At 39.8% G+C, this 135000-nt stretch overlaps 2 protein-coding genes across 4 annotated transcripts; one reads left to right on the top strand and one right to left on the bottom strand.

Annotated features, from left to right (window-relative positions):
• The first annotated feature begins 47397 nt into the window (after positions 1 to 47397).
• On the top strand, positions 47398 to 107828 carry LOC121381494 (calcitonin gene-related peptide type 1 receptor-like). Its single transcript, XM_041510814.1, has 12 exons — positions 47398 to 47551; positions 48712 to 48828; positions 51827 to 51924; positions 61809 to 61900; positions 66504 to 66636; positions 76222 to 76352; positions 84124 to 84187; positions 96954 to 97039; positions 98989 to 99163; positions 102656 to 102697; positions 103865 to 104026; positions 107757 to 107828. The coding sequence occupies exons 1-12, from the start codon at positions 47398 to 47400 to the stop codon at positions 107826 to 107828; spliced, it is 1326 nt and encodes a 441-aa protein (XP_041366748.1).
• A 4871-nt stretch (positions 107829 to 112699) lies between these two features.
• LOC121380509 (calmodulin-2/4-like) lies at positions 112700 to 129237 on the bottom strand. Of its 3 annotated transcripts, none has more exons than XM_041509348.1 (3): positions 129036 to 129237; positions 115566 to 115675; positions 112700 to 114054 (listed from the first exon to the last, which is right to left on the bottom strand). In XM_041509348.1, exons 1-3 carry the CDS (start codon positions 129198 to 129200, stop codon positions 113844 to 113846), a joined length of 486 nt encoding a protein of 161 aa, XP_041365282.1. In that variant the 5' UTR covers positions 129201 to 129237; the 3' UTR covers positions 112700 to 113843. The 3 variants fall into 3 exon arrangements, with proteins under 3 accessions (XP_041365282.1, XP_041365281.1, XP_041365283.1); XM_041509347.1 differs by lacking the exon at positions 129036 to 129237 and adding an exon at positions 125040 to 125325; XM_041509349.1 differs by lacking the exon at positions 129036 to 129237 and adding an exon at positions 122016 to 122240.
• Between the last annotated feature and the right edge of the window lie 5763 nt (positions 129238 to 135000).

Genomic DNA, 135000 nt, shown 5'->3' on the forward strand with positions numbered 1-135000 from the left:
GAGCATGGCCCCATATAAACTTCGCTCAACACAGTCTATAACCCCAACCCTGCTGAAATCCCTACACACGCGCCTTGGAAACCCGCTACATTTCATTTTAGCAAGGGATCGTTTATATGTACCATCCCACAGACAGGATATCACATACCATGTCTTTTTGTATACCCGCCGATGGGCATCGATCCTAGACTGACCGCGCATTTCCAAAAAACACACCGGCCTCGGTGGCGTCGTGGCAGGCCATCGGTCTACAGGCTGGTAGGTACTGGGTTCGGATCCCAGTCGAGGCATGGGATTTTTAATCCAGATACCGACTCCAAACCCTGAGTGAGTGCTCCACAAGGCTCAGTGGGTAGGTGTAAACCACTTGCACAGACCAGTGATCCATAACTGGTTCAACAAAGGCCATGGTTTGTGCTATCCTGCCTGTGGGAAGCGCAAATAAAAGATCCCTTGCTGCTAATCGGAAGAGTAGCCCATGTAGTGGCGACAGCGGGTTTCCTCTCAAAATCTGTGTGGTTCTTAACCATATTTCTGACGCCATATAACCGTAAATAAAATGTGTTGAGTGCGTCGTTAAATAAAACACTTCTTTCTTTTTTTTCTCCAAAAAACACCTTTTTAGGTCTAAGTAATGAATAAAAATAACATATAGATCTAGTCTTGAAAAATGTTACGTAAATCGAACACAGTACCCTCTTCCTCTACCCCTAGAGCGTTACGTAATTAGTAACACCCCCTTACCTGTAACGCGTATGCCAACAGCTGGCCACTGTCAAAATTTCACGGCAAATCCCCCACTCACCGACCCCTGGAAAGGCGTTGTACCATACCTCTATGGATATAAATATGTTTTGGAGATATGAGACGACCCCTCAATCAAGACAGTTAAATTTGTTAAAAAATTGCGAAATCTCACGTGATCTCTTGTTGGGGAATTCTATACTTGTGATAAGCCAATGAAAGCCGAGATAGGTACGAGCCCGTCAAAAGTGTTCCACTTTCACAATAATGGCTTTGTTTTTGACCTGGATAAGCCCGTGTAGTGAAACCAATGCGGAGTGCGGCGTCATATATGCACCAAACGTAATTGGATTTTCTGTTCTATATGCTTAAATAATTAAAATATTCCAGGGAATGTAGTTTTAACATCAACAGGAGCGGGACGTAGCCCAGTGGTAAAGCGTTAGCTTGGTGCGCGGTCGGTCTGGGATCGATCCCCGTCGGTTAGCCCATTAGGCTATTTCTCGTTTCAGCCAGTGCACCACGACTGATATATCAAAGGCCGTGGTATGCGCTATCCTGTCTGGGACGGTGCATATTAAAGATTCCTTGCTGCTAATCGAAAAGAGTAGCCCATGAAGTGGTGACAGAGGGTTTCCTTTCTCAATATCTGTATGGTCCTGAACCATATGTCCAACGCCATATAACCGTAAATAAAATGTGTTGAGTGCGTCGTTAAATAAAACATTTCCTTCCTTCTTAACATCAATATCACTGGGGCCGGACTAAGCAGCTGCGCGGCCGTAGCAGTACAGTGACATATTATACAACCCCCCACAACCATAGACACCCCACCCTCATACTATCGTAGGCTTACATAGCAACAAAAATGAAATAACCTCTTAAATTTAGTTAGTAGGGCTTATTAATCGCCATGTGAGCTTGTACAAAAAGTCGTTCCGCGGAGCCCATGAAAGAACCTGTCGGATAAATTGTTACGTCTGCTAACATTGTTAATCCGGCCCTGCCGCTTCTAAATTTAAAGTTTCTTTTATTTAACGACACCACTAGAGCACACTGATTTAATAATCATCGGCTATTGGATGTCAAACATTTGGTAATTTTAACATAGTCTTAGAGAGAAAAGCCGCTAAATGTTTTTTTATTAGTAGTAGCAAGGGTTATTTATATGCACCAACCCACAGACAGGATAGCACAAACCACGGCCTTTGATATATCAGTCATGGTGCACTGGCTGGACCGATAAATAACCCAAATGGGAACGATGCTAGACTGACAGCACATCAGGCGAGCGCTTTACCCCTTGCCGCTTCTAAGCCATGTTTATATGCATTCGCTTAGCCCCGGTGGATTTACTGGCCTCAGATCACAGTTATCTTCCCATTTGATTGTACAAAATCCGGAAATTTTCCCGCGCAAGTAGTCTGCTGTTTAACTGTGATTATTTCATGGCAGACAGCTTTGAAGTGGCAACTATTTGACTGAAGTGACAGGGGAGAGCATGTAGTTTGTAAATATGTGTAACTTGTTGACATTGAAGACTTGTTTGTGGTAATTCCGGCCCATGCAAAAGTAGTGCTTTTTGTGTAAAATGGGTGTACTCCGGCCAGGTTTAGAGGGTGTGTTTGTTTAAACCAATATACTGGGAGAAAGAGCTGGACAACAGGGGTTGTCCTTTTCAGGGTATGTGTCCTCCAGGCAGGCAAAGGTACATACAAAAATCCACGGGCCTGCTGATATTAATAAAAATGTTATAGCCACTAAGGCTATATAGAAACATATAGCGAAATTAATTGTGGTCTGTGGCCTACTGCCCACAAGGGTATATATGGCACCGAAGGTACAGGGGCAAATATCGTACCACCTATATGCATTGGGGTATTTGAGCGCTCGCCTGAGGTGCTTGCGTCGAATGATCGAATCGCCTTGGTGGATCCATTCAGCTGATTGGATTCTTTTCTCGTTTCAACCAGTGCACCACAACTGGTCAAAGGCCGTGGCATGTGCTTTCCTGTCTGTGGAAAAGTACATATAAAAGATCCCTTGTTGCATTAAGAATAATGTAGCGTGTTTCCATGAAGTGGCGACAGCGGGTTTCCTCTCTCAATATCTGTGTGGTCCTTAACCATAATATGTCTGGCGCCATATAACCGTAAATAAAATGTGTTGAGTGCGTCGTTAAATAAAACATTTCCTTTCTTCCTACGCGTTAAAACTATTAAATATCTCACATCCAATAGAAGCTCTCGTGATAAAAAAACCCCATTTCGCATGCTCTAGTGATGTTGTTAAACAAAACAAACTTTGAAGCTTTGTATCACTGTTCTTTCCTCTGCTTTTTTTGGGGGTGGGGGTGGGGGGAGGGGGAGCTCAGTGGTACAGTCTGATACGAATCGATTCCCGTCAGTGGACCCATTGGGTTATTTCTCGTTCCAACCAATATAGCACGACTGGTATATCAAAAACCGTGGTATGCGCTTTCCTATCTGTGGGATGGTGCATATAGAAATCCCTTGCTATTAATGAACAAATGTGGAAGGTTTAAGACTACCAAATGTTTGACATCTAATAGCCGATGATTAATTAATCAATGTGCTCTAATGGTGTCGTTAAACAAAACAAACTTTTACTTTAACTTTCATGACTAAACGTATACAATTATATCATATGAGTGCTGAAAATGGACCAGTATAGACGTAATGTTCGAAGACGAAAAGCACAACGTTTCATGCAGACATGTGTACTAACATTAGTCATAGGATCCTATTTCCTACGAGAACGAAGACTATGGATAAAGGACCGGAGCAGAGCTTGATTGGAAGATAATTGCGTTAAAGACATTTGATTATGATCAATGGATGAAAAACTTTAAGATGCCCAAAACTGTGTTTGCTTCAATTTGACACCGATTACAACCTCATCTACAGAGTTGATCGGAATTGAATGAAGCTTTGACGACAGAACACAGAGTTGTACTGGCTGTCTATTTCTTGGCTACAACAATAAAATACAGAAATTTGCTAACTTGTTTGGAACAGACAGATCTACAGTATGTGCCTGCGTACATGACGTGTGTGAAGGTAACTGTGCAACACTGTTCCATGAAATAGTAAAATCTCCAATTGGTCAGGTACTTTGAGAGATGTTAATGATGGGTATGAAAGAAATGGAACTTTCCAAACTGTACAGGAGCAATTGATGCCACCCATCTGCCTAAAATTGCTTCAAGTGATTTCCAGCCACAACAATAACCACCTTATACTAAAAATAAGTAAAAATGCTACTAGATACCACGCAACCTTTGTTGTGCCAGTCGCGGAGCACTGGGGATGGAATAGAAGTAGCACAGTGAATCTGTACCCTGAAGGAGCTGAGATCTACAATGACTCAAATCGAATCAAATGTTTTACCAGCGATCCGCGTCAATAGCGACACATTCAAGATACTCATTAGCGAAAATAAATAATGAAGGAATGAGTTTTGATTAACTGACATGCTGAGTTAGCTGAAAATCAATGCACGAAATCCTTGCTCACCAACAACGACAACATGCCATGGTGATTAAAGTGACGGACCCTAGTTTTTAAACACTACGACATATTTTTTTTTACTTTTAAAGCCGTTTTTGATAATTTAAATTAGAAATACTTACATTTTATTATCTAGAATATATCACCTGCAGTGGTTTTGGTTCATCTTGGTTTTGGTACAACCCTTAAATGCATTCTTCATAATTCTAAAAACGCACGTTCGTCTGAGACGTAATGGTTATCGAAACAAGCTCTAGTTATTTTAGACGGTGCTTCCCCATTTAAATATCACAGACTTCAGCTTCTCTCTGTTATTACCGTATGTTGCAGGGCCGCGTTCCACGAAGCGATTTTAGCCCTAAGATCACCGGAAATGCACAGCTGACATATGCACTTAAGGTGATCTTAGCACTAAGATCGCTTTGTGGAACGGGGCCCATTTTTGTAGATAGCTGAGGTGTGTACCCATGACGATGTGCTCGAATTTCAGTTTAATAACTTAGGAAAAAACGTATGTTGAAATGAAATAAAATAATTGATTTACTCGTATAATCGAAAAACAGAAAATGAAAATTTAAATTCGGACAAAAGGTGTAAAATTTATCAGTGGAGATTGTTTATATTATTGTACACAGAATCTTTGATGTACACGTTCATGCCACACGCCACCATTTGTCATGTCGTTACTTGCTGTAGCAGCTTAATATAGTCCGGTTTGGGAAATAGTTCCTCATTAAAAAAAATACTTCAAAACCGGAGAGCACTCCCTAAAATTAGTAGTCACATGACACTCTTGCTTGTGTTGTATTTTTCACAGAATATATTCTGACATATAAACTGTATTGAACTGCATGGAGTAGTTAATGGCGGTGTGTAACCTTAAGACACCATACCGCCATCTGTCGGGTCGCTACTTCTTGTAGCAGTTTAATATAGTTCGGTTTAGGAAACAAAATATACAAAATTGAGAAATTGCTTTTGATCTCTTTCTTTGATGATTACATGTAGGTTGACCGTTATGGTATTTAAATAACCCGTTTGGTTGAAGTCACTTGTTATATATATTTACTAACAACAACTGTTCAAATGGTACAGTGCCATATTATACAACCCCCACAACCATAGACACCCCCACTTTCATTCTATCGTAAGCGACAAAAATAAAATAACGTCTAACTGTAGTTAGTAGGGCCTATTAACTGCCATGTGAGCTTGTACAAGAAGTCGTTCCGCGGGGCCCATGAAAGAACCTGTCGGATAAATTGGTTTTTCATGCATGAATGTGTTTTAGATAGTGCTATAGCGCTCCCCACCATTGTCAGATATTGTAAGTATGTATTTATTATAGTTTGCGGTTTTTATTATAAAACTTATACGTTGTGTAACTTAAAGCAATAAAGAACTTGAGCATGGAGTAATTAATGATGGTGTGTAACCTCCGAGAACGCGAGCGATCGCTGTTGCTCGCTAGTCTGACTAGTCACAACAAGTTAAGGGCCAGTATCAAATTTTACCTTACTTTTTCAAATAATTAACGAAAAATCAGGAGCGGTGATAGGTAATTAAAAGTAGGTTACAGACTTGAATAGAGCATTTCAGATTGCATGTATATAAGCCTTTTATTCACAGCTTGTTTGGTTGCCGGTAGAAAGCGTGTAGTAAATGTATAAACACATCCAAGATTGTTTGACTTTTTAAAACTTTATTTTTCTAAGCAGGGCACCTGCGTGAAAACTGTACGGTCCACGTGAAACTCCTTTTTATGTTAACACTTTTCATGTTTGATTAGGGTTGGGAGGGTATAAATTTCTTTGCAATCTGGCTTTAGATAACCATGCCACCGAAACGTAAACTGAGCATTCTGGACTGTGGTCGAGCCCTGCCATGTCTGAATGATGGCATGTCCATGAGACAAGTAGCGAGATGCCTGCAAGTGAGCCATTCCGTCACCCATTAACTGCAAGAAAGCTTCCATACTTCTGACTTTCACAGTGAATGGGCTACCCGCATCAGACGCAGTGCCCATGTGTCTCTTAACTTGTTGTGACTAGTATATGATAAAAAGACGATGGTACCAGTCAAATTGTTCGCGAGCGCTCGGCCTCCTAAACACGCGCCTGTTTAAGCAGTCGGGCCTAATACTGGTATGTACTGCGTATCGTAATACCGACTCCATTGGCTTAGCCATGCCCCATCACATGCCCCCCACCCACCCCCCCCCAAAAAAAAAAAATTAAATTTAAAAAAAACCCATTAGAGCACATTGATTTATTTATCATCGGCAATTGGATGCCAAACATTTGGTAATTTTGACATATAGTCTTAGAGAGGAAACCCGCTACATTTTTCTATTAGTAGCAAGGGATCTTTTATATGCACCATCCCACAGACAGGATAGCATATACCACGGCCTTTTATATTCCAGTCGTGGTGCACTGGCTAGGACGAAAATAGCCCAATGGGCCCACCGACGGGAATCGACCCTAGACCGACTGCTCATCAGGCAAACGCTTTACTAATCGCCTACATCCCGCCCCTTTTTGTCTCACGGTTTCTTAATCATCTTGATAAGATTGTAGTTTACAGAACTAATCTTCCAATGTTTTCTAGACAATTCCTTCTGTATACGTTTTGCTCTGCATCCTTTTTTCAATGAAATAAGCTTCAGTGGTAGCTTTGTCATCATGACAGAACACCATGTCAAAAACTCTTGGAATAATCTGTACTAACAGAGGCTTACCAGTGACAATAAGTCTCGAATAATCTGACAGGCCACCTTGCATGTAACAGGACCCAGTGGCGTTTGGCTGACACGTCTCGTTGTGTTTCGTCACAGAGAGTCACAGTGGTGGTACTTTCTGTGCACTGGACATGCATCACCACTAAGTGGATGCGACTCCGACATTTACATCTTTTGTCATGCAAATTTAATTCTGTCACTCATGTATATCATCCTCCCACTCACAGCTCCAGAGATGAAGATGCTCGTCGCAGCCTCCTGCTCTGTCGATTTTCACCCCCCCACCCCCCACCAACACTGGGCGCAGGACTTACGTGAACTCGCCGAGTTCCGAGTATCCTACACCGGAGATAAGGCGTACGTCACCTTTGTGTTCAGAGGGCGGGACGTAGTCCAGTGGTACAGCGCTCGCTCGATGCGCGGTCGTTGTGGGATCGATCCCCGTCGGTGGGCCCAGTTGTGCTATTTCTCGTTCCAGCCAGTGCACAACGACTGGTATATCAAAGGCCGTGATATGTGCTATCCTGTCTGTGGGATGGTGCATATAAAAGATCCCTTGCTGCTAATCGAAAGGAGTAGCCCATGAAGTGGCGACAGCAGGTTTCCTCTCTCAATATCTGTGTGGTCCTTAAAGGAATGCTTAAGCAAGGCTTTTGGACTGGTATGCATATTCAACGATATATAATGCACATTATTGCTTAATATCAACACGTATATTATTATATTTAATTAATAAAATGGTTAAATGTAACGGCTATTAAATATAACAGGGGAAGCCATTTTGTTCCATTCCAGTCAATACGCCCTCTGGCGAGCTAGTGGTTACGTAATACTTAACGCGTAACGTCCGGAATGAGTCTTAGAACTAGAGAAACAAATCTACCTGTTTACTTGCGGGATGATAAAATAGTCATGCATTGCAATGTTCTGTAATAATATACATCCCAGTAACCCAGCAATAAGTATATATTATGTTTCAATACAAAGTAAACCACTATTGTAAAAGTAGCTACACAACAAGTCGAAATAAATACATCATGTTTGTCCATGCATTAACCTACACACTGAAATGATTCACGGAGTGTTTTCTAAAATAATTGGTCTATGCTGTTAGTTGCATTTACCTGTGATTCCTGATTGGCAGGTGTGTATTTGAGTGGTAACCAGATGAGCCAATTAATTGACGCTGTCTAAACACGAAAATACATATCGGTATTGTGTAATATTACCTGTCGCCCCTAAATTAGAAATGGACATGGTTATTATTATAAACAGTTCTGTAAAACTATTGATTAAGTAGACTTTCCCATCTAAAACCACAGAACTGACCAATTACGTAGTCCCAAAGAAAAGAACATTATTATTTGGATATTGTGGGTTGTTGTTTTTGCTTCGACGTAGCATACCAATAGGTCTGATAGTGTACTTTTTTCCGTTGGATTATTTAACAGACAAAAATACTATAACCCCATTTCGTTCCGTTAATGCAACTTGAAATATATTTAGTTAAATAGTTTATTATATTATCACGTCATTTATGTTGTTTTACACGTCAGGTTGACCAAAGAGAAACGCTTTTGTTTACACTGTGCATACAGGATTTGGTCAGACCTGAGCTGACGTCATTTCGCCCCAAGCTAGCTGTACCGGACGCCTCGAAAAGAAAAGAAAATGGCTGCCCCCAGTTAGCAGGAATAATCACGTTTTTTTTTGTTTTTTTTAAATTAACACTACAATTACGCGTTTTTCATTTGTTAAAGTGTCAGTATGTGTTGGTGGTCCGTGTATGCATCTTTCCAACACATAAGGCTCATGTTTTAGTTTACTCTCCCTTTAACCATATTATGTCCAACGCCATATAATCGTAAATAAAATGTGTCGAGTGCGTCCTTAAATAAAACATTTCCTTCCTTCATCTTGGTGTTCGGTACCCTATCCAAACCAGCGGCCAAGAGGAGAAGGAGACAGAGAAGGAAGAGAGCGACAGGAACGGTACCGGCGGGTGTGTGTGTGTGTGTGTGTGTGTAGCGGCCCGGTAGCGGCCCCTTGGTCGCTAAGGACTCCGTTCCCACCCCGCAGACCGGCGTCACCGCATCACATCGTAGTGGACCCGCCGGCCAGCCCTGAATCTCATGAACCCACGGTTCGACACCCCCAGCAGCTGGCCCTTATGAGCATAAGCGTACGGGACATGGGGCAGGGGGTGGGCAACTGCCCCCACCCCCTCCAGTCCTAGAGAAAATCCTCAAATTCGGGAAAAAACAATAGAAAAGTTCGGGCAAAGTGGGTTAGCCCGAGCACTTTTCACTATGTATTTTTATTATTCTACCCAAAATATTGGCGATTCGCTTGCAACACAATATAGCTGTTTGGCAGTAATGCTAATATGAATAAACGTTGTACTCCAGATTCGGGCACTTTTGTTTAATTCGAGCAAAAATCAGCCTGCCACCACCCCCCCCCCCCCCCCCCCCCAAAACAAAAAAAAAAAAAAAAAAAAAAAAAAAAAAACGCCTATGCTTATACGGGTCAATATTATGGCGATGGAAGGGACCGGAGCGGTGGTTTCAGAACCCAGCGCAGCTAGGGATATCGACCAGTCGCAAACCTTGACACGACGACAGTAGCGGTACAGCGCTGGGATAACCACAGAGGGACCGGGACCAAGCCCCTGGTCGTGTACAGCCCAACGTTGAAGCAGCTGCCATCCACGCCTACCAAGGGAGGGTGTGGGTGTGGGTGTGTAGTGTTTCCGCACCGGTACGACCGCCATCGTGAAACAACTTTCATTATCACTCGCTAAAGGTCGTGACAACTGAAAGAATATTTCACTCGGGACATCAACATAATACGAAATGTGAAGTTCCTTTAAAGGGACATTCCTGAGTTTGTTGCATTGTAACATGTTTCCGACTAATAAAATATTTCTACGATTAAACTTACATATTAAATATATTTTCTGGTTTAGAATATCAGTGTCGGTGTATTCAATGTGTTTCTGGTCGTCTTAATATTTGTAAGATGTCCAAAATAAAATGAAATTTAACCTAGTACAAATATTAGAACAACCAGAAACACATTTAATATAAAGCCACTAATATTGTATGCAGAAGAATATATTTAATATGTGATTACAATCGTTAAAAAAGTCTTTGTTAGTCGATAACGTCTTAAAAAGTGCAGCAAACTCAGGAATGTCCCTTTAATAATTCTTTTAAACTCATTTCCGAGCTTATATCCAATAAGGTTCAAGCACGCCGTTCTGGGCACACACCTCATCTACCTGGACTGTCTGTCTGTCCAGGACAGTGGGTTAGTGGTTAGTTGATAGTGGTTAGTGAGAGAGAAGTCGGTATAGTGGTCTTACACGTACCCATAGAGTCGTATATCTTAAACACTCTTTGGAGCAAATGGGCGGGACGTAGCCCAGTGGTAAAGCTCTCGCTTGATGCGCGGTCAGTCTGAGTCGATCCACGACTGGTATATCAAAAGCTGTGTTATGTGCTATCCTGCCTGTGGGATGTTACATATAAAAGATTACTTGCTACTAATGGAAAAAAATCTAGCGGGTTTCCTCACTATAATTATGTAAAAATTACCAAATGTTTGACATCCAATAGCCTATGATTAATAAATCAATGTGCTCTAGTGGTATCTTTAAACAAAACAACTTTGACTTTTAGCCACTATATTGCTTTGTCATTTTGATTTTTCTGCAGGACATTGGCTAATGTGTGCACGAGGAACAACTGACGCCCTTTACAAAAACCAGAAACACTATTTCCATCTCTCTGGGGACACTAAAACCCCCATTAACACAAGTTGAAATCAATCTTGTCAAACCAGTCTCTCGAGAGGACAGGACAAACTTAACTAAAAATTTCAGGTTTTTTGTTTTGTTTGTTGAGAACTACAAATTACCATGTCGTCTGCTAATGATTTAACATTTTTCTCTGACGCAAAACACAGCTACAGCTGCTGCTGTGACAGCTTAATGAACATGTGTATATCCGCTAGGGAAACAAGAGTCTGACGGCATAGACTACAGAAAGTTTTAATGTGTTTAGGAGGCACAGCGCTTGCAGTCTTGTTCTCTAAACTAACTTTTGCGAACAGCATTAATATTTAATGCATGCGATTGGAGAGAAACCAGTGAAACTACCGGCGTGCACTCACTCTTTTGAATACGCCAACGTGTCCGGAAGCATAGAAACATGGGCTGGGCGTGTTCAGTAGAGCGACCACTTGCGGACGCTTGTGATAATATTCACGTATATTATGTATATGGAATAGATAGCGTATTCTCTCTTTTTCTCTCGGTGTGATAAAAGACGATGGTACCAGTCAAAGCTTATCGAACACGCCATGTCTCAATCAGCTCGAGTCCTAAATAAACATTTTAAAAAGCAACAGCCCCAAAAACAACTAAAAAAGAAGAAGAAGAAGAAGAAGAAGAAGAAGAAGAAGAAGAAGAAGAAGAAGAAAAAGAGCGAGAAGAAGTAGAAGAAAAATACTTCCTATCAACAAATCCAAAACTTATGTTCATTCCGTTGTAAAACATCAAGTGCTCAAGAAAAGGGGTGGACTTCAGGATGTCTTTTTCCCCCATCGTTAAAGTTATAGTTTTTGTTTAATGACACCACTAAAGCACACTGATTTATTAATCATTGGCTATAGGATTTCAAATATTTGGTAATTTTCACATTTAGTCTTAGAGAGGAAACCCGCTACATTTTCCTATTAGGTCAGGTCAGGTCAGGTCATAGATTTGTACGTGCACATTCAGAGCAAGCTATTGTAGCGCACGCCTGTCATGGGCGTAGGTCCCATTATGGAATGGAATGGAAAATTGTTTAACGTGCACATTCAGAGCAAGCTGTTGTAGCACATGCCTGTCCTGGGCACAAGTACCGGCCTCAGCCAGTTCTTCCGTCCAGTAAAGGGAAGGGTTGGGGTGGGTGAAGGAGGGACCGCCTGCACTGGCAAGGGAGCACCAGCAGTCCGACCGTAGCCGGTAACAGGCGGAAGGTGGTATGGTGCTATGCAATTTGGAATGTCCCGTAGGATTAAGCCAAAGGGAAATGGGTGCGCATTTTGATGAAGAAAATTTGGCACAATTTTGATGGTCGTTCTAAAGAATAAAAGGTAGGGAGCTACGTAGGTCCCATTAGTAGCAAAAGATCTGTTATATGGACCATCCCACAGTGTGATTAGCACGTACCACGGCCTTTGATAGACCAGTCATGGTGCACTACACTGGCTGGAACGCGAAATAGCCCAGTGGGCCCACCGACGGGGATCGATCCTAGAATAACCGCACATCAAGGCCTCACAGGTCTGTAAATTCCTGTACCTTAATTTCAAGTAGTATTGATCAACTTTCTAGCTATTGGTGCAGGTCCGTAGGAAGCGGGGGTGGCGGGGGTGGCAGGATGGCGGGCGGTGATCCGGGTGACACACGCCCCCTCTCCCACTAGAGGATGAAAATGTACCTTTGCGTCCTAACCAGCCTCGGTGGCATCGTGGTTAAGCCATCGGACATAGGGTTGGTAGGTACAGGCTGCGAACCCTGTACCGGCTCCCACCCAGAGCGCGTTTTAACGACTCAGTGGGTAGGTGTAAGGCCACTACACACTCTTCTCTCTAACTAACCACTAACAATTTACAACTAATCCACTGTTTAATAACTAATCCACACAGACAACCCAGATAGCTGAGGTGTGTGCCCAGGACAGCGTGCTTGAACCTTAATTGGATATAAGCACGAAAATAAGTTGAAACGAAATGAATGTGACCCTAACCTACAGGTATATTAAATAAATATCGAAATCTGGCTTGTGTCCCCTACTAGAACTAATTGTACTCCCACTTTTCAGATATCGTTCCTTCGAGCCGGTGTTGTACTTGAAACATGTGCGGGATCCTACCAAATTAGAATAACACGTTTTGTGCGGAATTAGGGTTGTGAAAGACGAGTCCAGTTATATCTGAAATTTAACAGTTTAACCCCCAATTTTTTTCTGATTTGCTTCAAAGGTGATGAGTTGTAGTATTTATATCGATGGTGTGCATGTTGACTGATTCTCTATGTATAGCAGTTTTTGTTGGTAAGACACCCTAAAATAACTAATGCCTGGCACACACCTACCGATTAACGTCGATTCCAGTTTTGCCCCGATTAGAGAGTCACGTCGCGTCGGCTGGTGTGTGCAGGTGCACATTTTCAGATTACTGCCGACAAGACAGTCGAGTCGGCGTTAATCGTAGGAGTACGCCAAGTATAAGGGATGGAGAGTTTGTTTGTTATGTTTAACGAAACAACTGGAGCACATTGATTAATTAATCAACGGCTATTGGATGTCAAACACATGGTTATTCTGACTCGTAGTCATCAGAGGAAACCGGCTACATTTTTCCTAATGCAGCAAGGGATCTTTTATATGCACTTTCTCACAGACAGGGAAGCAGATACCACGGTCTTTGTCCAGCTGTGTGGAACGAGAGAAAAAATAATTCAGTTGAATGAGTCCACTGATGTGGTTCGATCCTACGACGCAAGCACCTCAAGCTAGCACTCAACCGACTGAGCTAAATCCAGCTCCAAGGGATGGAGAGTCAGTAAAATAAGCAAACGTGCACAGCACATTCTGCAAAGATCTATAATAGGCTATAAGCATGTTTGAACTAAAAATGACCATTTAATCCCTAATTATGTATGTGGCACATCACCTGCCTCTCTTTCCCCGCTAGCCATGACCTTGGGTATCAGAACGAACTTAAAATTGAAACAAACAGACACCTACTTATATTAAAACTACTTTACCTTTTGCATGCACACCACCCGTATTGTGGCTTTTTAATGTCAAGCTGAACACAGTTCGCAATGAGTAGAACATTCTAACTCTACATATCGATCTCTGATGAAGTTAATGGAAAACAAAAGTATCATATGAGCATTGGTCTATTTCAAGGGTAATTATCACCTTATTGATATATTTCAATTTTCTGCATGGCAGGAGTATAATGTCAGTGCGACATATGTATGGCGTCTTTATCTTAAAAACAATACCGTTCAGGGATCGAAAGTCGTGGGATAAAAACAAAGCTAAATTAGAAATTGTTAGTCATAATCTTTTCCTTTTCATAGTCCAACAGCGAACCACTAAACCCCAAATTAGGGTATTAAGTTTATTTTATTGGTGATTATACTTGCTTAGGACATCTATTTCACAGATTTGAAGGATGTCATCGTGTTTTAAGATTTTAAAATGTGTATATTTAGTAATGTTATTGTCCGTAACAAAATTAAGGATTCGTGACAAATGGTCTGGGTATTAAGTTTTTAAATGTTTCTAGATCACTCAGACTTGCCAACCTAAATGAGATGAGATCACCCTTCCGAGAAAGTGGACGTGGCTCACAAAGTGCCCCTTTTCAAAATGGCCGCTATTGTAAATCATCACTAATCAGTAAAAGCAACATACAATATTTTGTTGCTGCAAACCTGGCAGAAAGTTAGCAACAGTCATTGAGAACCATAAACAGTAACAAAGTTTGACATTTGAATATGTGGGCGTGGCCAACATAGAGTTCTCTGCATGTCGGTTCTCTGCATATTCTTTTAAGTGTCATATACTAAATATTATATATACACAGTCTTGTGATTCGGTTAGCTTGGTTTTCTTTTAAAAATTAATATTTATAAGTAGGTCTTTGGACTATATGACCATCACGGATTTGTTCTAAGAACGGCGGCCATTTTAGAAGATGACAATACTCGTAGTAGAGCACATTTATTTATTAATCATCGGCTACTGGATGTCAAACGTTTGGTAGTTTTGACATATAGCAAATCTTAGAGATTAAACCCTCTACATATTTCCCCATTAGTAGCAAGGGATATTTTATGTGCACCATCCCACAGATAGGATAGCACATACCACGGTCTTTGATATTCTAGTCGTGGTGCACGGACTAGAGCGAGAAATAGCCCAATGGGCCCACCGACGGGGATCGATCCTAGACCAACCACGTAACAGACGAGCGAGCCCTTTAGCACTGCTCTACGTCCAGCCCTCACTTTTCGAACAAGCCAAATAGTTCACGAAGGTAAGCGTTGCTGCAATCTAATTAAAATTAGCTCCACTATTACATGTGGATCTAACAGCAGCCAGTTGGAGCTCATGTCCAGTTGACCTTTAATTCGGCCATTCAAAACCTTACTTGCAAAATCATGCCAGTGATTTGAAAGAATTTTAAAACATTCGGGTTTATGCCGAGGGTATACGAAATGATTCGGGTGAATTACGAAGTATGCCGGAAACTAATTTCAATATAAAATTTTATATAAAATTGGTTTCAAGACGAACACCCCCCCCCCCCCCCCCCCACCCCCCCGTAATGGTATAGCCATAAAATCTGTTTATACTAGTATACAATCCAGAGTTTATTGCTGTTTTTTCAATGTTGAAATAGACCAACAATTTTTCCTATTGCATAAATAGTCTCGATCTATATTTTTAGAATTTGTATGCTCCTGAATAACGTTATAAAAGGCGAAGTGTAATTGGTCGATATTTAAATTGTTATTTATAGATGAAATGTCACCTGGACATGGCAGTCCATGCAATGCTGTTAGATCTACTGGCGAGACCAGTAGAGCTAATTTTAATCAGATTGGCGTTGCTGAAGAAAAAAAGGGGTTGCAGTAAAGGAAAATAATAGGTCATGTCGGATGGTTTCCATTAATTTCAAGCCTTGTATCTGGGAAATGAATCTATTCCGAGTTTGCCTTCGATCTTTACATAACCACGTGTACCGATTTCGACAGCAAGTAATTTGTCTGCGTAAGAGAGCACGACACAGTAAATATCTCCTTGAATTCTGTCAAGTAGTCCCATTTAGGTTCTAACACACCAAATCAATTCCTATTGCCGATGATGTTAACGTTTACTAATAAAACTGATACAACCAACGTATCAACACACCCAGGAAGTACAGCAATAAAAAATGTGGCACCTCGCATCTAAATCTACCTGCAAGAAAATGGGGGGGGGGGGGGGGGGGGTTTCGCATACCATTTAAGAAATTTCATTAATGTTTTTATTAGCAACCCTAATTTCTTTGGGTATATCCTGCATTAGTTTCAACCTCTAGCATATACTGCATAACAACTGTATAACAAATAAAAGTGTCTTTATTTATTGTCAATGGATAATAGTATTTGCAAAAATAATCAATGTCACATATAACTGCCAATCACAGCCACAGCTGCTTTTACTCCGGTACAACTCGAACTTTGACACGGAACTCTCTTCTTTGGTACCATGCAACCTGTATCTGATTTGCTTGCCTCAACAATCGTTTTGGCTTTACAGATTAATTAGCAGCATTTTGTATCTGTGATTCTCACACAGGTCAAAAGTGAGATTTATAAAAAATATTTTTGTTTCTGTTTATTGGCTAAAAATAAAAAGTACATAGACAAATCTACGTCACATATTGGATTATTCGACTTACTACACCATGAAGTTAGCCAATAACCATAAGCGTACGAGACAGTTGCCCCACCTCCATCCACCCCACCCCGCGCTAGTGCTGGATGATATCCTTAAATTCGGGCAAAAACGTTAAGAGATATTCGGGCAAAATTAGCTGGCCTGAAACCATTTCACCATGTATTTTATTTGCATTCGTTTGCAACCCTATATAGCTGTTTGACACTAATGCTAATGTGAATCCAGAGTCAGGCATTTTCGTTTAAGTCGGGCACCAATAAAACTGTCCCTCCCACACCCGTTACAACAATGGGAACCCTAAAATTATGTACATAACTTCTGTTATAAGGTGATCTCAGCGCCTGGTCGTATTAAAGGCGCAGACACCCCACCCCACCCCAGTTCCGAAACTGGCCCCTGGCGATGTCAGAGATCACATCCAGGATGGGCGTGCTTAAACCTCTTTTGGATATGGGCACATTGAATGAGTTTCCCATACCCAAAGACACAGACCTTAGTTTCAATTCTTATATCCAATTAAGGTTCAAGCACGCTATCATGGGCACATACATGTACCTCAGCTATCTGGGCTGTCTGTCCAGGACAGTGGGTTAGTTGTTAGTTGGTTAGCGGTTAGTGAGAGAGAAGAGGGTGTAGTAGCCTTACGCCTATCCATTGAGCCCTTAAGAACTCGCTCTGGGTGAGAGTCGGTACCGGGCTGCGAACACTGTACCTACCATTCTGTAGTCCGATGGCTTAACCACTGCGCCACCGAGGCCGGTTATCGGTCAGTGTCCTAAAGGTCGTGGTATGTATCCTGCATATAAAGCGATTCATTGCTGATAAAAACAAAGAAAAAAGAAGTTTGTTTTGTTTAACAACACCACTAGAGCACATTGATTTATTAATCATAACATATTCGATGTCAAACATTTGGTAATTCTGACATATAATCTTAGAGAAGAAACCCACTACAGTTTCCCATTAATAGCAAGGGATCTTTTATATGCACCATCCCACAGACGCAATAGCACATACCACGACTCTTGGTGCACTGGCTGGAACGAGAATTGACCCAATGGGCCCATCGACAGGGATCGATCCCAGACCGACCGCGCATCAGGCGAGCGCTTTAACACTGGACTACGTCCCGCCTCTCTTTGCTGATATATCGATAGAAGCAGCTTGTATAGTGGCATAATATTTCAATTTTTTTTCTCTGTCGACCAAATGTCAATATGACCATATGTTAGATACAAAGTAGTCGCAACCTCTGTAATTAGGAAAATGTCTACCGCGAAAAACTGGCCGTTGAAAAAAAACAAGAAGAGAGAATAAAGTCAATAAAAAAAAAAAAAAAAAAAAAAAAAGAAAAAAAAAAAAAAAAAAAAAGAGAAAAGAAAATTCCGCGTATGTTAAAAAAAAACCCTCCACGGCAATCTCCACAGACATTGCCGGCCTTGGTAGTTTCATTGTTAAGCCACCGGACATTAGGTTGGCAGATACTGGGTTCGCAGCCCGGTACCGGCTACCACCCGGAACGAGTTTTAAGTCCACTACACCCTCTTCTCTCTCACTAACCACTAACAATTAATAACTAACCCCTTCTGTCCTGGACAGACAGCCCAGATAGCTGAGGTGTGTGCCCAGGACAGCGTGCATGAACCTTAATTGGATATAAGCACGAAAATAAGTTTACATGAAATGAAACGCAACTAAGCCGTATAAGCCGTAGTTTAAAATGTTATTAATTGTCATTAAACAAACATTCCTTGCCTTGCCTTTTAAAATAAAAACCGGCCTCGGTGGCGTCGTGGTTAGGCCATCGGTCAACAGGCTGGTAGGTACTGGGTTCGGATCCCAGTCGAGGCATGGCATTTATAATCCAGACACCGACTCCAAACCTGAGTGAGTGCTCCGCAAGGCTCAATGGGTAGGTGTAAACCACTTGCACCGACCAGTGATCCATAACTGGTTCAACAAAGGCCATGGTTTGTGCTATCCTGCCTGTGGGAAGCGCAAATAAAAGATCCCTTTTGCTGCTAATCGGAAAGAGTAGCCCATGAAGTAGCGACAGCGGGTTTCCTCTCAAAAATCTGTGTGGTCCTCAACCATATGTCTGACGCCATATAACCGTAAATAAAATGTGTTGAGTGCGTCGTTAAATAAAACATTTCTTTCTTTCTTTCTTTAAAACAAAGGACGTTAGATTGCAGAGTGAAAGACAGTGACGATGTAGTTTTCACTATTAATGCCGTTTTTGCTAATTTTAAACTAGAAGTACTTACATTTTATCATTTAGAATATTCATTTTCGTACACCGGAAGTTGTTCTGGTCATCCAGGATTTTTTAATACACCAAAATGCATTTTTCATAATTCTAAATTCTTCTGAGAAGTAATGGTTATCGAGACAAGCTCTTGTCTATTTCTGGACGGTATTTTCCCGTTAAAACATCCCAGACCGTATAACTTCTCGCTGTTATAACCGTATCCAAATGTGTTGTAGGTTAGTAGATTAACTAAATCTAGTGTTCATTTTCACGGGTCGAAATTAGGTTCTGCGCCTTTAAAGTCAGTGGGTCAAGAAAAAATCGTCGGTGTAACTTTGTGTAGGAATGAATGAATGTTTAACGACACCCCAGCACGAAAAATACATCGGCTATTGGGTGTCAAACTATGATAATGGGAAAAACAAAGTGATGATCAACATCAATATAAAAATTCAACAGTTAAATAAAAACACAGTGTAAAGAACTGTGTAAAAATACAAATATCACAGATAGATATAATTAAAAGTTAGAAGAAAATTCAGTATCACGTAAAAATTGTAAAATAATTTCTGGATGGAATCGAAATGATTCCATCACATTTGTTTGACCAAATAAATCTTTTCGAATTACTGACAACTGCTTACACTCCACCAAAATGTGGCGCACAGTCAGAAGACACTGACAGTGCTCACACTGAGGTGGAGGATCTTTCTTTAAGATCAATGAATGAGACAAGTAAGTATGACCGATGCGGGCACGACACAAGACAATCTCATCCTTCCTGCACTGTCTATAGGAGAACTGCCACTCTCCCAAGACTGGCTTGATAGTATGAAGCTTGTTCGCAATCGCACCGTCCCAATCATGTTGCCAAGTCGAAAAGATAAATTCGTTGATATTATGTTTCAAATTAGTATAAGGCACACCAACCCTAGCATGACGCAAATCCAAAGCAGACTTGGCAGCTGAATATGCCTTTTCATTACCCCTGATGCCAACATGGCTGGGCACCCAACAAAATACAACATCTTTATTGGCAATAGATAAAAAGACACACTTTCGTATCACCATCCCAATTAAGGGATGGTCCAGCTTCATATTGCGTAAAGCTTGGAGACACAAAAGTGAGTCAGTAAAAATAATAAATTTGGATGCAATCGAATCTTTGATTTCTTCTAAGGCTTTAATGACTGCCCAAACTTCAGCACTAAAGATCGATGCTGAGTCAGGCAATCTCATGGAAAGTATTGTGTCTGATGGAAAAACTGTAGCACAAGCCACAGAATTCCCATCCCGTGATCTATCTGTATACACAGGAATGTAATCACGGTACTTGTCTTGAATTTCAATGAAAAACTGTTTATACACAACAGCATCTGTACGATCTTTCTTCAAATGCGCAAGATCAAACACAATGTTAGGTGGTGTAATACACCAAGGTGGTAAACTAAAATATGAAGGAGTTTCCAAAATGTCATTTAAATCAATGTTGAACTTTGTGTAGGAGACACTAATCGACAAATTAACGCCGGCGACAGGAGCCTGCACAAACTGGACACAAATTGGTGCCTGAATGTAACTCTGTTAAAGCCAATAAGGAGACGTCGTCGCCCACGTAACCATACAGCTAGAGATGACAGGGTCTTCTATAATATTCAAGGCCACGAATAAAAATGTTTCTTCAACTTTTTACCACCACCACCCCAAAAAAAAACCCCAACAACAACAACAACAAGAAGAAACCCCATCACATTTAGCACGCAGTTTCGAGAGAGGATTTTTAATATGTTATAATGGATACATGTATGAATGTAAAAAAAAAAAAAAAAAAAAAAAAAAATCATTTCTGTTCTAATTTGTTTTGGATTTACTAAACCAGTGACTGCCGTTTAACAGGTGTAAATAAAACGCTCCCCTTAACACATTTGCAAGGTGAACATTTTATACTGTTAACTTATATAATTTTTGAGAAATTGAAATTGAAACCAAAAGCTTTCGTTCAGGAAAAGAAAACGTATTTTTCTTAATATAACATGTATCAACTGTTCTCACTGGAATTTTGAATACGTATTTAGTTACGTCCAGCGACTGCGCGGACCGACTAGTAGACACCGAAAATGGGCCGTGTTCTGACTGGCTGAATTTCGGTTCCTTCGGGTCTAACTAGGAAAACCTATAACTACAGAGAATACCTGCACCTAACATCATGTCCGGACTAGAAATTTAAACCCAAAAATAAGTTTGACTGCTCGGCCGAAAAGGTTTTAGGGTGATTTGAGCAATTGAACGGGCGCCAAAGTAAATTGCGTTGGACTATTTATAAAAAAATAAACATAATAATTTTGAAGCTCGATCGAAAACGTTTAAAGTCCAACTAAGCCCAAAAAGGAGGATACCTGTCCTAGGTAAGGTTGGTCTACTTCGGGGAGCTTGGAGTGTCTCGGAGTGACGGCAGCTGTTTCCTAAGTTGTTGGAGCTGTTTGACCACCAGGGAATAGTCGGGGCCGCAGACCGCTTTGAGCATCCTGTGGATCGATCTGTTGTCGAGTTCCCAAAACAGGATGCACTGCCTGTAGGTCTGGTCCCTTCTGTGCGTGATGACTATTCCCTTGGTTCCACCGAAGATCTTGGAGTGGAGCTCAAAACTGCTGCTGCCGTCCTCCATTGGTTTCCAGCTGGTGTTGAGAAATCCTCCCCGAAGTAGGCGTGGTTCGAGCGTGTCCCCCTGCATGTACTGATGGAGGTGACGGCGAAGTCCACTGATGGCAATGGTCCATTCGTCGTCAGCAGGGGGAGCGGATTCCGGCGGCGGCTTTGTCTTGGCTGGCTGGGTGGTCGGTGATGTCGCCTTCCTTTTCGCCGCCGGAACAACAAGTCCATGGGGCGACTCGACGGGAGCGGTCGTTACTGACCGCTGCACCGGAGTCGTCGTCTTTGGGGTGGAGGTCGAAGTCGGTGGTGGCACACTCGTCCTTTGGAACATCTGGATGTCCTGGGTGGTGTAAGGCCGTTCCGGGGATGCAGGGGCCACGAGTGGTTGCTTCCTCTCCGGAGGACTCGGTGGGGGCGGTGTCACAGAAGGGAGCGCCATTGGCGGTTGAGCCGCCAGCTTTGTCCCCCCCTGGGCCGTCCCCAACACCGGTTTCTTCCTCTTTCAGTCCCCCCTTTCCTCTTCTGTGGAGGCGGGTCACCTTACACCAAAGTCACGGTCGCCCGTGACCCGGTATACGTGACCCGAAACTCCAGCATAGGGCCGAAGCTGGCAATCAGTCCCCCCAGGTGGGGGGGGGGGGGGGGCAGCTCGAGAGCGCAAGTAGACACGTCCACCTTCATTGAAAGACAGCTCAGTTTCCTCTACTACTTACTGGAATATTCCGATCATTCGGAAAACTTCGGCCTATTTCTATTCGTAATCAGCCGAGGTGTTCCGAATTATCACGAATTTGCAGAACGGGCGGGTGAGGTGTGTTGCTTTTGTAGAAATCTCGCAAATTAATTGTAACCAATGTAAAAATAAAACGATATTGCTATGTTTATTTACTTGTTTACTTACTAGTAACTCCCTGTTATATTTAATTTTTTGTAAAAAAAAAAAAATTTAAGTTTTATTTCAAATTGTTCGCGTGTTGTCAGAGGGCGGAAATTAGCGTTTTCCGAATTTGTTACGTAGACTTACGCCTGACGTCAATGAAAATTTCAAAAGAACAGTGAATAATAATTAACTGTTTGACAGTGGTGGTTATATAGTGATAGTCGTCAAGTTAATCAGTGAGAATGGTTAGTAATTAATTATTAATGAGCAGTTAAAACGTCAAAGTGACAGTGATTAAATTAATATTTGTTTGATAATTATTAGTGGTAAACTTGTTAATAGGACTAAAATGAATAGTAAGGATGGTTAGTATATTTATAAACAGGCCCGTAGGAAAGAAAATCCAATCGGGGGGGGGGGGGCAGTGACATGAGGTGGAATGCCAAGGGAACTTTGGGGGAGGTTTGGAGCGGGATCGTAAAAATATGAAAATTAATATACATGTATAATAAAATTATGACTCTCGCAAAATTTAGTGGGGGGCGGGCCCCCCCCCCCCCCCCCCCGGGATCCGCCACTGCAGGAGGATCGGGATTGAGAGTTCCGCTCAAATGGAAAAAAATATCGGATTTTACAATGAAAAAAGTCCTTGTCCCCAAATGACCGGGATAACGTAACTGGTTTTGCTACCCGTTGGACTCTTCAATCACCAAATCAGTTATAGCGGTATTGTTAAACATTAAGATCACATGCTGTTATTTGGAAAGAGTGGCGACAGCGGATTTCATCTGTGACCAAGTGTCGATATTACTGTACGTTTGCCATCCTATAACCGCTGATTAGTAGTCAATGTGTTCCAGGAGAGAGAGAGAGAGAGAGAGAGAGAGAGAGAGAGAGAGAGAGAGAGAGAGAGAGAGAGAGAGAGAGAGAGAGAGAGAGAGAGAGAGAGGAGAGAGAGAGAGAGAGAGAGAGAGAGAGAGAGAGAGAGAGAGAGAGAGAGAGAGAGAGAGAGAGGAGGAGGGAGGGAGGGGAGGGAGAGGGAGGGAGGGAGGGGAGAGAGAGAGAGAGAGAGAGAGAGAGAGAGAGAGAGAGAGAGAGAGAGAGAGAGAGAGAGAGAGAGAGAGAGAGAGAGAGAGAGAGAGAGAGATACCCCTGTATCAGTAAGGTCTGTCACAGGCCAGGTCTCAGGATAGCCAGTGGTCTCTGGTCAGTAGGCTTAAATTTGTCATGTATCATTTATTGTAAATACATTGGTACGACTGAAAACAAATGGTTTCTTGTCGTGGCTCTGTGGCCAGGCCATTTTACATGCATACCACAACAATAGTGGTGAGGTACCATTATATCAGTCAGACAAAATTAAATTCAATAAATAAATTACAACTGTGCGTGACTCCCAGCAAATTAACACCAAGATGCACATCAAATATATTGGAGATTTTCCCGCACCTGACAGTTTTTATTTGTGAATAAATAACTATGTGGCATTGATTGCAGGCATTAATAACTTACTTCCTGATTACTTGCTGCCTAGCTTAATGTTTGTATGCTCGGCTATGTCAAAAAAAGAAAAAAAGATACCGAATCAGAGGTCGAAATTGGTTGAAATTCCTGCCGGACATTCAGCCCGGATAAGCTACAAATTCTGCCGGACCGAATCAAAACATGCGGCCTAAACATGATCATAAAGTATAAACACAACATAATTAGCGGTCCGACGGAACGGCAGGAAAAAATGTATCCCGGCAAATAACCGATCGGGACGGCAGTATTTCGACCCCTGCGAATGCAGACCCCAGCAATGTTTTTTCAAATACATAAATATATCGTTAAAGCCGCTAACTCCCAGTTTTTAGAAAGTGTAAAATATGTTCAGTCATAAAAGCTTGTTTTTCCATCGTTAATTTACACATTAGTTACAACGTTTTGATTAAATTATTAATTTTGGTAACTTGTTTCTGGTTTCTGTGGGTCAAAATTCATTTTATATGCAAACGGTATCTTGGAAACTAGGTCAACGGGTTTAATTTGTAATAAGCGATTGCAGTCTTTTATTCTTTACCGTCGGTGGGCCCACTGGGCTATTTCTCGTTCCAACCAGTGCACCACGACTGGTATATTAAAGATCGTGGTATGTGCTATCCTGTCTGTGGGATGGAGCGTATAAAAGCTCCCTTACTACTAATGGAAAAATGTAGCGTTTTTCCTATGTAAGACTATATGTCAAAATATCAAAATATTTGACATTCAATAGCCGACGATTAATAAATCGATGTGCTCTAGTTGCGTCGTTAAAGAAAACAAACTGTAACTTTTATGCTTTTATTCTTTAAATTAGGACAGTCAGCTCCATACCTTTATTACCTTTTTAGTTTAAAATATGTTTGTTTAGCTCAACAAGACCCTATATTCTTACACATCCTGTGTGAATTTTATCATATCACACTGCAATAGCACACATATGTGGTGTCGATTTAAATACATACTATTGGCTGCTCCTAGGTGATGCATTTTGAAACGACTCGTTGTAAGATATATGGTATCTAATAGTCACCCATGTAAATATTTTTTTTTTATTTAATGTGCCCTAATTATTTTTCTACCCCACCCCCGATGCCGCCACCGTCCGCTGCTCCCCTCTCCCTCCGCCCGCAGAAACGTATTTTAGGCTAGCTACAAGGCATGACAGAAGAATGTACTATACATGTTTTTAAAGGTGTATTATCTATCGTTTCAACATATTGTTACATCATTTGCTAATACAAAATACAAACACAACTATGTTTAAAAAAAAATAAACTTGTGTGTTGTCGCCATTGATATATTGGTGGCGGGACGTAACCCAGTGGTACAGCGCTCGCTTGATGCGCAGTCGGTCTAGGATCGATTCCCGTCGGTGGGCCCATTGGGCTATTTCTCGTTCCATCCAATGCACCACGACTGGTATATCAGAGGCCGTGGTATGTGCTATCCTGTCTGTGGGATGGTGCATATAAAAGATCCCTTGCTGCTAATCGAAAAGAGTAGCCCATGAAGTGGCGACAACGGGTTTTCTCTCTCAATATCTGTGTGGTCTTTAACCATATGTCCGACGCCATATAACCGTACTTACAATGTGCTGAGTGCGTCGTTAAATAAAACACGTCCTTCCTTCCTTCCATTGATATATTATTAAGAAATACAATAATGTGCGAGCTACTACAAATCACTAACACGATAAAAAAAAACCCCACATTAAATGCACGGTCATTGATATTCTAAAGAAGATATTAAAATCTTTAGTCGGAACATTTAATAAAAAGCCTAAAGGACAGCAAATTCGGGTCTGTCTCTTTAATTCATGTTATTATTATTAAATTCCCTTTTAGCCATGCTGTTGACTTTATTTTTGGCGTACTCATATTTTTATGTTCGCTGAAGGTTTTAATTCAATTCTTTCACATTTGACGTCTAATGCGGTGAAGCTTTTTAACAATTTTTTTTAAAGTAATGATAAATCCAGGGGAAAACCCCCATATCTCTAATAGAAATTTTTGTTTGGTACGATTATGATGAAGTCTAGAAATTCATGTCATATTCGTCACATAACCAATCACTTAGAGTAACGCCAAAATTCAATTAGGAGAATTCCAGCTACGATCAGCCGGGAATCGTGGAAAGGAAGAAAGAAATGTTTTATTTAACGACGCACTCAACACATTTTATTTACGGTTATATGGCGTCGAACATATGGTTAGGGACCACACAGATAATGAGAGAGGAAACCCGTTGTCGCCACTTCATGGGCTACTCTTTTTGATTAGCAGCAAGGTATCTTTTATATGCACCATCCCACAGACAGGGTAGTACATATCACGGCCTTTGATATACCAGTCGTGGTGCACTGGCTGGAACGAGAAATAGCCCAATGGGCCGTCCGATGGGAATCGATCCCAGACCGACCGTACATCGAGCAAGCACTTTACCACTGGGCTACGTCCCGCCCCAGAATCGTGGAAAGGACAGGAACAAAATGCGTTGTGTTGTGTTGTATTGTATTGTATTGTATTGTATTGTATTGTATTGTGTTGTTGTGTTGTGTTGTATTGTATTGTATTGTATTGTTGTTGTGTTGTGTTGTATTGTATTGTGTTGTTGTGTTGTATGTATTCTGGTATGTTGTGTTGTATGTATTGTGTTGTGTTGTGTTGTGTTGTGGTATGTTGCGTTGAGTTTTGTTGTGATGTGATATGTTCTGTTATGTGGTGTAATTGGGTGATGAAATGCATGTGATAGATAATTTTATTCGCATTAGGCCTAATGGCCCTTAAGCACACAATATATACACATATACAGAGATATAATGTTTGTATACAAGTTTTATAACGTAAACTTGTATTTACACATAATTCTGTTACATTAGTGACATGGCGCGCATGCTTATTAGCATGATGTTTATAAATAAATGCAAAATTATACATACACATAATATATATATATATATATATATATATATATATATATATATATATATATATATATATATATATATAACACAAACGGTCTAGTTATGCATTCACATTCACATGCAGGGAAAACGTAATTGTACAAAATTATGTATCTTTTTTCAAAGGCTTTAAAACAATACAAAGCTATGTGATGACGGCACAATTTAAAAAGGCACCGTCTAGATGTTCCAGACTTTAACATTCATTCATTTCAACTTATTTTCGTGCTTATATCCAATTAAGGTTCAAGCACGCTGTCCTGGGCACACACCTCAGCTATCTGGGCTGTCTGTCCAGGACAGTGGGTTAGTTGTTAGTTGGTTAGTGGTTAGTGAGAGAGAAGAGGGTGCAGTGGCTTTCCACCTACCCATTGAGTCGTTAAAACTCGCTCTGGGTGGGAGCCGGTACCGGGCTTCGAACCCAATACCTAACAGACTTATGTCCGATGTCTTAACCACGACGCCACCGAGGCCGGTCAGACTTTAACATAATTTTTATAGCAGTCAAACACAGAAGACAACCAAACCTGCAGCGTTAACAATGCATTATTACAATGAAAATAACACAATATAGATAATTGAATTGTTGTCTGATTAAAACCTCATTCTGAACAAAATAATGACACAATATTGTCAATTGCACTGTTGTTTGAATAAAGCATCATTCTAATCAAATAATAACGCAATATAGATAACTGAATTGTTGTTCTAATATGTCTTTGTAAACGTCGAGGCTTTTGGTAAACCAGTCTCTCGTGGATTCTTAAATCGACGGCTGCTTTCAGTGAGATGCTGTTGGTAGAACACCCATGTGTTTTAGGCTCGGACTCACGAGAAGCAAAAGTAAATTAAAACTGTACAAAGCAAGAATGTAAATATCCATCATATATGCGGTCATGTGTGATAGAAAAAGTACACCCGAGGTGGTTCAAATTTCGACCTGGAACGAGACTTGAAAAGTGCCAGAGTCGAAACTTCCACCACCGAGGGTGTCCTGTTTTCTATCTTTACACACCGTTGGTGAGAACATCATTTGTTATTTTTGATAACACCTACTAATAACACACATATGTGCGATAACAATTTAAAAACACGACTGGTTGCTCCTTGTTGATGACACGGTCGCGACAGCCATATCACCCAGTGAAAAAAAAAACACAAACAAAATCGATTGCTCTGTGACGTATGAGTTGACTTGAAACTCGAAGCTGGCTCGCACATTCATTTATCTTTCTCTTCTATCATTTCTCATTATCTTAATATAAAATGTTTTCCAATTTCTCCCACAAATTTAATCTGTTTCGACCATGTCTGTCAGTTCCCTCCGACTCTGACTTCTGAGCTGGCCACACCATCACTTAACTGTCTCAACTTCCTCCACGAGTGCAGTTGCTGTGTACTTTCCTGCACTCACATGACATCCTCTTCCTCTGCCGCCAATACATCTGGTCTGACCCACGGTACTAACTAAAAACCGCCGATAGTTGTATGTGGTTTCAAGTGCCTCTTAACAATGACACAAATAACTGGCCAAACTTAGCCCACAGGTAAAAGCGGGTGGCAAACTGCAGGCGTGCGGCACATATAGCCACAAGACATAAGCATCTGTCACGGTTGGAGAGACATGGACAGAAATGTGGGATTGGACAGCAAGAGACGTTCAAAGTTAGGAAGAGCTGCCAGATAGGGAACAAATGAAATGGAATTCAAAGGAGACATAGGAAAGGGGACAGTGGGATAACCCTCCCAAAAACAACACCAACCCCCCCGAAAAACCCCCCAAAACCCCCCCAAAAACAAACAAAACAAACCCAACCCCAAAACAAAACAACACAACTACGACGACAATAACAACAACAAATTAAACGTGAAACTGACTACTCTGTGACGCATACGTTAACTACACGCGCTAGGCAGTAAATCAGTTTTAGTTATAAAGGACGTTTAAATTTATTTTTAACCTGGGGAATTTTTGGGACATGAAAGAAACAGAATACTGCATTCCTGTCCGTTAAATACTACTTATCTTACATTTAATATTTTATAATAAATTAACTACACTATCATATTTACCGTGTTAAATAAAATGTAACAATTCAAATTAAATTTAAAAACATTCAAATCTGAAACTTGTCTGATTACATAATATTACCAACTCCAATGAAAAATTAGTTTTGTGTTTCACGACACCACTAGAGCATATTGATTTATTAATCATCGGCTGTTGTATGTTAAAGATTTGGTAATTTTTACATATAGTCTTAGAGAGGAAACCCGCTACATTTTCTGTCAATAACAAGGGATCTTTTATATGCACCATGCCACAGACATGATAGCACATACAACGGCCTTTGATCGTGATGCACTGGCTCGAACGAGAGATAGTCCAATGCGCCCACCGATGGGAATCGATCCGAGACCGACCACGTACCAAGCGAGCGCTTTACCACTGGGATACGTTCCGCCCCTACCAACTCCGATGCTGCAACATGCTTGAAATTTAAAATTTAAAAAACCACTCTTCTTGTTGGATTACGGGATAAAATAATATTTTTAATAACAAAAGATATAGATTTTATCATGTTTAAGCCGAATGATGAGTTTATTAACATAAACAATAGAGTCAGTTCCCCTTGTTGTCAAGCATAACCTGTGTGTGTGTGGGGTGGGTATTAAACATAGGCGTACTGGCTCACATTTGTGTGTGTGGGGACCGGCCTCAGTGGCGTCGTGGTTAGGCCATCGGTCTACAGGCTGGTAGGTACTGGGTCGTGCATGGGATTTTTAATCCAGATACCGACTCCAAACCCTGAGTGAGTGCTCCGCAAGGCTCAATGGGTAGGTGTAAACTGGTTCAACAAAGGCCATGGTTTGTGCTATCCTGCCTGTGGGAAGCGCAAATAAAAGATCCCTTGCTGTTAATCGGAAAGAGTAGCCCATGAAGTGGCGACAGCGGGTTTCCTCTCTAAATCTGTGTGGTCCTTAACCATATGTCTGACGCCATATAACCGTAAATAAAATGTGTTCAGTGCGTCGTAAAATAAAGCATTTCTTTCTTTCTTTCTTTCTTTGTGTGTGTTGGGTATTAAATTTCGCCCTCAAAAGAAAGTTTTAATTTTTTTGTTGAGAAAATTGACTCACCAGTCACACACTAAAACAATATAAAATGTTAAAAAGCGTGTACATGAAGACGTTACACGAATGAAGATTATGAATCTGTCATTAGCATATTGAAAACCGTATCTCTGCACGAGACTAATTCCAAAAGAAGTTATCATAGAGTCTTGGTGATATGCAGCCATCACTCACTATCAGGTGCTTTATCTACGGACGGGGCGTTACGTAGCCCAGTGGTAAAGCGTTCGCTTGTTGCGAGATCAGTCTAGGATCTATCCCCGTCGGTGAACCCACTGGGCTATTTCTTTTTCCAACCAGTGCTCCACAACTGGTGTAACAAAGGCCGTAGTATGTACTATAAAAGATCCCTTGCTGCTAATTGAAAAGATTAGCCTATGAAGTGGCGACAGCGGGTTTCCTCTCTCAATATCTCAGTGGTTCTTAAGCATATGTCTGACGCCATATAACCGTAAATAAAATGTGTTGAATGCGTCGTTAAATAAAACATTTCCTTCCTTCCTTTTATCTACAGACATGAATTAGTCTTGATCACGATATATGGTTTCAACTCAGTTTGTAGGATGACTACTACTTTATAGCACGCGCGCCAGCACAGGAGTCAAAATTCTTTCTACAACTTCCGTAAACAAAGGGATGTCTAAAAGAGCAACATTTCAAGCAAGGAACTGTGTTTAAAAAAAAAAAAAAAAAAAAAAAAACACACAATAATAATAATAATAATAATAATGATGATGATGATGATGATGATTTAACAACTAGAGAACCGATACTCATGTTTACATTCATGCAGTGATTTATGATTATTATCACACTTATGCTTGTTGAATCGCCTGTTAACGACAATTGTAGAACCCAGTTCATTCAGTGCACAGACTCACTGGGTCTCTTATATTCGAAGGGGCGGGATGTAGCCCAGTAGTAAAGCGCTCGCTTGATGCGCCGTCGGTCTCGGATCGATCCCCGTCGGTGGCACATACTACGGCCTTTGTTATAAAGTTTGTGGGGTAGTGGTTGGGATGGAAAAAGAAAGAAATGTTTTATTTAACGACGCACTCAACATATTTTATTTACGGTTATATGGCGTCAGACATATGGTTAAGGACCATACAGATTTTAAGAGGAAACCCGCTGTCGCCACTACATGGGCTACTCTTCCGATTAGCAGCAAGGGATCTTTTATTTGCGCTTCCCACAGGCAGGATAGCACAAACCATGGCCTTTGTTGAACCAGTTATGGATCACTGGTCGGTGCAAGTGGTTTACACCTACCCATTGAGCCTTGCGGAGCACTCACTCAGGGTTTGGAGTCGGTATCCGGATTAAAAATCCCATGCCTCGACTGGGATCCGAACCCAGTACCTACCAGCCTGTAGACCGATGGCCTGCCACGACGCCACCGAGGCCGGTGGTGGTTGGGACGGGGAAAAACAACCAGAGAATGGGTCCATCTACGACCCAAACACGTGAGGCGATCGTTCTACCAACTGATCAAAATCACACATGATGGGATGGTTTTAAACATTATTTTCCTTTTCGAGGGTACCGGACGTAGCCCAGTAGTAACGCGCTCGCTTGATGCGCGGTCGGTCTGGGATCAATCCCCGTCGGTGGATCCACTGGGTTATTTCACGCTCCAGCCAGAGCACCACCACGACTGCTATATATCATAGGCCGTGGTATGTGCTATCCTGTCTGTGGAATGGTGCATATAAATGATCCCTTGCTGCTAACGAAAACATGTGGCGGGTTTCCTCTCTCAGACTATATGTCAAACTTACCAAATGGTTGACATCCAATAGACGATGATTAATACGTCAGTGTGCTGTAGTGGTATCGTTAAACAAAACAAACTTCTTATATTCGAACAATGCTCCACGACTGGTATAACAGAGGCTGAGTAAAATCTAAGGGGAATCTTAATTTTTTTTTTTTTTAAATTTTAGAACAATATCGTTGTTGTTGCAAAAAGACCCACAGTTTCTTCTGAAAGTGATTGATCATACTCTATGAGCTAAAGAGCTGATAAAAAAATGTTGGGTGCAGGGGGTGTACGCACCCTCAAAACACCCTTTTCACAGACATTTTATATCCCTTTAGCTAAAATATAGGGTTATCAGCATTAGCGTCGTGCGCTTCGCCCCCTTTTTAAATTCCAGGATCCGCCCTGACATTGATGAACTATAATTGCGGAAGAAAAACAAAATTAAAGCATGCATATGCCCACTGATGTCTCCAATACCAGTACTATTATTATAGTTTGAAGCCACAAATTGACGAAGATTCGATATTTTGGAAAATGATGCTGGTTTTAGCCGCTAGGCACGATTTGCATCTGTGTTCAAATTTCCGCGAGATCACATACCCTTTAGTGGTCGTCCTTTCTGCCCCTGACGAAATCATGTGCGTGGTCAACGCTGTAATAGCGGTAGTCGAAGATACATTAGTCTGGATTATGGTGGTAACTCTCCTGTTAAAAAGATAATTATGTGCAAATACACGTATTATTCGTTGACTGCTGATGTTACGGCGTATCCCGCTACTCTGAGTTTGACCTCTCAGCTATGTAATATAATCACGTGTGATATGATATCCATCTAGACAACATGACCGGACCTAGATTGACAGAAGTAGGGGTGGTAGTACAACAAAAAAATATTTAAAAAAATATATATAAAAAATATATAAAAAAATAAATCAGGGCAGACACGTGTGCATGGAAGGTTTTTTTGGAGGTCGATCTCCCACAGCTCATAGCGAATTTTCTTCTTATATAATATAATATAATATAATATAATATAACATGGCTAGATCCCCTTAGAATATTCACTCGTCACAGTGTAACCCGCTCTAAATAAAATTTCTTCACATAAAGAAAGAAATGTTTTATTTAACGACGCACTCAACACATTTTATTGTTATATGGCGTCAGACATGGTTAAGGACCACACAGATTTTGAGAGGAAACCCGCTGTCGCCACTACATGGGCTACTCTTTCCGATTAGCAGCAAGGGATCTTTTATATGCGCTTCCCACAGGCAGGATAGCACAAACTATGGCCTTTGTTGCACCAGTTATGGATCACTGGTCGGTGCAAGTGGTTTACACCTACCCATTGAGCCTTGCGGAGCACTCACTGAGGGTTTAAAGTCGGTATCTGGATTAAAAATCCCATGCCTCGACTGGGATCTGAACCCATTACCTACCAGCCTGTAGACCGATGGCCTAACCACGACGCCACCGAGGCCGGTTTCTTCACAAAAGACAAGTGCCATTCACGTTTGGTACATTTACAACAGCCGCTGATGAAAAGTTGTGCTGGGATGTTATCAAACAAACATTCCTTTTTTTTTTTAATTCTTTTTTTTATCTCAAATGAAAACAGCAGCAGCACCACCACCATAAACACCACCACCACCACCACCACCACCACCACCATGATGATCATCATGATGATGATCATCATCTTTGATTGCTGTGTGACGCATAAGCCATCTGCGAGCGCAAGAGTCGTAAATACGTTTTATTTGGAGCCCATTGGGCTATTCTCGTTCTAACCAGTGCACCACGACTGGTATATCAAAAGCCGTGGTATGTGCTATCCTGTCTGTGGGATGGTGCATATAAAAGATCCCTTACTACTGGCGCCCCTAAATTTTGGGATAGTTATAATTTTATTATATATTAATTTTCATGTTTTTTACGACCCCCCTCTAAACCTCCCCAAAGTTCCCTTGGCATTCCACCTCATGTTACTGCCCCCGCCCCCCCCCCACCCCCTAAATGGATTTTCTGGATCCGCTACTGTCCTGTTTATGTCTTAAATGCGTGTGTAAATTCGGCCCAACATGATTCGGTAACAGGACTAATCGTTGTAACTAGTTTCGCAGATCGGCACAGTTAGTGACTTAAAGATGGCGTAATTTTCATAGTGTTTTTGATTAAAAAACAGAAAAGAAAAAGGAGTTATATATTAGCCACGAAATGTAGTACATGTAGCTGGCCTGAAAAAAGTACTCAAATTTAGTGCGGAACTAGGGTAGTAATAGACGCTACCCGTTATCTCTGAAATGAGCAGCTTGACCCCCAATTTTTTTCTAATTCACTTTAAGGGTGAGGGGTGGTAATATTTATATCCGCGGTGTTTATGTCGACTGATAGCCTGCAGGTAGGAGTTTTAGCCACATATGTTAATATTGTCGTCTTTGGGATATGATTTGGTAGTATACAACCTAGAGGGGCGGGACGTAGCTCAGTGGTAAAGTGGTCAGACTAGGACCTATCCCTGTCAGAGGACCCATTGGGCTATTTCTCGTTTCAGCCAGTGCACCACGACTGATACATCAAAGGCCGCGGTATGTGATATCCTGCCTGTGGGATGGTGCATATAAAAGATCCATTGCTACTAATGGGAAAATGTAGCGGGTTTCCTCTCTTAGACTATATGTCAACATTACCAAATGTTTGACATTCAATAGCTGATGATTAATAAATGAATGTGCTTTAGTCTAAGTGGTGTCGTTAAACAAAACAAACTTTAACTATTTAACGGTATGATTGCGAAACCTCACGGTTATCTATGCAACACAAAATAGTTTAACAAGGCAGTACCTACCCTAAAATAATTGTAGACGGTAGTAAAAAAAAGAGGAAAAGAAGTAAAATAGGGTCATCTCCAACTAGACTGAAAAGGACACTTCTAAATTAAAATGGCGGTTTTTTGCCCTATATTTTATGCACTTCCCGTTAGCTTTGGTTCTGTTTTAGACACCTAATTCAGATTAAAATGACAAAACTACTAGGGTTTTTTTGTCTGTTGTTTGTGTTTTTTTTAAGCCAGAGGGAAAATAACTTCAGTTTCCATTTCAATACGGCTAAAAAAGTGACTTATTTTTACCCCCAGTTAAAAGCTACCTTCACGCTATCGACTGTTCGTAATCGAATTTTACTGAAAGGTCGTTTAAGGCTAATTTTGCCGCAAGCGTAACAAACGCGAGCGTAAACAGAAACACATTCGTCGCATATTGTGTTTTAATGTCGGTAATAAATGGAATTAGAGAAAACATATGAAATAATATATCATTTCTCAAATTTGCTTTAATGAGAAATTGTTGTTTGACATTAGAAAAGAGAAGAAAAGATAATAAATATAAGGGCGTGTTCACACCTATCTGACTACCGTAAAACATTTTAAAATTCACTACTTTAGCTTACGCCAGTGGAATATCATGTCCATGTGACCTTTCATTCAACCAATTGAATCGCAGAATACAACAAACTGCTAGCAGCTTGATGCATTCGATTGTTTTTAGATTTATAAATTCTGCAATAAATAATGAATGAATGAATAATTAAACTTTTAACGATACCCCATCAAGGAAAACACATCAGCTATTGGGTGTCAAACAAATATGTATATGTAAATATATACATAACAATCGGCAGGAACACAGATATTGTAAGCACAGTGTAAACAGCTTTAAAAAGTCACATTGATACTTGTATATCAACACAAGATACCAAAAGTAGAATTGTTAACACCCCCAATCCCCCCCAAAAAACCCCAACAACCCCGCCCCCCAAAAAACCCCCAACAACAACAAAAAACCAACACCCAACCAAAAACCAACTAAAAACAAAACAATATTAAACAAAGAAACCGAAAACAAATCAAAAACAAAACAGACCAAGTCAAACAACCCACCCAAAACCAAAAATCCCCCAAAACAAACAAACAACTCCCCCCAAAACCCAATAAAACAAAACCCACCCACCCACCCGAAATAAAAAAAAAACCCTCCCCAAAACAAAGTAAAGCAAAGAAAACCAAACCTAGAAACAAATCAAAACAAAACAAAACAACGCTGTATTCAGACCATGAAAACATCATATGGAGTTGTGGCATAGAAATCAATATTGTACCGAACTGTCAACATAAAACAACATAAAAAAATATTACTTTGAAAACATGATCACAAATGCGTATAAAACTCATTTAAACATGTTTACCGTAGATAAAAAAAAAAAAAAAAATGCTGTGTTCTCCACTCTCAAGAAAAAAGCACAGTAGAATGTTTGACACTTGCTCCAAGGCGAGAACAGCGCACCCAAGTGACTGCCATAAACACATTATAGAAACCTAATAAAATCTAGGGGCTGGGGGCTCAGGGGCCAGGGCCCCCTAAATTTTGCGATAGTTACAATTTTATTATACATTATTTTTTATATTTTTTTTACGATTCCCCTCCAAACCTCCCCCAAAGTTACCTTGGCATTCCACCTCATGTCACTTCCCCCCTCCCTAAATGTATTTTCTGGATCCGCCATTGATTTAAGACTACGTTAGGTGCCAAAAATATATATTTAAAACAAAAATTCTACCTACACAATTATATCTTCAACTAATAACAAAGATTATATATTTTGCTAATCATAAATGTCAATATTAATTGATTCAAATGTATTACAATGGCACGTTCTTGTAGTTTATAATATGTATTTCTAATTTACCATTTCTCCATGAATCTTATGTTCTATTTTTCGTTTTCGTTTCGTTTTGTTTGTTTAGTTTTGGAGTCAACCCATTACTGTAGTCTATTTATGTCTTGTTGTGTTTGTTACACATGTACTTAATGCAATAAACTATTTTGATCGCTGCAAAATTCTTTCCTAGGATGCAGGTCCTTTCCAGGGCTCTAACGGGGCTCTAACAGGTCCTTTCCAGGGCTCTAACGGGGCTCTAACATGTCCTTTCCAGGGTTCTAACAGGTCCGTTCCAGGATTCTCACATGTCCTTTCCAGGGTTCTAACAGGTCCTTTCCAGGGTTCTAACAGATCCTTTCCAGGGCTCTAAAAGGTCCTTTCCAGGGTTCAAACAGGTCCTTTCCAGGGCTCTAACAGGTCCTTTCCATGGTTCAAACAGGTCCTTTCCAGAGTTCTAACAGGTCCTTTCCTGGGTCCTAACAGGTCCTTTCCAGGGTTCTAACAGGTCCTTTCCAGGGTTCTAACAGGTCCTTTCCAAGGTTTCAACATGTCCTTTCCAGGGTTCTAACAGGTCCTTTCCAGGGTTCAAACAGGTCCTTTCCAGGGCTCTAACATGGCTCTAACAAATCCTGTCCAGGGCTCTAACAGGTCCTCTCCAGGGTTGTAACAGGTCCTTTCCAGGCGTCTAACAGGTATTTTCCAGGGTTGTAACAGGTCATTTCCAGGACTCTAACATGTCCTTTCCCAGGGCTCTAACAGGTCCTTTCCAGTGTCCTAAGAGGTCCTTTCCAGGACTCTAACATGGCTCTAACAGTTCCTGTCCAGCGTTCTAACAGGTTCTGTCCAGGGTTCCAACAGGGTTCTAACGGGGCTCTAACAGGTCCTTTCCAGAGTTCTAACAGTGTCCACGCTTCTAACAGAGTTTGTAACAGATCCTTCCCAGGCTTTTAACAGGGTTCTAACAGGGATCTAACAGGTCCTTTTCAGGGTTCTAACATTGTCCTTTCCAGGCTTCTAACAGGGTTATAACAGATCCTGTCCACGTTTCTAACAGGGTTCTAACAGGTCCTGTCCACGCTTGTAACAGGGTTCTAACAGGTCCTTTCCTGGGCTCTAACAGGTCCTTTCCAGGGTTCTAACAGGTCCTTTCCAGGGCTCTAACAGGTCCTTTCCAGGGTTCTAACAGGTCCTTTCCAGGGCTCTAACAGGTCATTTCCAGGGTTCTAACAGGTCCTTTCCTGGGCTCTAACAGGTCCTTTCCAGGGTTCTAACAGGTCCTTTCCAGGGTTCCAGGGCTCTAACAGGTCCTTTCCAGGGTTCTAACAGGTCCTTTCCAGGGATTCTAACAGGTCCTTTCCAGGGTTCTAACAGGTCATTTCCAGGGCTCTAACAAGTCCTTTCCAGGGTTCTAACAGGTACTTTCCAGGCGTCTAACAGGTCCTTTCCAAGGGTCTAACAAGTCCTTTCTAGGGTTCTAACAGGTCCTTTCCAGGGTTCTAACAGGTCCTTTCCAGGGCTCTAACAGGTCCTTTCCAGGGTTCTAACAGGTCCTTTCCAGGGCTCTAACAGGTCCTTTCCAGGGTTCTAACAGGTCCTTTCCTGGGCTCTAACAGGTCCTTTCCAGGGTTCTAACAGGTCCTTTCCAGGGTTCCAGGGCTCTAACAGGTCCTTTCCAGGGTTCTAACAGGTCCTTTCCAGGGATTCTAACAGGTCCTTTCCAGGGTTCTAACAGGTCCTTTCCAGGGCTCTAACAAGTCCTTTCCAGGGTTCTAACAGGTACTTTCCAGGCGTCTAACAGGTCCTTTCCAAGGGTCTAACAAGTCCTTTCTAGGGTTCTAACAGGTCTTTTCTAGGGTTGTAACAGGTCCTTTCCAGGGCTCTAACATGGTTCTAACAGTTTCTGTCCAGCGTTCTAACAGGTTCTGCCCAGGGTTCCAACAGGGTTCTAACAGGGCTCTAACAGGTCCTTTCCAGGTTTTTAACATTGACCACGCTTCTAACAGAGTTTGTAACAGATTCTTCCCAGGCTTCTAACGGAGTTCTAACAGGGCTCAAACAGGTCCTTTCCAGGGCTCTAACAAGTCCTTTCCAGTGTTCTAACAGGTACTTTCCAGGCGTCTAACAGGTCCTTTCCAGGGCTCTAACAGGTCTTTTCCAGAGTTGTAACAGGTCATTTCCAGGACTCTAACAGGTCCTTTCCCAGGGCTCTAACAGGTCCTTTCCAGTGTCCTAAGAGGTCCTTTTCAGGGCTCTAACATGTCTCTAACAGGGTCCTTTCCATGGTTCTAACAGGTCCTTTCCAGAGTTCCAGGGCTCTAACAGGTCCTTTCCAAGGTTCTAACAGGTCCTTTCCAGGGCTCTAACAAGTCCTTTCCAGGGTTCTAACAAGTACTTTCCAGGGTTCTAACAAGTCCTTTCCTTTTGTGTGTATGGGTTTTTTTTCCTCAGTGCATTGGTACCGCTCTCCGCGAGAATGGTGAAGCGCCTTGCCTTGAACTTATGTGATGTTACGCCGGCACATAATAGCTACAACGGTGATTTTTAAACACCGAGCCGAAATGCGATCAGATATTGCGAGAATATTAAACACCGTCTGTTCCAAGAAAATCCTTTACGATCCTATGCTGACGATCGCATAGTTAAGTTGTACTTATGTGTCAGTGGACGAAGTTTTAAAATAGATCTACAACGTATCTTTGATATTCTCTGCGTTTCTATCATCTGTCTAAATAATTTATTAAGTCCTCAAAGAGCGCCTGTACTTTTTTACTTTTCCAAAAATATATCTTTGAAGGCCATAAACTGAGTTATGATTATCAAAACTCAGTTTATGAGTTTTGATAGTCATTACAGTTTTATTATTAACGTCAGCATACTGATCAATCTTTAGATGTAAGTCAATATGACACCCCCAAAGGCGTTATTAGTAATACATTAACCTTATTAAGTAGCAAATGACATACAAAACAAAAAGAAAAAAAGAGAGTTGCGAATGACATACTATTTCTAGATAATATGATGTGCCACTGGAGACCTCAACGAGAAATTTCAGATTAGCACAAGATATACTAAGATAATTTTGGCTTTTGATAATTCTGAATTATCGTTGATATAATCACTGATGACTTTTTAATGAATTTCTGTCGGACGTAAAATAGAAGCAAATGCACAATGCCGAGAGAGAGAGAGAGAGAGAGAGAGAGAGAGAGAGAGAGAGAGAGAGAGAGAGAGAGAGAGAGAGAGAGAGAGAGAGAGAGAGAGAGAGAGAGACACAGAGAGAGAGAGAGAGAGAGAGAGAGAGAGAGAGAGGGGAGGAGAGAGACACAGGAGAGAGAGAGAGAGAGAGAGAGAGAGAGAGAGAGAGAGAGAGAGAGAGAGAGAGAGAGAGAGAGAGAGAGAGAGAGAGAGAGAATTTGTTTGTGTGTGAGATCTGGTGACTGGAGAGACATTTAGAGAGATTTGTCCTGGGCGCCGAGACGAAACGACAGAGAGACCTTAATTGAGAGAGAGAGAGAGAGAGAGAGTAAGAGACCCAGGACATATAGAAGAGAGAGAGAGAGAGAGAGAGAGAGAGAGAGAGAGAATTTGTTTGTGTGTGCCAGATCTGGTGACTGGCATGGGTGATATTAAGATTCACTATTTGATTACATTTACTATAAGTTCAAGTTTATTTGTCCTGGGCGCCGTTTTACGAAACGATGTTAACGCTAAGATCACCTTAATTGCATAACTACCTTATGCACTTAATGTGATCTTAGCGCTAAGATCGCTTTGTAAAACGGGACCCAGGACATATACTTGAATTTCCCTCGATTGTTGGATTCCTCTACATTCGCCAATAAATGACAGGCCCGTAGGAACCTGGTATTTGCTGTGATTTCACAAGGTGCTAGATGCAGATGAGGTGCTAGATGCAGATGAGCGACCATCAGTCTTTATTAAGGTGTGTTTACAAAACACGATTTGTGTAAACGCAATTGAAAAGGAAAAAAAAAAGAGAAAAAAAGGTTGTTTTGTTTAACGACACCACTAGAGCACACTGATTTATTAATCATCGACTATTGAATGTCAAACATTTGGTAATTTCGACATATAGTCTTAGAGAGGAAACCCGCTACATTTTTTCCCCATTAGTAGCAAAGCTTCTTTTATATGCACATCCCACAGACGGGATAGCACACACCACGGTCTTTGTATACCAGTCCTGGTGCACTGGCTGGAGCGTGAAATAACCCAATGGGCCCACCGACGGGAATTGATCCTAAACCGACCTCGCATCAAGCGAGCGCGTTACCACTGGGCTACGTCCGGTACCATCGAAAAGGAAAATAATGTTTAAAAACACCCCATCAGGTGTGATTTTTTTATCAGTTGGTAGAACGATCGCCTCACGTGTTTGGGTCGTAGGATCCTCGGTGGACCCTTTCTCTGTAGTATGTGCTGTCCTGCCTGTTGAAAAATGTATATAAAATATCCTTTGCGGCTAATGGAAAAATGTAGCAGGGTCCCTATGAAGACTATGTGTCAGAATTACCAAATATATGACATCCAACAGCCGATGATTAATTAATCAATGTGCTCTAGTGGTTCGTTAAAAAAAAAACCCTGTTAACAGAGATGGAGCCAGTAATGTGGTGCGAACACATCACCTACGGACGCTAAATTCGATCATCATCACCACCACTGTACTAGCTCTTAACTAGCCAACCGGCGTTCATCAGATCGTTACTAAGAATCCCACTGTGTTAGCGGACCTTTATTCACCACTGGCCGTCAGGGCATCAGCTGCTGTACCGAGCGAACAAAGCAAATTAGCGCCAAGCACAAAGATCAGGAATTAGTCTCTGCGGTATTTAGGTCTATTTATACAGTAAAATCAGATAAATATACGGTTAAAGTTATTATCGTATCATACTGTCGGGCGTTCATTAAATTACGAAATTTCAAATCACGCATTCCTTGCGTCTCTGTCATTACTGGGCCAACTCGTTTGAAACTACCTTTAAAAAATAAAAGTTGTGTCAGTTCAATATAGTGTAGTCAATAAATATGGCAAAACGCAAATGAAATTTGAAAAATAATGATATTTAAATGTATATTTTCTATTCAACTTTGAGAGTGACATTTTCTTTAAATCTAAACTTTTCACCAATCCACTTCACAATCCAGGTTTTGTCTCTCAAACCACAAAAGAAAGAAATGTTTTATTTAACGACGTACTCAGCACATTTTATTTACTGTTATGTGGCGTCAGACATATGGTTAAGGACCACACAGATATTGAGAGAGAAAACCCGTTGTTGCCACTTCACAGGCTACTCTTTTCGATTAGCAGCAAGAGATCCTTTATATGCACCATTCCACAGACATGGCAGTACATACCACGGCCTTTGATATACCAGTCATGGTGCACTGGCTGGAATGAGAAATAGCCCAATGGGCCCACCGACGGGGATCGATCCCACACCGACCGCGCATCGAGCAAGCGCTGTACCACTGGGCGTTTAACTTGTACCATTGACTTGGTGAGTTTTACGTGCACCTTCAGAGAAAGATGTTTTAGCATACGCCTGTCATGGGCTTGCGCCAACTCTTCCGTCCATAACAGAAAAATCTAGTGCTGTGGAACAGGCCAGCTTTATTAGCTGGATGAGAAAGACACTCGGACCAATAAGCAACTCTCAAACATAACTGTATAAATTTCTATCAGCTTGATAATCAAAGAAGAAAGAAAGAAATGTTTTATTTATCGACGAACTCAACACATTTTATTTACGGTTATATGGCGTCAGACATATGGTTAAGGACCACACAGATTTTGAGAGGAAACCCGCTGTCGCCACTACATGGGCTACTCTTTCCGATTAGCAGCAAGGGATCTCTTATTTGCGCTTCCCACAGGCAGGATAGCACAAACCATGGCCTTTGTTGAACCAGTTATGGATCACTGGTCGGTACAAGTGGTTTACACCTACCCATTGAGCCTTGCGGAGCACTCACTCAGGGTTTGGAGTAGGTATCTGGATTAAAAATCCCATGCCTCGACTGGGATTCGAACCCAGTACCTACCAGCCTGTAGACCGATGGCCTAACCACGACGCCACCGAGGCCGGTTTGATAATGAAAGCAAACCGAGGATGGACCTAGGGACTATTCTAGAGAGGTGACAAAGTACAATATCTAGAGCGTATGGACCAACTCTCTAAAAAATGCATTTTAATGTAAACGTAAACAAATTGCTATGAAAGGAACACAATAATTTTCTTTGGGGGGGGGGGGGGGGGGGGGGGGGGGGGGGGGGGGAGGTCGTCTGGTACCCCTCGAATCCGCACTTGTCAAACAACGTGTCATCTTCATCTGTTGTCTGCCTAACTACACGCAATTGGCTGATGGTTTCGTGGTCAGGTTCAAAGCATCATTAATGACGTGCATACAGGCTGTTTTTTTTGTTTTTTTTTTTTAACTCAAACAGATTAAAGAGTCTCCGTCAACTGATCATGACATCTCTGGTTATCTCCCTTGTTATCAGTTGTCTTTCCTTTTTTTAATAATTGATTATTATCTTCTTCTTTTTTAAAATTTGACTTCGTTTGATACCAACAGGCTTTTATCGATGTTTATTTTTACTTTTTTTTATTACTATATATTTTTTTTTATTCTGTAACATAACCATCAAATGTTACCTTTTCGCACTATAACTCGACAAACGGTACAAACAGGCGCAGGTTTCACGACCTCTCAACCAATGCATCACGACTGGTATATCAAAGGCCGTGGCATTTGTCCCGTCTGTATGAAAGTACATGCCAGTATACAAGATGATCCTTAGCTACTTTTGGAAAAATATTTTCTCTACGAATACAAGCCAGACTTTTTCAAATATTAGATGTTCGTAACCGATGATGAATAAATCAATGTGCTCTAACAGTGTCGTTAGATAAAGCAAACTATATATTCTTACAAAATTAGTTTCTCCGGAGAGTGGCAGTCCTCTTGCGGACTTATGTTGGATGTGTCGTCTAATGAGAATACAGTTCCCATACAATATGACGACCGGCCTCGGTGGCGTCGTGGTTAGGCCATCGGTCTACAGGCTGGTAGGTACTGGGTTCGGATCCCAGTCGAGGCATGGGATTTTTAATCCAGATACCGACTCCAAACCCTGAGTGAGTGCTCCGCAAGGCTCAGTGGGTAGGTGTAAACCACTTGCACCGACCAGTGATCCATAACTGGTTCAACAAAGGCCATGGTTTGTGCTATCCTGCCTGTGGGAAGCGCAAATAAAAGATCCCTTGCTGCTAATCGAAAAGAGTAGCCCATGAAGTGGCGACAGTGGGTTTTCTCCCTCAATATCTGTGTGATCCATAACCATATGTCCGACGCCATATAACCGTAAATAAAATGTGTTGAGTGCGTCGTTAAATAAAACATTTCCTTCCTTCCTTGCTTTTGTATGCTTCCTTTAGATTACATAACTGATGAATCAAATGCTACATTCAATAAAAAAAAAAATATGGTCACCATTTCTATCTAGGGCGTAGCTCAGTGGTAAAGCGCTTGCTTGAAGCGCGGTCGGTTAAGGATCGATCCACGTCGGTGGCCCCATTGGGCTCTTTCTCGTTCCAGCCAGTGCTCAACAACTGGTGAAACAAAGGCCGTGGTATGTACTATCCTGTCTGTGGGAGTGTGCATATAAAAGATCCCTTGCTGCTAATCGAAAAACGAGTACACCTTGAAATGGCGACAGTGTGTTTTCTCTATATATATCTCTGTGGTCCTTAACCATATGTCTGACGCCATATAACCGTAAATAAAATGTGTTGAGTGCGTCGTTAAATAAAACATTTCCTTCCTTCCTTTCTAATGTTCAAAACTCTAGTGGTATATGAGCATGTTAAAATATATTGGAATTGGACCTTCCTTTCTTCCATTTTTATCTTTGTACTTCTGGCGCGCTCTTCAACATTTGAACAAATGGCCTCAGATTACAGTTATCTTCCCATTTGGTTGTCTGGAAATTTGCCCGCGCAAGTAGTCTGCTGTTTGACTGTGATTATTTCATGGCAGACAGCTATGAAGTGGCAACTATTTAACTGAAGTGACAGGGGAGAGCATGTAGTTTGTAAACATGTGTAACTTGTTGACCTTGAAGACTTGTTTATGGTAATTCCGGCCCATGCAAAAGTAGTGCTTTTTGTGTAAAATGGGAGTACTTCGGCCTGGTTTAGAGGGTGTGTTTGTTTAAACCAATATGCTGGGAGAAAGAGCTGGACAACAGGGGTTGTCCTTTTCAGGGTATGTGTCCCCCAGGCAGGCAAAGGTACATACAAAAATCCACGGGCCTGCTGATATTAATAAAAATGTTATAGCCACTAAGGCTATATAGAAACATATAGCGAAATTAATTAGTGTTTCACGCAGGTCGTGCTATATTTTCTTTTTACCGATTCGTCCTGTTGAGCTATCTGTTTTGTATCCCCCATTGACTTTCACAGTAAGTCACTGCCGTCAAGATCTATAGTTCATTTGTACTTTTTGTTACAAGACTAAAAGGTCTGTGGATGATGAAACATTCAAGTTACTGAAACAAACATGATTTTACACAACCACAAAGAACTGCTTCAAACACATGCCAGTGGCAGGCACAGACATAATAAGTATTACTATACTGGCAAGCTGCTAAGAATGACCAAGGGGCATGCCTACTAGGAAGAGTTAGAATTGTAAATATGGTCTAAATGAGCTTTTCTTTCGTTTTCAAAAATAGATTTGGATAAACGTGGGAGAAGGGGAACCGTGTAATCAAACCCTCGGCTATTGCCGTCTGACGTCGATGTTCTTGTTAGTTATTTTTGCTTAAAGCCGCACACACCCTAGTTCCATCCAGCGAAAATAAATTATAATTTGGTTAATCTACAAACCTGTAACACACTTAGATCACGTTTTTATCAAATGGAGTGAAAAAGCAGGTTTTATATCGATAAATACCATGGGAATCCCAATGTCCCAATTGCTTGAAATAATTTTGAAAGTTTGTATTCTGATGTCACCGGTAGATGTCGCTCGAAGCACAACAATGCCTACGTCACGACAAATTTCACAGACTTGGGGTGCGTTCTTTTCACCTCTCCTGGACATGTTCCAACTGTTCTGTCCTGGTTGTATCCCCTCTCCAGATATCGTAGGACTTAGCAAAATTATTGGTTTTAAGGGTTTGTAACGTTTTGTATTGAGATACTTACTTGTCTGAACTTTATTGTTACTGAAAATGTTCACGAACTGTGATGAAAAATCTCACAAATGAACAACAACAAATCGGATGTTGATTGCGCGAACCGTGCACAAGAAAACAAACCGAACCAAAATGATAACGGTCACGTGGTATACCAACGTCTGTGACAAATATCCCGTCTAAAAATAGATTAGACCTTGTCTGCTCAACGGTTTTTTCTCAAACGTGCGCCCGTTTTTTAGAAATACGAAAAATGCATTTTGTGGTATTACAAACACCAGGATTACCAGGATTACCAAAAAACACTTCAGGTGAATGGAAATGTATATTCTAAATAATAAACGGTAAGTAAAGTGCAATTTTATTTGTGAAAAAATGGGTTTAATAGCGAAAAACAACGCCGTAATGGTTAACAACTAGCCGTAACTAGGGTGTGTCCCTTTAAGTGACACCACTAGAGTACATTGATTTATTAATAATCAGCCATAGGGTGTACAAAAAACCCTGATATTTCTGACAAGATGTCGTCAGAGGAAGGAAGAAGGAAAGAAGGAAATGTTTTATTTAACGACGCATTCAACACATTTTATTTACGGTTATATGGCGTCAGACATATGGTTAAGGACCACACGGATATTGGGAGAGGAAACCCGCTGTCGCCACTTCATGGGCTATCAGAGGAAGGGAGGAAATGGTTTATTTAACGGCGCTCTCAACACATTTTATTTACGGTTATATGGCGTCGGACATATGGTTAAGGACCACACGGATATTGGGAGAGGAAACCCGCTGTCGCCACTTCATGGGCTATCAGAGGAAGGGAAGAAATGGTTTATTTAACGGCGCTCTCAACACATTTTATTTACGGTTATATGGCGTCGGACATATGGTTAAGGACCACACAGATACTGAGGGCGGAAACCCGCTGTCGCCACTTCATGGGCTACTCTTTTCGATTAGCAGCAAGGGATCTTTTATATGCACCATCCCATAAACAGGATAGCAGATACCACGGCCTTTGATGTATCAGTCGTGGTGCACTGGCTGGAGCGAGAAATAGTTTCGTCAGAGGAAGTCCGCTACATTGGCAGCATGGGATCTTTCATATGTAGTTTCTCACAGACAGGACAGACCGTTGATAAAACATTCGTATGAGTACTGGTTGATACGGGATAAAAGCAATCAGAGAATGAGTCCCCCGAGGGGATTCGATCGCACCCCTAAAGTACTCCAGGCGAGTGCTCTACCGACTTAGCCCAATCGGCGGATCCCAACCACTCCATATTATTGTTGTCACCTCATCAGTATTATAATAAGGTCACATTAAAAGAAAATTAGTTGATGAGCGATCTGAATTCGAGGTGTGATATTTGAAGACAAATGCTATGTTCACCATTGTTCCACAATGTCCTTAGTTGTTTGGGTTTTTTTTCAAATGATGTTGGTCATAGCAGTTGGTCAGAACTTATAAATATATGGCAAAAACAAATCCCCCTTAATAAACAGAGTATTCCGGACATGACAAAACGGAGAACTTTGTATCAAACGACCATTTATATACTGAACTCCAATGAAAACACGCTACCCAATTTTCACTTGTTATTACTCTATTTCATGTTGAGCGTGGTGTAAAACACACAACAACCCTAAACCTTGTGTACACTTTTTGAGTCCTGCCCAGTTCATAAATAACGCTGTGCATAATAATCGAAATCTGTTGTAATTTCAGGGAATGCATATTCGTAATGAACGGGTCTTTGTCCAATGGATCGAGTGAAATCGAAGACACGCAATGGCCCTCACCGGAGGCGGAACTGTTTGAGTTACCGTTCTTGTTTGACATTGCAGAAGCACGTGCTTGTCACGAGACCGTGCTTAGTAAACCATATCCGTCTGATGGTGAGTATTGTGATTTTAAACATACTGAAACCAAAATATATAAAGTATCTACCATTACCCAAACCCCAAAACAATCCCCCTCCTGTCCCGGAATTGGTCACCGGCTAAGTCCGGGGTGGGCGTGCCTGAACCTCTGTGGATATGGGCACGTAAATAGAGTTCCCATTCCCATTTCCCATTCCCAAAAACAATCCTCCCATGAACACCACCACCAACAAAACAAACAAAAAAAACAAAACAAAATACATGTAGTAATAATAATAATAAAACACAAACCCCAAAACCTAAATAAAAACAAAACAAAAACAAAGCTAAAATAAATATAAAAAGTAAAAAATAAAAACAACATAAACGAGAGACCCCCCCCCCCCCCCCCTCCAACAAACAACAAAACCCCCAAAACAAACAAAACCGAAACAAAACAAACCCAAACAATAAAATAACATCAGCGAACAAACAATTGCCAATAAGTAAGTACATGTATTGTACTTTGTGACGTTTGAACACATCTCTGATTATTTTACTGGACGCCTGTACTGCAATGCGACATTTGATGGCACAATTGTGGTACTTTACAGGATGCCTGTCCTGCAATGCGACGTTTGATGACATATTTATGGTACTTTACAGGACGCTTGTTCTGCAATGCGACGTTTGTTGACATATTTCTGGCTATTTTACAGGTCGCCTGTACTGAAATGCGACGTTTGATGACATAATTGTGGCTATTTTACAGAATGCCCGAACTGCAATGCGACGTTTGATGACATAATTGTGGTTATATTACAGGACGCCTGTACTGCAATGTGACGTTTGATGACATAATTGTGGTTATATTACAGGATGCTTGTTCTGCAATGCGACGTTTGATGACATATTTCTGGTTATATTACAGGATGCTTGTTCTGCAATGCGACGTTTGATGACATATTTCTGGTTATATTACAGGACGCCTGTACTGCAATGCGACGTTTGATGACATAATTGTGGTTATATTACAGGACGCCTGTACTGCAATGTGACGTTTGATGACATAATTGTGGTTATATTACAGGACGCCTGTACTGCAATGTGACGTTTGATGACATATTTCTGGTTATATTACAGGACGCCTGTACTGCAATGCGACGTTTGATGACATATTTCTGGTTATATTACAGGACACCTGTACTGCAATGCGACGTTTGATGACATGCTGTGTTTCAACTACACACTGGCGGGGCAAACGGTCTTCAAACCGTGTCCTACTCACATGCACCCTGGATTTAACCCAGAAGGTAAACATTTCTTTACAGGCCAGGAACGGATTTAGCAGGAGAGCCAACCTGGTATCGAACCTAACATCATAAGCGTACGAGACGGGGAGGGGGGGGGGGGGGGGGGTTAGGAGATGGAGCAAATTCTCAAATTCGGGCAAAACCGATAGAGATATTCGGCCAAAATGTGCTAACCTGAAGCTGAAACGTTTTTACCATTTATTTCCATCATTCTACCTTTAAAATTAGTTGTAATTTTTTTTATACAAATATGTAATGATTCGTTTGCAACCCTATATAGCCGTTTGGCAATAATGCTAATATGAATAAAACGTTCTTATCCAGATTCGGGCATTTTCGTTTAATTTGGGCAAAAGCCAGCCTGCCTCCGCCATACAAAAACGAGAGCCCGTACACCTATGCCGTAACATTGCACGCTACCAACATTGTCCGATGACGATAGCATAGACTGAATACCTCCCCCCAAAAAAACAACAACAAAAAAACAACGAAACAACAACAACAACAACACAAAAACAAAATAAAACAAAACAACAACAAACAAACAAAAAACCAACAAACTCCCCCCCCCACCCCCCAACAAAACAACACTGCAGTGTCATAGTATCGGAAGCAGGACTCGGGATAGACGTGTTCGAAACCCCAGTGGTATATGGACACTGTGACGGTACATGCTCTTAATTTCTTTTCGCCTGTGGCGATATTAATTGTTTTAGAGGGCCGTGTGCAGTTCCAATATGCACTTAGTCCAGGTGGGCACCTTGTTACGTAATACCTTCGCGCGACCGTGCATCCCGATATGCACTTAGTCCAGGTGTGGAGGCCATGGGCCAGTAGTTACGTAATACCTCCGCGAGTGCGGTTTTTACAACCGTGATTTTGGCGACTAGGCGTCATTGAGTCTGGCCATCTAAGAGAAAATTAGCCGGCGTGGTAGTTGGGGAAATAACTCATGATACGTGAGATACCGCGTTGTGCCCCCAGGCGATATTCGGTTTTATGATAAATAGCTAGGGTTTTAGAGATATCGAGGAGAAACATAGGAAGGCTCCCAGGGATCGCTATCCGTTTGGACTTGGTAATTATATATTTTCTGCTCTGTGTATAACTTTGATGTGATTGATGTGACTTTAAATATTTTAATACTGTATTATACCACTATTATTTAGACGGTGCTGCCGGTCATCTGACGCAGTAATACTGTAGGCTCACTGTTCTATATATACAAAAAGCTTAACCAGTCATCCTAGAGGACCTAGGTAAACTGTAGGTTATTGTCTTTATTGTGATAGGTACCAGTATTAAGTCTGTATTACAAGGTTACTGAATGAGTAGTTAAGGGTTAATTAAAATTAACCAGTTAGGAATAGAGTTGTAATTCCTTTATTAATTAAGTTCTCCTGGAAGCGTTTCTCAATTATCACACGTTACTGAACGAGTGGTAAGGGTTAATTAAAAATTAACCAGTTAGGAATAGAGTTGTAATTCCTTTATTAATTAAGTTCTCCTGGAAGCGTTTCTCAATTATCACACGTGTGGGTGTTGTGTCACGGTGAAGTTTAGCATATTGTGTAAATTAGACACCTAGAGATTAACTAATTAAGTGATCAGTTCTGGGTTGTTATTATTTGTTGTTGTTAATTAACTACTGCGGCAGTACATTTGTCAGCGTAGGTTAATACAGATTCCAAAGTGTATTGTGTTTTTGTTGTGTTTTCTAGTGAACTAAACGTGCTATAATAATATATACTTTATATAAGATCGTATCTCTGATATTCCTAGAGATGAGCCACTCGGGTATTGGACTGCCTGTTACAGAGAGATCTAATAGATATACAGTTAGGAGAGATATTTGGACAATCGTGTTTCATTCAGTTACGGGTATTATAGGATCCCCGTGACAGACACGTTAAATCAGTTAATAATAATAACAATAATAATCTCTCTGTCTGTCCGTCTGTCCGTCCGTCTGTCCCACATATAGTTTTCCGGATTTTTTTTTTACAATGAATAAATAAAATTACTTGCTATTTTTATTGCTATTTAAATGATGACAGCTGTGCAAGTGACATTCTTCCTCCTATATCACAGCAAAATTGTAAATAGCATTTATATTTGGGTCAACCTATAATATAATATTATACATTTTATGCATGATGGTTACCAAAATGACTGAACTTGCTAAAATAGCAGCCACATGACCTTCTCAATACTGCCTTATTTTTCCCACAGACAATAACCCGAATTAATAATTGTATTGAGGTGCATGCAAAAATGAATGGTTGGTGTGCCGCGTCAAGTGGTCGAAGCAATAGTCTGAGAGACGTCGGCAAAAATTCAGTAATCACTCATCTTGATTTGCTCTCGTGAGGATTTTCATTATCTGCGAGGATTAAATGGCTGTTTTACCATAATCAGTCGGTCCGTTCTATAACCAGTCAATTGATTCAGCCAATTTTAATGCCCTATCTCTCTTTCGCTATTATTTGTATAGACTTAATGGACAAAGGCGCCCAAGCGCTATCATATTCTTCTGGTGTATCAAGTCTAAACATAACTAGGTCTTGAGAAAATTTGTTTTGTTTAACGACACCACTAGAACACATTAATTTATTAATAATCGGCTATTGGATGTCAAACAATGGTCATTTTGACACAGTCTTAGAGAGGAACCCCGCTACATTTTTCCATTAGTAGCAAGGGATCTTTTATATGTACCATCTCACAAACAGGATAGCGCATACCACGGCCTTTAATATACCAGTCGTGGTGCACTGGCTGGAACGAGAAATAGCTCAATAGGCTCACCGATGGGGATCGATCCTAGACTGACCGCGTAACTCTCTAAATGTAGCGTGTTGCCTCTCTAAGTCTGTGTCAAAATTACCACATGTTTAACATCCAATAGCCGATGATAAATGAATCATTGTGCTCTAGTGGCGTCGTTAAACAAAACAAACTTTAACTTTAATCATTGTATTTTTTATTATTCATGTAGCTTTCGCAGAGAAGGTGTGTCAGAGTGACGGGACATGGTACCATCATCCCTTCACCAACAAGTCGTGGACAGACTACAGACCGTGTTCACGGCTTCAGGTATGACCTTACTTGCGTTCAGCGACAGCGAGAAACACTTAACGTTCGCGAACTATTCTCGATCAGTACGGAAACTCAGAGATGTTTCATTAGCATTGCGAATACAAAAGGTCTAAGGCCTGTAATGTGTACATAAATTGCTTTCGAGTCTCCCCTGGGTTATCATGCCACGATCTGAACAGATCAGGGGCCTTATTCACAAAGGTCTTTTAGGCTCTGCTAGACAACAAAGCATCCTCTTTGCAAGTCTTTTAGCATTGCACTGCGAGATCGCAAAGTTGCGAGTTTAGTGAATTAAGGGCCCTATGGGCAACCTAGGGAGACATCTCAACACCAACTAGGTCCCAATAACGAGCTACTCTCGGCATACTAAGTTCCAAAACATACATAGCTCCCCCTTTCCAATTTGGCGGACCGATTCAAAAATGCGCCAAATTTACTTCTTTTAAATTGCTCACCTTTCTCCCTTTGGCATTAATCCTACGAGACATTCCAAATTCCATAGCACCACCACCACCACCATCCCATTCCCACCCCCCGCCTGTTACCGACTCCGGTCGGGCTGCTGGTGATCTCTTGCACTTGCCAGTAACTCTCTATATGGACCATTCCAAAAAAGAAGTTTGTGTTGTTTAATGACACCACTAGAGCACATTGAATATGAACCAAGTGGACCCTTTTTCTATTTTGTTTTTGCACCATCAGAAACCCCATGCGTATAAACCTGTATGTTTTAGTTCTGAAAGCGGACCCCCCCCCCCCTCCAGCCTACGCCCCTGTGTTTCTAATACCCAAAAAATACATTTAACATATTTTTAAAAACGCACGTGCGTCTGAGAAGTAGCGGTTATTGATTTTGAGTTCTAATCTATTTTAAAGGATATTTCCCGGTTTCAACATCACAGACTCTTATTTCATTCTATTGTAACTTTACCCAAATGTGTTACAGGGTTGTAGATTAATTAAACTTGGTGTCCATTTTTTTCGGGTTAAAACTAGGGTCTGCACCTTTAAACTTGAACTGGAACTTAAACATGTAGGTTTTGGGACCTCCAAACGGCCATTCTTAAGTGCCATCCCCTGTACCAACGAGAACAGGCGCCACTCCACATCCAAACGATTTTGAGACGCCCACATCCTTCAGGTGCAGGCATGTCCACCCTGACCCCTGCCTCTGATACGACCAGTGACTTAATCCAGGATGGATGGGTGCTACTTAAAGTTCTGCCAAATGTATTTAAGTTTAATTAAATTAAATAAAGAATTGAAAAAATTAGCATGGAAGAGTACATCAGTCAAATCAATGTTAAATTGTTCTCTATTGATGTTCGGATCTGGATTCATGATTCTTAAGCGTTAACGTCTGCACATAGTCTACTTAAGAACGCCTCCAATTAGCGCTGATTAGAAGTTTAGTTAGATGTAGACACTTGGTTTAACTTGAAAGGCATACACCAGAGTAGCAGACACTTTTTCCTGCCTGGTCTGGTAGAACGCAAATCTATACTTGTAGGTAAAAATAAACAATCTACTTCAGAATCAATAGTCTAGAGGCTAGGGAATTGACCCTTTTTTGGGGGTAGGTGGAGGGATGGGGTGGTTCAAATATTGATTATTTTCAAGGTAAGGGATTAATTTTATTACGTTAGATCCTACTGATATATACTGATGGAAATAAATAAAGGATCACACAGATAGCAACAAGAAATAACGACTGCATCAAAAATCAATTCATATTGTCAGAAATTGACTGGGAACATATAGGCAGCACATTCAACACTACAGACATTCAGTCCCACATTACAACTTGGTATGAAATACAGACATTACTACGCTAGTTGTGAATTAAATTTGGTCTACAATTTGATGTGTTCCCTTATTTCTTTCCATCAGTATATATTGTATTGTTAACAGGGTATTTGTTATATTATTTTATTTTATATTATTAAAAAAAAAATTGCTTATGGGTCAAGTGTCTTCAGTAATGGGCTTCTTTCTCTACATGTAGTGCTTATTCGGAGAATCAGGGCAACTTAAATATTTTAGGGCAAATTCATTCCGACCTTACGGTAATTTAAAGTGTCATTCAAGTAGCGCGTGATTAGGTCAGAGTTAATTCAACATCAATCCTAATTGCGAGTGAGTCATCTGCACTTAATTATCCACTTCCAGTGACTGTGGAAGATTTCAAATCATTGGTATTCCTAGGCGACATCTACTGACTAGAAATTTGTCTATGAGAGTTGTTTTCATATCGTGTATTTTATTAGATTGGCATAATCTAATAGTGTACAGTTAAACGTGGGTTTTTTGTTTGTTTAACGACATCACTAGAGCTCATAAATTTATTATTAAATATTGGCTATTGGATGTCAAAAATTTGGTAATTCTGACATATAGTCTTAGAGAGGAAACCCCTCTACATTTTTTCCATTAGTAGCAAGAGATCTTTTATATTCACCATCCCACAGGCAGGATAGCACATACCACGACCTTTGATATACCAGTCGTGGTACACTGGCTAGAACGAGAAATAGCCCAATGGGCCCACCGACGGGGTTCGATCTTAGACCGACCGCGCATTAAGCGAGCGCTCTACCACTGGGTTACGTCCCACGTCCCGCCCCTTTGTGTGAAGAGAACAACTGGGCTGATTAAATGGACTCTTTACTTACGTTTAACACACAATGGACACCTATTACAGGCAGATGTGTTTCTGCAGAACCGCACCTGGTTCAAAATAACCGGGAAGGGGGTATGAAAACCACCAGGGCACAACACAATAGGATCTTTGTTTTGTTTAACGACACCACTAGAGCACATTGATTTCTTAATCATCAGCTATTGGATGAAATAAGGTCTTCTCCACATACATACACGTTAGAAGATGCCAGCAACTGGGGTTGGATTAGATGATGTTATTATTTAGCTTTTCCGGGTAGAAGGGAGGGGGGGGGGGGGGGGCTACTCATTTTCTGGCCACCTCTGGCTAGAGCCTAGTGCCCCCGCTTCCGACGTCTATTAGCGCGAAAAATTATATTTCTAAACCAGAAGAATACTTTTTCGTATGTTCTTTTGAAGGATAGCTGACCCCTATTTAGTTACCCTTTAACTAAGTTTAAGGCACCACACTACCATTTGCCGTGTCGTTACTTCTTGTAGCACCGGCCTCGGTGGCGTCGTGGTTAGGCCATCGGTCTACAGGTTGGTAGGTACTGGGTTCGGATTCCAGTCGAGGCATGGAATTTTTAATCCAGATACCGACTCCAAACCCTGAGTGAGTGCTCCGCAAGGCTCAATGGGTAGGTGTAAACCACTTGCACCGATCAGTGATCCATAACTGGTTCAATAAAGGCCATGGTTTGTGCTATCCTGCCTGTGGGAAGCGCAAATAAAAGATCCCTTGCTGCTAATCGGAAAGAGTAGCCCATGTAGTGGCGACAGCGGGTTTTCTCTCACAATCTGTGTGGTCATTGACCATATGTCTGACGCCATATAACCGTAAATAACTTCTTGTAGCAGGTTAATATAGTTTGGTTTAGGAAATAGTTCCTCTTTAAAAAATTATACAAAATTACAATATGCCTTTTGAAATCTGTCGTTGATGATTTCAAGTAGATTGACTTCTATAGTAATTAAATAACCCATCGATTTGATGTTATTTGTTTATACATGTGAATTTAATACTAACTGGTAACACCTTGGCAATCTGTGCAAGTGGCATACTGCCGCTTTTGTAACAGCAACATGTGGCGGTGTTCTGGCATGAGGGTGGCTAACTGAAAATTGTCGTGGTCAACATACAGAGGCGGATCTAGGGGGAGGGGGCAGGGGCCCGCCCCCCTAAATTTTGCGATAGTTATATTTTTGTTTGTTTTACGACCCCCCTCCAAACCTCCCCCAAAATTCCCTTGGCATTCCACCTCATGTCACTGCCCCCCCCCCCTGGATTTTCTGGATCCGCCACTGACATAGGTTAATTTTTTGCAGGGTAGTTGTGAAGAGACAATACTCCCTAAAACTAGTATTTTTCATTGAATATATATATTTTGAGATACAATTTAATTGTATTAAACTGCATGGGGTAATTAATGGTTGTGTACAACCTTTAACTGCAGCCAAGCTCTGTTACTAAACACAGAGATATAAGTCTGTTCAGAACTTCAGATAGAGAAGAAGTTTGTTTTGTTTAACGACACCACTAGAGCACATAGATTAATTAATCATCGACTATTAGATGTCAAACATTTGTTAATTCTGACTCGTAGTCATCAGAGGAAACCCGCTACATTTTTTTCTAATGCAGCAAGGGATCTTTTATATGCATTTTCCCCACAGACAAAGCACATACCACGGCCTTTGACCAGTTGTGGTTCAGACAGAGATGCGCTTGCCATTTTACCAACATTTATTTCATATGTAGCATACCGTCAAATCTTTAGCGGGTGCTCGCGACAAAACTATTGCACCTGAACGCGGCCCAATCTCAGATATCTTTCACACACATAGCTTTTACCTAATTATGTCTGATTCAAGCTAATAAAGACAAGCTATTAGAGGTTTAACTTTTTTGTGGACATAAAGTCTAAGTCAACAGAGACTATCTTGATGCAAAGTCTGTCATCTGAACGGGCCTGTTCATTAATCAACTAGATTGACACAAGGCCAGCCATCTGAAAAAAATTGTATCCTGGAGTAAATCACACTGAATTGGTATATCTGATCGATATATTTGTACAAAATTATTGCAAACGAACTGTTAAAAGAGTTAAAGCTAAATCAGTCAATGTTAGTTATGATTAGGCAGCCTAGGGCAATAGATCAACGGGATTTTGCTCCAGATTCATGGTTTTATTACTATTATAAATCAATAAAGATATAAAACTTTGCTTTTCATTATGTGGAAGGGGGAATTATGCCTCGTCTTAACAATTCGTATGGGCATTCGGGTCCTGAGGTGAGTTTGTTAATGATTAACTTATTTGCTGACAGTATCGGATAGAACAAACGGTTTAAGAAAGCTACGCACTGGTCGTATAATACGCTGTTCAGAGGATAAGAAGATCCCAAATTATTATTAGCAATTTGCGGAAGTTGGTTAGAAAATCTATAGCAAAATTCAAGTTTTAATGAGCCTAACAAATTAATGCTGTTAAAGGGACAGATCCTAGTTTCAACCCGTGAAAATTAACACTAAGTTTAGTTAAAGGGACAGACCCTAGTTTCAACACGTGAAAATTAACACTAAGTTTAGTTAAAGGGACAGACCCTAGTTTCAACCCGTGAAAATTAACACTAAGTTTAGTTAAAGGGACAGACCCTAGTTTCAACCCGTGAAAATTAGCACTCAGTTTAGTTAAAGGGACAGACCCTAGTTTCAACCTGTGAAAATTAACACTAAGTTTAGTTAATCTACAAACCTGTCTGACATGTGGATAAAGTTACAATTGAGTGAAACATGAATCTGTGACTTTGAAATGTTGAAATACCCTCTAAAAATAGACTAAAACTCGACTCCATAACTGTTACTTCTCAGACGCACGCGCGTTTTTAAAAATATGAGAAATGCATTTTGTGATATTAAAAACACCAGAATGACCAAAATACTTCGAATGTACGGAAACTGATAATCTAAACCATAAAAGCTAAGTAATGTATGATTTTAGTTATCAAAAACGGCTATAATAGTAAAAACAAATATGCCTTAGTGTTTAAAAACTAGGGTATGTTCCTTTAAAAGACATGCATTTGTTCGATTTTCGAATCGGCTTATGTAAGAGATTTAGCTATTCGGTATAGAGCGCTCGCCTGAGGTATTTAGGTCGAAGGATCAAATCTTCTTTGTTGACCCTTTTTCTTATTGGATTTTCTCCCGTCCCAATCAGTGCCCCGCGACTGGTATATTAAAGGTCATGCGGCGTTCGACAAAATTATGTTTGAGAAAGTTACTAGCCTTCACAAAAAGCATTAGCTAGTGCCTTATGTGTTACAGTACATAACATAACACAGGTGATAAGTTCCACTAACCCAGATAAAATATTCACTAGCCGGGATCGAGAGCTAGTCAAACCCTGTTATGGTATGTGCTGTCCTGTCTGTGGAAAAGTACGTATGAAAGATTCCTTGTTGCTAATGGAAAAAATATGATAAATTAATCAATGAGATACAACGGTGTCGTCAAACAAAAGAGCAGGCGGGACGTAGCCCAGTGGTAAAGCGATCGTTTTATGCGCGGTCGGTCTGGGATCGATCCCCGTCGGTGGGCCCATAGGGCTATTTCTCGTTCCAGCCAGTGCATCATGACTGGTGTATCAAAGGTCGTGGTGTGTGCTATCTTATCTGTGGGATGGTGTATATAAAATATCCCTTGCTACTAATGAAAAAATGTAGCGGGTTTCCTCTCTAAGACTATGCGTCAAAATTAACAAATGTTTGACATCCAATAGCCGATGATGAATAAATCAAGACAGACAAACAGACAAATATTTGATTAAAGTCTCACCGTATGTACACAATTAATAATCTAGTGGTGTCATTAAACAAAACAAACACACAAACAAATTTGAACAAAAAACACCTTTAATCTTTTCTTTTTTTTTGTTTTTTTGTTGTTGTTGTTGTTGTTTTGTTTTTTTACTAATATTTTAACCTAAGTTCTGGACAGACAGTTCAAATAGCTGAAATCTGTGCATGAAACAGCGTGCTTGAAGTTACTGTAGGTTGGATATAAACACGAACATACATGCAATTTAAAACGAAAAGCAGGAAGTCACAATTTCTTCACTGCGACTAAAATGATTCACTTATAAATGCATTTACGGTTTCCTTTCACTACGGATTCTGTATCAACACAAATTTCTCTGTTAAAAGCTTCAATCACGACTCACTAATGCAAGACACAAACACAACGACTCATTTAACTCATGTGTTTTCGCTATTAATTTGACAAACAGTCGCGAAATGCCTCCACGCAACTCAAAACTAAGGACCTTGAGTGTCCTCTATCTCTGTTATGTTTACGAGTGAAACTACAGTTAGAGTGCGCTTAGTTTTACAAACTGTCAATTACGAATTTTCTGACGACTAAAGGGTCGTTAAATACTAAATGGGCGGGATGTAGCCCAGTGGTAACGCGTTTGCCTGATGTGCGGACGATCTAGGATCGATCCACGTCGGTGGACTCTTTTTCTTTCAAGCCAGTTCACCACAACTGGTATAAAAAAAAAATGTGGTGTGTTCTTTCTTGTCTGAGGGATGGTGCATTATAAAAGATCGCTTGCTACTAACGGGAAAATGGAGCAGGTTTCATCTCTAAGACTACATGTCAAAATGATGAAATACTTGACATCTAATAACCGATGGTAAATAAAGCAATGTGTTTTAGCGGTTTCGTTAAACAAAACAAACTTTAAATACTGTCTAAAATACACTTAGTGTCTTAAATCTGATACCACATCCTTTTTTCATCCGGAGGGGACTATAGGTTTTATCTGCGCTTGTCTGTCCGTCCGTCCATCCATCCGTCTGTCCGTCTGTCCGCCCGTCTGTCTATCTCTCTGTCTGTCTGTCCCACATATATTTTCCGCACTTTTTATGCAAGATATTGAGCTAAAATGTTGTGTATAGTTTTAGCACATAGAATTATAAATCAAATTCGATTTTCATTTGCCTATTGGTGATACAGAGGATGATAAACGAGCTTTAGCGAGTGACAAGTGAAAATTATTTCACGATGGACATAAATTTGATAAAAACTGGTACCGAGTTTGTTATTCTATTTATTACCCCAGCTATTTGGGTTTTTTAAAAAGCTTTTATTTTCGATATAACTTACATCGGCTACACGTCCATGTATATAGAAAGACGTAAACTACTTTACTGTTCTGGGTATTGCTTTAACTTTGTATTTTATTCACGGTTCACAGATAAGTTTCAAAACCCAAAATTCTGTAAAAACAAAAAATCTATAATGAATTGCATTAAACTACCATTTTATTACAAGTTTAACACTGAAACCAGAAAGACGCAAACGCTTTAAACTACGTGACGTCATTGTGTGTGATTTGCCAAATCGTGATGACGTTATATTTAGAACCGACAAGGTGATTGCTTTGTCGTCGTCAGATCGTCCAATAGTAGTGCACGTTAAACCAATGCATGATCATTTCTCAGTGAGAAATTATGATTTTTATTTTCCCCGTAATGAGTGCCTGCTGGGGTAATAAATAGAGTTATGACCCTCGAACGTAGGAGATACGAACATTTGTTGGACTCCAGAGAGGACACATATTGCTTCAACAGTGCTCCCAGAATACTTATTACTTTGGAGTCCACTCACAACATTAAACATTAGTTTCCGACTAGTACAAACACGTTCTGTCGGTTAAACTATCTGATCTATTCACACAACCAGGGGCGGGACGTAGCCCAGTGGTAAAGCACTCGCTTAATGCGCGGTCGGTTTGGGATCGATTCCCGTCGGTGGGCCCATTGGACTATTTCTCCTACCAACCAGCCAGTGCACCACGACTGGCATATCAAAGGCCGTGGTATGTGCTATCCTGTCTGCATATAAAAGATCCATTGCTACTAATGTTAAAAAAATGTAGCGGGTTTCCTCTCTGACTGTCAAAATAACCATATGTTTGACATCCAATAGCCGATGATTAATAAATCAATGTGCTCTAGTGGTGTCGTTGAACAAAACTTTATTTTTTTATTCACACAACTATCTTCTCCTCTCCACCCCACCACCATCACCCATTCTTGCTAGGTAGGGTTTCTGAGCCCCGTTCCACGAAGCAGAAAGAAAAAAACAAAGAAGGAAGAAAGAAGGAAGGAAGAAGGAAGGAAGAAGGAAACGTTATATGATGTCAGACATATGCTTAAGGACCACACAGATATTGAGAGAGGAAACCCGTTGTCGCCACTTCATGGGCTACTCTTTTCGATTAGCAGCAAGGCATTTTATATGTCCAATGGTCCCACCGACGGGGATCGATCCTAGACCGACAGCGCATGAGGCGTACACTTTACCACTGGGCTACGTCCCGCCCCCTTATCCAAAAGTAAGACAGGTTTGTAGATTAACTAAATTTAGTGTCTATTTTTACGGGTTAAAACTAGCGTCTGCGACTTTAAATTCTGGAAGGGTGAGACAATGTTTTTAAGTAGGTAAGTTAATAACACAAAATATCTTAAAATAAATAAATAAATAAATAAATAAAATTATAAATAAATAAATAAATAAATAAATATAAAAAGCAATACAATCTGGAAGCATTTATTTCATTTCAACTTATTTTCGAGCTTATATTCAATTAAAGTTCAATCACGCTGTCCTGGACACACACCTCAGCTATCTGGGTTGTATGTCCAGTACAGTGGATGAGTTAGTTGGTTGAGAGAGAGAGAGAGAGAGAGAGAGAGAGAGAGAGAGAGAGAGAGAGAGAGAGAGAGAGAGAGAGAGAGAGAGAGAGAGAGAGAGAGAGAGAGAGAGAGAGAGACAGACAGACAGACAGACAGACAGACAGAGACAGACAGACAGAGAGAGACAGAGAGAGGAGGGTGTAGTGGCCTTACACCTACCCATTGAGCTCTTAAAAACTCGCTCTGGGTTGGAAGCCTGTACCGGACTGCGAACCATGTACCTTCCAGCCTGTAGTCCGATGGCTTAACCACTGCGCCACCGAGGCCGGTTCTGGAAGCATTGACCCCCCCCCCCCCCCCCCCCCCCCCCCCCCCCCCCCCCCCCACACACACACCTCGGTCGTTGTTAGACCATGTTGTTTCTGCTGTCTCTACACCTCGCACCTGATCCTGTCACAAGAGATATTTAATCAGTATTATTGGAGTCAAAGCCTGTGTGTTTATGATTATTACAGGAGGAACACAGTGTGATAATGATATATATAAGCGGATATGCCCTTTCCATTGGTTTCCTAGCCGTCAGCCTCGTCATATTCCGACTCTTCGGGTAAGTTTTTCTACACGATAATACTTACCATGTGTATATTATTTGTTAGCTATTTTTGATTCAAATACATGGTGTGTTAGGATATTGACCACTGACCATTGACCATTACGATAACTGTCACAACGTAAGTGTAGGCGTTTACAGAATATAGCTACTAAAGCTACTAAAGGTGAAAAAGAAAACATTAAAAATACAATAATACTTACTATGAGTATATTATTTGTAGGCTATTTTCATTTAAATACATGGCGAGTGTGTTTTAGGATGTTGACCATTGACCATTAATAGTCCGTGAGCCAGAGGGGTCGGTCGGTAGCATCTGATGGGACGAATACTCATAGTGATTTTTGTCATAGTGACTTTATGATAGCATTGCAGGACTCACAACTTTCTTTGTGTATCTACTCGTTTTGTGACCTTACCCCCATTTTCACGACAATTATATGTCTACAGAATTGCTAAAGGGTGACTACATGTATATTAAAAAGCATTGTAAAATATTTGTAAGGGCATTTAAGAATACAAAATTTGGAGGATTGGGAGATAATAGATTGGAGAATTCCGATATATTGCCAATATTGAAATCCTTCGAGGATTAGGATCTCATATAACACTTTTTTTTGTAACATTACAAAATACAATTCACACAGTTTTATTTTTCATTAGAAATTTAACATAAAGTTTAGGCTCTACACCTCAAATATTCTCTTTAAACATTCTAATTACAACAGAAGCTCATTTAGACATCCAGTTATTATTTTCATCATATAAATAAAGATTTGGTGCAGGATTTTGCTGTGTAATTATACATTTTATAACCCTACCCCTATTTCCTCAACAGTTATATTTTTACAGAATTGTTAAAGGGTGACCATATTAAAAGCATTGTAAAATATTTCTCAGGGCATTTAGGAAAACAAAACCTGGGAGATAATGGATTGGAAAATTCAGATATTTACCAATATTGAAATCCTTTGAGGATTAGGGTCTCATATAACACTTTTTCTGTAAAGTTACAAAATACAACAATTCACACAGTTTTATCTTTTAGTAGATATTTAACATAAAGTTTAGGCTCAGCACCTCAAATATTCTCTTTAAATTTTCTAATTATAGTAGAAGCTCATTTGGACACCCCATTTATTATTTACCATTTATTATTTACATCCTATAAATAAAGTTTTGTTGCTGGATTTGCTTTGTAATTACACATTTTATAACCCTACCACTATTTCCTCAACAGCAGTATTTCATTGGAATTGTTAACAGTGACTAAATAAAACACATTATAAAATATTTATTAGGATGGGCAAGGCAAAAATAAGAGAAGAGCAAGTTAGTGGAATATGCATTTCAGAAATACAAGCAATCCTGTCATCCCTAGAGGGTTAAGGTCTGAAGTAACACTTATATGTTTACATTACGTAGTGCAATTTTCACCATTTCTCAACAGTAATTTCACTTGAAGTTTAGGTTGACATCCTCAAATGTTCTGTTTCAGGGATTTTATTGCACACAAATCTTTATTAATCTGCTAAATACTACTTAGATCCTGCATGTAAAGTGAATTTGACGTTATATGTTGGTGAGATGTCATTAAAATGATCTCCCATTAGACTAAAACCGATTAAACGTCTACGTTATTGATTTAAACCCCACATTGATCATGTATTTATTGTTATCTTTGTAATATAACCATGACTACAAAGGTATTATTGTTTAAAATTGTATCTTTGTACCGTCCATAGAAGATACTAACATATCATAATATGCCCACACACAAATAGGCATACTGTTGAATCCACAACTTAAAAGATCAAAACAACACATTTTTATTAATTGCATTAATACACTGGTAAGTGATTCAGCTGTACAGGTTTCCTAAAATTTAATATTAATGCATTCCTAACTTGATAATTATGTTGAACTAATCCAGACATTGAAAATAACATGACATACTCCTTGCTGAAGACAAATGATAGAGCTTTATGTCTCCTAAAACTAGAGGCTACTACGAGTTAGCACTTCAATATTTCAATATTTTTCAACCACCAGTTAGCCTTATACAAACGAATCTATCCTGGCACAACATTGATAGACTGGAGGTGGCTCTCACTGGTGGAGCAAATGTTTGAAATTTTATGTTTCTGGTGCATGTGTTGCACCACAGTCACTGGTAATGGATCGTAGCAAAAAATAAAACAAAACCCCAAACATTTAGCTAAAGTTGCTTGAAAACAAACAACCTCATTTGGAGGCTAGCAAGGCAAACAAACACAGATAAATGAAAAATCCAAAGTTGGGACTGAATTCGGTATGAGTACCAGAGATTTCAATATGAACCATATCAAAGATACCTGCCTACTATCAGTACATCTTGTTCCGAGCCGACGATTGTATTTCAAATTTTGAACCAGAACCAGAGCATATCAGAATAAAACTACCTTTACAGACCATTGCCGTACGGATGAATCAAACATTTTGCAAAGGCACAAAGACGGCTATGTCATTGTTATCTTAAGAATGGAATCATTCTTAATGCTATAGGCATCATATGATGGTGATTCCAAGGCTTGTACATAGGTATAGGGGTATATGATTGCTGTAGACGTAGTTAGTTGAGTCCTTGAAGTAAAAATGTACAACCATGTACAAGTATATCATGAAGCTCTAATAGTTTTATGAGACTAGCTTGGTCAGTTTACTGTTTGGGCAAAAAGCCAACCACATGAAAAACCCCAAGCATGGTTAAAGACTTATACCAAATGAAATTTGACAGCCTAGCAGTTTGCCAAGTTTTAGCAGAGTTAAACAATCTCTAGAAATATTTATTCAAATGTCACACAGTTACATAGATGCATTGCTTAGCCTTCTACGAGCATCTCATATGGGAATTGCACTTTAGGGCTATTAAGTTAGTGATTTCACGGTGCTCTGCTTTGACAAGCTGTATTATGGCACATACACACCGACTTATTAAGCACAAAACCTTCCAATTGAGCACCATGATATATTTGAAGCCTTTGAGATTGGCAGCATTCTTTTTATCAGATCCTAATCCTCAAAGGATTTCAATGTTGGTAACATAACTGAATTCATCAATCCATTACCTCCCAGTCCTCCAAGTTTTACATTCCTAAATGCCCTGCCAAATATTTTACAATGCTTTTAAACTAGTCACATTTAAGCAATTCTATAAAAATATAACTGTCGTGGAAATGTGGGTAGGGACACAAAACGGGTGAATACACACAGAAAGCTGTGAGTCCTGCAATGCTATCATAAATGTTCCATTCCTAGGGATGTAGTACTTGACAAAAATCTCTATGAGCATTCGTTCCCCCAGGTGGTACCAATTAGCCACATTTTGGGTCCTGACTCATGGACTAATACTTACTATGTGTATATTATTTGTTGGCTATTTTCATTTAAATACACGGTGAGTGTGTTAGGATGTTGACCATAACCATTACGGTAACCGTAACAACGTAAGTGTAGGCGTTTACAGAATATAGTTATTCTTCAAAAGGTGAAAAAGAAAACATTAAAAATACGATAATACTTACTATGTGTATATTATTTGTTGGCTATTTTTTTATTTAAATACAAAGTGAGTGTGTTAGGATGTTGACCATGGACGATTACGGTAACCGTAACAACGTAGGTGTAGGCGTTTACAGAATATAGCTACGCTTCTAAATGTGAAAAAGAAAACATTAAAAATACGATAATACTTACCATGGTTATATTATTTGTTGGCTATTTTTTATTTAAATACATGGCGAGTGTGTTAGGATGTTGACAATTTTTCACACACACACACACACACACACACACACAGAGAGAGAGAGAGAGAGAGAGAGAGAGAGAGAGAGAGAGAGAGGCGAGAGAGATGAGAGGTGAGAGAGAGAGAGAGAGAGAGAGAGAGAGAGAGAGAGAGAGAGAGAGACACAGACAGGCAGAGAGAGAGAGAGAAGAGGACAGAGACAGACCACACAGACACACACACACACACAGAGAGAGAGAGAGAGAGAGAGAGAGGAGAGAGAGAGAGAGAGAGAGAGAGAGAGAACAGACAGACAGACAGGCAGAGAGAGAGAGAAAGAGAGAGATCACACAGAGAGAGAGAGAGAGGAGACACAGACAGACACACACACACACACAGAGAGAGAGATAGAGAGAGAGAGAGAGAGAGAGAGAGAGAGAGAGAGAGAGAGAGAGAGAGAGAGAGAGAGAGAGAGAGACAGACAGACAGGCAGAGAGAGAGAAAGAGACAGAGACAGAGACAGACACACACACACACACAGAGAGAGAGATAGAGAGAGATAGAGAGAGAGAGAGAGAGAGAGAGAGAGAGAGAGAGAGAGAGAGAGAGAGAGAGAGAGAGAGACAGACAGGCAGAGAGAGAGAAAGAGACAGAGACAGACACACAGACACACACACACACTCATGCAAAAGCAAACACTTTTAATTTCAGGTGTTAAATTATAGTATTCTTAACCTTCTAAACAGAGTAACAAAGAAAAGGGTAGAGGCATGACCCCTGCGCCCCCTTTGTAGTGTTTATACGTCTCTCTGTTTCTGTTTCTCGTGTCCCCCACAGACAGCTGAAGTGTAACCGCGTGACGCTGCACCAGCACCTGTTCGTCTCCTACATCCTGTCGGGCTTTCTCTGGATTCTCTACTACACACAGGTGCCCATGAGGACGGACAGCGGAATACTCGCCGCCAACCCGGTCAGTCGTACAGTCATACCAACTTGGCCACATATCACAGTTATCTTCCCGTTTTGTGGGAGCGGGATGTAGCCCAGTGGGCCACAGACCACAATTAATTTCGCTACATGTTTCTATATAGCCTTAGTGGCTATAACATTTTTATTAATATCAGCAGGCCCGTGGAGTTTTGTATGTACCTTTGCCTGCCTGGGGGACACATACCCAGAAAAGAACAACCCCTGTTGTCCAGCTCTTTCTCCCAGCATATTGGTTTAAACAGACACACCCTCTAAACCTGGCCGGAGTACACCCATTTTACACAAAAATCACTACTTTTACATGGGCCTGAATTACCACAAACAAGTCTTCAATGTCAACAAGTTACACATGTTTACAAACTACATGCTATCCCCAGTCACTTCAGTCAAATAGTTGCCACTTCATAGCTGTCTGCCATAAAATAATCACAGTCAAACAGCAGACTACTTGCGCGGACAAATTTCCGGAACGGTGGCGCAGTGGTTAAGCCATCGGACTACAGGCTGGTAGGTGCAGGGTTCGCAGCCCCATACCGGTTCCAACCAAGAGTGAGTTCTTAAGGGCTCAATCAATGGGTGGGTGTAAGGTCACTAACCACTGACCAACTAACTAACTAGGTGTGTGTGTCCAGGAAAGCGTGCTTGAACCTTAATTGGATACAAACTTGAAAATAAGTTGAAATGAAATGAAAGGTAAAGCGCTCGCTTGATACGCGGTCGGCCTAGAATCGTTCCCCATCGGCGGGCCTATTACCAGTGCACCGCGAGGTATATCAAAGGCAGTGGTATGTGCTATCATGTTTGTGGGATGGTGCATATAAAACAACCCTTACTACTAATGGAAAAATATAGCAGGTCGAAATAACCAACTGTTTGACATCCAGTAGCCGATGATAAATAAATCAATGTGCTCTAGTGGCAAACAGCTTTGAAATGGCAACTATTAGACTGAACTTGACATGGGGAGAACATGTTGTTTACAAACATGTGTAATCTGTTGACACTGAAGAAAAAAATGTTTTATTTAACGACGCACTCAACACATTTTATTTTCGATTATATGTCGTCAGTTGACACTGAAGACGTTTTTGTAGTAATTTCGGCCCATGTAAATGTGGTGCTTTTTGTGTAAAATGGGTGTACACCGGCTGAGTTTAGTGAGCGTATTTGTTTAAACCAAAATCCCTCTTTTTTTTTTTTTTATATGAGTAGCCTATGTGACAGCAGGCTCCCTCTCTCTTTCTCTCTCTCTATTTATGTCTGTCTCTCTGTCTCTCTGTCTGTATGTCTCTTTAGCTCTTTTTCTATCTCTCTCTAGCTCTCTCGCTTACTCTCTCATTCTTTCCCCGTCTCTCTCTGACTCTCTCTGACTCACTCTCTCTCTCTCTCCTCTCTCTCTCTCTCTCTCTCTCTCTCCTCCCTCTCTCTCTCTCTCTCTCTCTCTCTCTCTCTCTCTCTCTCTCTCGCTCGCTCTGTGTGTGTCTCTTCTCTTCTCTCTCTCTCTCTCTCTCTCTCTAGCTCGCTCTGTGTGTCTCTTCTCTCTCTCTCTCTCTCTCTCTCTCTCTCTCTCTCTCTCTCTCTCTCTCTCTCTCTCTCTCTCTCTCTCTCTCTCTGTCTGTCTGTATCTCTGTGTGTGTATGTCTGTCTGTCTCTCTATCATCTCTCTCTGTCTCTGTCTGTCTGTCTCTTCCTCTCTCTGTCTTTCTGTCTGTGTCTCTGTCTGTCTCTGTCTCTCTCTCTCTCTGTCTTTCTGTCTGTCTCTGTCTCTCTCTCTCAGCAGGCTCCCTCTCTCTTTCTCTATTTATGTCTGTCTCTCTGTCTGCATGTCTCTTTAGCTCTTTTTCTATCTCTCTCTAGCTCTCTCATTCTTTCCCCGTCTCTCTCTGACTCTCTCTCTCTCTCTCTCTCTCTCTCTCTCTCTCTCTCTCTCTCTCTCGCTCTGTCTGTGTGTGTGTGTGTGTGTCCCCCCTCTCTCTCTCTCTCACTCTCTCTCTCTGTAGGTCTGTCTGTGTGTGTGTGTGTGTGTGTGTGTGTGTGTGTGTGTGTCTCTACCTCTGTGTCTATATCATCTCTCTCTGTCTCTGTCTGTCTCTCTCTGTCTGTCTGTCTGTCTGTCTCTCTCTGTCTTTCTCTCTCTGTCTTTCTCTCATCTCTCTGTCTCTCTCTCTGTCTGTCTGTCTCTGTCTCTGTCTGTCTTTCTGTCTGTCTCTCTGTCTATGTCTCTGTCTCTGTCTGTCTGTCTGTCTGTCTGTCTGTCTGTCTGTCTCTCTCTCTCTCTCTCTCTCTCTCTCTCCTCTCTCTCTCTCTCTCTCTCTCTCTCTCTCCCCATCTCTCTCTCTCTCCCCATCTCTCTCTCTCTCTCCCTCCCCACCTCTCCTGTCACCACTCTGTCGAAATAACCATACATTAGACACCCAAACAGCCGTATTTAAAAAAAATGTTTTAGTGTCATTAAACAACTATTTCTGTCCTATATTTTCCTTTTTCGACACATCGACACACGTCTGTCCAAGTCTTATAGAACCACTGTCGTACCGATACATTAGGTTTTATCATTGAAGCCAATAATACCAGCCAAACCGGCACCAAACCTCAGTGCCCAGTTCTCTTAACACATTAGTTTTCTGCAATAAGAAGATTTTGTTCCATTAATACCACATTAGTAAATCCGCAAAAGAAAAAAAGCGGGAGATAGCCCAGCATAGGCTAGTCAGTCTACGAAAGAAAGAGGCTTGAATGGGAACAAATTGCAACAAAAAATTATGTTGTAGTTTCTGATACTACTACAGTGGTAAAGCGCCCGCCTGATGCGCGGTCGGTTTAGGATCGAACTCCGTCGGTGGGCGGCTGTTTCTCTATGTAGCTGTATAACAAAGGCCATAGTATGTACTAATTTGTCTCTGGGATACTGTATATAAAAGAATCCTTGCTGTGTTAATATGAAGGAGTGGCCCATTGCGTAGCTGGAGCGGGTTTCCTCTCTCATTATATGTGTAGTCCTTAACCATATACCTGACGCCAGATAACCGTAGTTAAAATGTGTTGAATGTGCATTATTAAATTAAACATTCCCTTCTTTTGCTTTACTTTTTCTGAAGCTGTAATTTTCCTACCATTTTAGGACATTCCCTACTTTTGCGAAAACATTCATGCTATTCTAACCACATCTACCATCTATATAAAATTCAACGCCATATCTAAAGGCATGGACAGTAAACTACTAAAGCATACAAAAAGGCATTTTAGTTTGCAGGAAACCCTATATTACAATGCTCTGAATTTGTTTCGTACAGCCACCCCACTTAATCTACGTAAGATACCGCACTGAGATCCGTCGGTGAAAATTATATTCATAGAAGCTGTTTGTTATGCATGAGTAATTATGAAGTTCAACCAACAGCGTCATACAGGAACAGCGGAGAAGGGGTGGCTGGGGCGGGGGGGGGGGGGTTAGATCCACCCCCACCCCCCTCCCCCCTCCCCAAATAATTATAAATAAAAAATATGATTGATAGGTAACATTATTGATAGATGCATTTTACTTGTAGAATGCAGGAAATTGCATTTCAGGACATCTAATTTTCAAAATTTTACGGGGAAGCATACCTCCGAATACACCCCCCCCCCCCAATTTTTTTTTGCTTTGCGCCCTTGATCTCAGTCAGCCTCGCCCTCTCACCAATGTAAAATGTATAGTAAAATAACAGGAACAACCATAATCATCTAAATAATAATGAACAATATACTTTTCAGTAAGTAACTATGAAACTGCCGGGAGCAGGGTGTAGCCCAGTGGTAAAGCACTCGCTTGATGGACGGTCGGTTTAGGATCGATCCCCGTCGGTGGACCCATTGGGCTATTTCTCGTTCCAGCCAGAGCACCACATCTGGTGTACCAAAGGCCGTGGTATGTGCTATCCTGTCTGTGGGGTGGTGCATATAAAAGATCCCTTGCTTCTAATGGAAAAATGTAGCGGGTTTCCTCTCTAACACTCTATGTCAAAATTAACAATTGTGTGACAGATAATAGCCGATGTTTAATAAATCAATGTGCTCTAGTGGTGTCGGTAAATAAAAGAAACTTTAACTTTCTATGAAACTGCATGTTATATTTCAAACCAATGACAAACGAGATTTACTTTGGGTCGTTAGGAAATTTTATGTTTAATTGTCTAAAATATAAAAAGTAATTGTCCGCTTTTACAAAAAAAAGAGAAAAGATTGTTCGGTAGTCAAGTATTTGAAAAAAAACCTCCGTAAACGAACCATATGTCACTATTTTACATATATTTAGGACATAAAAAGTTAACAGATCCCACGTATAATCTTTGCATAGGCCTACTTTACTCAAGAATATTAAAATTATAATGTGATGTCACTGGGCGTAAACAATGGTTTCCTCAAGAAAATATAAAGTAGCCTACATAGAAAATCTTGATCGCATTCCAGTTAAATTGACAGACTCTATTTTTTAAACATCAAGGCATATTTTTCAGTCAGAGCCGGTTTATGGTCACCGAAATCAAATATTACTTGTATTTTATTGTTTACATTATCCACTTCCGTACAACCGAAATGTTTCCGGTCATCCTGGTGTTTGTAACACCATGAAATGCATTTTTCATATTTTAAAAAAAAACGCACGTACGTCTGGGAAAAGAAAGAAAGAAATGGTTTTTTTTAACGACGCACTCAACACATTTTATTTACGGTTATATGACGTAAGACATATGGTTAAGGACCACACAGAGTTTGAGAGGAAACCCGCTGTCGCCACTACATGGGCTACTCTTTCCGATTAGCAGCAAGGGATCTTTTATTTGCGCTTCCCACAGGTATGATAGCACAAACCATGGCCTTTGTTGAACCAGTTATAGATCACTGGTCGGTGCAAGTGGTTTACACCTACCTATTGAGCCTTGCCAGTACCTACCAGCCTGTAGACCGGTGGCCTAACCACGACGCCACCGAGGCCGGTACGTCTTTCAGTCTTATAGAACCACTGTCGTACCGATACATTAGGTTTTATTACTGAAGCCAATAATTCCAGCCAGACAGGCACCAAATCTCAGTGCCCAGTTCTCTTAACACATTAGTTTTCGGCAATAAGAAGATTTTGTTCCATTAATACCACATTAGTAAATCAGCAAAAGAAAGAGGCTGGAGATAGTCCAGCGTAGTCTAGTCAGTCTACGAAAAAAAAGAGACTTGAATGGGAACAAATTGCAACAAAAAATTATTTTGTAGTTTCTGATACTACTACAGTGGTAAAGCGGCAGCCTGATGCGCGGTCGGTTTAGGATCGATCTCCGTCGGTCACCGAAATCAAATATTACTTGTATTTTATTGTTTTCATTATCCACTTCCGTACAACCGAAGTGTTTCTGGTCATCCTGGTGTTTATAACACCACGAACTGCAGTTTTCATATTTAAAAAAACCCAAACAACGCACGTACGTCTGAGAAGTAACGGTTATGGAGTCGAGTTCTAGTCTATGTTTAAGGATATTTCCCTATTTTAACGTACCAGACTCGTGTTTCACTCTGTTGTAACTTTATCTAAATGTGTTGCAGCTTTGTAGATTTACTATCTTGGTGTCCATTTTTACGGATTGAAACTAGGGTATGCGACTTTAAAATAGCAGCCAGTTCATTATCAGCTTAACAATTAAAATAAACGTCAGACTGAGACGTCGTCTGTTATAATTAACATGTCGGTCACCCTTATTTCATAATAGTATATCTTTATACGTAGGGACCGGCCTCGGTGGCGTCGTGGTTAGGCCATCGGTCTACAGGCTGGTAGGTACTGGGTTCGGATCCCAGTCGAGACATGGGATCTTTAATCCAGATACCGACTCCAAACCCTGAGTGAGTGCTCCGCAAGGCTCAATGGGTAGGTGTAAACCACTTGCACCGACCAGTGATCCATAACTGGTTCAACAAAGGCCATGGTTTGTGCTATCCTGCCTGTGGGAAGCGCAAATAAATGATCCCTTGCTGCTAATCGGAAAGAGTCGCCCATGTAGTGGCAACAGCGGGTTTCCTCTCAAAATCTGTGTGGTCCTTAACCATATGTCTGACGCCATATAACCGTAAATAAAATGTGTTGAGTGCGTCGTTAAATAAAACATTTCTTTCTTTATACGTAGTAGGCCTAGTAAGTGAAGTTATTTGGATATAATTTCTTGTGCGCATGGTAATTCATGTCACAAGAAAAATGAATAAATATACTAACGGCCAAACGAAATTTTACAAACATAATTTTTTTATAATTTGATAAATATTGTTGCTACACGAAAAGAACCAATTTAGAAATCACCTTACAAACTGTTTGCATGTATCACGAAGAGCATTGTGACGTTTAGATGTTGAACGTGCTTGATATTTTGATATCCCACCATAATCACTGTAGTTATATACATGTGTATTGCAGGATTTCTAGGAATTTTTTTTTATAAAATCCACTAGCCATGGGATCAGTGATTTAAAAATTCACTAGCCCTACTTTACTTAAGTTAATACAATTTTACTAAATAATAGTAATAATCAGATGTATCACCTAAAAAGGGAGATAGAGCTTAAAAATACTAACATTTGGGGGTTGGGGTGGGGGCAGGATATTCATAATTACAAAATAGACTTAACTGCAACATTTGAAAAAAAAAAATCACTAGCCATCGGGCGTGGCAACAGTAATTATTTACTAGCACAACATTGAATATCACTAGCCATGGGAGTGAGGCTACCACAATCTAGAAGCCCAGGTATTGGTTTTCTATGATACAATTTCAAGCCTTGTAAAGTTCCTTTTGGATGTCAGTATCTTTATGGTCATAATCCATTTTGTAGACGCCGCCTTTAATACTCAGTCTACGTTAAGTATCGCTTAAAAGCACTGCAGCCATCTTGGTCAGCACTCCTTATTTTACACACGGAAAAGAATTTTCCCGTCAAATTCAGGTTGACAGCAGATATTTCGAACTATTATAGCAAACCACGTGCTAATTTCGCGATTAAGTAGCCTAACAACTTACACCGCACAAGACATTTATAGCGAGTCGCATGTATATGGTCGTATATGGCTTCGTTCAGGACATGGGTATTTTGGCCTTCAGGCAAGTTCTTTTAGAACCAGTCACACCCACTCCAATTAATATTAGGCTATTCCTGGCTTGGTGGTTTAGTCCTGCACCGAGATGGCCACCAGTCTAGTTCACTTAGAAGTGATCTCTGTCATTAACTGCCATGTTGAATTATTGTCAAATAAAAATAAAAAAAATGTTTTAACGACACCACAATAGTATATTGATTAATTAATCATCGGCTAATGGATGTCAACCATTTTGTTAATTCTGACTCATAGTTTTCAGCGGAAACCCTCTGCAATGTTCCATTCAACTCAAAACTTGTTTTACATGCCTATAACCATTAAAGATTCAATAATTTTTCCATTAAGCAGCAAGGGATCTTTTATATGTACTTCGCCACATATTAATAGAATCCCTCATCATTGTGAGGTATAGATAAGGAAATTCCAATTCTAGGGACAAAATGGTTTTAAAAACAATTTGTCCCGAGGATTGGGATTGCCGTATCCAGGGCGGTACCATCTGGGGGGGGGGGGGGGGGGGGGGTGTGGGGGGGGGGGGGCGGGTGGAAGAGGGAGGCAATTGCCCCCTGAAAATATCATTTTCAGGGTTTACTTTGTATAGTGTTTTATTTGTTTATAAAAAGTAGTGCCCCCCACCCCTAGGATTTTGATCAGGGTACGGCCCTGATATCTACACCTCACAACGGTGATTAATTCTTATTCTTGCCCATTTAATTACAGTAACAAAACATTAAATTTGCAAGCTACGGTTTGTTTATAACGATTCATAAACATTTCACCTACAAACTCATTTAATCATACGCGGAAAAAATATAGTCCACATTATGAAACGACATAAAAATATCATAAATATAAAGTTAAAAATATTAATTTATTTAAATATGTTTGAAACAATGATCCAACGTGAAATGGCAATATTTGTGAATAAGTAATTTGACAGAATTCTGAAAAACTTGAGTTGTGACGTCAATCGTTGTTTAACACGTGAGTTATAACTTTAAGCGTATTTAGAAATCGTCTATCCCCGGAGAACCAATTAAGGTTCAAGCACGCTGTCCTGGGCACACACCTCAGCTACCTGGGTTGTCTGTCCAGGACAGTGGGTTAGCTGTTAGTTGGTTAGTGAGAGAGAAGAGCGTGTAGTGGCCTTACACCTACCCATTGATCCCTTGTAAAACTCGCTCTGGGTGGGAGCCGATACCGGGCTGCGAACCCTGTACCTACCAGCCTCTAGTTCGATGGCTTAACCACTGCTCTTACCACGACCTTTGATATACTGGTTTGGACAAGAAAACCCGAATCCCATTGTGTTCGATCCTTCGACATAAGTACCTCAAAACATCACTCTGGTGGATGTTTTGTGGTTAAAACATGCAGTTAAACGAATACTATGTGACCAGTACTTACGAAAATGGAACAGTGATAAATTTGACTCATCAAAAGGTATTAACTACAGAATGTTCAAGCATGAATTTAAATTAGAAAATTATTTGTTGAAACTCTCAACAAAAAATGCTAGAATTCTTTGTAAATTTAGAACTGGTAATGTCAGACTTCCTATTGAAACCGTTAGATGGTTTAATATTTAGAGAGAAAACAGAATATGTCACTTGTGCAACACTGATGTTGGTGATGAGTTTCACTGTATTTTTAAATGTACGTCTTTATCTACTGAGCGAAATGTGTATATACCTAGTTACTATACCAATAGAGCAAGTGCAGTTACCTTTTACCAGTTATTTTCTACAACTAAAAAATCACTTTTGTGTAAACTATGTAAATATTTGCAAATTGTCATTGAGAGGGTCAGTCTTCCGGGTTAATATTACTTAAATAGTATGTCCATTACCACTACAGAAAACACTTTGTAACTTATTTTGTTTATATTTTCTTTATGAGAATAAAATTCTTGTCTTGTCTTGCCGATGAAATAGACCAATGCCCATATCATGATACTTCTGTTTTTTTATTAACTTTCATCACATATCGATACGTCCTGCTAGACCTTAAAGTCTACTAATTGCTAATTGAGATCGACTTTCCAATTAAACAAGTACCGTAAGCGTAGCGTGCGTACTAAAAATTTAAATCTGCTAAATTAATCTGTTATTTCTTTTGCAGTTTCGGTCAGATATCCAAGGTCATAGCTAGTGGGGGAGGGGGAGGGGAGGGGGAGGGGAGGGGGAGGGGTGCAGGAAGTATTTGATAACCCAGAAAAATAAGGATAAGAGTGCTCTTTTCAGTTAACAGGGTTTTTTTGGTTGTTGTTTTTGGTATATGTGTGAGACGTTTATTGGAAAATCTTAATAATTATATAAATAAGACACAAAGTTAAGTAAGTACCACCATTTAATCATTATCTGAAACCCAATACTCGCTAACTTAACAATTAACGTAATAAGATGTCGTTAAACTATTTCTTTCCTTTCGCGGTGTTTGACCTGGTTTCAGATCTGGTGTCGCAGTCTACACACAGTCACCCAGTACACGACGGTCTGCAACTACTGCTGGATGTTGTGCGAGGGTTTCTATCTTCACACCGCTGTCACAAAAGTGTTCACCAAAGAAAACAGATTGGTGTGGTTGTGTTATTTCCTAGGATGGGGTAGGTACACTATTACTCGTATAAATATTCATACATTTTGTGTTAAGCCTGGTTTATCATACAATCGTTAAGAAGCCCAGATCAACGCAAATGCTCGGCGACAGAGATCTGCAAAGTTGAACGGAGCTATGTTCAAAGGGATGAGCGATTGCGGTTATTCGCTAGACTGGTTTTTTTTTTTGCGTCCAACGTTAAATGAATGTGATAATGATAGAAGACGATGGTACCAGTCAAACTGTTCGCGGGCGCTCGGCCTCCTTAACACGACATTGGTTTCAATTACATGTACCCCTATCCGTTTCCGATTCGACGCAGACCGAAATAGACCTTCTGTTTTCATTACAAAAAGTTTTATTTGGACTGTGTCAATTTGCGTCAGTCTGTATCGGTCGCCGACCTGTTACAGATTTTACGGAAACATTCTTTAAAGTCACTAACCCTGGTTCACGAAGTACATAATTTTTCTGTTGCGCATACAATGCATTTTGAGCTAATACAAACACCAGGATACAATCTCTATTGGGAAACACAAGCCGGATTTTTAAAATCCTTATATAGAGTAACACTGAGAGTAAATAAGTTTTTTAAAAAAGCACCCCCCCCCCCCTCAACCCCCCAAAAACCCCACAACAACAACAAAAATCCCCACCATACATGTTCGTTTTCAACTCGCTTAGGTGATTCCCTTCGGCCTGCTAGGGTTAGTGCCTTTTAACATCGTGTTTCACTTTGATAAGATGTAAAAAGAAAAAGAAAAAAAAAAAAAAATGAAAATAACCATTAGAATAACCAGGATATATAACAAAGTCATCTAAAGCTTCAACTTTAACACATAAATGGTTTGGTTAACTTTTTTGGATAAAACCTACATCCAATTAAAAAACATAATTAATAATTAAAATACGTGTATTGACTAAATTTGTAATTTTTTTTATAAATAAATAAAATGGCAGACAGTTAAAGATAGAGGAGCCTAGTGAAAAATGTATAAAACTAATTATATGCAATTTTATTGTTTAGTCCAATTTAAATAATAAATAAACTTGTATCATAATTAATTTATGTTCTTTTCAGTTTTTCCCATTTTACCAACTATAATATATGCGTGTCTACGTAGCCACTCAGTAGACGACAACGTAAAGTACGTATTTTGCACGTCATTCGTTTATTGTTAAGGCAACACCACACGATACGAGTTCCCAATACGAGAAAAGCCGATTACATAGCATGCAATGTAATCGTAATGCTGTCTTGTCCGAATCGGCTGTTCTCGTGGCTATTCGTATCGTATGATGTCACCTTTATAACAGTCGTCCATCTATATTAAACATCTGCCTGTCTATCCGTCTTCTGTCTGTACATCCATGTGTCCGTGTGTTTTCAAATCTCCGTCTATGTAGACTTATTTATTATGTAGTTACTTTCAGCTGTTTGTTGTGTTGTTGTCAGCTTTCGGTCTTGGAGTAACTGATTTTTTGTTTTGATCTGTATTGGTTTTTACTGTTACATGTACTCGTAATATATTTTAATTAAAACGTAAAGTTTGTTTCGTACAACAACACCTGGGTCAGTGCTTATAAAACGTTTAGTCCAGACTCAACCTCTAATGACGTCACGCACATACAATTTATATGGCGTTGTCATGACATTAGTGTCTCAGACTCTATTAGAGTCTCGAGTCTAGACTCTAAACGTTTTATAAGCACCAAGCTCATTGATTAAGTACTTGAATGTCAAACATTTGATAATTCTGATTTATCCTATCACTTACCCATGATATCCATGTCATAAACCCATGTAATAACTTAACCCGGTTAATAATGGTATGCAAATTTGCAAGGTCTCTAGGTAATGTGTTGCTATGGATGGGTCATTTGCTTACAAGCCAACAAGACCTGCGTATCTGAGCGTAACGTTTTCAAATATTTAGTTTTTAAAAATGCGTGACGTCAAACTAATTTGTGCTAAGCAACAGTTTTATAATGATGTTTTTACCGATGGCGGCGACTTCAGTACTGTGATGTATTAAAGATTGAATTAAAATGTTATTTTACAAATGTTGTAGGGTTTTTTTAATATGTAAAATATCAACCTAGTCTAGTTAATCGGCATTTGTGTCGGCAGAGCCTCGATAAATACCGATAACATAGACTCGATTGATATTGTCCATATTAAAAAAATACTCGTGACGAATCGGATTCCTCTATATATAGCAGATAAAAGTTCATTTATAAGCAGTTTATCACAATCAGGATAGCAGACATAATGACCTTTGATATATACTAGTGGTGAGGAACTGGTTGGGACGGGGGCAAAACCCCATTCAGAGGATGGGTTCATCTGTATGGTCCAATTCGTTGAGAGGGCGAGACGTACCCCAGTGGTAAAGCGTTCTCTCGATGCGCGGTCGGTCCGGGATCGATCCTCGTCGGTGGGCCCGTTGGGCTATTTCTCGTTCCAGCCAGTGAACCACGACTGGTATATCAAAGGCCGTGGTATGTACTACCCTGTCTTTTGGATGGTGCATATAGAAGATCCCTTGCTGCTAATCGAAAAGAGTAGCCCATGAAGTGGCGACAGCGGGTTTCCTCTCTCTCATGTGGTCCTTAACCATATGTCTGACGCCATATAACCGTAGATAAAATGTGTTGAGTGCGTCGTTAAATAAAACATTTCCTTCCTTCCGATTCGTTGTTTCTGCTTTCTATTGTTTTCAACTCTTAATATACTGATGAAAAGAAATAATGGAACACACACGTAGTAACAGCGAATATTGACTGCAACCCAAACACTCATCCATAGAAAGTTTTTTTGTTTAATGACACCACTAGAGCACATTTATTAATCATCGGCTATTAGATGTCAAAGATTTGGTAATTTTTACATATAGTCTTAGAGATGAAACCCGCTACATTTTACCATTAGTAGCAAGGGATCTTTTATATGCAATATCCCACATACAGGATAGTATATACCACGGCCTTTGTTACACTAGTTATGGAGCACTGGCCGTAACGAGAAATAGCCCAATTGGTTAACCGACAGGGATCGATCCTGGAACGACCCCCCCCCCCCCCCCATAGTATCAGGAAGCTAACCGTATTCACTGACATTCAGTCCCATATTGGTGACATTCAATATTTGTATTATATACAGAAATAACTATGTTATTAATTAATTAAATTTCATATAAAACATAACATATCTCTGTTTGAAAAGTATTTAAATGTTTTTTTGTTAACATTTATTTTGACAGCTGAAAATCTTGCAAAACGCGTTATTTCGTTAACAAACAAAAAACAACAACACCCCCCCCCCCCAAAAAAAAAAAAAAAAAAAACACCCCCCAAAAAACAACACCACCAAGCAAAAAAAACAAAACAAATTTGTTAATTTTGTTTAACTACACCACTAGAGTACATTGATTTCTTTCCACTTTCCATCCATATATACATATGTTTTTCTTGACCTCTGTATTGGTCTCAACTCCCAAGTATATAATTATGTAATTTCTGCTTTCAACTGCTGCACTACCACGACTGGTACATCAAAGGCCATGGTATGTGCTATCCTGTCTCTGGTTTGGTGCATATAAAAAATCCCGGAATACTAATGGAACAAATGTAGCGGGTTTCCTCTCTAAGACTATATGTCAAAATTACCAATAGCCAATTATTAATAAATCAGTGTGCTCTAGTGGTGTTGTTAAACAAAACAAACCTTTAATTTTTTCAACTACTGTTGTCAACTTACAAGTTCTAGTGTACAGTTTTTGTAGAGCTTAGAAAGAGTGTACTTTATTGTTACTATTCTACATGGCAAAAATAATTTAATAATAAAAAAATAAAAACTTTACTAACCTTAAAATGTGGCCTTTATCCTCCATTTGCACAATCCATTAGCTTCTTTTCCTTCTTTTCTTTTATCTATCATTCTTTCTTTCTCTTTCAGTAATATTCTTGTGTGTTTCGTATTTAAATTGCATAATATATTACTGACGTGATGTGTATGTAAAGAAAAGAAATACGGGATCACACTAACAGTAACAGCAAACAAATAAAGAAAGAAATGCTATATTTAACGACGCACTCAACACATTTTATTTTACGGTTATATGGCGTCAGACATATGGTTAAAGACCACACAGATTTTTGAGAGGAAACCCGCTGTCGCCACTTCATGGGCTACTTTTTCCGATTAGCAGCAAGGAATCTTTTATTTGCGCTTCCCACAGGCAGGATAGCACAAGTCATGGCCTTTGTTGAACCAGTTATGGATCACTGGTCGGTGCAAGTGGTTTACACCTACCCATTGAGCCTTGCGGAGCACTCACTCAGGGTTTGGAGTCGGTATCTGGATTAAAAATCCCATGCCTCGACTGGGATCCGAACCCAGTACCTACCAGCCTGTAGACCGATGGCCTAACCACGACGCTACCGAGGCCGGTAAACAGCAAACAGTGACTGCTCCAAAAACCCTCAGTTCACAGTTTCAGAAGTTGACAGTGTTAATGTCGATCAATTAAACCAATATTACAACTTTGTATGAAAGACTGACATTACTTCGCTAGCAGTAAAGTAAATCTGGTCCAAATTTCCATGTGTAATTCATTTCATTTCAACTTATTTTCGTGCTTATATCCAATTATGGTTCAAGCAAGCTGTCCTGGGCACACACCTCAGCTATCTGGGCTGTCTGTCCAGGACAGTGGGTTAGTTGTTAGATGGTTAGTGAGAGAGAAGAGGGTGTAGTGATCTTACACCTACCCACTGAATCGTTAAAACTCGCTCTGGGTGGGAGCCGGTACCGGGTTGCGAACCCAGTACCTACCAGCCTGTAGTCCGATGGCTTAACCACGACACCACCGAAGACAGTCCATGTGTAATACAAACATTACTACACTAGTAGTAAATTAAATTTGGTCTAAATTCCCATGTGTAATACAAACATTACTACACTAGTAGTACAAACATTACTACACTAATAGGAAAGTAAATTTGGTCTAAATTCCCATGTGTAATACAAACATTACTACACTAATAGGAAAGTAAATTTGGTCTAAATTCCCATGTGTAATACAAACATTACTACACTAGTAGCAGATTAAATTTGGTCTAAATTCCCATGTGTAATACAAACATTACTACACTAGTAGCAAATTAAATTTGGTCTAAATTCCCATGTGTAATACAAACATTACTACACTAGTAGCAAATTAAATTTGGTCTAAATTCCCATGTGTAATACAAACATTACTACACTAATAGGAAAGTAAATTTGGTCTAAATTCCCATGTGTAATACAAACATTACTACACTAGTAGCAAATTAAATTTGGTCTAAATTCCCATGTGTAATACCATGTGTAATACAAACATTACTACACTAATAGTAAATTAAATTTGGTCTAAATTCCCATGTGTAATACAAACATTACTACACTAGTAGTAAATTAAATTTGGTCTAAATAAAATTTGGTCTAAATTCCCATGTGTAATACAAACATTACTACACTAGTAGTAAATTAAATTTAGTCTACATTTCCACATGTTACCGTATTCCTGTCCATCAATATGTTATGGAGAAGGTCATGTAAGTTGAAAAACTTGTACCTAATCCATTTGGTTTGTAAAAGCAATAACATATGTGTCAATCAATCCATTAGCGAAATGAAAGATTATGGTGAATTGGTAAACTGGGTCACTTATATATGGTCCTAACGGAAGCTGAAAGTTTTAAATATCCGTGTATCACGCGGAACTGAAATTACCAAGCCACGGCCAAATCAACGAAATTAAATGATTGTCAGTACTTTTGATATTTAAGTCGTAAACGTTTTTCCATATAGCCATTCGATCCTCGTCGATGGGCCCATTGGCCTATTTTCGCTCCAGCCAGTGCTCCACAATTGGTGAAACAAAGGCCGTGGTATGTACTATCATGTCTGTGGGATGGTGCATATAAAAGATTCCTTACTGCTAATCGAAAAGAGTATCCCATGAAGTGGCGACAGCGGGTTTCCTCTCTGTATAACTATGTTGTTCCTAACCATATGTCTGACGCCATATAACCGTAAATGAAATGTGTTGAGTGCGTCGTTAAATAAAACATTTCCTTCCTTCCTTCTTTCCATACAGCCATAATGTTGATGAACACGAATACATTAAGATTATGAACCCAGAATACGAAATTTGCAAATAATAATCATTCCTCCATAGAATCCCGATGTTGACTACAATAAAAACAATATTTCAGACTTTAATCTGGAATACCAGGATGTGAAGGTTTAGTCCATTTCAACAAAAATCAATGAATAATAATATTTACTTACCCACTCGCTTATGTATGATTTCGATTTAAAGGCATGCGAATGGCTGTTCCTAGGTGATAACCCGGTAGCCACTGCTATACAGTCCAATGAAATAAGCACGATCGAAATTGATTACACTTTAACGTGTAAGTTAACGTGAAACTGACTGCTCTGCGGTGCATAAATTAACAGCAAGTCGGATAACTTGTGCCAAAACCTTTTGTATATAAACATTATATGCAATAAAATATGTTTTCAGTCAAACTGCAAGTTAGCGCAAACGCCGTAAATTTATACTAAACTTTTATTCAAGTCGCTTTGGCTGGATGGATACGTTTTTAAACAATTCGTTGAAAGATAAATGGTATTTAATGGCCACTCATATAGTACTCTTAATACAAATAATACACGATTATATAAGTGTCTATATATGACTAATACAATGTCACAATAATGACAAGTTGTCCACCGAAAAGGAATTTAACTGTTAGATTTGGCCTTAAAACACGTTTCCGATGATGTTACATCGAGACGCTTGGTGTAAAAATAGCAGATGTTGAGTGTCGATAAAACATGTATGTTTTTTAACTCATGATTTGTTTTGTTTTTTAAATTGAGAAACGGAAAATTTGAATAATTGAACACTAATAAATATTCAATTGTATAAATATTTGTATCATAACATATCTGTGTTTGAAAAATATTTAAATGTGGGTTTTTAAAAACAAGAATGAAATGCTTTGAAAATGTATTTTGACAGCTGAAAATCTTGCAAAACGCGTTATTTCGCAAAAAAGCCTCAAAAAACAAAAACAAAAAGCAAGTTAGTTTTGTTTAACGACACCACTAGAGCGCCTTGATTTATTCATCATCGGCTATTGGGTGTCAAACATTTGATCATTTTGACATGTAGTCTTTGGAAGTCCGCTAAATGTTTCCATTAGTAGCAAGGAATATTTTATATATGCACCATCCCACAGGTATGATAGCACATACCACGGCCTCTGATATACCAGTTGTGGTGTACTGGGTGGAACGAGAAATAGCGCAATAGGCCCACCGACAGGGATCGACCCTAGACCGACCGCGCATCAGGCGAGCGCTTTACCTGTGAGCTACACCTCCCCCCCCGCCAACACACACAAAAACCCCAACCACAAAACAAAACAAAACAAAACAAAAATAAAAACAAAACTTATTTGTGTATTTATTTATTTATTTATGTATGTATGTATGTATGTATGTATGTATGTATGTATGTATGTATGTATGTATGTATGTATGTATGCATGCATGCATGCATGGCATGGATGGATGGATGGATGTATGTATGTATGTATGTATGTATGTATTCATTCATTCATTCATTCATACATTCACTCATTCATTCACTCATTCATTCACTCATTTATGTATTTATTCATTTATGTTTTTAACAGGTGCTGGTTGTTTGAATCGAATTTCCTGTGGGCTATTGTTGTTCCTGTAATATTATCCTTGGTTGTGAGTATACAAAACAATGCCAGTATAACTAAACTGTTGTGTACATGCATATATCTATATGTATACATGTATATGTATTCTTACTGTCTTAGTCAAAAAAAAAAAAAACATGTTTTATTTAACGACACACTCAACACTTTTTATTTACGGTTATATGGCGTCAGACATATGGTTAAGGACCACACAGATATTGAGAGAGGAAACCCGCTGTCGCCACTTCATGGGCTACTCTTCCCGATTAGCAGCAAGGGATCTTTTATATGCACCATCACACATACAGGGTGGTACATACCACGGCCTTTGATATACCAGTCGTGGTGCACTGGCTGGAACGAGAAACAGCCCAGTGGGTCCACCGACGGGGATCGATCCCACGCCGACCGCGCATCGAGCGAACGCTGTGCCACTGGGCTACGTCCTGCCCTCTACTGTCTTGATAATGAGAATGACCGCAACGCACTTTTTTTTCTTTTCTTTTTTTATCCCACTGCCCCCTTTCCTTTCTCTCCTTTTGAATTCCATCTCATCTCTTCCCTATCTGGCAACTCCTCCTATCTTTCAACTTCTTTTGCTGCCCACCTCCACATCCCAGTCCTTGTCTCCAACCGCGACAGGTGCTTGTCTCCTGTGGCTATCTGTGCCACACACCTGCCATTCCCCATCAGCTTTTAGCTGTGGGCTTAGTCTGACCACTTTGGGGAGTGTTCAGTAGTTACTTCTGGCATTGTTAAGAGGCACTTGTAACCACCTACTAACTCGTTAGTTAGTGCCGTGGGTCAGACCAGCTTTATTAGCGGCAGAGGACGAGGATGCCAGGTGGGTGCAGGGAAATACACAGAGACTGCACCCGTGGAGGAAGTTGATACAGGTAGGCGATGGTGTGGACAGCTCAGAAGACAGAGTCGGAGGAAACAGACAGAAAGGGTCGAAACAGATTGAACCGCAACGCACTTTTAACACCACGCAAATCATTATTGTATGTAACGCTATATTACCGAGATAACATGACGCGTTCTAACTACGGTTCGATTTTATATCATATTTTTGCTATCTGCGAATGTGGGTTGTTTTGTTGATCAATATTAATATATATTTGTGAAATGTGAAAGTAGCTCAGAAATCCAATACCTTTCTTTTCTCGACATTGTCAGTTAGTAAATTACTTTGTGATACTGAAGCAGAATTATTAAAATTACGGACGGACGGACGGACGAAGACAACAATCGATATATTTTTTTATTTTTTTTTAGAAGGAAACGCATTTAACATTAGGTAATTTTGGGTTAAAACAATTAAAATATAAAAAAGAAAAGAAACAGTTTTTAAAAGCTGCAGTATTTGGAGCATGTGCTTAGCTTAGTAACTGGTTTAACGTGTCCATATACCACTAGAGTTTCGAACACGCCTATCTCGAGTCCGGCCTCCGATAGGATCGGGGGTCTAACTCGGGACAGGGATGGAGCATGTGCATTAGGGGCCTGTGCGTATTTTATGGCGCGAAAAGCTAAAAACAGACGCACAAAGCAAGTTTGGCTCAGTGAAATGTAGTGTTAAAACGTGTGCGGTTATACATATTAATTGCACACTTTTGTCAATGGCAAAAAACAACCTAAGCGGGGTACAAACTATAAAACACATGGAAACGTTTATGTTGTAAGAAGATAGTTAAACAGACACGTTCATTGACCAGTTAAAATATTGAGGTTTTTCAAACTAATTTAGAAATATCGGTAGTCATCTATTGTTGATCTGCAAGGGTATGGCTATGCTGAATACTTCAACACAAACGGATAAGAGTAATGAGAAGAATAGAATGGAACAAAATATAATATAATATACATGCAATAGATTATAGAATATAATAGATTATAGAATGGAATAGAATAGAATAGAATAGAATAGAATAGAATAGACTACCTAGAATAAAATATTAGAATAGAGTGGAATAGAATTGAACTGAATAGAATATACTTGAATAGAATATTAGAATAGAGTGGGATAGAATAGAATAGAACAGAACAAAATAGAATAGAGTAGAATATAATTGAATATAATGGACTGGACTGGACTAGACTAAACTAGACTAGACTAGACTAAACTAAACTGGGCTGGGCTGGGCTGGGCTGGGCTGAGCTAGACTGGACTGGACTAGACAAGGCTAGAACATAATAGACTAGACTAGAACATAATAGACTAGACTAGACTAGACTAGACTTGACTAGACTAGAACAGAATATAATTAAACAAATCAGTTTTCAATTTCTGAGTTAATTGTGAGAATTGTTTTGCTCATACTCTGATTCAGTTCTCACTTGACAAACTTGATTTGAAAACCCTCCTGGTTTCTTGTCTTCTTGACAATTATTCCCACTGTGAAGATAATAAGCCTGATGTCCACTGATTGTTCACAAGCACGGCTCTGGGCGACGAACCACCCATCATTGATGTTGGGAAGACGATTATTCATCAAACGGCCGAGCTGATTTTCACAAATACTTGTAATTAATACGGTTAATAGACTTTGTTCCTAGCAAGATACTTTTCTTTAAAAAAAAACACCTAATGAATTAAATGGGTTTTTTTCAGAATGTTAGGAATGCTTTGATGAAATTGGCTTTAGTTAAGAAACCTAAAATCTTATTTGTGTTGTTCACAAAAAGGAATTTTGATAAAAAAAAACACCCCAAAAACCAAAACCAAAAAACACCATACAAAATCACACAAAAAACATACTAGCGTTTGTAAATTGTTATAGAAATCGAGAGGGGAAGAAAAGAAAGAAAGAAATGTTTTATTCAACGACGCGCTCAACACATCATTCACGGTCATGTGGCGCCAGACATATGATTAAGGACCACACATATATTGAGAGAGGAAACCCGCTGTCGCCACTTCATGAGCTACTCTTTTCGATTAGCAGCAAGGGATCTTTTATATGCACCATCCCACAGACAGGATAGTACATACCACGGCCTTTCGATATACCAGTCGTGGTGCACTGGCTGGAACGAGAAATAGCCCAATGGGCCCACCGACGGGGATCGATCCCACACCGACCGCGCATCTAGCGAGCGCTGTACCACTGGGCCCACTACGAGAGGGGAAGAGTGCGATCGATGTTAGCTAAATTCATAAGGGTCATACAGTTTCTGTCAACACGGGTGTATTTGTACCCTTTACACCACCGTTAGATCTGCCCCTGAAACATTAACTTAGCGGCAGAACTATTGTTCATTCAGCTCTCTACGACTGGTATATCAAAGGCCGTGGTACCCACTGTTTTCTATCTTCCAACATATAAAATATCCTGTCATTCAAGAATAATCTACTCTGCGAAAATGGATTTTTCTTTCATTTCTTAGTCGACGTTTAACAATTACCATTTAAGGGCTTTAAGGACGAGGGGTTGTAGTATTTATATCCATGCTATATATATATATGTTAATTGAAACATATAGCTCAATGGTAAAGCGCTCGCCTGATGCGCGGTCGGTCTAGGATCGATCCCCGTCAGTGGGCCCATTGGGCTATTTCTCGTTCCAGCCAGTGTACTACGACTAGTATATCAAAGGCCGTGGTATGTGCTGTCCTGTCTGTGGGATGGTGCATACAAAAGATCCCTTGCTACTAATGGGAAAATGTAGCGGGTTTCATCTCTAAGACTATATGTCAAAATTACCAAATGTTTGACATCCAGTAGCCGATGATTAATAAATCAATGTGCTCTAGTGGTGTCGTTAAACAAAACAAACTTCTTCAACTACCATATATTATGTCAGAATTAATAAAATGAAGTTTGTTTAAAATATGCATAATTCCAGTCCTTGTTGTATTCAGTGTGCTAACAGTGTGGAAGATCTAGAAGGAAGAAGGAAATGTTTTATTTAACGACACACTCAACACATTTTATTTACGGTTATATGGCGTCAAACATATGGTGAAGGACCACACAGATAATGAGAGAGGAACCCCGCTGTCTCCACTTCATGGGCCACTCTTTTCGATTAGCAGCAAGGGATCTTGTATATGCACCGTCCCACAGACAGGGTAGTACATACCACAGCCTTTGATATACCAGTCGTGGTGCACTGGCTGGAACGAGAAATAGCCCAATGGTCCCACTGACGGGGATCGATCCCACACCGACCGCGCATCGAGCGAGCGTTGTACCACTGGGCTACGCCCCGACCTCAGATAATGAAGGAGAAACCTCATTACCGTCACGCCCTATGCGTGGATAGCTGTCAAGAATAAAACATACAAAAGTCAAATGTAGGCGGAGCGGAGGAGGGTAAAAAAAGTTTGTTTTTTTTGGGGTTTTTTTTACAGTAATATGTACTTTATGGAAGGCATCAAAGATATTCCTGGTACTTTTATTATTATTTATTAATAGCTTAAAAGTACGGCCATTTTAGCATTTGTAATATCTCCATCCGGAGTGATTTCGTCCGTTAACTGCCAACACTTTCGGTATTGGCTCGTCTGAACGGTCGTTCGCGAAAGTGCCATATTAGAAAGAAGATGGCTGACAAGTTGATTGCGTGGTCGGAGAAAGTCAGTCAGATCTAAATAGGAACAAATTGAAAGATGGAAAAGATTAAATGCGACAGAGCGACGAAATGAGAATCTGGAAATCAAACAAAAAGCAATTTCGTTTCTTCTTTCCCTTCCTTTAAAGGGAGGTGTGGGGGGGGGGGGGGGGGTAGCACGGGTGAATATCTTGCGATATTGTTGTGCAGGAGTAAACTGTTCCTGATATATCACCAGAATTTTGTTTATCATATTATTATGCTAAGACAAAAAAGTACAGTAATTTGATAAATGCCTTTAAACAAAATAACACTTTCAGATACTGGAGGGGAGAGACGTAGCTCAGTGGTAAAGCGCTCGCTTGATGCGCGGTCGGTTTAGGGTCGATTCCCGTCGGTGGAACCATTGGGCTATTTCCCGTTCCAGCCAGTGCTCCACAACTGGTGTAACAAAGGCCGTGGTATGTACTATCCTGTCTGTGGGATGGTGCATATAAAACATCCCTTGCTGATAATCGAAAAGAGTAGCCAATGAAGTGACGACAGCGGGTTTCCTCCTTCAATATCTCTGTGGTTCTTAACCATATGTCTGACGCCATATAACCGTAAATAAAATGTGTTGAGTGTGTCGTTCAATAAAACATTTCGTTCCTTCAGACACTGGATGTCATTGATGCATCATTTGTCAGTATATTATATGCAACAATAAAGTAGCGCGAAATTGCTAAACTTTTATCTCTTAGTATATAAATATAAGTTTTAAAGGGACTACATCTAAGTTGTATAATGATATCTTCTTGACACAAGTTTATGCACCACCCCACAGACATAGAGAATAATACATGGGTGGCCGTTAGATAATATTTATCTCACAACGAGTTACTTTAAAATGTATCTAACGAGTGAAAGAGAGTTTGATACGTTTTTAAACAACGAGTTGTTAGATAAATGGTATCTAACGGACACGAGTGTATTATTCTATTTCTTATATATCCTCAAAAACCAGGGTTTAATAAAATTTTAACATCTTTTTCGACTAAAAGTTATTTACAGACGTTGCGGTTGTAGCTGACTTACGCGTCACAGACTCATGATTGCCGGTTAACTATACGTCACAGTGTAATCGATTTCCACCGTGTTGTTTTTCATTGGATGCACGGCATTGGTGACCTGGGCCACGTTCCACGAAGCAGTCTCAGCACTAAGATCACCTTAAGTACATTACTACCTAATGCACTTAAGGTTATCTTAAGGTTATAACTAGGAGCAGCCAGTCGTATGTTTTGAAATTGTTAACACACGTACGTGTGTAAATAACCATGTGTAACCAAAAATCACCCATGGTGTTCTCACCAACGGGTGTGTAAGAAAGGATATTACATACCCCAGCCATTGTTATTATACCAGCTGTAGAGCACTGGCTGGAATGAGAAATAGCCAAATCAGCCACCATTGGGGATCGATCTTAGACCGTTCTTGCTATATCACTGGGCTACGTCCTGCCCTATATACATGCGGGTGGGGGGGGGGGGGGGGGGGTAGCGATGAAACATACATGCCCATAAGAAATTACAACCAAATAATTTGGGTTAGTTGGTGAAAACCCCCACAATGGCTACAGTCTCGGAATACTCTTTAGCCTTGTTAAATGGACTTTAAAAAACCAGACCCAAGGTAATCAGATACAAATTTACAAATAACTAATATACTGAGAGGTATAAATAACGCAGTAGGTATTTCGCTGATATTTTCTTATAGAAACATTATTTCTTCTATATTAAGGCTGCAAACAAATGACATATTGGTAACAACAGTAACTGAAAGAAGATATTGTTCAAATTGGGAATTTTAAAAATAAAATGTGGTTTAAAAAAACAACCCCACAACTTGGGGTTTTTTTGGCAAAAAAACAGCATTTTTTAAACATTACTTACCGTGTAATATTAAAAAAAGACAGAAAACACAAACAATTATCGCTTTTATAGGGAGATGAGAGCAGGCAATGCACATGCAAAAATATTTTCGTATGCAATGCTGTGTTGTTACAATAAACATCCACGGTATGCGTTTTACTGAAAACTCATTTTATTCAATTTGTTTTCTGATTTGAACAAAATCTTCTTTCACTTACAGTTGTTACCAATATGTCATTTGTCCGCATACTCAATATATATGATTTAACAATTCTATAAGAAAATATTCAGTGAAATACTCATTGTGTTATTTATGCCTCGTAGTATATTTAGAAATATCTAAAGCAATGTATATATATAACAACTAAGTAAAAATGGAGTCCGCTTACGCATTTGTATCTACACGTATAAGCAACGAAATGGAAATCGGTTGAATTGGATGAGGCAAGATGTTTTTATATAAGATAAGGCATTACTTTCAAAGCAATTTATCGGATCAAGCGAATAACAAAGATGGCCGCTTCACCAAGTCTTGAATGTACATAGTGAAGTCTTGATTAGATTAAGTCCAAATTAGACACTAAGGGAATAAGATGTGCTAGTGTATTTAATCATAGGAGAATGTATACGAGATAAGGAATTGGTTTTAAAGCAATATAATGTGGCAAGTGAATGCGCCCGATCGATTTGCCGCACTTCTCGGTAATTCAAGCGACCGTCAGTAACCCTATTTTAAACTGTGCCATTCATAACAGCAGTTTCTTTTTATAGATTTGTTTTTCTCGCTTTCTCGCTTCGGGGTCCCATGTGGTTTGCAATCCAATCTGACACAGATTCGTTTTAGTTTTTCATCGACACAAATGTCTTTGGCTCAATAATTACCTGTAAAGGTTCAGATGAGATGTTTAAGTGCCAGATGTAAACTCGGGGTGTGTGGCGACCTAACTCCACCTAAACTAATTAAAATTAGCTCCACTATTACATGTGGATCTAACAGCAGCCCGTTGGAGCTCATGTCCAGTTGACCTTTCATTTGACCAATCAAAACTGTACTTGCAAAATCATGCCAGTGATTTGAGTGCGAGTGCAAATAATTTTTACATGCTCATATACCACTAGAGTTTCGAGCATGTCCGTCCCTGGGCCCGTCTTTGGATAGCCAGGGGCTTGTCCCGGGACAGAAAAAAAAATTAAGCGGACAATTTTGAAATTTACATCCAAAAATTAAATAGTGGGCCTTTAAAATTTTGATGCGCATCTCTAATATAATTAATAAAGAAAATTCTACTCATTAACTTTGGCCGCTAGATTAGATCGGGAGGTCAAAAAGAAATTAGATAAGATGGATGGGTGGTAGAGGGTTAGTTTTTTAGTAGAGGTAGAGTTGATTTTTTTTAGAGTTTTTAGAGTTGGTTGGTAGATAGTAGAGGGGTGTAGGGGGGGGGGGGGGGGGGGGGGGGGGGGGGGGGGGGGGGGGGGTAGAGTTGAAAATGGGCAGAATTTTGAAAATAGCAAGTAGTAAAAAAGTTAATAGAATTTAAACAAAAACAACAACAACAAAAATAAAAAAAAGTTACAAGCCAAAAATAAAAAGAATTGACTGCTCGGTCGAATATTTATATAATTTGGAGCATTTTAGAAGGACAGTCCAAAAATAAATAAGAGAAAGAAGAGAGGATTGGACTATTTAATAATATTAAAAAAAGAAAGTAATTTCGACATAAACTTTTGAATGAAGGTCTAAAAGTTTAAAGTCCGATCTATATGTCCACGTGAGTGGCCTCGTTAAGGCCGTTAGGGTGCACAGCTTGTAGGGACGAGATGGGTTGCATCCCGTCAAGAAAACCTCTAGATTGACAGTCAATAGACGTTGAAGGTGTAGTGCTGTGCTGAAATACAAATCTTTCGAAGCCGGGTCCGTCTGAACGAGGGAGAGAATCAGACTAGGGTATAGTCCAGTCGTCATAGGTTGGTATAGTGGTGCGGACGGGCCCGACTCCGGAGGATACGAGATGGTATCACAATAAAACAAAGTAAAGTCTAGAAAAGAGTAGTAGAGGTCGACCCCGCTTCCTATTTCTTCTTAGAGTGGGGCGGTCAATCTTCCAGTGCTGCTAGGACAGGCTCGGACATGTAGAGACTAAACGCGAACAACCGTGGCGTTCTGCAGAATAGTCGTCATACGAGTCACGAAAAAAGAAAGTCAACATAGTCAGACGGAGAAATGACGCGGAGGCAAGGAATCTCGCTAAAAAAGAATCCAACCTGGTGGTGCAGACTGTCGAAACGAGAAGCGTTCCAGCGTTCAATCAGTTCCAATGGCCGCATACATCCCAGTAGAAAACTTCACTTCGCTGATAAAAACAACAAAAGTGAAGGATCCCCAAGTCGAGCCGCGAAAACACGTACAGTGTGCACAAACACGTCTTACCGCGACGAGCTCCAGACTGGGAATGCAGTGATTTGAAAAGAATTTGAAAACATTCGGGATTATGCCGAGGGTATACGAAATGATTCGGGTGAATTACAAAGTATGCCGGAAACTAATTTCAATATAAAATAATAAAAGACGGAAAAAAACCCGTGATGGTATTAGCCATAAAATCTGTTTATACTAGTATACAATCCAGAGTTTATTACTGCATTCCCCTCCCACCTGTTTTTTTAATGTTGAAATAGACCAACAAGTTCGCCTATTGCATAAATAGTCTCGCCCGATATTTTTAGAATTTGTATGCTCCCGAATAACGCTATAAAAGGCGAAGTGTAATTAGTGGATATTTAAATTGTTATTTATAGATGAAATGTCACCTGGACATGGGAGTCCACGCAATGCAGTTAGAGCTACTGGTGAGACCAGTAGAGCTAATTTTAAACAGGCTGAACTCCACCACAAGGCAGGCTTTCTGCCAGACAATAATTTGTCCATCTAGATAGTTATGGGGTTGGGGCGGCAGAGGCGTAGCGTGATCTGGACCTGGGGATGGGGGTTCGAATATGAACCAAGTGGACCTTTTTCTATTTTGTTTTTGCACCACCAGAACCTCCATATGTATAAACCTGTATGTTTTAGTTCTGAAAGCGGACCATTTGCTTCAGCGGGGGGTTCGTCCGAACCCCCCTAGCCTACGCCCTTGGGTGGGACGAAGCCCAGCGGTAAAACGCTCGCTTGATGCGCGGTTAGTCTAGGGTCGATCCCCGTCGGTGGGCCCATTTGGGCTATTTCTCGCTTTAACCAGTGCATCGCGACTGGTATATCAAAGACCGTGGTATGTGCTGTCCTGTTTGTGGAATTGTGCATGTAACAGATCCTATGCTACTAATGGAAAAATGTAGCGAGTTTCTCTATGACTGTGTCAAAATGACCATATGTTTGACATGCAATAGCCGATGATTAATAAATCAGTGTGCTCTAGTGGTGTCGTTAAACAATTCAAACTTTTTGGGGGGTTATGGGGTTGAAATCTTTTGTTTTGGATGCTGCATTGTATGTACTTTGACAAATTTGGAATAACAGGTCTCCTTATGTATTCTTTCTAAAAAATCATTAAAATAAAATCATCCAATAATTTCAAAGATTTTAGGGTACACAATTTTACCTTTTATACCACCTGGCAGAAACCCTGCCAGAGTCATACCAGACAATTATGAAAATTGCCCTTTTTAGTTAAATATATGTGCTACACTAGCGAAACTTGTGATAAATGAAACGCAAATGATATGCAAGGAAAGAAGCAACATTTTTCGGCGTATTTATTATTATATTTATTATTATTATTATTATTTTTCTTCTTCTTCTTCTTCTTATTATTATTTTGCTGCAGGACTAGGCGTGACAATCAGCAGTACGATTGGGATTAAATTTACACACAACCCTTTCCATTTCTTTCTTAACGTCATTATCATCACCACCAGCAAACTACCATCGTCGTCGACTCATAATCATCATTACCACCACACTCCAATCATCGTGTAGTACCTCCGATGTACATATTAATTCTGGTTATTCAAGGATCATAGTGTTACAGTTATCAGTATTACCAGACTACCACTACCACAACCACAACAATCACCATAAACACCACCACCACCACCACCACCACCATCATCACCACCACCACCACTACCACCACCACCATCATCACCACCATCATTACCACCATCACCACCACCACCACCACCATCACCACCACCACCACAACCATCATCATCATCATCACCATCACCAACACCACCACCACCACCATCATCATCAACACCACCACCACCACCATCATCACCACCACCATCATCACCACCACCACCACCATCACCACTACCACCATCACCACCATCATCATGACCACCACCACCACCATCATCATCACCACCACCATCATCATAATCATCATCATCATCATCACCACCACCAAAACTATCACCACCACCATCATCAACACCAAACTACTACTACCAACACCACCATCATCATCCTTATGATTACACTGTCAAAATCATCTCAACAATCCACCATCATCATCGTCTTCTTCATCATGAACATTATCATTCTCACGTTAGTTAGGCCCTATTTAGTTAGTTGGGTCCTATTTCTATATCAGTTGGAATATCGCAAATATTAAATATTAATTTTAACAGACTGCTTTTCGTATATATACTGATTGAATTTGTTCTAGTTAAACCCAGTGCACCACAACTGGACAAAGGCCGTGGTATGTGCTTTCCTGTCTGTGGGGAAAGTGAATATAAATGATTCCTTGCTGCACTAAGAAACATTTAGCGGGTTTCCACTGATGGCTACGAGCCAGAATTACCAAATGTTTGACATCTAACAGCCGATGATTAATTAATTAATGTGTTCTAGTGATTAAACAAAAGAAACTTCTTCTTCGTATTTATCTCCAGGTTTTATTTTATATAAAACAGAAATAGCCCATAATTACGAAAAAATAACACGAACATAATTATTTTATTGGTTGCCAGAATAAACCCCCAGTGCTGATTGCCAAAAAATAAAAGCATATTAGTATATTTAGCATGTTATCATGGGCCCATTGAAATAGCTGATCTAACTTAGAAGATCCACAATTCGGAATTAAAAACCCTTCCTTTGGGCTAATTCGCGTTCCAGCCAGTGCTCCACAACTGGTGTAACAAAGGCCGTAGCATTTACTATCTCGTCTGTGTGATGGTGCATATAAAAGATCCCTTGCTGCTAATCGGAAAGAGTAGTCCATGAAGTGGCGACAGCGGGTTTTCTCTCTCAATATCTTTGTGGTCCTTAAACATATGTCCGACGCCATATAGCCGTAAATTAAATCAGCTGAGTGCGTCGTTAAATTCCTTCCTTCTTTCATTCTGTGAAGACAGTGCTAAGAGAATGGCAGTCTGGTTACAGGTGGATTAGGGAAGATAATATTCGTTTCTGACGTTGAAGAATTACCAATATGTACATGGGATGGTATTTCAATATGCACAGGGAATTCGCAAAGCATATTTGCTAACTCTTCAACGTCAAAAAACAAAATCTCAATCTCAGTTGCTAATGTAATGCTAATACCTTGCAATGCGAGCAGTTACAGCCCGTGAGAAATGAACGTGATGGAATAATTAAATTACACTTTGAAGTTGTTTTTGTTTTTAAATTTTATAAATGTTTTTAATAAATACACTGAATGTTTTAACCAACAAAAAAAGAGGAAAAAAAAAGAAGACGTTTGTTTTGTTTAACGACAACACTAGATCACATTGATTTATTAATCATCGGCTATTGGAGGTTCTCACAAATTTGAAAACAAATTATCAACAGTAATATGTTTGTTTAATTTGCCGCTACCGTATACGCAGTTTTGTATATACAAATATTTTAATCACAGAACCTTTTTTTCGCATCAGCCTAGATGGTGTAGTGGTCAAATCATTGGACATAAGGCTGGTAGGTACTGAGTTCGACTCCCCGTACCGGCTCCCATCCCAAGCGAGTTTTAACGACTCAATGTGTAGGTGGAAAGCGACTACACCGACTTCTCTCTCACTAACAACTTACCACTAACCCTCTGCTCTGAACAGATAGTCCAGATAGCTGAGGGGTGTGTGTGCCCAGGACAGCGTGCTTGAACCTAAATTGGATATAAGCACGAATAAAAACAAAATCAGTTTTATACACTGATATTTACATATATTCAAGAAGATACGTTTTTGAAGAATTGTTCATGAAGATTAATTAATTCATGAAGTCTTTGAAGATTCATTCATTCGTTATTCATCAATTCATTCTTTCATAACATGCATGCATTCATTCATTCATTTTTTTTTTTTTTTTTCCAGATTAACTTGCTGTTTGTGATCAACATTCTGAGAATCATCGTATCGAAACTGCGTGCCTTTAATACGAACGAGAGCTACCAAAACAAGTAAGATGATTTTTTGTTTCGCACTTTTTGAAAACAAAAGCAACTATTAAAGATGTCAGTGTTGATATAATTTAGTGTAGACCTTTGTAGACAAACCAAAATGTAGGAAAGTGGCCTCTTAAAACAGATTACTGATTTATACAGGCCATTGTTTAATACAGGTTATTGTTTAATACAGGTTATTATTTAATGCAGGTTACTGTTTAATACAGGTTATTGTTTAATACAGTTTACTACAGGTTATTGTTTAATACAGTTTATTGTTTAATACAGGTTATTGTTTAATACAGTTTCATACAGGTTATTGTTTAATACAGTTTAATACAGGTTATTGTTTAATACAGTTTAATACAGGTTATTGTTTAATACAGTTTAATACAGGTTATTGTTTAATACAGTTTACTACAGGTTATTGTTTAATACAGGGTATTGTTTAATACAGGTTATTGTTTAATACAGTTTAATACAGGTTATTGTTTAATACAGTTTACTACAAGTTATTGTTTAATACAGTTTAATACAGGTTATTGTTTAATACAGTTTAATACAGGTTATTGTTTAATACAGTTTAATACAGGTTATTGTTTAATACAGTTTAATACAGGTTATTGTTTAATACAGTTTAATACAGGTTATTGTTTAATACAGTTTAATACAGGTTATTGTTTAATACAGGTTATTGTTTAATACAGGTTATTGTTTAATACAGTTTAATACAGGTTATTGTTTAATACAGTTTAATACAGGTTATTGTTTAATACTGGCCTCTTTGTACAGTTATATTAAAGTGAATATTAAGGTGAATCAGTTGGTATACGTGGAATGAATAAATGAATATATGAATATTTAAAGTCGCAAACCCTAATTTCAACCCATAAAAATGGATACTTAAGTTTAGTTAATCTACAAACCTGTAACACATTTGGATAAAGTTACAAGAGAGTGAAACATGAGTCTGTGACGTTGAAACGTGAAATACCGTTAAAAATAGACTAAAACTCGACTCTATAACTGCTACTTCTCAGACGCACATGCGTTTTAAAAAATATTTTTAAAAATGCATTTTGTCATATTATAAACACCTGGGTGACCAGAAACACGTCGGATGTACGGAAACCGATAATCTAAACAATAAAATGATTTCAGTTGTCAATAACGGCTCTAATAGTGAAAAATATGCCTTAGTGTTTTAAAACTACGGTATGTCGCTTTAATGACACCCCAGCAAAAACAAACACATCGGCTGGTTATCAGCACAAAGAAGAGTAGAAGGGCTCCCCCCCCCCCACCCCCCCCTCCTCATACACAACCTTAAATGTACAGCATTTCACAGACTGGGATGATGATACCCTCTCATCCCGTTAGTTTGGTACTCCTAAATTACGTTTGTCCTTTAAAATTTCAAGACTTAGAATTTAGGCCATAATCTAGCCGGCGAAATGGATGTGGATTTTTTTTTTCTTGGCGAAAGTCGGTTCAAGTCACTAAGTTATTCTCAAGAGTGAGAAGTCGGGATCGTCGTACTATTTTGGATTTAAAAGAAACACCAAATCACACAACAGGCGTCAAGACACCATCTTGTTCAGTGTCATGGCTGCCTTGCCGGTCCCTTGTTTTACTTTGGCGTCAAACTGTACATCAACGCAGTGACCAGTCGAGCGTTGTTTAATTCTCAGGCATATTTAAATATATCAGTAGTGCCAGAAAAAAAAACCAACACATTTTTACTTTCATTTTCATCTGACTCAGATTTGACAATATGTGAGTTTGTTTATGAAACATGAGAAAATTAGAAACATGACATTGTATTTTAAGACACCCCCCCCAACCCCCCCCCCCCAAAAAAAAAAAATATCACCACCCAACAACAACAAAAAACAACACCCAACAACAAGAAAAACAAACAAACAACAACTAAATGTAATGTTTTAAAATTGATTTTATTACAGACGAGCTATGCGTGCCATTCTGATCTTGATACCCTTGTTGGGACTCCAGTACCTTGTTATACCCTTCAGACCCAGCAGCGGACCTCGGGCCCTTTACATCTTCAAAATGGTGTCAGCTTTTCTTGTGTCGTACCAGGTAGGCATGGCAATCGCGCGGACCAATCAGGGAGAATTTTGAAAGGGACGTGTCTCGTGTCTGGATATACGTGTGTGGGGGTGGGGCATGTTAAGGTGAAAAAAGTATACAACTGTCAAATTGGTGCTATGGAATTTTGAATGGAGCAAGGTATTATGCCAAAGAGAAAAAGTGCGCAAATTTGGTTGAGGAAATTGAGCGCAATTTTGAACGGTCGGCCAAAAACGAAAGTTCCAGAGCTAGTATAGGTTTTGACATAAGTGAATCGAGAGTAGCTCATTAATTAGACCTCTACAATGCTGTGGTGTCTCCTTAGGTTGCCCATAGGACCCTTAAAAAGGGCCTGACAGCTTCTGGTCGTGGCATGACAACCCAGGGGAGACTCGTGCAATTGTGTAAACACCGGTAGGCAAGGCGCTGTTGTTCCGGGGATTGTCCAGATTTTGTTGGTGTTGCAGTCAACGATGTCCTCCTCTTCAGTGTCACCAAGTACCAAGTAGTCTTCCAGCAGCAAGTATTTGGGGGTGGGATAGGGTAGGCTGGTATTCTTTTGTCCAGCATCCCCTGGGTGCAGTGCAATTTAATGGTCCAACACAATTTATACATCACAGCATAGGTCTCACTACACAGATCACTTCCGGGTGAGAGTTGATTGATCACGGTCCACTATAGTTCCTAATTGTGACACAAGTTATGGTTCATATATTCACTTCTAGGAAATGGTGAAGAATTAAAACATTATGTATGTTTAATGCTAAGCCTTCTGGCTGTATTTTGCCCATGCGGTTTTGTAATATTGTGCATTGAACTATTGGGACATGAATGCATAGCTTAAGAGACAGCCGGAGTGAATCGGTTAATGAACCACCTGTTCGGACCGGTATTACAGCCAGATGCGGTCATATAGCAAAAAACTCAAACGAAAATGTTCTCAATTTTGGAGTGAAAATAAATGCTTATATAATGTATGTTCGCAATGGTGTATGTTGTTAGTGCCAACGAGAACCCGTTCACGGTATACCAAAGACCGTGGTATGTGCTATCCTGTCTGTGGTTTGGTGCATACAAAAGATCACTTGCCAAATGTTTGACATCCAATAGCCAATGATTAATAAATCAGTGTGCTCTAGTGGCGTCGTTAAACAAGAAACTTTAAATCACTGATTTGTCTTCTTGAACATTTTGGGTTGTGAAAAGCTGAACGAATTTTTAGCTGATTCAATAAACTTTATATTTGAAATTTGGAGTCAAAAAAGGATACTGTTTTAAGTTTTAAACAGAAAAAAGTTTTGTTTAACGACACCACTAGAGCAAATTGATTTATTAATCATCGGCTATAGTCTTAGAGATGAAACACGCTATATCGTTTTTCATTAGTAGCAAGTGATCTTTTATATACACCATTTCGCAGACAGGAGAACACATACCACGGTCTTTTATATACCAGTCGTGGAACACTGGCAGAAACGAGAAATAACCCAATGTGCCCACCAACGGGGATCGATCCTACACCAATCGCGCATCAGGCGGACGCTTTACCTCTGGGCTACGTTTTAAACAGAAGTACCAATCAATATGTTAAGAGGATCAAGACCCTTCACACATTTTTTTGGTTCATTTGGATGCCACGATAACACTGATTGGTGAAGTTTGAAATAAAATGACTAACAACGCACCAGGGGCCTCATTTGCCAAATTCAAAACTTCGCCATGTCAATGAAATACAAAAAACCACAAAAAAACACAACAAAAATCATAATAACAAAATAATTGCAAGGACGAAACGATCTTTCTTAAGAGAGCCTCCTGAATTACGCCCCGTAACTTTAAGTGGTTTTTTTTTTTTTTTTTTTTTTTTTTTTTTACATTATATATTCAAAATATCCTCAATAACAGTTTTTGCTCTACAATAATAATCATATCCAGAAATTTATGTCTATGAATGAATATTTGTAAGATTTTTCCCCCTCATTATCAATACATTTCTAAAATGGAAACTACTTTTTGTATATTTGTTTTTACCCTTGATAAAAACGTTTTACAGGAATCCATTATATAAAATCATTAGTATGTCAGCATGTCTATCTCTAATCAATAAAATGTAAAACAAATTATTACAATAAGTACTTGGTGAATATAACCCATCATTTTTTTCTCGTCTGCTAACTCCTTAATTTACATTAATTCAAGTTTGTTTTGTCTAACGACACCACTAGAGCACATTAATTAATTAATCATCGTCTATTGGATGTCAATCTAATTAAAATTAGCTCCATTATTACATGTGGATCTAACACCAGCCAGTTGGAGCTCATGTCCACCAATCAAAACCTTACTTGCAGAATCCTGCCAGTGATTTAAAAATAATTTGAAAACATTCCAAATTATCCTGAGGGTATACGACATGTTTCGTGTGAATTACGAATGCCTTAAAACATGTTTTATTTTATAAAATAAATAATTTATAATGTAAAACTGAAGACTGATTTAGTTTTAGTTTTTTATAAATAAATAAATAATTTTTAATGTAAAATTGAAGACTGATAACCCACCCCGTACGTATTGGTATGGTTCGCTGTACTGCGGCCACTAAAATAGATTCACCCGATATTTTTAGAATTTGTATGCTCCCAAATAACGTTATAAAAGGCGAAGTGTGATTGGTCAATATTTAAATTATTATTTACAGACGAAATGTTACCTGGACATTGGGGACTACGCAGTGTTGTTAGTTTTAAATCACTGGCAGGATTCTGCAAGTAAGGTTTTGATTGGTGGACATGAGCTCCAACTGGCTGGTGTTAGATCCACATGTAATAGTGGAGCTAATTTTAATTAGATTGATTGGATGTCAGAGATTTAGAGGAAACCCGCTACATTTTCCCGTTAGTAGCAAGGGACCTCATAGGACAGCATATACCAGGCCTTTGATACACCAGTCGTGGAGCACTGACTAGGACGGAAAAAACTATTTTTTACCTTGACTTTAATTTTTTTTTAGTGGTAGCCCGCCAGGATACCAGGTTATGAAATCTGGTAGTCCTCAGTAAAAATTGGTATCCCAATAATTTTAATATATATATATATATATATATATATATATATATATATATATATATATATATATATATATATATATATATATATATATATATATATATATATATTTTTTTTTTTAAAGAGAAAAAAAGCAAAATCATTTATTTATATTAAAACATGTTGTTTTCGGTGTTTAAGCATCTTGTTGATTGTGTAGTAACTGGATGTGCTCCCCACCCCCCATCTAGTAGCCCGGCGGACTACCGTGTTTAGACATCTTTTAGCTCAAGTGAGAATTCGGTAGCCAAAACACCCGGGGGTACCTCTAAGGTTGAGCCTTGCAATTAGAGAACGGGATCCACCAAGGAGATTCGATCCTTCGACCCAAGAATCTCAGGCTGAGCTAGATCCCGCCCCCGCAATGCATATAATAGAATATATAATAATTATGGTAAATGCAGCGTGATTGTAATATTCTTTATTCTTTTGCAGGGTGTTTTCGTTGCAATAATATTTTGCTTTTTGAATGGAGAGGTAAGAATGATATATTACAGTATGAAAAGAAGGTAATTTAATACGATAAACAAACACAAATACAAAACTAAAATATAAATACATATAGGCTATTGCCAGTGTGTTTCGGTATCGTCATTATTATAATATATAGGAATAAACACTATATTTCGCTAGCCTTTGGCGAGAGTAATAAGCTCAAGATTAATACAAAGTGTCTTTTAAGGTACCCAGTGTATTCTTTGTAAACTGTAGATATGTCTATATAAATATGTGTTCTGGTCATGTATGTTAACTATGTATTTGTATTGTTCTCTATAGTCCGTCCCATCCGCCTACAAAAGTTGTTGTTTATTGGTTTGTTTGTTTGTTTGTTTGTTTGTTGTTTTTTTGTTGTTTTTTGTTGTTTGTTTGTTTTTGTTTTTTTGGGGTTTTTTAGAGGGGGTTGTAAGTAATTTCAGTTTGGTTTGACGTAAGAAGAAATGTAAAAGTGTTTTGGAATTGTGTGCAATTTAGAAAACAATCGACTCAGAAATAAATAACTTGTAGTAAATTCCATACTGTGGGAAGGACTATAGTTACACAATGTTATGTGACTGAATTTTGTTGAACAAATCTTGAAAAAAAGAAAGAAAAAAGAATAACAAAAACAAACACAAACGCAAAAACACCCCCTCCTAAAAAAAACCCCAATGCTATCGGACATCCATTTTACTCAATCAAAAGACCGCTTGCATAAATTTAAAAACGGTAACAATCTGTGCCGCATTCGGTAGAAAATGTTCTGACAAAATAGGGCAACTGAACCCAAAATGGCATTGGCTCATATCAGACCTACTAACGAAGACCATTAAGTTAATTGCAATCAGATCTAGTTTCAGAATGCAATATCACAAATTACGTGCTAGATAAAACAGCACTTTGCAACAAGTGCTGCCACGTATTCCACCAAATGGCATGTATGTTAGTATTCAGTGCTCTATGTAAAGGATTATTTTTTTATATTATTTTTTTTTTTTTTTAGGCGGGACTATATTAATGTTTCTTATTGCCATCATGCTCTAATTGGCAGCTCGATTTTAATTTCTTTCAACACCTCTAATGCTCGAGAACGCTAAAGACGCAAACTCAAAATGACAGCGACGAAAAGCCTAGCCAGTGCGCTAACGTGATGCTTCCTGTTTTAAGGTTGTGACGGTTCTCCGCCGGAAATGGATCCAAGTGCGCCATAACTTGGACGCGACATTTTTCGACAGACGACGCAGTGTGTCCACCACGTTCGCCATCACCTGGGAAGACTCGTCCACGAGTGGAGTGAGAAATGGAAAAATATTTATCAGGAAAAGCAAGGTTCGTTTGGCAGACATCTTTCTTTTTCTTTCTTATTTTTTTCAACCCACTTTAATTCTGCTGCGAAATGGAAAAATATTAATCAGGGAAAGCACGGTTCGTTTGGCAGACGTCTTTTAAAAAAAAATAAAAAAATTATTCAACACACTTCTTTTCTTTAATTCTATTGCGAAATGGAAAAATATTTATCAGGAAAAGCTAGGTTCGTTTGGCAGACATTTTTCTTTCTTTTTCCTTTTCCTTTTTTTTTCTTTAATTCTGGAATGCAATTGATTTTTTTTTTACAAAAATAAATAATAGACGTTCATGACCACATCCGTTATATCAAAGGTCGTGGTATGTGTTATCCTGTCTGTGGAATAATGCATACAAAAGATTCCTTGCAACTAATGGGAAACAAATGAAGTGGGTTTCCTCTCTAAGACTGTGATTACCAAAATTACCAAATATACGAGATCCAATAGCCGCCGATGATTAATAAATCAATGCGTTCTAGTGATTTCGTTAAACAAAACAAGCTTTAACTTAAAAAAATATATATTATGGGGCAGCTTTTTACAAGAAGTAAGGAATGTTTTATTTATCAACAAACTCGTTATAGATGAAATGTCACCTGGACATGGGGGTTCCACGCAATGCTGTTAGATCTACTGGTGAGACCAGTAAAGCTAATTTTAATCAGATTGAACTCCACCACAAGGGAGGCTTTCTACCAGACAATAATTTGTCCATCTAGATGGTTATGGAAAAAGAAAGAAAGAAAGAAATGTTTTATTTAACGACGCACTCAACACATTTTATTTACGGTTATATGGCTTGGGACATATGGTTAAGGACCACACAGATATTGAGGAAGGAAACCTGCTGTCGCCACTTCATGGGCTACTCTTTTCGATTAAAAGCAAGGGATCTTTTATATGCAGCATCCCACAGACAGGATAGCACATACCACGTCCTTTGGAGCACAGAATGGAAGAAGAAATAGCTTCAGTTTTTAAAGTACGCAAAACTAGATATTAAACATTAAAAAACTAAAACCAATTAGAAGGCAGTTTTAAAAAACGTAATGGATAATCTATTCACTAGTAATTCACGAAAACAATGTGACATTTTAAGAGAGTTTAGTAGAAACCATAACATATATGACGATTGCTAATCTGTCAATACTCAGTACCGTATCTCTGCACAAGAATGATTCCAAAAGATGTTCTGATAGTTATGAGAGTATGCAAACACGACTCGTTGAGAGTTTTGTCTGCAAAGAACTTGAGGAAATATTGCTAAAATTATCTTGAGAGCCAAGTACCTTTAAAGGGACATTCCTGAGTTTGCTTCATTGTAAGATGTTTCAGACTAATAAAATATTTCTACGATTAAGCTTACATATTAAATATATTTTCTTGTTTAGAATATCAGTGTCTGTATATTCAATGTGTTTCTGGTCGTCTTAATATTTGTAAGAAGCCCAAACTGGATTTTGTCTTCAATAATTTCGTACGTACGAAAAAAAAACAAAAACAAATAGGAAATAAAATGAAATTTAACGTAGTACAAATATTAGAACGATCAGAAACACGTTTAATATACAGCCACTAACATTTTATGCAGAAAAATATATTTGATATGTAATTACAATCTTTAAAAATTCTCTGTTAGTCGATAACATCTTAAAAATAGCAGCAAACGCAGGAATGTCCCTTTAACGGAGATGTGATTTGTCAAACGCAGGAATGTCCCTTTAACGGAGATGTGATTTGTCAAACGCAGGAATGTCCCTTTAACGGAGATGTGATTTGTCAAACGCAGGAATGTCCCTTTAACGGAGATGTGATTTGTCAAACGCAGGAATGTCCCTTTAACGGAGATGTGATTTGTCAAACGCAGGAATGTCCCTTTAACGGAGATGTGATTTGTCAAACGCAGGAATGTCCCTTTAACGGAGATGTGATTTGTCAAACGATATTGGCTTTGGTCATAGTGTAAATGTAAACGCAATGTATCGCAAGACCTGCACTGCGTTGAGCGACAGCGAGCAACGATAACGTTCGCGAACTATATTATTGGTTCCTGAGCTGCGTTGACAAGACCGATTTATGCGCTTAACCTCAAACCGAAAAGCCACACCGGGAAACAGTCAAATAACTCGTGAATATTATTTGCTGCAATTTTTAAGATGTTATCGACTAACAGAGACTTTTTAACGATTGTAATTACATATCAAATATATTTTTCTGCATAAAATATTAGTGGCTGTATATTAAACATGTTTCTGATCGTTCTAATATTTGTATTAGGTTAAATTTCATTTCATTTCCTAAAAATAATTTTTTCATACGTACGAAATTATTTAAAGACAAACCCCAGTTTAGGCTTCTTACAAATACTGAGATGACCAGAAACACATTGAATATACAGACACTGATATTCTAAACAAGAAAATATATTTAATATGTCAGTTTATTCGTAGAAATATTTTATTAGAGGGAAACATCTTACAAATGCAACAAACTCAGGAATGTCCCTTTCAGGACCAGTAAACCTTTCAGTCAGTTAAATATTATTAATATTATGGTAGAATGTTTTAACCACATATAATTTTTAGACATTGCTGGAGTAAATTCTGACCAGTGAAGGAAGGTAGGAAATGTTTTATTTAACGATGCTCTCAACACATTTTATTTACGGTTATATGGCGTCGGACATATGGTTAAGGACCACACATATATTGAAAGAGGAAACCCGCTGTCGCCACTTCATGGGCTACTTTTTTCGATTACCAGCAAGGGATCTTTTATAAGCACCATCCCAAAGACAGGATAGCACATACCACGGCCTTTGGTGTACCAGTCGTGGTGCACTGGCTGGAGCGATTTTGACCAGTGGTGCAAGCTTTGTGTGTTTGCGTTGCATCATCGAACCTCCTCTGTGGATCCTTCCAACTGATTGGATTTATTCCCGTTCCAACCAGCGCACCACAATTGGTGTGTGCTTTCCTCTCTGGGAAAGTGCATATAAAACATCCTTTGCTGCATTAGGAAAAATGTAGCGGGTTTCCTCTGAGTTACCAAATGTTTGACATCCAATAGCTGTCCAGCCAGTGCTCCACAACTGGTGTAACAAAGGCCGTGGTATGTACTATCCTGTCTGTGGGATGGTGCATATAAAAGATCCCTTGCTGCTAATCGAAAAGAGTAGCCCATGAAGTGTCGACAGCGGGTTTCCTCTCTCAATATCTGTGTAGTCCGTAACCATATGTCTGACGTCATATAACCGTAAATAAAATGTGCTGAGTGCGTCGTTAAATAAAACATTTCCTTCTTTAAAGGAACATTCCTGAGTTTGTTGCAATTTTTAAGATGTTATCGACTAACAGAAACTTTTTAACGATTGTAATTACATATCAAATATATTTTCCTGCACAACATATTAGTGGTTGTATATTAAACGTGTTTCTGATCGTTCTAATATTTGTACTAGCGTAAATTTAATTTTATTTCCTAAAATATTTGTTTTTGTACGTACGAAAATATTTGAAGACAAAATCCAGTTTGGGCTTCTTACAAATATTAAGACGACCAGAAACACACTGAATATACGGACACTGATATCCTAAACAAAAATATATATTTAATATGTACGTTTAATCGTAAAAATATTTTATTAGTCAGAAACATTTTACAATGCAGCGAACTCAGGAATGTGCCTTTAAATGTTTTTTCTTGTTTTTCAGACTGAGTTGCAGTCGATTATGAAAGAACGAACCGACGCGGAAAACAAAGAGGCTGTAGTGGTACTCTGTTGAAGGTATAGCCACTCTACATGTCCCTGTTTCAAGATTTAAAAAAAACAAACTAAATGTCCGCCGGCAGGATTCGAAACTATTGCATCGATACGAACCTACTGCATCGATATGAAAGAAAGAAAGAAATGTTTTATTTAATGACGCACTCAGCACATTTTATTTACGGTTTTATGCCGTCAAACATATGGTAAAGAACCACACAGATAATGAGAGAGGAAACCCGCTGTCGCCACTTCATGGGCTACTCTTTTCGATTAGCAGCAAGGGATCTTTTATATGCGCTTCCCACAGGCAGGATAGCACAAACCATGGCCTTTGTTGAACCAGTTATGGATCACTGGTCGGTGCAAGTGGTTTTACACCTACCCATTGAGCCTTGCGGAACACTCACTCAGGGTTTGGAGTCGGTATCTGGATTAAAAATCCCATGCCTTGACTGGGATCCGAACCCAGTACCTACCAGCCTGTAGACCGATGGCCTACCACGACGCCACCGAGGCCGGTTACGCCAGTGCTTAAATGTTGACCATAGGAACTTCCAAGGATAACATAAAGCTTACATCTTCAAACCAATGTCTTCAACGTATATTGTCTTTTACACTGTACATTTACATTCCAGTCAATCCGTGTTATTTTATCTAAATTGTCGTGCTATTTATATCATTCACATAACGGTTTATGAATGACTCATTGTTTGAAAGGAGAGAGCAGCGCCAGAGTAAAGGTCGTTGGGTCCAAAACAGCCTCACTAGTCTGAGCCAGAGAGAGACAGAGAAAGAGAGAGAGAGAGAGAGAGAGAGAGAGAGAGAGAGAGAGAGAGAGAGAGAGAGAGAGAGAGAGAGAGAGAGAGAGAGAGGGGGGGGAGGGATAGGGGACCCAGAGACATAGAGAGAGAGAGAGAGAGAGAGAGAGAGAGAGAGAGAGAGAGAGAGAGAGAGAGAGAGAGAGAGAGAGGAGAAAGAGAGAGAGAGAGCGGAGGGAGGGAGGGGAGGGAGGGGAGGGAGGGAGGGAGAGGGGGACCCAGAGACACAGAGACAGAGAGAGAGAGAGAGAGAGAGAGAGAGAGAGAGAGAGAGAGAGAGAGAGAGAGAGAGAGTTACAAAGACAAATACCACATCAGACGGAGGCACTGACTAACGTTTTTTGTTTTCGTTTTATTATTATTATTTAAAAACATATAATATTTATGTGTGTTTTAAAATTTGTTTTGCGTTAAATTAAAATTCAAGAGCATCTGTCTGTATATCATAATATGTTATTTTTGATGTGTTCTACTCTCCGACTTCTGCAACATTGCGTGATTTTGCTATCTGGTTTTAATAATAAATGCAGAACTTGCCACTGGGATTTTTAATCATTGTTCAGAGAATATCATCATCGTCATCATCATCATCATCATTATTATCATCACCATCATCGTCACCATAACATCATCATCATCATACTACTATCATCACCATATCATCTTCAGCGTCGTGACCAAAACTGTTGCTATAAAGTTTTAGCTTGTTTTGCTTAACAACACCACTAGAGCACATTGATTTATTAATCACCGGCTATTGGATGTCAAACGTTTGTTTAATTTTAACATATAGTCTTAGAGAGAAAATCCGTTACATTTTTCCATTAGTAGCAAGGGATCTGTTATATGCATCATCCCACAGATACGATGGCACATACCACGGCCATTCGTATACCAGTCGTGGTGCACTGACTGGACTGTTGCTATACGCATAATATCTTCAAGCCTTTGCTACTAGGTTTATGTTCGCTTTCCTTCGTTTTGAATCCACCAAAACAAGTACTTTTACCAACCTCAATTTTAATGTTTGCTTTCTTTAATAACCACACCATTACAGCACATTGGAAACCTTCTACATTTTTCATTAATAATCAAGGGATATTTTATATCCACCATACCATAGGCAGGATAGCACATACCACGCCTTTTGATATACCAATCGTAGTGCATTAGATAGAACGAGAAATGGACCAATGAGACCACCGATGAGGATCGATCCTAGACCGACTGCGTATGAGGCGAGTGCTAAAATGCCACTGGCTAAGTCCCGCTTTCCTAAAAGAAGAAGAAGAAACAAGAAGAAAAAAGAAAATCAAGGGCGGTAATTGTGTGGAATATTTCCCTGAGGTGTGATGGGTCGTTGGATTGATCTCCCTTGATGGAATTTTTCCTCAAACAAGTCACCAGCAAAGACTGACATTTTAAAGGCCGTACTATTCTGCCTATTGAGAACAGTGTCGTAGGAAGGTGCCAAAACGTGGGTGGGATCAAGAAAAGTGGAGAAGCCTACATTGTATACAAAAGATTCTTTGCTGCTATTCCGGTGGAGTGGTTTATCTGGCGGCAGCAGTTGTCCTCTCTCGCCCGTGCACCACGACTGAAATATCAACGGGCCTTGGTAATGTGCTATCCTGTCTGTGGGATGGTGCATATAAAAAAAGACCGGACCCCCTGATCACAACGAAAATACATTGACTGCTAATTATACAACAGCAGTTGTAATTGCATATAGACCTCCCCCGACCTGCAAAAATTCCTGGATCCGCGCCTGAACTATATATAACTATATATATGAAGCTCTGATCATGTCAGATAGCAGGGGCGGACTATGATTTAGGTAAGGGGGGGGGGGGGTAGGTTTCAAAACAATATGTAAATGTTTATAATTTGAAATTAATTTTTTTACGTGGACATCAATTTAGATCTATGTGGTTGGGTTGTTTTTGTTTTAGCGGGGGTGGGGTGGGGGGGGGGGTCCGTGCAGCTGGGGACCCCCCATAATCCGCCCCTGGACAGTCCAGATAACCGAGTTAAATTCAGCGTTCTTGGACCTTGAATGGACATAAGCACGAAAATAACTATTTTCAAACGAAACACTACAGACCCCACCTAGTAACTGTCAACATACCTACCTGTGGACATACATCAAACGGGGATTAGTGGACGGTATGCGGAGCGACTGGGAGAACCGGTCTACTCATAGTCACGAGGTTCGCGCGCCCGGGGCTCGCACATGCAGAAAGATATATCAGCTTGCTGTGAAATATTGTGTCGTCTGCTTGAGAAAATTGCTTCCGGGCAAATTCCAGACATAAACAAAACAAAAATTTGCATGCGTGTTTGTATATACTGTGCTCATCCAAATGCAACGTGCTAAAAGGTGAACACGTACAAATTAAAAATCGACTCGGTTTTTTTGGCGCCAAATTAACAAAGGTAGTGTCAGACGACTCAATAATAATAAGATGAAGAACAAGAAGAATAAAAAGATAATAATAAAATTAATTTTTAAACAAAACCCACTTTATTTCCATTAATAGCAAGGTCTTACACCGTTATTTTTATGCTAAGCTCAGACTACCAACTGCCAGCAGAAGATTGGCTAACTTTATGCTATCACGACTGCCCAGTTGTTAGTCTGAGCGCACCCATCTTAGGTCGGGAGTTGGTGAAATTACAACGCAACAGTCGAGTTGGCCAACTTTCTGCTGACAGTTGGTAGTCTAAAACTAGCATGAGGGATAGTGGTGATAGGTCACTTTGAGTGAAGTTGGTGACGTCATATCTTTACGATTAAAAGGCTTGCTACACGTACTACATTTCGTGGCTAATATACAATTTCTTTTTCTTTTCTTTTTTTAATAAATAACACTATGAAAATGCCGATCTGCGAAACTAGATAAACGATTAGTACTATTACCGAATCATACTGCGCTGAATTTACGCAATCTAATTAAAATTAGCTTCACTATTACATGTGGATCTAACAGCAGCCAGTTGAAGCTCATGTCCAGTTGACCTTTCATTCGACCAATCAAAACCTTACTTGCAAAATCATGTCAATGATTTGAAAAGAATTTGAAAACATTCGGGATTATACCGAGGGTATACGAAATGATTCGGTTCAAGTACAAAGTATGCCGGAAACTAATTTCAATATAAAATTTTATATAAAATTCGTTTCAAGACGAAAAAAAAACCCGTGATGGTATAGCCATAAAATCTGTTTACACTAGTATAACAATCCAGAGTTTATTACTACACTTTTCCCCGTTTTTTTAATGTTAAAATAGTTGGCCTATTGCATAAATAGTCTCGCCCGATATTTTTAGAATGTGTATTCTCCCGAATAACTTTATAAAAGGCGAAGTGTAATTGGTCGATATTTAAATGCTCTTAGATCTACTGGTAGACCAGTAGAGCTAAATTTTAATCAGATGACTATTACGAAGACTATTTTTTCTTAAACGCAGATGTTTATAGATTTTTTTTTTTTGAGGGGGGGGGGTAACGATACCACTGGAGCACATTGATTAATTAAACATCGGCTATTGAATGTCAAACATTTGGTAATTCTGACACGTAGTCATCAGAGGAAACCCGCTAAATTTTTCGTAATGCAGCAAGGGATCTTTTATATGCATCATCCCACAGACTGGATAGTACATACCACGGCCTTTGATATACCAGTCGCAGAGCACTGGCTGAAACGAGAAATAGCCCAATCGATCCCAAATCAACCGCGCATCAAGCGAACGCTTTACCACTGACCAATATCCCGCTGCTGCTACTGGTTCAAGAAAAGTGGTGGGCACATCCCCCCCCCCATCCCCGCTTCCTACGCCAGTGATAGTAAAAACAAATGTACTTGAGATTGTATTTTTAAATTTATGCATAGGTCCTTTGTCGAAGAACAACTTTTATTAACGATTTTAACAGTTCAAGAGGGTACCATTTAGAATTAGGAAAAGAGACGCCGTTCAACCATTATGACCGCTTTAACATTTGGAGTATACGCCATATCATCCGTTATGTTATCACACGTTTATAAAACCAAATCAACAAATGATACTTTTAAAAATTAACTTTTATTTTTTAAAAGATAGTAAAAGCAGTGTGTTCTTGGAACTTTTCACAACCGACAAACCGATCACAACCAAATGTCGAAGGCAACAACGGCGTCTACGTCTTCCTTGTATTTCCGTTGCCTCTCTCTTTTCGTTGAATGTAATTTTGCTTTGTGAACAAAAGCTTCAAAGAGGTCCTCTGATCTAAACGACTAAAGGTGTATTTTTTAAGTACTTGTAATTAATACAGCACGGAAACATACTAATACGTAGGGAACATGTAAACCAGGAAGAGGTTTTCACCATGAGGTAGGAAGTAAATTCCATACCGAGCTCTGGTTATAAAATTTATAAGGTAGTCACATTTTCTTTCAGTTAAAACTCAAGACTGGTATTAATCTTGTACAAACTGATTGTTGGTGTCCGCCATATTGAAACGTGTATACGTGTGTATAGGCCTTACCTCTTGGTTTAATTTCGTTTTTAATTTCCTTTTTTGTCAAATTTAGGTCATTGTGGCACACATTTTTTGTTGCTTTTTAAAAATAAAATGATTGTACCTGATCACGAAACGAGGCATAACGTCTCAGTGAAATAATTGTATCAAAATGTAAAAAAAGAAGAAGAAAGAAACAATTTTCAGTGTTCTTCATATGAAAATATAGCAAGAATACTACTTAATTTTAATTTAATTTAATTTAATTTAATTTAATTAATTTAATTAATTTAATTTAATTTAATATTTAATTTAATTTAATTTAAAATTTAATTTAATTTGCCAAATATTAGCCTCAGCTTCTTTAATTCAAAACAACTTATCCAAAATTGTAAGTGCTTTTGTCAATAAACCACCATTTTGAAATACAGAAATGCGTCAACGATATATATTATTAGACAGCGTAACGTTGCACGCGTAAGTTTTCAAAAACTGACTCTTTGCTGTAAATAAGTAATTTCACAAGCGATAATAAACACACACTGTGTTACAGCTTCTCGCACCTATTACTGTTCCTGTGCCTATATCAAAAAAGAGGTTTAGGCACCCACTTTGTTAAACACGTGTCCCTACAGTAGAATGTATGTGGTATAATTAGTCGTACAGTGTTCAGACAAAAAACAAAACGTGGAGGATGTGGAAGTAGACACTTATTCTCTGTCTTGTTTGAACGCATTGACGAACTCCTCGAAGCTGATGTTGCCGTCGCCGTTGACGTCTGCTTGCTTGGTCAAGCGCTCGAACTGCTCGTCGTTGAACTTCCAGCCCTGCTCCTCCAGTTTCGTCCTCAGCTCGCCAGCGGTGATCACTCCGCTTCCGTCAGTGTCAAACTCCTTGAAAGCGGCTTTCAGCTCGGCTTGTCTGAATAAAGCAAGAGAGAAAAAGAGTTGTAATTCATTCGTTTCAACTTATTTTTGGCTTGTCTGAATAAAACAAGAGAGAAAACGAGTTGCAGTTCATTCGTTTCAACTTATTTTTGGCTTGTCTGAATAAAACAAGAGAGAAAACGAGTTGCAGTTCATTCGTTTCAACTTATTTTTAGCTTGTCTGAATAAAACAAGAGAGAAAAAGAGTTGTATTTCATTCGTTTCAACTTATTTTTAGCTTGTCTGAATAAAGCAAGAGAGAAAAAGAGTTGTATTTCATTCGTTTCAAATTATTTTCGACTTGTCTGAATAAAGCAAGAGAAAACGATTTGTAGTTCATTCGTTTCAACTTATTTTCGACTTGTCTGAATACAGCAAGAGAGACACAGAGTTGTACTTCATTCGTTTCAACTTATTTTTGGCTTGAATAAAGCAAGAGAGAAAAAGAGTTGTAGTTCATTCGTTTCAATTTATTTTTGGCTTGTCTGAATGAAAAAAGAGAAGAAAAGAGTTGTACTTCATTCGTTTCAACTTACTTTTGGCTTGTCTGAATAAATCAAGAGAGAAAAAGAGTTATACTTCATTCGTTTCAACTTATTTTTGGCTTGAATAAAGCAAGAGAGAAAAAGAGTTGCAGTTGATTCGTTTCAACTTATTTTTGGCTTGTCTGAATAAAGTAAGAGAGAAAAAGAGTTGTAGTTCATTCGTTTCAACTTACTTTTGGCTTGTCTGAATAAAACATGAGAGAAAAAGAGTTGTAATTTATTCGTTTCAAACTTATTTTTTGGCTTGTCTGAATAAAGCAAGAGAAAAAAAAAGAAGAGAGTTGCAGTCCATTCGTTTCAAACTTATTTTCGTGCTTATATTCAATTGAGGTTCAAGAACGCTGTCCTGGGCACACACCCTTGATCGATCAGCTATCTGGGCTGTCTGTCCAAGACAGTGTGTTAGTGGTTTGTTTGTTGGTGAGAGAGAAGTCGCTGAAGTGGTCTTCTTACACCTACCCATTGCTTCGTTATAACCTGCTCTGGGTGGGTACCGGGCTGCAAACTCGGTACCTAACAGCCGTAACCAGTATTACCAGAGGCTGGAGTTGAAGTTGAGTTGAGACAGAGACAGACAGACAAACAGACAGAGACAGACAGACAGACAGACAGACAGAGAGAGAGAGAGAGAGAGAGGGGGGAGGATACGGAGACCCAGAAACAGAGAGAGAGAGAGAGAGAGAGAGAGAGAGAGAGAGAGAGAGAGAGAGAGAGAGAGAGAGAGAGAGAGAGAGAGAGAGAGAGAGAGAGAGAAGGAGAGAGGGAGGGAGAGAGGAAGTAGAAGAAGTAAAGTGTACTGAAAGGCACTGGACACTTTTAAAGAAGTAGCAAAGTGTTGTAACGTACTGGACAAGTGAAGTAAAGAATAAAAAAATTTAAAGAAAGAGAAGAAAATGGTATTGTAACATACTGGACATTTTTTAAAAGAAGAAGTAGTAATTATATTAGTATTGTAACGTACTGGACACTTTTGGGGTGTTTCAACGTGAGCGCATTTATAAACTCCTCCTCGGTGATCATGTAGTCTTGTTCTCCAACAACACCATCAGCGGCAACGTCAAAAAACATTTCCTGAAATGACATGAAAAAAGGGAACAAATCAAAATCGAGTTTCTTTTGTCTAATGACACCACTAAAGAACACCCAAAAGCATCATCAGGGACCGTATTCACAAAGCTCTCTTAGGCTCTCTTAAGCAACATCATATCGTCTTTGCATGTCATTTTGCATTGCCCTGCGAGATCGCAAAGTTGTGAGAGTTTAGTGAATTAGGTCCCAGTTAATCAATGGTTGATAGATTTTCAACATTTCTTAATTCTGAGTTCAGCCAGCGAACGTTTGGCTAACGCTCGCGAACTATTTGATTCGTGGCCGACGTGGTCATTTGGTATACCGTGAAATGCATAAACGAGTCAGGCGGACGTTTTTCTGCTCGGTCTGGCTGAACTTAGCCCCGATCTTCAGAGTAAACCAGTTACATTTTCCATTAGCTGCAATGGATCTTTTATTACGCGTTTTCCCCAGAGACAAGATGGCACATCACGCTCCTAGATAGCTATAGATTTCACAGTATCATATTTTATACGCCCATTACATTCAAAGATATGCCAGTGAGTTAATGTGTTTGAAATATTAGTTGTCGATTTAAAAAAAAATGTTTAACGACACCGCTAGAGCACATTGATTTATTAATCATCGGACATTGGATGTCAAACATTTGGTTATTTTGACATATAACCACCCGCCACATTTTTCCATTAGTACAAGGGTACTTTTATATGCGCCATCCCACAGACAGGATAACACATACCACGGCCTTTGATATACCAGTCGTGGTGCACTGGCTGGAACAAGAAATAGCCCAATGGGTAGATATCAGATATTTAAAGCGGACATTCATTGCTTATAAAATACGTATTTTCATTGCTACATTTAAAGACAATTACACATTTGTAATTTCTTTGTTTAACGACACCACTAGAGCACATTGATTTATTAATCATCGGCTATAGGATGTCAAGATAATTACTATGCATCCTTACACTGAATAATTCTCGAAAAGTTACCTTAACTAATGAATAGCGAACTTTTGAAAAGCTTTTTACGGGCTTGTGTAGGCCGACTGATTCATGCTTGGAGAGACATTTTGCTCTACTGAACCAGCCCAACAGTCTCATGTATCATGTCAGTGTGACCTCAACCCAGGCACCTCTTGATCTGTACACGTAATTCTGTCGCTGGTGTTTTGACACAACTCATTTTTCTTCCGCCATAAAATAGTTCGGCTGGAAAAGTGTCCCTTTCTTTACTTAACGTACAAACAATGTAGTACAGAAGAATTATAAATTGAAGGACAATACAATCTAGTATTAAAGAGATTTAAAAGTTAAACTTTGTTTTGTTTAACGACACCACTAGAGCACATTTTCTCATGGTATCTCCTCATTGGCCATGGTGCCCCCTTATTTGCCTTGGTACCTTAAATGCTTTCTTTTTCATTTTCCATATAGCCAAGGCAACTTTTATGACTTTATCTTTGCCCCCCTGCCCTCATGTCATGGTACCTTACAATATTATTATTTGAAGCGGCGCAGCATTATTTTTGGTATAGATGGCGCTGCTGTAGCTACGGCGGGATATTAGGAAAGATACAATACGTTGACAAGCAAGAGTCAAAATCGGTCAAAGATTAGTAATGTATTTGTTTTGGCATTATAACCAATGTATTATTATCGTTATTTTTATATACCATCATTTGTGTCCCTATAACCATGCCCCTTTCACCTCTTTCCCCATTATTGTACTCAGAAGGCTGGGAGTGCCATATCGGAACAGGGGTTCAGGCCCTTCGGGCCCTCAAATTTCCATCTCATGTGTCATCGCACTGACAATACCCCCCCCCCCCCAACCCTCACATCACTTTCAAATAAACTCCGCAGGCTCTGCAATGTACGCAAACGATATACTCAACACAACATTAAATTAAACGATTAAATTGCCTTAACCTTGACTTGACCAACTGAAAAGATGCATAAATTCTAGATTATTTTGATTTCCTCAAACACAGGAAGTTCGAGAACATATTCATTCTAATCACGTCTGCTTCGTCATGCTGCTATTTTTTCTTCGCGTATATGAAAGAAAGGTTTTCTAAACGCTATTCTTGTATGTGCACATAGGAAGGTTAAATGTCTGATAAATAACGGTTTTGCAAAACTGACAGGTCGTTAAGTGCAACATGCACACAACTACGGTAAATGTCAAACTTATAATTTAGTTGCCCGATTGCTCATTTTATAAACGGCTATTACAGTCCTGTTGTAGCCTATTTCCGGTTGTCCTGTTGTTGCCGTCATTACATTTCAGGCATCCGGGTCAGAGATGTATTTTAAGTCACATACTAGGACGGCACCGTGTCCAAACTGTGAAAGATAGAGCCTGACTCGAACTTGAGAATTTGTACCGACAGCAATTTTAAAAGATGTTTGATCACCTACGGCAATTTTTGAGCCTACCTGCAGCATTTAAGTCATATTCTAGGACGACACCGTGTCCAAACTGTGAAAGAAAGAGCCACACTCGAATTTAAGATATTTAGTACCTAGAGCAATTTTGAAATACTCACCTGTGGTAACTGTGAGCCTGCCTGCAACATTTTAAACCAGTCACAACAAATAAAAACAAACTTGAAAAGTAAAAAATATTTCTTTGACCCAACTACAATCATTTTTATCCAGCGGCAGTCGTGGTGCACTGGCTGGAAGATAAATAGCCCAATGGGTTCACCGACGGGGATCGATCCTAGACCGACCGCACATCAAGCGTGTGCTTTGCCACTAGGGTACGTCTTATCCCCAATTTTACGGTTAAAGCACGCGGAAACATCTCAGTTACAGCTGTTTAGGCTGTTTATCGACGACAGGAGGCCAATAGTTAGTTGTTAATGGTTAGTGAGAGGGAAGTCGGCGTAGCAGTCCTACAACTCCCCAACGAGCCGTGAAAACTCACTCTGGGTTGGGAGCCGGTACCAGAACCCGTTACTGAACAGCCAATGCCTACAGTAACATACAAACACAGTACCTATCATATTTCTCGTTCCAGCCAGTGCTCCACTACTGGTGTAACAAAGGCCGTGGTATATACTATCCTGTTTTTGGGATGGTGCATATAAAAGATCCCTTGTTGCTAATCGCAAAGAGTAGCCCATGGAGTGGCGACAGCGGGTTTCCTCTCTCATATCTGTGTGGTCCTTAACAATATGTCTAACACCATATAACCGTAAATAAAATGTGTTGAGTGCGTCGTTAAATAAAACAGTTCCTTCCTTTCAATACCTATCAACTTTAACAGGATCGAAAAACATTTAACGACACCACTAGAGCATATTGATTAATTAAAAATCAGCTATTGGATGTCGAACATTTGTTAATTCTGACACTTTGTCTTCAGAGGAAAGCTACAAAATGTTCCCATTAGCTACAAGGGATCTTTTATATTAACAGACAAGACAGCACATGCCACGGCTTTTGATCCACGCGGAGACTGGATGGGACTGGAAAAAACTCCTGTTGGTCCACCGAGAAGATTCGATCCTACTACCCAAGCACCTCAGGCGAGGGATGTGCTTATATAAATCCCTCTCCATGACATGGCACTGAACGAGCTACTCTCGATATACTAAAATCAAAACTTATACTAGTTCTACTACCCTTTACAGTTTAGACTGACCATTCAAAATTTGCGCCAAACTTCCTTCAAATCAAAACTGCGCACCTTTTCTCTTTGGCATATTAACTGCTCCATTCAAAATTCCATAGCACCCCCCCCCCCCCCCCCCCCCCCCGCCTGCTACCGATCCCGGTCGGACTGCTGGTGCTCCCTTGCACCTGCCAGTGCAGGCGGTCCCTCCTCTCCCCCCCCCCCCCCCCCGCAACTTTCTGTCTTGGACGACAGAGCTTGCTCCGCAAGCACTTGCGCCCACGACAGGCGTGCGCTACAACAGCTTGCTCTGAATGTGCACGTTAAACCCTATGGCATGACATGACACATGGCACCACACCACCATCTGTCTGGTCGTTACTTGCAGCAGCTGCTTAATATAGACCGGTTTAGGATAAACTGAAATGCCTTTTCATGTGTTTCTTTGATGATTACAAGTAGGTTGACGCCTGTAGTATTTAAATAACCCATTGGTTTTAAGTTATTTGCCATTTGTAGTACTAAATGACAACTGTGCAAATGCTATTCTTCCACCTATATAACATCAAAATTCTTTTGCCTGGAAGTTAGAAAGCTAATGCAGTTTCTAAAAATAGCTGTTTCATGGCCCTTTCGACACTGTTCTATATTTTTTTTCACAGAATATATTCTCACAAAGAAACTGTATTGAAATTAATTTAAAATTGAATGGTGGTGTGCAACCACAAGATGAATGCGCCATCGAGACTAAGGACACGTGACAGATCATGCTAACACTGGAGTTATTTGCCTACAGGTGCGGGAGAAAACGACAAGGCTCAATGATCACAGTTTACCAGCTGACAACTCGTGAAAGTGACACACCATACCCTTTGATCATTCGCCCGTGACGAATACCTTGTTTTAATGGTTAAAAACCCGAAGCTTGTGTTGTGTTCTGGAAAAATGAAAATGATTAGTAACTTATTATATTATTTATTTTTATGGACAAAAAGCACGATGCTTGGCAGATGTTGTCAAATTTGGCGCCAAAAGCCCTTTAACAATACTGCAAGTGTCATGTGACCCTATCGTGCATACATCTCAAGCCCTGCGTTAAATGGATGCAGGAGAGCTTAACGCTCAACAATGAATATAATACAAGCCCATGGGAACCATATCTTGGGGAGCACATGTTCTAGTGTGTGTGTGTGTGTGGGGGGGGGGGGGGGGTCACAGACTCTAAAGTGTGTGTGTGGGGGAAAGGGAGCACAAGCCATATTTTTACTTTTAAATATACAAATTTGGACAAAAAACCTGTACATTTTCATGAGAGAGAGAGAGAGGGGTGGGGGTGGGGATGGTGCAGAGCCACCCCACCCCAGTCCCCATGTTCCAACGGACCTGTAATAAGACAAGAACTAGAACAATTCGCTCGTGAGATACATTTTAAAAAACATCTCGCTGTAAGATAAATGGTATACAACGGCAAGCCGTGTAATATTCTTTATGTAAAATGTCATTCGTGTGACTTCCTTCTCGACTTTGTTATCAGTCTATGCGGGTGGGGTTCTTTGTGCGTCTTTCATAACTGGCTGAACACTATGACTAAAATACGATGTGACTGGCAACACAACTGTCCCTGAATTATTTCAGTATTTGTCACATGTGGGTGGGCTGAACAGTTACGAGTACATATAACAGCATTAGCCATTGTTGGAAGGAAGGGAAATGTTTTATTTAACGACGCACTCAGCACATTTCATTTACGGATATATGGCGTCAGACATATTTTTACGGACCACACAGTTATATAGAGAGGAAACCCGCTGTCGCCACTTCATAGGCTACTCTTTTCGATTAGCAGCAAGGGATCTTTTATTTGCTACCATCCCATAGACAGGATAGCACATACCACGGCCTTTGATGTACCAGTCGTGGTGCACTGGCTAGAGCGAGAATAGTCATTGTTGGGTAAACCAACCAGTGTAATACTAATATATAATACGATACAACTAGTACATAATGCATTACATGATAATACATGACGCATTCAAATGCAAAGTAAAGCAATGTCATTCAATGCATAATGCAATGGAACGAAAGGCAAGGCAAGGCCATGTAACATACGGCATGGCAATTCGGAGTAGTACAGTGCAACGCAAAACAACTTGCATGGTCCGGGAAGTTTGACAGGCTGAATGCAAGACAAGGTAGTGATAATTTACAAAGTTATTTTGTTTAAATGAAGCAAGAGCTTGCTGAAGGTACGTTTTGTCGAAAGTAGAGAGAGAGAGAGAGAGAGAGAGAGAGAGAGAGAGAGAGAGAGAGAGAGAGAGAGAGAGAGAGAGAGAGAGAGAGAGAAAGAGAGAGTTAGAGAGATGGAGAGAGAAGGAGAGAGAAGAATGAAGAGATAGACATGTGAGAGAGAGAGAGAGAGAGAGAGAGAGAGAGAGAGAGAGAGAGAGAGAGAGAGAGAGAGAGAGAGAGAGAGAGAGATATTGACTTAGCGAGATCTTATTCCTGAATCCATTAATCCACCATAATAATATCTCGACACTGAGTTATAGTCCTAAAACAAACCCAGGTTAAACTGATAGATGTAAAGTAACGGTAAAAGGGAAAGACTGACCGACTGCTATCTATATGTATACGGTACGGTGCCCTGCGCAGATCGATATTCGGACTTAACATCTTGCACCACAGAATCACCAATTAAATAACCACACCATACCTTCAATTCGTCGACACTACAGTGTTGGAACTGTTCTGTCGCCTGCATGCCTTTGACAAATTCAAAACAGCTAACTGTTCCCGCATCGCCTTGCAGTGATGCCATCTGTCGGAAGACTTTTTTGATTTCCTCAATATAGCGTCCAGGGCTCGACATGGTGTTATCGGAGATAGTGGTCAGTCCGTTTCTGTCGAGGGACACACTGCGACTGGCGATTGAAAACAGGAGTCGGCGGCTTGCGATAATCACAAAAGGCTATGGTCATAAAACATTCTAGCCTGGCGTTTCGGTTGCCAGTGAAAGGCAACTCGTGCTATTATATGGTTATGAACAAGACTAGTGGACAATAGAACATAGAAGGAATAACGACTTTACGTAATCTTATAGTGTACGTTTGCATAATGGGAAATGTAGCAGGATACATCAACACAAGAGGAAGAGATTAGTCATCAATCAACATGACCGAAATCCAGATCGCGTTGGATGGTAAGGCGGTGAGAGAGAGAGAGAGAGAGAGAGAGAGAGAGAGAGAGAGAGAGAGAGAGAGAGAGAGAGAGAGAGAGAGAGAGAGAGAGAGAGAGAGAGAGAGAGAGAGAGAGAGAGAGAGAGAGAGAAATGTTTTATTTAACGGTTATATGGCGTCAGACATATGGTTAAGGACCACACATATTCTGAGAGGAAACCTGCTGTCGCCACTACATGGGCTACTCTTTCCGATTAGCAGCAAGGGATCTTTTATTTGCGCTTCCCACAGGCAGAATAGCACAAACCATGGCCTTTGTTGAACCAGTTATGGATAACTGGTCGGTGCAGAGACAGACAGACAGACATACATACAGAGAGAGACAGACAGACATACATACAGAGAGAGACAGACAGACATACATACAGAGAGAGACAGACAGACATACATACAGAGAGAGACAGACAGACATACATACAGAGAGAGACAGACAGACATACATACAGAGAGAGACCATGACAGTACATTCATTTATTAATTATCGACTATTGGATGTCAAACATTTGGTAATTTTGACATATTATAGTCATTGTTCCATTAGTAGCAAGGGATATTTTATATGCAACATCCACAGACAGGAGAGCACATACCACGGTATTTGATATACCAGACGTGGTGCACTGGCTGGAACTAGAGATAGCCCAATGGGTCCACTGGCGGAGATTGATCCTAGACGGATACCGCATTAGGCGAGCGCTTTACCACTGGGCTACGTCCCGCCCCACACATACAACAGTTGCGAGACGTTACACGAACAACGAGAACCAGAGGTGAGCTACACAGGACGGCATTCAGGAGAAGTTGTATTGGACCAGAGGTGAGCTACAGAGGACGGCATTCAGGAGAAGTTGTATTGGACCAGAGGTGAGCTACACAGGACGGCATTCAGGAGAAGTTGTATTGGACCAGAGGTGAGCTACAGAGGACGGCATTCAGGAGAAGTTGTATTGGACCAGAGGTGAGCTACAGAGGACGGCATTCAGGAGAAGTTGTATTGGACCAGAGGTGAGCTACACATGACGGCACTCAGGGGAAGTTGTATTGGACCAGAGGTGAGCTACACAGGACGGCATTCCGGAGAAGTTGTATTGGACCAGAGGTGAGCTACACAGGACGGCATTCCGGAGAAGTTGTATTGGACCAGAGGTGAGCTACACATGACGGCATTCAGGAGAAGTTGTATTGGACCAGAGGTGAGCTACAGCGGACGGCATTCAGGAGAAGTTGTATTGGACCAGAGGTGAGCTACACAGGACGGCATTTATTTAGTGTACAGTTGCCATTCAAAGCACCCCGGAAGCTATTAAAATGAGCATAAGATAACAACAGAAAATGCAAATGCGATTTCAGCGTCACATACAACAGCTGCGAGACGCTACATGAACAACGAGAACGGCATTCAGGAGAAACCGACCGCGCATCAAGCAAACGCTTTACCACTGGGTTTCGTCCCTTCCCCAATATACACTACACTGCCTTATAAACGCGCCTCTGAGTAAATTTTTTTTTCATAATTCTCCCTTTGCCTTTGCCTTTGACAAATTTAAACTACTTGTCCTTTTTATCATTTTGTCACCCCTCTACAAAATCCTGGATCCGCCCCTGCTTTTGATAGTTCATTTATACAACACGAGAATGAACCGCGCACAGGTTTGTTATGTTTAACGTCACCACTAGAAAACATTGATTTATTAATCGTCAGCTATTGGATGTCAAACATTTGGGAATTTTGATATAACGTAGTCTTAGAGAATAAACCGGCTAAATTTTCCATTAGTAACAAGGGATCTTTTATATGCACCATACCAAAGACCAGATATCACATACCACTGCCTTTGATATACCAGTCGTGGTGCACTAGCTGGAACGAGAAATAGCCCAACGGGTCCACCGATGAGTATGAGTATGAGAATTTTTATTGACGAAAAGAACGAAGCTTGGCAGACGCTTGGCGCCAAAAGCCCTTTAACAATATTGCAAGTGTCATGTGACCCTTTCCTGCATACAGTTCATGCCTTGCGTTAAATTTATGACAGAGAGAGAGAGAGAGAGAGAGAGAGAGAGAGAGAGAGAGAGAGAGAGAGAGAGAGAGAGATACGGCGAGAGAAATACGGCGAGAGAGAGAGAGCGAGATAAATACGGCAAGATAGAGAAAGACGACGAGAGAGAGAATACGGGGAGATAGAGAAAGACGACGAGAGAGAGAAAAGAGGGAGAGGGAGAGAGAGAGAGAGAGAGAGAGAGAGAGAGAGAGAGAGAGAGAGAGAGAGAGAGAGAGAGGCCGAGACCGACCGACCGACTTAGAGAGATCTTATTCCTGAATCCGTTAATCCACCACAATAATGTCTCGACACCTATAGTTATATCAGTATGCTCTAGTGGTGTCGTTAAACAAAACAAACCTTTAACCTATAGTCATAGCCCTCAAACACAGGTGACACTCATACATGTAAACTAACAGCGGTGTTCGTATCGCCCAGGTAACAGTTACTGTGACTTACCTTCAATTCATCCACCGACATATGCGAAAATTGCTCTTCGGCTTGCATACCCGTAACAAACTCAAAACAGCTTATCGTTGTGGGGTCGTCATGTTTTCCAGCCAGTCGCTGAAATACGGACTTGATGGTCTTAATACTGTTCTCTAGAGCTTTATCTGAAGCCATGATGTATCCGCAGAAGTTAGAAGGATTGTCTTTTTTTTAAAACGAAAACAAGTGTAACAGTCGGTAAAGTTCGTGCTTTGACAGTGACCCGAAGAGTGACGACGAGAGAGCGGAGACGGGAATCTATATTTATATACGTAAGGAGGAGGCGACAATTCCCGAGGCAACAGCTCAGTGCGTGGTAAATTCAGTTCATAAAAGCAATTCAGCTGTGGCGATCTGTCGTGCAAAGTGACTAACGAATAGAAAAGTAGGGGCGCGTTGAGAATGTATGTTCGTAGAGGAAAGTACAAATTCTGAGTTCGTCTTAAAATTAGATACATGTGTCACATAGGAAAAATCCCAACATTATTGAGTACTTCAAACTTGTTAATGATGACATCGAACAGAAATGCTAAGGACAAGAGTCACACAGATGCCTACATGGAATTCAAAGAAAAAACCCTAATATAAATCTTTATTTTTCTTTCATTAACGTGTTTCCGTACTCATATCCAATTAAGGTTCAAACACGCTATCTTCTGGGTTGTCTGTCCAGGACAGTGGGTTAGTTGTTAGCGGTTAGTTGTTAGTGAGAGAAAAGAAGGTGTAGTAGTCTTACACCTACCCAATGAGTCGTTAAAACTCGCTCTGGGTGAGAGCCGGTACCGGGATGCGAACTCAGTACCTACCAGCCTTATGTCCGATGGCTTAACCACGACATCACGAATCACGCTTGGAGAACCAGACATTTGAACAAAGGTGAAAAATAGTTGTGCACAGAACAGCTGTTGGTTGTTATTGATCATATTGAAATAACAATAAGTACATTAATGTTACATGCAGTACAGCGTGTTGTAAATGATTCATCTTGTATGTGGGCAATCGTTACATGGCTGTTCTCAACATACCAACCATGGGATTTAAATACGTCTGTCCTACGTCCAACCATTGACCTTGCTAGGAAATGTTTTTTTTTTATTTAACGACGCACTCAACACATTTTATTTACGGTTTATGGCGTCAGACATATGGTTAAGAAACCCGTTGTCGCCACTTCATGGGCTACTCTTTTCGATTAGCAGCAAGGGATATTTCATATGCACCATCCCACAGACAGGGTAGTACATACCACGACTTTTTGATATACCAGTCGTGGTGCACTGGCTGGAACGAGAAATATCCCAATGGGCCCACCGACGGGGATCGATCCTGGACCAACCGCGCATTAAGCGAACGCTGTACCAATGAGCTTCGTCCCGTCCCTTGGCTTTGCTAGAGACTGGGCACAGGACGGACGTGCTTGGACCTTGATTAGATATAGGCACATACAAGAGACACGGATTTAAATATCCATTCGTTTTACTTCAATCTTCCTGTTAGTGGAAATATCTAAAGCGACATACCCTAGTTTTAAGAAACGCGCGTTCGTCTAAGAAGTAATGGTTAAATAGACATGCTCAAGTTATTTTTGATGGTATTTTCCCTATTTAAATATCACATACTTTAGCTTCTCTCTGTTATAACCATATCCAAATATGTGTTGCAGATTCGTAGATTAACTAAAACTTGGTGTCCATTTTTACGGGCTGAAACTAGGGTCTGCACCTTTAATATTTTATTAATTTGTAATTAATGTGAGAAATAAATAAATAAGATAGCGTAGCGCGACGTAGTGACGCGGTGCATTGTGTTCACTTTCAGAGATTGAAATTTCTCGCAACATAGTACAATTAATGTTATTGCAGATCATACATATAAAAGTCTACACTCTTGAAACATTTTCATTTGCCATCAAAGTACACGCAGCTGACTTACGCTGCGCCTCGCCTACGTTATAGTCTGTCTCCTTTATTATCTATATTCTTTGTCATCCAATAGCTGTTGTATTTTTGTGCTGGGGTGTCGTTAAACATTAATTAATTAATTCATTCATTCATTCATTCATTCATTCATTCCAATATTATTTTCCAGAGGCATGTTCAGGAGTGCGAGCGCTCGCGGTCGCAACCTAGACTGATTTTTGCGCCTAACGATGAATTTGATATGATAGAAGCCGATGATATACCAGTCAAATATTTCGCGAGCGCTCGGCCCCCTGAAGACGCACAAAAATAACTGGGCCGAGTTTAGCCAGACCGAACAGAAAAACGTCCGCTAGACTGGTTTATGCGCTTCACTTTAAACCAAATGACTAATTCAAGAACCAGTCGAAATAGTAATTGTTCGCAAACAGCTGGCTGGACTTAGGACTGACTTACTTTGATTTCATCTACAGTCTGGTTGGACTTGGGGCTGACTTACCTTGATTTCATCTACAGTCTGGTTGGACTTAGGGCTGACTTACTTTGATTTCATCTACAGTCTGGTTGGACTTGGGGCTGACTTACCTTGATTTCATCTACAGTCTGGTTGGACTTAGGGCTGACTTACTTTGATTTCATCTACAGTCTGGTTGGACTTGGGGCTGACTTACCTTGATTTCATCTACAGTCTGGCTGGACTTAGGGCTAACTTACTTTGATTTCATCTACAGTCTGGTTGGACTTGGGGCTGACTTACTTTGATTTCATCTACAGTCTGGTTGGACTTAGGGCTGACTTACCTTGATTTCATCCACAGTCTGGCTGGACTTAGGGCTGACTTACTTTGATTTCATCCACAGTCTGGTTGGACTTAGGGCTGACTTACTTTGATTTCATCCACAGTCTGGTTGGACTTAAAGCTGACTTACCTTGATTTCATCCACAGTCTGGTTGGACTTAGGACTGACGTACCTTGATTTCATCTACAATCTGGCTGGACTTAAGGCCGACTTACCTTGATTTCATCTACAGTCTGGTTGGACTTGGGGCTGACTTACCTTGATTTCATCCACAGTCTGGTTGGACTTGGGGCTGACTTACTTTGATTTCATCTACAGTCTGGTTGGACTTGGTGCTGACTTACTTTGATTTCATCTACAGTCTGGTTGGACTTAGGGCTGACTTACCTTGATTTCATCTACAGTCTGGCTGGACTTAGGGCTGACTTACCTTGATTTCATCTACAGTCTGGTTGGACTTGGGGCTGACTTACTTTGATTTCATCCACAGTCTGGTTGGACTTAGGGCTGACTTACCTTGATTTCATCTACAGTCTGGCTGGACTTAGGGCTGACTTACCTTGATTTCATCCACAGTCTGGTTGGACTTAGGGCTGACTTACTTTGATTTCATCCACAGTCTGGTTGGACTTAAAGCTGACTTACCTTGATTTCATCCACAGTCTGGTTGGACTTAGGACTGACGTACCTTGATTTCATCTACAATCTGGCTGGACTTAAGGCCGACTTACCTTGATTTCATCTACAGTCTGGTTGGACTTGGGGCTGACTTACCTTGATTTCATCCACAGTCTGGTTGGACTTGGGGCTGACTTACTTTGATTTCATCTACAGTCTGGTTGGACTTGGTGCTGACTTACTTTGATTTCATCTACAGTCTGGTTGGACTTAGGGCTGACTTACCTTGATTTCATCTACAGTCTGGCTGGACTTAGGGCTGACTTACCTTGATTTCATCTACAGTCTGGTTGGACTTGGGGCTGACTTACTTTGATTTCATCCACAGTCTGGTTGGACTTAGGGCTGACTTACCTTGATTTCATCTACAGTCTGGCTGGACTTAGGGCTGACTTACCTTGATTTCATCCACAGTCTGGTTGGACTTAGGGCTGACTTACTTTGATTTCATCCACAGTCTGGTTGGACTTAAAGCTGACTTACCTTGATTTCATCCACAGTCTGGTTGGACTTAGGACTGACGTACCTTGATTTCATCTACAATCTGGCTGGACTTAAGGCCGACTTACCTTGATTTCATCCACAGTCATGTGTTCAAACTGCGGGTCGGCCTGCATACCCGAAACGAACTCAAAACAGGTTATAGAGGTAGGGTCTTCATGCTTCCCTGCCAAGCGCTTGAATACCGCCCTTATCTTCTTAACAGATCTGTCCAAAGGTGCTTCACTGGCCATGATGCTTACTTTCTTTTTTAAACTTAAAAAAAAACCTTATTTAAACTCCTTTTTGAAGAACAAAGTTAGCAGTTGTTGCGTTCGTCAGTGAATGGCGACGGAAACCAAACTGAGTGAAATATATAAAGAACAAACACCCCGGCAATAGCCTTTTTTTCTGCGACATAAAACCAACAAACCAGTTTGGTGTTTGTGATGCAAAGTAACTAGCAAATACACGAACAGTAGGTACGTTCGGAATGCACGTTGGTGGAGTAGGCTAATGTACACATGGTTCTCAGTCGGTTTAGCTTTTCAAAACTGGGCCACACAAAGAACATTTTAATTCAAACAAAACCTGAAAAACAGAATGAAAGAAGGGGGGGGGGGGAGGGGGGAGACAAATAAAAATAATAATTTAATGACATCTCAGGGCATTGTTATTAACCGTTAGTAGATGGCTAAAACAAGGCAATTGTGATTCGTGATTTAAAATGTTAGAAAAGAAACATGAATTATTATAATTTAGGCCACGCCCATCGGGCTTTTCTATTTCTGTATCTGTGAATTTGCGCAATGAATGATACCCTCATACATCTAAGATGGACAGACAGGCAGGCAGGCTTGCAGGAACGTAAGAGAGCTGATGTGGGCAGCAGCAAGCAAATAAGTGGGTGGGCAGATGAATGGGTGGGCCAACAGCAAGGCAGACTTGCATGTGGGCAGGAAATCATCTAGCGAGCCCACAACACAAGACCAGAATGTATTTACACTCGGGCCGTTGAACAACAGCAAAGGACGAATATATACTTATACAAGTTATAACATTCACGTGACAAGACGGTTATAACAATCAGATAGAAAATTTGTTTTTAAAACACCAATATAGCACAATGATTTATTAATCATCGGCTACTGGATGTCAAAATATGGTCATTACATTTCATATGTAGCAAGGGACTATATGTCAATATTACCAAATGTTTGATACCCAATAGCCAATGATTAATAAATCAATGTGCTCTAGTGGTGTCGTTAAACAAAACAAACTTCTTCTTCTTAAGGCGATCTTAGCATTAAGATCGCTTCGTGAAACGAGGCTCAGGGCAGTGTTAATGGTCAGTTGTTAGTGGTTGATAATTGTCCAAGTAAACCTTTGAAACAACTCACTGAGAGACGGTAGGACCCCATATATCTTACTCTGGATCCGCCTCTGAGATTGATCCTGCCTATTTCCTCAAACATGAACAAATGAAAGGTGTTTGTGTATGGGACAGCTGTAGCAAATTATTGACAATATTGAAAGTATAATAACTTCACATTCCATGCAGTTTTCTTTTCCCTGGCTATTGTACGAAGCAGTATTACTCATATAACATATTTGATAGCTAGAGGATACCAGAGCCATAAAATTGTGACGCAAAAAGAAAAGAAAAGGCATTTGCATTAAAAAGTGGCAAATGTACACTAAATAGCTTTACATGTGTGAATTTATGTTACGTGGACCATAGCATAATTAGTATTCACACAATTAAACAATGTCAAGTGTTATTATAGCCCGAGTACTCTGCCGTTTGAGAGCTAGACGGACATGTGAACAGTTATGATCGCTCTCTTCTGTAAGAGATATGTATACAGCGAAAACACTGAATTGCTGCCTACCAAACGATAAGCAAAGATTCCCGCTCGATTACAACAATAACCCTGTTTCACGTTTGACGCTAAATACCTTTACACTGATCATCTTCGAGTATATAATATAAATAACAAATATTTGACATATTAATCACTAATACACACACTACAGGAAGAAACCCGTAAGCACCTACGTATTTAACCGGAACATGATTGAAAGGGGCGAGGGGCGGTCGGGTTTCCTCTTGTGGTGTGTGTATTAGTGGTTACTGTGTGAAATATTTGTTATCGGCGAACTCGAAAATGACCAATGCACGTCTGGAAACGTATGCGGTCAGCCGCAGTGAAAAACATCGCACATGGTTTATATATGTCCAAAACGCAAGCCGCAGACGCAAGTCTATAGGAGCCTTAGATACTATTTATCTTACAACTCGTTGCTTATAACCATATCTATCTCGCTTTCACACGTTAGATATGTTTTAAATCAAGTCGAGGTACGATAAATGTAGTAGTTAAAAATTAAACTGGCCTAGTTATTATCCATATGTTAGATACCAAAAGGCCGTAGTTTTAACATTGTGCTGAGGTGTTGTTAAACAAATATTCTGTATCTTTGATTCCGTCCCAACCAGAGCTTCACGACTGATGAAATATCAAAGTCCGTGGTACGTGTCTATGGGAACACGTATGCAAAAGATCCGATGCTGCTATTCTGTAGGTGTAACCCATGTGGCGGCAAGCGCGAGGTCTAGTTCAGTAGGTAGAGCGCTCGCCCGAGATGCTTGGGTCGTAGGATCGATCCCCACTTGGATCAACCATTACCCTGCAACTGATCCATCAAAGTCCGTGGTATGTACTGTCCTGTCTGTAGATAAACGCATATAAACGACCCCTTGCTGCTAATATAAAAACATGTAGGGGTTCCCTATAAAGATTATATGTAAGAAATTGTCCAATGATTAACACAAAATTAATAAATTCAATCCCCAATGTGCTCTAGTGGTGTCGTAAAACAAAACAAACTTTTAACTTTTTCTGTAACGGCAACGTGTGTCCTCTCATATAATTGTCAAAATAACCGTAAATTTAAAACCACGTGGCCGCTGTGTAAAACGTACTAAAGGTGTCGTTAACTACCAGGACACATTTCTTTCCTTTCCTTATTTTGGTGTGTTACAACACGAAGTATCAGCCACAGGACTTCGTGAAGTTGGTCCCGCCTACAGCAGACTAGACGTCAAGGAAGATGAAGTTGTTTTACAATACGTCTGTTCAAACACTCGTGTGCGTTATTGAAAGCAATGTGATCTGGCCTTTCTTTCCACTCGGAATGGTATTTGCTCAACCTCAGCGACAATCAGAATACCACCATGAATAGGCCTACTTATATCTTACAAAGAAGAAACCTTTCAATTCAGATAGAACAGGTTTCCTGTGTCGAAGAAACTAACATAAATAAAATTTAAAAAACCCATCTGAGCCAATATTTATAAAATTACAGTCTGGAATAAAGAATGAAGCATTGAGTCTTCTCTCAAATTGCATTCAGTTTTATAAATTTACTAGATTAGGTTTGCTGACCTTACAATAACATGACCGCCGTGTAGATAGCCAATCCTAATTAATACACGACTGTCGTGTATATAGTCACTTCTGTGTTAAGTAACAAAGATGGCGGTTTCCATTACGGTTGTATTTACGGAATTCATCTTTGTACGCAATAGTTAGCACGATGTGTGTACGGTAGTGGACCGGACATTAGCGCAAAAATATCTTTTTGAAGTGCCGTATCGGGTAAGTACAAAGAAGATAATCGGCAGTACAAATCAAAAGAGGAGAAACGGCCAGGACGATCGGAACCTGATTACAGACTTTTAACAATGTGCCAAGTAGGAAAACGAGGCATTTCGTCGTCTATGCTTATTTTATACAGAACACTAGAGCACATTGATTTCTTAATCGTCGTCTTAATTCTAATATATCGTCTAAGAAGAAACCCGCTACATTTTTTTTTGGATCATTTATACTGACTTTCACACAGACAGGTCAGCACATACCACGGCCTTTGTAATACCGAATGAGCTAGATCCAACCCCATAGAAAGTCTAGGCATATAACCAGTTACTTTGCAAAGTCTAGTTTTATATTAAGTCGGTTACATTTTTAACTGACATGTGAGACATATTTCTATAACTCTTAGGTAATATTTATATAAAATGTGAATATACCACAAGCAAATTCTAAATTAACTGTTTGATAATGTTGATATAAAACACTAGAACATGATTTGCTGGGGGTTTTATGGTGTTTTTTCTTTTAATTTGCACGTATAGAAATAAGAAATAATTTAGCTAAAAAGGAGATCATCTGTAATAACAATTTGAATTTTGTTATCATTATATTGACGGTCTTATATCAGGAACAGAGTAGTTGATCATCGATGTTTTAAAAAATAAATTATAAACTCACCAATGAAAAGCCAAAATAACTTCATCTTTGGACAACATAAAGGAACATGTCATAGACCTACATTAAAAGACATGATCTTACCTTTTTAACGATTGACTTGTATTTGAATGTCGCAACGTCTAAAATACTTTGGAAAAAAATATTTATTAGTTTAAAAAACACACACCAAAACCTCAAAACAAACAAAGAAGAAAAACACTTCAACAAAATCACAATTCCAAAAAAAAACCTTAAAAAAAGAAGAGGAAAAACAAAGAAAACCCAAAAGAAATAAAGAAAACAACAACAAAACAAACAAACAAACAATAAATAAATAAATAAAGCCTTCGATATATCCCCACCAATTTTATGCCAGGTTTTTTTCCAGTCGATTGGATCCGAGACAGTTCTACTCGGGCTATCTGGTCATGTGGAGGGACTATCGATGTCAAGCAAAGACTGGTCGTCCAGCGGCGCCCTTCAAGCACCAGTGTCTAGCAGACTATCATATATAATATCGTCCTTGATTGGTTGTTAACACTGGCGCGTGTGCATGAGGTGGGGAAGGGGTGAGGAGACACCAAGCGAATTTGTTTTCTTTTTTCAATATATTTTCAGGGGAACGATGACCTAAATCCCACTAAAAGCTTCGTTCTCCACAGTCTATACCCACTCCCCCCATCACCTGCACTATTCCCTGCACAATAGCCTGAAACACAACATGACTATTGACTGGGAAACGTCACGGATGGATAATAAAACATCATAAACGTACGCAATACATCTGTTTAAATGAAATCAAATGATGTGACTCATATGACAGGTGAAATTTCAACATTCAGTAAAACATAACCATTTAGTTCAGTGGTTTATTTTCATACTAGTATTGCAGTAAGTTTTTTCCAAGATAAGACCAGACGGCATAATATATATATATATATATATATATATATATATATATATATATATATATATATATATCGAAATTCCATCATCTGCCACTTGGGAAAATGGCAGTACTTCAATCTTAAAATAAGCCATTGGTGAAACCATGGTAGATAAATGCATGCTATATCAATTTATGGTGCAAACACGCTTTCCTGGACACACACTTCAGCTACTGTTGGTTGTTTGTTTATACCTATATTCGAATTTATATTCATTTAAGGTTCAAACACACACACACACACACGCACGCACGTACGCACGCACGCACGCACGCACGCACACACGCACACACGCACACACATCATACACATCGGCTATACGAGCTGCCCGTCCCGGACAGTGGGTTAGTTGTTAGTGAGAGAGAAGTCGGTACAATGGCCTTACACCTACCCATTGACTCGTTAAACTCACTCTGGTGGGATCCGATACCAGGATGCGAACCCAGTATCTACCAGCTTTAAGTCTGGTGGTTTAACCACTACACCGCCGAGATCGGTGCTTCTGCTACTTGTCCTGTCTGTACCAGCTTCAACGACGATGGCTTTATCATAACGCCACCACGACTTGTATATCAAAAGTCCGTGGTATGTGATATCCTGTGTTGGATGGTGCATATAAAAGATCCCTTGCTAATAATGGGAACAATGTAGCGGGTTTCTTCTCTAAGACTATACGTAAAAATTACCAATTGTTCCACTTCTAAGAGTCGATGATTAGTAAATCAATGTGATCTAGTGGTGTCGTTAAACAAAACAAACTTTAAATACCATGACAGATAAATTCATGT

This window comes from Gigantopelta aegis, chromosome 9 (genome assembly GCF_016097555.1).
Source record: "Gigantopelta aegis isolate Gae_Host chromosome 9, Gae_host_genome, whole genome shotgun sequence".
In the NCBI taxonomy this organism is placed as follows: Eukaryota; Metazoa; Mollusca; class Gastropoda; order Neomphalida; family Peltospiridae; genus Gigantopelta; species Gigantopelta aegis.

Excerpts from the sequence above, each read along its gene's own strand:
- LOC121380509 (XM_041509348.1), bottom strand. The coding sequence starts at position 129,200 with ATGGCCAGTGAAGCACCTTTGGACAGATCTGTTAAGAAGATAAGGGCG. Across the intron at positions 115,676-129,035 it reads TGACTGTGGATGAAATCAAG|GAAATGTTTTTTGACGTTGC; the intron begins GTAAGTCGGCCT and ends ATGTCATTTCAG. Across the intron at positions 114,055-115,565 it reads AAACACCCCAAAAGTGTCCA|ACAAGCCGAGCTGAAAGCCG; the intron begins GTACGTTACAAT and ends TGCTTTATTCAG.
- LOC121381494 (XM_041510814.1), top strand. The coding sequence starts at position 47,398 with ATGAACGGGTCTTTGTCCAATGGATCGAGTGAAATCGAAGACACGCAA. Across the intron at positions 97,040-98,988 it reads AACGAGAGCTACCAAAACAA|ACGAGCTATGCGTGCCATTC; the intron begins GTAAGATGATTT and ends ATTTTATTACAG. Across the intron at positions 102,698-103,864 it reads TTTGCTTTTTGAATGGAGAG|GTTGTGACGGTTCTCCGCCG; the intron begins GTAAGAATGATA and ends TCCTGTTTTAAG.